Below are 144,179 nucleotides of genomic sequence, written 5' to 3' on the forward strand. Positions count from 1 at the left end.
CAGTACCAAGAATAACTCCAGCTTCAAGCTCTTTGCCAAATTTTCACAATCTACTTTGATTAACAAGCATAGCCTCATTTTGCTTGGCTAAATTCAGCTCATAGCCTATTTGCATACCAATGATTTTTAAACCACACAGAAAACAATTTGCCCCTGGTGTGATTCATAAGCACCGGAATGCAAATAAATCATACAAGACAACTTTTAAAAGCACATATTGCAAAACATTCATCTTGTAGATACCCTGTTTTACTAGGATGCCCTAAATTTTACTACCTTTTCCAGAATAAGTGATTAATCCAATCTGTAATTTTGTTTGTGAGATAAATGCTATCATGAAAACATAGCCATTGAACAAGAAAGCATCTTTTCTCTGTGGCTCAGATTGTCTCAAAGCATTTCACTGTTGGCAGAAAGTATGCTTTTGTCTGTCGCTAGTGAAATAATATAAACTCACATAAGCTGTGCTTAAGGGATTGTGTTAGCTGACATGAAGCACTGACTGAATCTGGATTTAGATACAGCTGTCACATGGACTGCTGGAAAATATGGTGAGGTTTGGGACTTGGGAAATGACAGATTACCTAGATAAACTTTATGGAGCTCTAACTCCCTTCTCCCCATCATCATGCACACGTTCATGAAACAGGATACTAGTGACATTTAACTGGTTTGTGTTTTAGTAGTCATAAAACAGAAAACAAAGGACGCAAAACTTAAATGCAAGTAAAAGGAAGTTAAACCTTGGAAAAATTCGGCTAGGGTAATTAAAAAGTGACTAAGTGGCTGCTATTCAGTAGAATTACACCCCAAATCCCAGGAAATTATATATAAAACAATGTTCATTTGCTGAGGCTTATGGAATCGGTGAATTTAACTCAGATGACCATTATATTTACTACTGCGGGCAGGAATCCCTTAGAAGAAATGGAGTAGCCATCATGGTCAACAAAAGAGTCCGAAATGCAGTACTTGGAGGCAATCTTAAAAACAACAGAATGATCTCTGTTCGTTTCCAAGGCAAACCATTCAATATTACAGTAATCCAAGTCTATGCCCCAACCAGTAATGCTGAAGAAGCTGAAGGTGAACAGTTCTATGAAGACCTACAAGACCTTTTAGAACTAAAACCCAAAGAAGATGTCCTTTTCATTATAGGAGACTGGAATGCAAAAATAGGAAGTCAAGAAACACCTGGAGTAACAGGCAAATTTGGCCTTGGAGCATAGAATGAAGCAGGGCAAAGGCTAATAGAGTTTTGCCAAGAGAACGCACTGGTCATAGCAAACACCCTCTTCCAACAACACAAGAGAAGATTCTACACATGGACACTACCAGATGGTCAACACCGAAATCAGACTGATTATATTCTTTGCAGCAAAGATGGAGAAGCTCTATACAGTTAGCAAAAACAAGACTGGGAGCTGACTGTGGCTCAGATCATGAACTCCTTGTTGCCAAATTCAGACTTAAATTGAAGAAAGTAGGGAAAACCATTAGACCATTCAGATATGACCTAAATCAAATCCCTTATGATTATACAGTGGAAGTAAGAAATAGATTTAAGGGTCTAGATCTGATAGATAGAGTGCCTGATGAACTCTGGACGGAGGTTCGTGACATTATACAGGAGACAGGGACCAAGACCATCCCCATGGAAAAGAAACGCAAAAAAGCAAAATGGCTATCTGAGGAGGCCTTAAAAATAGCTGTGAAAAGAAGAGAAGCAAAAAGCAAAAGAGAAAAGGAAAGATATAAGCATCTGAATGCAGTGTTCCAAAGAATAGCAAGGAGAGATAAGAAAACCTTCCTCAGGGATCAATGCAAAGAAATAGAGAAAAACAACAGAATAGGAAAAACAAGAAATCTTTTCAAGAAAATTAGAGATATCAAGGGAACATTTCATGTAAAGATGGGCTCGATAAAGGACAGAAATGCTATGGACCTAACAGAAGCAGAAGATATTAAGAAGAGGTGGCAAGAATACATAGAAGAACTGTACAAAAAAGATCTTCACAACGAAGATAATCACGTTGGCGTGATCACTCACCTGGAACCAGACATCTTGGAATGTGAAGTCAAGTGGGCCTTAGAGAGCATAATAACGAACAAAGCTAGTGGAGGTGATGGAATTCCAATTGACCTATTTCAGATCCTGAAAGATGATGCAGTGGAAGTGCTGCACTCAATATGCCAGCAAATTTGGAAAACTCAGCAGTGGCCACAGGACTGGAAAAGGTCAGTCTTCATTCCAATCCCAAAAAAAGGGAATGCCAAAGAATGCTCTAACTACTGCACAATTGCACTCATCTCACACGCTAGTAAAGTCATGCTCAAAATTCTCCAAGCCAGGCTTCAGCAATATGTGAACCATGAACTTCCAGATGTTCAAGCAGGTTTTAGAAAAGGCAGAGGAACCAGAGATCAAATTGCCAACATCCACTGGATCATGGAGAAAGCAAGAGAGTTCCAGAAAAACATCTATTTCTGATTCATTGACTATGCCAAAGACTTTGACTGTGTGGATCACAATAAACTGTGGAACATTCTGAAAGAGATGGGAATACCAGACCACCTGACCTGCCTCTTGAGAAACCTGTATGCAGGTCAGGAAAGAACAGTCAGAACTGGACATGGAACAACAGACTGATTCCAAATAGGAAAAGGAGTATGTCAAGGTGGTATATTGTCACCCTGCTTTTTTAACTTCTATGCAGAATACATCATGAGGAACACTGGGCTGGAAGAAGCACAAGCTGGAATCAAGATTGCTGGGAGAAATATCAATAACCTCAGATATGCAGATGACACTACCCTTATGGCAGAAAGTGAAGAGGAACTCAAAGGCCTCTTGATGAAAGTTGAAAGAGGAGAGTGAAAAGGTTGGCTTGAAGCTCAACATTCAGAAAACAAAGATCATGGCATCTGGTCCCATCACTTCATGGGAAATAGATGGGCAAACAGTGGAAACAGTGTCAGACTTTATTTTTCTGGGCTCCAAAATCACTGCAGATGCTGATTGCAGCCATGAAATTAAAAGACGCTTGCTCCTTGGAAGGAAAGTTATGACCAACCTAGATAGCATATTAAAAAGCAGAGACATTACTTTGCCAACCAAGGTCTGTCTAGTCAAGGCTGTGGTTTTTCCCGTGGTCATGTATGGATGTGAGAGTTGGACTATGAAGAAAGCTGATCACCGAAGAATTATGCTTTTGAACTGTGGTGCTGGAGAAGACTCTTGAGAGTCCCTTGGACTGCAAGGAGATCCAACCAGTCCATTCTAAAGGAGATCAATCCTGGGTGTTCATTGGAAGGACTTATGCTAAAGCTGAAACTCCAATACTTTGGCCACCTCATGCGACGAGCTGACTCACTGGAAAAGACTCTGATGCTAGGAGGGATTGGGGGTAGGAGGAGACGGGGACGACAGAGAATGAGATGGCTGGATGGCATCACTGACTCAATGGACATGAGTTTGAGTGTACTCCGGGAGTTGGTGATGGACAGGGAGGCTTGGCGTGCTGTGGTTCATGGGGTCTCAAAGAGTCAGACACTACTAAGTGACTGAACTGAACTGAACTGATGGGCTCTCATGGTTACTTTTTGATACAGATAGTAAATCATTCATTCATTATGCTACCGTTCTTGATTTCTTTTGTCCTCTTGGAGCCATTACACTGTTTATGCAATAGTTATTATTTTGCTTCTCAATGTTTCTGGGGTTCAGTTTGCTTACTTTTCAGAAAATAACAGAGAACTTTTTCACTTCAAGCTCCTGTGGTTTGGTGGCAGGCCCATCAACCCAAATTTGAGGAACAGGGAAATTACAAAGGATAGTTTTGTAAAGTCAGGGATCTTTCTTTCCTTTTGTTCTCTCTGTGATAAGTGGCTTGGCTTAGAAGAAGGAACATAAACTTTGCAGTTAGACAAAGATTTGAACCCTGCTCCACCACTTACCATCCCTGTGGCCTGGGTCAAATTATTTAATCTCTTTAAGCCTTTGTTTCCTTAATCTTCAAAATGGAGATATCTGATACCACTTTAGAAGGTTTACATGAAAAAAAGGAAAAAAAAATCTCATGCCACAATATTCAGTACACTTTCTTCACTCATTCAACAACTATTTGTTGAACTTTCAACATGTTCTAGGAACTGTTTCAGATTCTGGACATTCAGGGTTAAGTATTTGACTTCACAGAGGTTATATTCTGGTAGATGCTTTTTTAGTGAATTAATATTTTATAAGCTGTTGCTGTAAAACATAACCCAAGAGGGAGAAAAAGACACTTGGTATCTATTTCTAGCTCTGATATTAACATAGTAATGACATGTTCATGGTCTTAAATATGATATGAGAGCAAACATGCATGTGTGTCACTACAAATTTTTTTTTTTCTTCTAATTTTACAGTTCAGTATTTCTGAACTAGCAAATACTGAGAGTGGAGTACATCTCAGGTTTGCATTAAAATATTATTAGAGGCTCCTGATTCTAGGAAATTGGATTAGATGTAGTTGTGTAGCACTATGTAGATCTGGGGCTCCCCTGGTGGCTCAGACAGTAAACCGTCTGCCTGAAATGAGGGAGTCCTGGGTTCTATCCCTGGGTCAGAAAGATCCCCTGGAGAAGGAAATGGCAGCCCACTCCAGTACTCTTGCCCAGAAAATCCCATGGATGGAGGAGCCTGGTAGGCTACAGTCCAGGGGGTTGCAAAGAGTTGGACACGACTGAGTGACTTCACATCCTGTGTAGATCTGAAAGGCCTTCAGATGGCTCAGTTGTAAAGAATCCACCTGTCAGTGCAAGAGACGTAGCTTCAATCCTTGGGTCAGGAAGGTTCCCTGGAGAAGGGTATGACAACCCACTCCAGTATTCTTGCCTGGAAAATTCCATGGATGGAGGAGCCTGATGGGCTACAGCCAATGCAGTCACAAAGAGCTGGACATGACTGAGCAACCGAGCACACATGCATGTAGCTGTAAAAAGCTGGATTAAAAGAAGACAGAAAATTGGAGAGAAGATGGCAGCCCAGCTAGTTGAGACACAATTGGTTTTCTGCATGTTCTTTATACCTCATATTTCCCACAGTTTAAAATGGAGGAGCCAGCGACTTAGAAATCCCAAAAGTGGGGGGAAAAAAGTAACAAAAGCTTGATCCCTTTAGCCAAAGGGCCAGTGAAGGAAGAGCATAGCAAGAAAGAAACCTTTAGGTAATAACTGTTCTACCCCCAACAAACACCACAGGGGGGGGAAAAATGTCCTCATTCTCACTCATGCCAGCAAAGGCCAAGCAGGCAACCTAGATACCATCCCAGTCTGTAGTGAAGCACCCCAAGCCTTTCATAGGCTTATGCCAGTAAAGGCTACATCCTGAGTAAGAAACAGTACCAATCCATCACGGGATAACAAGACTCTTCCCTATCTTCCACCAGTATCAGTAGAGACCATGGTGGAGGGAGGGTGCCTATATTTCTACCCCTCCCCAGTAGTAACACTCCATATTCCCATTGACGTATTTTCAAAGGAGACCTTGTAGAGATTCAGGGATTTCACACTGCACTCTGTGGCATCAGTATAGGCCACACAATGAGCAGTAACAATGCATTCCTACGCTTTCCCAGCCAGTGAAATATCAGTGACAACTTGTTTGAGATTGAAAACTCTCATCTCCCTCCCTCAGTAAGGAGAAGCACCTCCCCTATCTATCTGGGATTAATGGCAGCCAAGTGGGAAAATTGGACATCTACCACGATCTGACACTAATGAAGCCACAGTTTCTCATTCCTTGCTGGAGCAGTGTCAAAAAAAATCAGCTAAAACAGAAGGTTTAAATGAGATGCAGAGTCCCATAACATAATAGGTAAGATGCTCATGTTTTAATAAAAAATCACTCAGCATGCAAGAACCAGGATGATCTCATACTAAATCAAAAAGACAATCAAAAGATGTCAACAGCAAAATGACTGAGATGTAAGAATTCTAGCAAATATTTTAAAGCACCCATCATAAAATGCTTCAATAAGTAATTATAAACACACAAAATAAATGCCAAAAGTCTCAGCAAAGAAATAGAAGATATAAAGAAAATCAAACAGTACTTTTAGAACAAAAAACGAAGTAAATGAAATAAAAAGCTCAATGGATGGATGTAGTGGGAACAGGAAGGAATCTGTGAATTGGAAAACAGAATGGGATTCAATCTGAACAACAGAAATAAAATGGGCTAAAAAAAAACACCAAAATGAATAGCACTTCAGCAACCTGTGTGAATACAACAGAAATCTAAATTCGGTGTCATCAGAGTCCTAGAAGGGGTGGTAAAAGAGAATAAGAGTGAAAAGCTACTTGAAAGGTACTGATGAAATCTGGCAAGAGATTCAAGATGTTGAGCAAACACCTTACAGAAAAAAATCAAGGAAATCAACTGAAACACAGCAGAATAAAATTCCCAAAGCTAAAGACAAAGAAGATATCTTAATAGCAGAGAAAGAGAAAAAATTTACCCACAGCAGAAATACAATTTAAATGGTAGTGGGTTGCACACCCAAAACCATGGAGTCCAGAAGGAAGTGACACCATTTTCCAAGTACTGCAAGAAAATAAATGTAAACCAAGAATTCTATATCTAGTGAAAATATCCTCCAGGAATGAGGGGGAAATCAGGACAGTCTCAGTTGAAAGAAAACTAAGAGAATTTGTTAGAAGCAGAACTACCTTAAAATTGGCTACAGGAAGTTCTTAAAACAGAAAGGAGTAATAAAAGAAGGAAACTTGAATATCAGAAGGAAGAAAGAAGACAGTAAGGGAAAATATAGGTAAATACAACAGATTTTCGTTTCCATGCTGAGTTGTCTGATTGATATGTGATAGTGGAAACGAAAATTTTAACACCATATGATTTGGTTCTAAATTTCAGCAAAGCAAATAGCACAGGCAACTATACTATTAATGTAAAAGGGTGAAGGTAAATAAGAGAAGTAAATTTTCTAAACTTCATTGAAATTGGCAAAATGATGACACTGGTAGACATGACTATTCAAGTCTCTTCTTTAAATAATTGTAGAAAAACTGCACAGACGATCAGAGAGCATAGAAAAACTGACTCCATCAACCAATAGGATATAAACGACATTTATAGAACACTCCACCCAAGAACAGCAGAATGCACATCCTTTTCTACTGCCTGTGAAACTTATACTAAGAAAAACCATATCTTGGAACATAAAACAAACCTCCAGAGATTTAAAAGGTTTGAAACCATACAGAGTGTATTTTGAAATCATATGAAGTATACTCTCTGCCACAGTTGTATCATCTAGAAATTGATTTAAAAAAATAAGAAAATATCCAAACACTTGGAAACTAAGTAAAACATTTCCACATTACACATAGATCAAAGATGAAGTCTCAAGGGACATTTTTAAAAATGCATTGAACTGAGTGAAAATGAAAATACAGTATTTCAAACTTTGTAAGACACAGCTAAACTAGTGCTGAGAGGGCAAATTATACCATTAAATGCAAACATCTGAAAGAGTAAGTCTCAAATCAATATAAGCTCCATGACAAGAAACTATAAAAAGAAGAATAAAATAAACCAAATTAGGCAGAATAAAGGAAATAACGAAGAATAGAAATCAATGACAATGAAAACAGACAATAAACAATATCAATGAAGCTGGTTCTTTGAAAAGATCAATGAAATAGACAAAAGTCCAGTGAAACATAAAAAAAGGAAAGATGATACAAATTAATAATATTAGAAGTTAAATCATAGATATCATTACAGAACTTAGGTTTTATAACCTTAAAATTGTGTAAGGACATGCACTGATTTTCTTTTTTTCAAAAATAGGACCATTCCACACCTGCAGTTCTACCACTTGCTTTTTTCCATGTAACAATATGTCAGTCCATTCATTAACCAATATTTACTGAGATCTTAGTGAGTATCAGTTTCACTAAATGAATATATCATTAATTAGATTATATTTAAAGTTTCTAATATTTCACTCTTACAAAGAGAGAAATTAAGTTACAGGGAACATTCTTATTTAAAAAAAAACACTACGTACAACTCCTAACCCAAAGACTTGATAACTTAAAAGAAATGGACCAATTCCTTAAAAAAAAGAAAAAACCCAGTTAATACAACTCACTCAATTTGAAACAGATAATTTGAATAATCATATAGTTATAAGGTATCTGTAATTTGCAAACTCACAAAAAAAGTTATTTCCAGGTCCACATGATTTGATTGGATAATTAACACCAATTCTAAGTAATATTTTCCAGAAAACAGAGAAGGAAAAATTATTTCTCAATTTTAGTTTAAGGCAGAACTAAAATGAATAACACTACAGGTCACATCCGTCATCAATATTGATGCAAAAATTACTGGCAAATATAATTCAGCAGTATATAGAAAGTTCCATAGGCTATTATCAGTTGTGTTTAGTCTAAGGATGAAAGGTCATTTCATACTTGAAGCTTAATCAGTATACTCCAACAAAACACACTAAAAAATCACATTATCAAATGATGTATGAAAAGAATTCTACACAGTTCAATTCCTATTCATGATAAACACTATCAAGAAAAAGTTGGACTAGAGTGGAACTTGCTCAACTTGATTAAAAAAAAAAGAAGGTCTATAAAAAAATCCACATTATATTCGATGTGAAAGAATAAATGATTTAACCCTAGAATAAGAAGGGAAGGTTGTCTACTATTACCACTCTTAGTTGACATAATGCTGGGAGCTCTAACTAGTGCAATAAATCAATGCTGAGGTTAATGATACACAGATAGGAAGGAAAATAATAAAACTGTCCATATTCACAAATGGTATGACTGCCTAGAATATCCCACAAATCTACAAAAAATATGGAAATAGTTCAACTAGGTCACAAAATAGTCACAAAAACCAACTATATTTTTATATATAAAAATGAAAATGAGGACATTGAAATTCATAATACAATCTATAGTTATTCAAAAAAGTAAATAACTTAGTGTATATATAACAACTATAGTACTTTTATCTAAAAAAGACTAAATACTGGTTAAGTCAGTTGAAGAGGATAATGGATTGCAAGATTCAACATAGTAAAGATATAGGTTCTTCTCTAACTGACCTGGAAAAAAGTGAAAGTGTTAGTCACTCAGTCATATCTGACTCTTTGCAACCCCATGGACTATAGCCCACCAGGCTCCTCTGTTCATGGAATTCTCCAGGCAAGAATACTTTAGTGGGTAGTCATTCTCTTCTTCGGGGGATCTTCCCAATCCAGGGATTGAAGCCAGTTCTCATGCATTCCTGGCAAATTCTTTACCCACTCATCTGAGCCACAGGAAAAATTTTTTACCTAGAGGCACAATACAGTTTCTATCAAAATCCTAGTAAGAACTTTTACAGATATAGACAAGATTGTCCTAATATTTATTTGGAAAGGCAGAAGAACTGGAAAACTGAAACAATAAACACAGTAAACAATTACAGTAATCAATTACACACAGTAAACAATTACACACAGTAATCAAGATCGTCCAGTATCAGCGTCAAGAATCCAGAAACAAACCTGTTCAATATTAGCAACTGATACTTGACAAAGGCATAAAAACATGAAAGACTTTTCAACAAATGGTGTTGGAGTTCAGTTCAATCGCTCAGTCCTGTCCGACTCTTTGCGACCCCATGAACAGCAGCAAGCCAGACCTCCTTGTCCATCACCAACTCTCTGAGTTCACCCAAAACCATGTCCACTGAATCGGTGATGCCATCTAACCATCTCATCCTCTGTCATTCCCTCAGTCTTTCCCAGCCCTCAATCTTTCCCAGTATGAGGGTCTTTTCAAATGAGTCAGCTCTTTGCATCAGGTGGCCAAATTATTTGAGTTTCAGCTTCAACATCAGTCCTTCCAACAAACACCCAGGACTGACCTCCTTCAGGATGGACTGATTGGATCTCCTGGCAGTCCAAGGGACCCTCAAGAGTCTTCAACACCACAGTTGAAAAGCATCAATTCTTCATCAATCAGATTTCTTTATAGTCTAACTCTCACATCCATACATGACTACTGGAAAAACCACAGCCTTGACTAGACAGACCCTTGTTGACAAAGTAATGTCTCTGCTTTTTAATATGCTATCTAGGTTGGTCTTAACTTTCCTTCCAAGGAGTAAGCGTCTTTTAATTTCATGGCTGCAGTCACCCATATGCAGTGATTTTGGAGCCCAGAAAAATAAAGGGGCGGCTGTTACAGTGCAGGAGTGGCGGTGGCAACCGGCCGAGAGTGGCTACCCCACGTCCAGGGTAAGGAGCAGCGGCTGTGCTTTGCTGGAGCAGCCCTGAAGAGATACCCCACGTCCAAGGTAAGAGAAACCCAAGTAAGACAGTAGACACTGAGAGAGGGCATCAGAGGGCAGACACACTGAAACCATAATCACAGAAAACTAGACAATCTGATCACACGGACCACAGCCTTGTCTAACTCAATGAAACTAAGCCATGCCATGTGGGGCCACCCAAAATGGACAGGTTATGATGGAGAGGTCTGGCAGAATGTGGTTCATTGGAAAAGGGAAAAGCAAACCACTTCAGTGTTCTTGCCTTGAGAACCCCATGAAAAGTGTGAAAGATGTTGGAGTAATTGAACATTAATGGTTATAAAATGAATCTTAACCTAAGACGGAAACCTTTTATAAAAACTAGCCCAAGACGAATTATAAAATTAAAGTAAAATGTAAAAATACTTACAAGACTTTTTTTTTGTCACATATGATTTATTTATTTATTTTTAATTTTTTAATTTATTTTTTTATTGGAGGCTGATTATTTACAATATTATATTGGTTGGTTTTGCCATACATTGACATGAATCTGCCCTGGGTGTACGTGAGTTCCCCTTCCTGAACCCCCCTCCCACCTCCCTCCTCCCTTTATCCTCCCTCTGGGTCATCCCCGCACACCAGCCCCGAGCATCCTGTAACATGCATCGACCCTGAACTGGCAATTCGTTTCACATATGACAACATACATGTTTCAATGCCATTCTCCCAAATCATCCCACCCTCACCCTCTCCCACAGAGTCCCAAAGACTGTTAATAGCAAATGAAGCAACTGATAAAGGATTAATCTCCAAAATATACAATCAGCTCCTGCAGCTCAATGCCAGAAAAATAAATGACCCAATCAAAAAATGGGCCAAAGAACTAAACAGACATTTCTCCAAAGAAGACATAAGATGGCTAACAAACACATGAAAAAATGTTCAACATCCCTCATAATCAGAGAAATGCAAATCAAAACCACAATGAGATACTATTTCACACCAGTCGGAATGAGCTGCTATCCAAAAGTCTACATGCAATAAATGCTGGAGAGAGTGTGGAGAGAAGGGAACCCTCTTACACTGTTGGTGGGAATGCAAACTAGTACAGCCACTATGGAGAACAGTGTGGAGATTCCTCAAAAAACTGGAAATAGAACTGCCATATGATCCAACAATCGCACTCCTGGGCATACACACCGAGGAAACCAGAATTGAAAGAGACACATGTACTCCATGTTCATCACAGCACTGTTTATAATAGCCAGGACATGGAAGCAACCTAGATGTCCATCTTATAAGACTTTTAAAAAATTAGAAGAAAATTCCTGGGCTTTAAGGATAGGAAAGAATTGTCAAATTGGCACACAAAGCATAATCCATAGTAGGGAAAAGATAATTTAAAATCACCAAAATTAAAAAATTTTTGAGGATAAAAACTAACAACTACAAAAGTCAGAAAAAATATTTCAAACTACATACTTGACATAAAAACTAGTGTCTCGACTACATAAAGAACTCTCAAAACTCAACAGCAAAACACCCAAACATTCCAACTAGAAAATGAGCAAAAGAAAACAGTTTTTTTTCCACATTTCACTGCATAGGACACAGAGTAGCTAAGAAACACATGAAAAGATGTTCAACATTATTAACTATTCAGGAAATGCAAGTTCAAACCACAATGAGATATCACTTTGCACCTCTCAATGACAAAACTAAATGCTGTTGAGGATGCAGAGAATCTTGGTTACCAACATTTTGCTACTAGGCATATAAAACAAAACAGCTACTTTAGAAAGCAGGTTTGCAGTTTCTTAAAAGAGTATGCAGCTACTCATATCATTTACCAATTGCATTCTTGGGCATTTATCCCCAAGCTAGGAAAGGTTGGGGGAGGGAGGAGAAGGGGAAGACAGAGAATGAGATGGCTGGATGGAATCACCGACTCGATGGACATGAGTTTGAGTGAACTCCAGGAGTTGGTGATGGACAGGGAGGCCTGGCGTGCTGTGATTCATGGGGTCGCGGAGAGTCGGACACGACTGAGCGACTGAACTGAACTGAACTGAAGGAAAACATATCCACACACACACAAACAGTACAGAAATATTTATAGCAATTTTACTGAAAACAGCCAAAAACTAGAAACAATGTAGATGTCCTTCAGAGTGTGACTGGTTAAATAAATTGCAATACTGATGAACTGAACTGATACTTGGAACACTATTCAGCAATAAAAAGGAATGCAAAATTGGTACATAGAATAAACTACATGAATCTTCAGAGAATTATGTTGAGTGAAAAAGTAAATTTCCAAAATTATGGACTATATTATTTCATTTATAAGATATTTTTGAAATGCTAAAATTATAGAAATAAAGAACAGATAAACAGAAGTAGGAGTTAAGAGGAGGGCAGAATTGAGAGTGGGAGACAATGGGTGTAGCTACAAGAGAGCAACAGGAGGGATCCACGTGGTGATGCAAATATGCTGTACTTTGACTTTCAGTTCAGTTCAGTGTAGTCGCTCAGTTGTGTCCGACTCTCCATGACCCCATGAATCACAGCACGCCAGGCCTCCCTGTCTATCATCAACTCCTGGAGTTCACTCAAACTCATGTCCATCAAGTCGGTGATGCCATCCAGCCATCTCATTCTCCGTCATCCCCTTCTCCTCCCGCCCCCAACCTTTCCCAGCATCAGAGTCTTTTCCAGTGAGTCAACTCATCGCATGAGGTGGCCAAAGTATTGCAGTTTCAGCTTTAGCATCAGTCCCTCCAGTGAACACCCAGGATTGATCTCCTTTAGAATGGACTGGTTGGATCTCCTTGCAGTATAAGGGACTCTCAAGAGTCTTCTCCAACACCACAGTTCAAAAGCATCAATTCTTCGGCGATCAGCTTTCTTCACAGTCCAACTCTCACATCCATACATGACCACGGGAAAAACCATAGCCTTAACTAGACGGACCTTTGTTGGCAAAGTAATGTCTCTGCTTTTTAATAAACTATCTAGGCTGGTCATAACTTTCCTTCCAAGGAGTAAGCATCTTTGAATTTCATGGCTGCAATCAGCATCTGCAGTGATTTTGGAGCCCAAAAAAATAAAGTCTGACACTGTTTCCACTGTTTTTCCATCTATTTCCCATGAAGTGATGGGACCAGATGCCATGATCTTTGCTTTCTGAATGTTGAGCTTCAAGCCAAACTTTTCACTCTCCTCTTTCATTTTCATCAAGAGGCTTTTGAGTTCCTCTTCACTTTCTGCCATAAGGGTGGTGTCATCTGCATATCTGAGGTTATTGGTTTTTCTCCCGGCAATCTTGATTCCAGCTTGTGCTTCTTCCAGCCCAGCGTTCCTCATGATGTACTCTGCATATAAGTTAAATAAGCAAGGTGGCAATATACAGCCTTGACGTACTCCTTTTCCTATTTGGAACCAGTCTGTTGTTCCATGTCCAGTTCTGACTGTTGCTTCCTGACCTGCATACAGGTTTCTCAAGAGGCAAGTCAGGTGGTCTGGTATTCCCATCTCTTTCAGAATTTTCCACAGTTTATTGTGATCCACACAGTCAAAGGTTTTGGCATAGTCAATGAAGCAGAAATAGTTGTTTTTCTCGAACTCTCTTGCTTTCTCCATGATCCAGAAGATGTTGGCAATTTGATCTCTGGTGCCTCTGCCTTTTCTAAAACCTGCTTGAACATCTGGGAGTTCACGGTTCACATATTGCTGAAGCGTAGCTTGGAGAATTTTGAGCATGACTTTACTAGCGTGTGAGATGAGTACAATTGTGTGGTAGTTTGAGCATTCTTTGGCATTGTCTTTCTTTGGGACTGGAATGAAAACTGACCTTTTCCAGTCCTGTGGCCACTGCTGAGTTTTCCAAATCTGCTGGCATATTGAGTGCAGCACGTTCACAGCATCATCTTTCAAGATTTGAAATAGCTCAACTGGAATTCCATCACCTCCATTAGCTTTGACTTTACAGATGTCTAAATTCTGTGATGATATACTACAGATTCAAAGCCTTCATTGGGAAACTGGGTAAAAGATGTACAGTATTCTTCTGTAGCATTTATTGCAAATGTATGTGCTTCTATATTTATTTCAAAGTTAAAAGATAAAAAAGATTTTTTAAAATTCTAAGTGTCAAATTGAACAACAGAAAAAACAAAACAAAAAAAACGAGAGCAATTTTGCATCATTTAGTTCTCCATCACATAATCATTACGTGATTCTAGTGATCTGTGCCATTTTTGAAGAAATAAACTATTTGTATGTCTTTTCTAATAGAAAGAGTAGGACTTTCCAGATGGCACTAGTGGTAAAGAACCTGCTTTCTAATGCAGGAGACATCAGAGACACAGGTTAGATCCATGGGTGGGGAAGATCCCCTGGAGGAAGGCATGTCAACCCACTCCAGTATTCTTGCCTGGAGAACTCATGGACAGAGCAGCCTGGTGGGCTGCAGTCCATGGTGTTGCAAAAGAGCTGGACAAAACTGAAGTAACTTAGCACGCATGCATAGAAAAAGTAATATAGCAAAATTACAACTAGAAATTTCTTTCTGTATTTTATATGAATTATAGTTAATAATATGGACAGAAATTAATATTTCAAAAAGTGTATAAAAACTTCCTTTAACATATAACTCTCAATTGAGAAAACCTGTTTAAAAATTACTACTGTTAATATGAAAAAACAATAAGGACATACATTTATCAAAACTAATGCTGAAGGTTTTTTTCTTTGAAAATTTATATACATACATATAAATAATATATAAACATATTAATGTATATATGTGATATATATATATGCAAAGAGAAAGAAACTGTGAAAGAATATTTAGAAACTAAGAATGTAAAATATGTGTCAAGTAAACGCAAAGTTATGGGCCAGATTTATTGACAATATTCCTAATCTACAATGTTAAATTTTACCTTTATAGTTTTTGATTACTAATTTTACTGTAAGCATTAAAAAGCAAGTATTAAAGTTCATAAATCAGGGGAAAAAGCATTTTTATATGGAAAGAAAATCTTACTTTTTCATATTTTAGAGGTAAAATTTTTAAGCTTGAAGCAAATGGACATGATAACATATATATAAGATATTTTAGAGTACAATTTTATTGGCTTTATTTTTCTTTCACCATCTTTTATACTTAATCATTCAGTAGAAAAATTTAGTCATATTTTCTAAATTTCAGATACTGTACAATGAACTAAATATGCAAAATTAAAGAAAACAGGCTTTTAAGAATTTGTTAATTAAAATAATTAATAGCTGTTAAATAATTTTAATAATTAAATTTAATTCTGAAGTTGAAATAATAATTTTTGCAATTCTTAGACAGCTGGACAGCTCACAGGAACAGTAAAGCAGTGGAGTTTGAATGGAGTGAGAATAAATAGATGCATTGTTTATTAAATATTTATCAGCATATTGGAGTTTGAAGGTAACTAGCTCCAAAATTTGGAGAAGGAAATGGCAACCCACTCCAGTGTTCTTGCCAGGAGAATCCCAGGGACAGGGGAGCCTGGTGGGCTTCTGTCTATGGGGTCACACAGAGTCGCACACAACTGAAGTGACTTAGCAGCAGCAGCAGCAGCTCCAAAATTAATTGATGAAATTCCCTCCTTGTATCTTTGAGAAAACTAGCACTTATCTCACAATTAATGTGTCACAGAAGCAGAACTCTTGTGTTTAAGTTCTAAGCCAACTAAGAAATTTTTCACCTAGCAAAATATTTGAGACAATACTCCTTTGTTGAACACCGTACAATTCCTTAAGTTTCACAGAACAACAGGTAACAAAATTAAGTGCTACCTTAATGCTAAGAATTAGCACTTAGCATTAGCACTAAAGAATTGATGCTTTTGAACTGTGGTGTTGGAGAAGACTCTTGAGAGTCCCTTGGACTGCAAAGAGATCCAACCAGTCCATCCTGAAGGACATCAGTCCTGAATATTCATTGGAAGGACTGATGCTGAAGCTGAAACTCCAATACTTTGACCACCTGATGCGAAGAATTGACTCATTTGAAAAGATCCTGAGGCTGGGAAAGATTGAAGGTGAGAGGAGAAGGGGATGACAGAGGATGAGACGGCTGGATGGCATCACCGACTCGATGGACATGAGTTTGGGTAAACTCCGGGAGTTGGTGATGGACAAGGAGGCCTGGCGTGCTGCAGTCCACGGGGTCACAAAGAGTCGGACATGACTGAGAGACTGAACTCAGCTGAACTGAACTAATGCTATTGTTTTCTTCTATACCTTGAAAGCCCGTGAAACTTAGAGAACATGATCTTATGAGATCTACTACAGTGCTTAAACAGATAGCTGTTATTTGCTGAATTTCCTCTTCTATACGATCCTTTTGCCTCATTAATACTTTTTTCCTCTCTATCTTTGGTTTTCAGCAGTTTGACAGTAATATTGCTAGACGTGTTCTTCACATTTATCTTGCTTGGGATTTGCTGAACTTCTTGGATCTATATTTCTGTCTTTGCTGTTTGGGAAATTTTGTAATCACTTTCTTCTTTTCCTGATATTCTTAATTGCTCATGTTAGACCATTTGATATTGTTCAGTAAACCTCCAAGGCTGTGTTCATTTTTTTTAATTCGTTCTTTAAATTGGATACACTCTATTGATCTATCTTCAGGTTTACTCTTTCTTCAGTTGTGTCCATTTTCCTGTTAAACCTGTCTGGTTTATTTATTTATTTTATAATTGACAATATTTATTCTTTTTTATTTCTTATTCTTTAAAAAAAAACATATTTGTTTGGTTGCTCTGGGTCTTAGCTGTGACATGTGGAATCTTTTTTTTTTTCCCTTTTACTTGGAGGCTAATTACTTTACAATATCATGGTGGTTTTCACCATACATTCACATGAATCAGCCATGGGTGTACATGTGTTCCCCATCCTGAACCCCCTCCTCCCTCCCCACCCCAGCCCTCAGGTCATCCCAATGCACCAGCCTTGAGCACCTGTCTCATGCATCGGACCTGGGCTTGCGACCTATTTCACATATGATAAAATACATGTTTCAATGCTATTCTCTCAAATTGTCCCACCCTTGCCTTCTCCCAGAGTCTAAAATTCTGTTCTTTACATCTGTGTCTTTTTGCTGTCTTGCATATAGGGTCATCGTTACCATCTTTCTAAATTCCATATATATGCGTTAATATACTGTATTGGTGTTTTTCTTTCTGACTTACTTCGCTCTGTATAATAGGCTCCAGTTTCATCCACCTCATTAGAACTGATTCAAATGCATTCTTTTTAATAGCTGAGTAATATTCCATTGTGTATATGTACCACAGCATTCTTATCCATCTGTCTGCCGATGGACATCTAAGTTGCTTCCATGCCCTGGCTATTGTAAACAGTACTGCGATGAACATTGGGGTACACATGTCTCTTTCAATTCTGATTTCCTCAGTGTGTATGCCCAGGAGTGGAATTTCTGGATCATATGGTAGTTCTATTTCCAGCTATTAAAAAGTCAACAAACAATAAATGCTGGAGAGGGTGCAGAGAAAATGAACCCTCTTAACTGTTGGTGGGAATGAAAAATAGTACAGCCACTATGGAGAACAGTGTGGAGATTTCTTAAAAAACTGAAAATAGAACTGGCTCATTAATACTTTATTGCATTCATCACAACTTACTGTTCCCCTAGTGGATATTGAATTCCTTGAAGTCAAAGACTTCGTCTTATATAGATTTGCATCCTTAGCATTTCACAGCATTTGACTTTTAGCAAGTCCTCACAATAGGAGTATTAACAGAACTTACTGTGCTTAAGAAGAGGCACGGAGACAGTATGAGTTACTAGTTATTGAATTGTTTCTTATCAAGTTAAGATTCTTTTTCTTCGGTATACATGCCAATACCTTAAAATACCTATAATTCAGCAGGAAATTGCCAAGCCACCGTTCTGGCACCACATCTTAACTGAAATATCTCGTAAAGATTGCAAGAAATTAGATGATCAATAGTTCTCTAATGCTTACGAAGAAGGTAAAAGATAGGACTAAAAGATCATGAGTTGCAAGTGACCAGAATTAGAGTGTTGAACAGTAATAGGTCTTTTTAATAAAGCATTTATTATTTTATTGTGTTATTTTCATTTTCATCAGAATTGTAATTACCTCATCATCCATTTCGGAGAAGGTAATGGCAAGCCACTCCAGTACTCTTGCCTAGAAAATCCCATGGATGGAGGAGCCTGGTAGGCTGCAGTCCGTGGGGTTGCTAAGGGTCGGACACGACTGAGCGACTTCACTTTCACTTTTCACTTTCCACTTTCACACATTGGAGAAGGTAATGGCAACCCACTCCAGTGTTCTTGCCTGGAGAATCCCAGGGACAGGGGAGCCTGGTGGGCTTCCGTCTATGGGGTCACACAGAGTCGGACATGACTGAAGTGACTTAGCAGCAGCAGCAGCAGCAGCAGCATCATCCATTTCTTCTGTAACTGCTGACAAGAACAAGAAAGAACACGCTTTAATCTAGTTTCTTAATTAACCCAGATAAAGACACGTTTCTAAGCCAGAGGATATGACTGCTGAAGGTTGCTTCTGTTCCAAGGTGATGTGAAGGAGCAAAGGAGTAGAGAGGAGGAAAGGAATGCAAACCAGGAATGAATGTATGTCCAATTTTTCCTCTTTTACTATGCATGCATCTGTGGGGGAAGATGTCAACATGAATGCCTGCAAATAAAATCATAAATGCTGGCAATAAAAGAATGTGAGTGCAATCTTGAATGAAGATAGTTTTATTGTTCAAAACATGGAACATTCTTTAGCTGCACTGGGACAGAGAGTGAACAGGTCCACACAGACTCATAATAGTTCATATACAGTGAAACAGAGGAATAGCATCATCTTTATTTGAGCTGAGGTGATGGGATCTGGTTTTCTGCTAGCTGCAAGAAATTTACAATAAAAAACAAAAAAAATGTGATCTTTTCAAGGATATGAAATCTTTGAAAAGGAAGATGATCACTAAGACAAATAGAAAATAAATGAATAGGTATTTCCTGAAATTTATTTATCTGTATGGAATACCAAAATTTTCCTAAAACTAAGCATTATTGTAAATGTGGATCATCTCCTGAGAAATAATCACCTACAACTGAATTTGCATTGCTATAAATTAACCCAGTTACTGATTATATTTCTTTATGAATCAAAGCAAGAATACAATTCCAGTTGTTTTTTTAATATACTTGTATACAAAACAGTATAACTGATACACAAAGTTTCGCTGTTCTGGGAGGCTACAACTAAAGTTTAAAAACTGACTTATACTTTCTTGCATTAAACTAGTCACTTAAGTCTTGTTTCCAAGATAACTAAAATTAAAATAAACCATTCTGTACTTCTCAATATGGGTTGTATCTCCAGGAAGCAATCAGAGAGATCCCACAGAGAAAAAATTTAAAGCTATCGAAAAGGTATCAATGGATCTACAAGGTGGTAGATAAGACAAAACATTTTTCACACTTGTTGATAAAAAAAAAAAAAACCATAAACCAGTAGTGAAAGACTTTTATAGTGAACATCTTGATTTTACATACATTCTAACAACTTCTGCCTTTTTATGTGGGTGTAGCTCTATTAATATTTAAAGTAGTTTTTGATGTTTGGATTTAAGATTACCATTCTACTAATTACCTATTACCCTTGCTGTCCTTTTCCTCATTTTCTCCTTTCCTGCCTTCTTTTGAATTCACCAGTTTTTAAAATGGAATTTTAGCTTACCCATTGACTTTTTAACTAAACCCTTCTGCATTAATTTCAGTGGTCATTTTAAGTTTACAATGTATAATCTTAATATTTCACAGGTCAACTTCCACATAACATTGTAACATTTGCAATTATATAGGTCTGTTCATTCCAGCCCTTTTATGGCAGAGTTTTTATAAGTAATATATCGCCTATTTTCTGAACACAAAAGACAATCTTACAGTGTTTGGTTCCTACTTTTTCATTTATTCCTTAAAATCGAAGGGTCCATACTACATCATCCCCTACAATCTGAAGAAAGTCCCTCAGCATTCTCTGTAGTATTGGTCTGCTGAGATTAAAGATTGAATTCTAGCGAATTTAGTTTGCCATTTTTCTGAAATGATATTTGTCCCAAATGTCATATCTAGGTTAACAAATTTTATTTTTTAGCACTTTAAAGATATTGTTTCATTCTCTTCTGACTCCTATTATTCTTGATGAGGTCAGTGATCATTGGAATTTTTGTATCAGTTCAGTTCAGTCACTCAGTTGTGTCCAACTCTTTGGGACCCCATGAACTGCAGCACGCCAGGCCTCCCTGTCCATCACCAACTCCCGGAGTTTACCCAAACTCATGACCACTGAGTCGGTGATAACATCCAACCATCTTATCCTCTGTTGTCCCCTTCTCCTCCTTCCTTTAATCTTTCCCAACATTAGGGTCTTTTCAAATGAGTCAGCTCTTTGCATCAGGTGGTCAAAATATTGGAGTTTCAACTTCAATATCAGTCCTTCCAATGAACACCCAGGACTGATCTCCTTTAGGATGGACTGGTTGGATCTCCTTGCAGTCCAAGGGACTCTCAAGAGCCTTCTCCAACACCATAGTTCAAAAGCATCAATTCTTTGGCTCTCAGCTTTCTTTAGAGTCCAACTCTCACATCCACACATGACCACTGGAAAAAACATAGCTTTGACTAGATGGACCTTTGTTGACAAAGTATAGCTGTATATAAAATGGAGCTTCCCTGGTGGCCCAGTGGTAAAGAATCTGCCTGCCAGTGTGGAAGACTGTGGGTTCAATCCCTGGTTCAGGAAGATCCCCTGGAGAAGGGAATCGTAACCCACTCCAGTATTCTTTCCTGGGAAATCCCATGGAGAGAGGAACCTGGTGGGCTACAGTCCATGGGGTTGCAAACAGTCAAATACTACTGAGCAACTAAACAACAATAATATATAAAATGTCTTTTCTTCTAGTTGCTTTATAATTATTCTTACTTCATTCTATCAAATTTATTATTATTTCATCAAGTTGCTTTATAATTATTATTTCATTTTGTCAAATTATTATAGATACATAATAATAATCCAATAATAAACTTGGATACATAATGATATCCAAGTAAAATAATACATAATATTACCCTACTTGGGTTTTATTGAACTTTTTGCATTTGTAAATATACGTACTTTACCGTATTTAAGACATTTTCAATCATTATTTCTTTAAACATTTAAAATGTATTACCGATTGTCTCTTTTCTCTTTTTAATGTGATAGGTATTTTGTCTCACAGGTCTTAAAACTCTGCCGTTTCTTTTTATCTTCTTTTTTGTTTCCTTCTATTTTCTAGATTGATTAAATTCTATTGTCTTGTATTTGGTTCCTAATTCTCTACTTTGCTATTTCTATTCTGTGAAATTCACCCAATAAATTATTTTTCATATATTGTATTTTTAGTTCAAAATGTTTATATAGCTTTTTAAATATATTCTATTTCTTTGCTAAGGTTGTCCATGCCTTCATTTATTACAAGCTTATTTTCTTTCATGTTCTTTATTGGCTAATAAAATAAATAATAGAGTCAAAGCTATGTTTTTTCCAGTAGTCATGTATTCATGTGAGAGTTATACTATAAAGAAAGCTGAGAGCTGAAGAATTGATCCTTTTGAACTGTAGTGTTGGAGAAGACTCTTGAGAGTCCCTTGGACTGCAGGGAGATCAAACGAGTCAGTCCTAAAGGAAATCAGTCCTGAATATTCATTGGAAGGACTGATGCTGAAGCTGAAACTCCAATAATTTGGCCACCTGATAAGAAGACCTGACTCATTGGAAAAGACCCTGATGCTGGGAAAGATTGAAGGTGAGAGGAGAAGGGGAAGACAGAGGATGAGATATTTGGATGGCATCACTGACTCAATGGACATGAGTTTGAGTAAGCTCTGGGAGTTGGTGATGGACAGGGAAACCTGGCGTGCTGCAAACCACGGGGTTGCAAAGAGCTGGACATGACTGGGTGACTGAACTGAACTGATTGGCTAATTCTAATTTTTGTTCATATCAAGATGCACTTATATTTATTATGGTTTTATTTGAGAACAGGTCATATTTTCCTATTTTTTCATGTGTCAAATAATTTGGGATCCCATAATGCACATTGTAGTGCATACTGTTGTACTTTTCCCAAGTGGATTATTTGTTTTATGAGACATTTAACTTATTTGGAATCAAACCACAATTCCATATCTTAGGCACATATCAAAATCTAAGTTCAGTCATTTTAGTTTTGCCTGGCTATTCAGAGTTTTTTTCTGTGAGTGTGTAGTTTCAGGAACAGGCCAGAAATGTTGGCAGTGTTTATAGAAGAATTGAGACTCTCTGTCCCTGCTTTCTTGTTTCCAGGACTCCTCCCTCAGTTTCCAGTGATGTTTGCTTCAAACTAAAGCATTTGAGTTTTGAACTCAGAATGTCCAAAGTTTCTTCTTGGAGTTTTGGGGGACCTACATGACATCTCATGAGCCTCTCCTTAGCAAAAGTTGTAAAATAAACATATAGGCATAGACATAGACATACACGCATGCATAAACAATGTGTTCATCGCTCAGTCTTTGAAACCCTATGAACTGTAACCTGCCAGGATTCAGTTCATGGGATTTTCCAGGCAAGAATATTGGAGTGAGTTGCCACACCCTCCTCCAGGTGATTTTTCCCAACCCAGGGATCGAACCCAGGTCTTCCACATTACGGGCAGATTCTTTACTATCTGAGCCACCAGGGAAGCATAAATAATAAAGCCATCTACTATAATACATTCCCTATTCTAAGTTATCTAGAAAATTTATTATTCTGTTCCCCTTACTCTCAGCTTATGTTTGCTTTCCACTGTTTTTAACATTTTATAAATGGTTTATACTTGTCATCTGGAAGGTCAGTTAGATATGAGCTTTCTTGACCATTGCCTAAAGCAAAACCTAGAGATAAGTTATTTTAATACTAAAATAAACTAGAATATGGGCAAGAGAAAGTATGTGTAGAGTTTATGGTAAAACTGGACAGCAGAGTCGGTCAGTTATTGATCCAGATAACTAGATCTTGATGTTTATTAAAACAAGCCTGTCTCTTCCAGTCTCATAACACACTTGGATTTTTTTTTAAGTATTAGTTGGTTTTGCCTATTTATTTATTTGGTCACACTGCACAACTTGTGGAATCTTAATACCATGACCAGGGGTTGAACTGAGCCTTTGGCAGTGAAAGTGCGGAGTCCTAACCACTGGACTGCCAGGGAATTCCCTGCACTTGGATTTTTATGTGAACCTCAAAACCTGATAGAGACTTGTTTGCAAATCTTCAGGAATATGAATGTACTATTTCTTTAGAAGGAAAAATGTAAGCCCATGGAAAAGAATAAACATTTTTGAAAAACAAACTTCTCATCCTGATGGTAAGACAGGATTTTCTATTCCATATTTCTTAATAATACCTCTCTGAGTTTTTCTGCATTGAGTAGCATGTTTGCAAATTGTTTCTGAAAATAATAGTTTTAGGAGCGAGATAACATTTCTGTTTTGTTTTTTAACAAATACTCTGATGTAACATGAAAAGCTGATGGCTTCAATTTTTGTTTTAAATAAGAGACAATTCATATTTAAAGTGCTTTGGAAAGCATACATTTTGTTGATTTTCTGAAGGTTTTCTTTATCAGCACTTTTATAACACTTCTTTTTGAAATTTTGCATGGGATTTTAAATCAAGATCCCACCAGCTGGCTTAGGTAGACTTTTCAAGGGAGCTTCTTTCCTAGAAAGGAAGGTCTTTTAAGTGATGAGGTAAAAGACAGAGGGAAGCTTTCATTTCTTTGTGTTACTTATTTGAAAAGGAGAAAGTACAGACAGCTTTCAATCAATTATGTAACTTTGTGTGTTCTCACTCAGAATAAGTTACAGTATCTGTATCCCTTTGAGAAGACACTGTTGGACTTTGGAATGAAAGGACAACAGAATTATATATGGCATGTTTATTTCAATTCCTGCTGAGGCTTTCACCTATGAAGACTCTGACCTGCAGGTTGCACCTGCTACACCAATCACTTACTCTTTGTTCTATAAATTCTACTTGAAGGAATTTCTTTCTTTTTGAATTTACTTGGATGTCTTCTTTCTTAACGACTATTATCAACTAAGATAAAAACACTAAATAATTGAGAAAAATTGAAATTAAAATCAAGAGAGTATTTTGGAGTTCACTTATTGGGCATCATCTTGTTGTTTTTTTTTTAATTAAATTTTTTTTTTTTTTTTTTTTACTGAAGGGTAATTGCTTAACAGAATTTTGTTGTTTTCTGTCAAACCTCAACGTGAATCAGCCATGGGTATACATATATTCCTTCCCTTTTGAACCTCTCTTTCATCTCCCTCCATCCCACCCCTCTAGGTTGATACAGAGCCTCTGTTTGAGTTTCCTAGCCCATACAGCAAATTCCCTATTTTTAAAAATAGCTATCTATCTAGTTTACATATGGTAATGTAAGTTTCCATGTTACTCTCTCCATACATCTCACCCTCTCCTCCCCTCTCCCTGTGTCCATAAGTCTGGTCTCTATGTCTGTTTCTCCACTGCTGCCCTGTAAATAAATTCTTCAGTTCCATTTTTCTAGATTCCATATATGTACATTAGAATACGATATTTATCTTTATCTTTCTGACTCACTTCATTCTGTATAATAGGTTCTAGGTTCATCCACCGCATCAGAACTGACTCAAATTCATTGCTTTTTATGGCTGAGTCATATTCCATTGTGTATATGTACCACAACTTCTTTATCCATTCGTCTGTCAGTGGACATCCAGGTTGCTTCCATGTTCTAGCTATTGTAAATAGTGCTGCAATGAATAATGGGATACATGTGTCTTTTTCAATTTTGGTTTCCTCAAGGTATATGCCGAGGAGTGGGATTGCTGGGACATATGGTGGTTTTATTCCTAGTTTTTTAAGGAATCTCCATACCATCTTCTGTAGTGGCTATATCAATTTACAATCCCACCAGCAGTGCAAGAGCATCCCCTTTTCTCCACGCTCTCTCCAGCATTTATTATCTGCAGACATTTTTACTGTTGGCCATTCTGAGGTATGAGGTGATATCTCATTGCAGTTTTGATGTGCATTTCTCTAGTAATGAGCAATGCTGAGCATTTTTTAATGTGCTTGTTAGCCATCTGTATGTCTTCTTTGGAGAAATGTCTGTTTAGGTCTTTTCCCCACTTTTTGATTGGGTTGTTTGTTTTTCTGCTATTGAGTTGCATGAACTGCTTGTATATTTTGGAAATTAGTCCTTCGTCAGTTGTTTCATTTGCTATTATTTTCTCCCATTTTGAGGGTTGTCTTTTCACCTTGTTTATCATTTTCTTTGCTGTGCAAAAACATTTAAGTTTAATCAGGTCCCATTTGTTTACTTTTGTTTTTATTTCTGTTACTCTAGAAGGTGGGTCATAGAGGATCTTACTTTGATTTATGTCATCAAGTGTTCTGCCTTTGTTTTCCTCTAAGAGTTTTGTAGTTTCTGGTCTTACATTTAGGTCTTTAATCCATTTTGAGTTTATCTTTGTGTGTGGTGTTAAGAAGTGTTCTAATTTGACTCTTTTACATGTAGCTGTCCAATTTTCCCAGCACCATTTACTGAAGAGGCTGTCTTTTCCCCATTGTATATTCTTATCTCTGTTGTCAAAAATAAGGTACCCATAGGTGCATGGGTTTATATCTGGGCTTTCTATCTTGTTCCATTGGCCTGTATTTCTGGTTTTGCACCAGTACCATACTCTCTTGATTACCATAGCTTTATAGTATAATCTGAAGTCAGGAAGGTTGATTCCTCTAGCTCCATTCTTCTTTATCAAGAATTCTTTGTCTATTTGGTGTTTTTTGTGTTTCCATATGAATTGTGAAATTTCTTGTTCTAGTTCTGTGAAAAATGGCATTGATAATTTGATAGAGATCACAATGAATCTATAGATTGCATTTGGTAGTATAGCCTTTTTCACAGTATTGATTCTTCCTACCCAGGAACATGGACTACCTCTCCAACTATTTATGTCATCTTTAATTTCTTTCATTAACGTCTTATAATTTTCTGTGTACAGTTCTTTTGTCCCCTTAGGTAGGTTTCTTCCTAGATATTTAATTCTTATTGTTGCCATGGTGAATGTGATTGATTCCTTAATTTCTCTTTCTGATTTTTTATTGTTTTTTCATTGCTAGTATACAGAAATGCAAGTGATTTCTGTGTATTGATTTTGTATCCTGCAACTTTGCTAAATTCACTGATTAGCTCTAGTAACTTTCTGACGAGCTGACTCACTGGAAAAGACTCTGATGCTGGGAGGGATTGGGGGCAGGAGGAGAAGAGGATGACAGAGAATGAGATGGCTGGATGGCATCACCGACTCAATGGACATGAGCTTGAGTGAACTCCGGGAGTTGGTAATGGACAGGGAGGCCTGGCGTGCTGTGATTCATGGGGTTGCAGAGAGTCGGACACGACTGAGTGACTGAACTGAACTGAACTGAACTTTCTGATAATATCTTCAGGGTTTTCTGTGTACAGTATCACGTCATCTGTAGTGAGAGCTTTACTTCTTTTTTTCCTGTCTGGATTCCTTTTATTTCTTTTTTCTTTTCTGATTGCTGTAGCTAGGACTTCCAGAACTATGCTGAATAATAGTGGTGAAAGTAGACACCCTTGTTTTATCCCAGATCTTAGGGGGAATGCTTTCAGATTTTCACCATTGAGAATATTTTTTATTGTAGGCTTATCATATATGGCCTTTACTATGTTGAGGTAGGTTGAGGGCCCTAGAAAGGGCCCATTTTTTGAAGAGTTTTAATCATAAAAAGAGATTTAATCATAAATCATTAGAAAGAGTTTTAATTCAAAAGCCTTTTAATTTTGTCAAAGGCTTTTTCTGCATCTATTGAGATTACCATATGGTTTTTATCTTTCAATTTGTTAATATGGTGTATCACATTGATTGATTTGCATATATTGAAGAATCCTTGAATTCCTGGAATAAACTCAACTGCATCATGGTCTATGAGCTTTTTGGTGTGTAGCTGAATTCTGCTTGCTAAAATTTTATTGAGGATTTTTGCATCTATGTTAATCAGTGATATTGACCTATAGCTTTCTTTTTTTGTGTTGTCTTTGTCTGGTTTTGGTATCAGGGTGATGGCAGCTTCGTAGAATGAATTTGGGAGTGTTCCTTCCTCTGCAATTTTTTGAAAGAGTTTTAGAAGGATAGACATTAGCTCTTCTCTAAATGTTTGATAGAGTTCTGTGAAGCCATCTCGTCCTGGGTTTTTGTTTTTCAGGAGGTTTCTAACCACAGTTTCAATTTCAGTGCTTTTAATTGGGTTGTTCATAATTTCTATTTCTTCCACGTTCAGTCTTGGAAGATTGAACTTTTCTAAGAATCTGTTCATTTCTTCCAGGTTATCCATTTTATTGCCATATAGTTGTTCATAATAATCTCTTATAATCCTTTGTATTTCTGTATTGTCTGTTGTAACCTCTCCCTTTTCATTTCTAATTTTATTGATTTGATTCTCCTCTCTTTTATTCTTGATGAGTCTGACTAAAGGTTTCTCAATTTTATCTTTTAAAAGAATCAGCTTTTAGTTTTATTAATCTTTACTACTGCTTCTTTAATTTCTTTTTCACTTATTTCTGCTCTGATCTTTATGATTTCTTTCCTCCTACTAATTTTTGGGGGTTTTTTTGTTCTTTTTCCAGTTGCTTTAGGTGTAAAGTTAAGTTGTCTATTCGCTGTTATTCTTGTTTCTTGAGGCAGGATTGTATTGCTATAAACTTCCCTCTGAGAACTGCTTTTGCTGCATCCCACAGGCTTTGAGTTGTCGTTTGTTCATGGTAATACGTTTCCAGAATTTTTTTTTAATTTCTTCACTAACCTGTTGGTTATTTAGAAATGTATTGTTTAGTCTCCATGTGCTTGTGTTTCTTACAGTTTTTTTTTTCCATTTGTAATTGATATCTAGTCTCATAGCATTGTGGTCTGAAAAGATGCTTGATACAATTTCAATTTTCTAAATTTACTGAGGTTTGATTTATGACCCAAGATGTGGCCTATTCTGCAGAATATTCCATGTGCCCTTGAGACGAAGGTATATTCTGTGTTTGGATGGAATGTCCTGAAGATATCAATGAGATCCATCTCATCTAATATATCATTTCAGACTTGTGTTTCCTTATTAATTTTCTGTTTTGATGATCTGTCTATTGGCATAAGTGGAGTGTTAAAGCCTCCTACTATTATTGCGTTGCTGTCAATTTCTCCTTTTATGTCTGTTAGTGTTTATCTTTGGAGAAGGCAATGGCAAGCCACTCCAGTACTGTTGCCTGGAAAATCCCATGGACAGAGGAGCCTGGTAGGCTGCAGTCCATGGGGTCGCTAAGAGTCGGATGACTGAGCGACTTCACTTTCACTTTTTACTCTCATGCATTGGAGAAGGAAATGGCAACCCACTCCAGTGTTCTTGCTTGGAGAATCTCAGGGATGGGGGGGCCTGGTGGGCTTCCGTCTCTGGGGTCACACAGAGTCGGACACGACTGAAGTGACTTAGCAGCAGCAGTGTTTATCTTACATATTGAGGTGCTTCTATATTGGGTGCATAGATATTTAGAATTGTTATGTCTTCCTCTTGTATTGATCCTTTGATCATTATGCAGTGTCCTTCTTTATCTCTTGTACTGTTCTTTATTTTAAGGTATATTCTGTCCAATATAAAGATTGCTATTCCACATTTCTTTTGCTTCCCATTTGCACAGGATATATTTTTCCATCCTTTCACTTTCAGTCTATTTGTGTCTTTAGGTCAGAAGTGGGTTTCTCATAGACAGCATGTATATGGGTCTTGCTTTTGTAAACACTCAGCCAGTCTGTATCTTTTGGTTGGAGCATTTAATCCATTTACACTTAAAGTAATTATTGATATATATGTTACTGTTGCCATTTCCTTAATCATTTGGAGTTGATTTTGTAGATTTTTTTTTCTTCTCTTGAATTTCTTGACTATATAAGTCCCTTTAATATTTGTTGTAAAGCTGATTTGGTGGTACTGAATTCTCTTAATGTTTGCTTTTATGAAAAGCTTTTTTTTCTCCATTAATTTTGACATCTCCATTAATTTTGAAAGAGATCCTTGCCAGGTACAGTAATCTTGGTTATAAATTTTTCCCTTTCAGTACTTTAACTATATCCTACCATTCCCTTCTGTCCTTCAGAGTTTCTGCTGAAAGATCAGCTGTTAAACATACGGGATTTACCTTGTATGTTACTTGTTGCTTATTCCTTGCTGCTTTTAATATTCTTTCTTTATGTTTAGTCTTTGTTAGTTTGGTTAGTATGTGTCTTTGTATGTTTTTCTTTGGGTTTATCCTGTATGGGACTCTTTGTGCCTCTTGGACTTGATTGACGATTTCCTTTTGCATATTGGGGAAATTTTCAACTATAATCTCTTCAAAAATTTTCTCATGCCCTTTCTTTTTCTCTTCTTCTTCTGGACCCCTATAATTTGAATGTTGGTGCATTTGATATTGTCCTAGTGCCTCTGAGATTATCCTTAGTTCTTTTCATTCTTTTCACTTTATTCTGCTCTTCAGAAGTTATTTCCACCATTTTATCTTCCAGCTCACTGATTAATCCTTCTGCTTCAGATATTCTGCTATTGATTCCTTCTAGAGTATTTTAAATTTCAATAATTGTGTTGTTTGTCTCTGTATGTTTATTCTTTAATTCGTCTAGGTCTTTGCTAATTGATTCTTGCATTTTCTCCATTTTGTTTTCAAGGTTTTCGACCACGTCTACTATCATTATTCTGATCTTTTCCAGGTAGTTTGCCTATTTCATCTTCATTTATATGAACTTCTGTATTTCTAGTTTGTTTCTTCATTTGTGTAGTACTTCTCTGCTTTTTCTTTCTTTTTTTTTTTTAACTTATTGTGCTTACAACAGAATAGGAAAAACGAGATCTCTTCAAGATAATTAGAGATACCACGGGAAAATTTCATGCAAAGATGGGCTCAATAAAGGACAGAAATGGTATGGACCTAACAGAAGCAGAAGATATCAAGAAGAGGTGGCAAGAATACACAGAAGAACTGTAAAAAAAAGATTTTCATGACCAAGATAGTCACGATAACGTGATCACTGACCTAGAGCCAGACATCTTGGAATGTGAAGTCAAGTGGGCTTTAGAAAGCATCACTAGGAACATACCTAGTGGAGGTGAAGGAATTCCAGTTGAGCTATTTCAAATCCTGAAAGATGATGCTGTGAAAGTGTTGCACTCAATATGCCAGCAAATTTGGAAAACTCAGCAGTGGCCACAGGACTGGAAAAAGTCAGTCTTCATTCCAGTCCCAAAGAAAGGCAATGCCAAAGAATGCTCAAACTACCACACAATTGCACTCATCTTACACGCTAGTAAAGTCATGCTCAAAATTCTCCAAGCCAGGCTTCAGCAATATGTGAACCGTGAACGTCCAGATGTTCAAGCAGGTTTAGAAAAGGCAGAGGCACCAGAGATCAAATTGCCAACATCCGCTGGATCATGGAGAAAGCAAGAGAGTTCCAGAAAAACATCTATTTCTGCTTCATTGACTATGCCAAAGCCTTTGACTGTGTGGATCACAATAAACTGTGGAAAATTCTGAAAGAGATGGGAATCCCAGACCACCTGACCTGCCTCTTGAGACACCTGTATGCAGGTCAGGAAGCAACAGTTAGAACTGGACATGGAACAACAGACTGATTCCAAATAGGAAAAGGAGTACGTCAAGGTTGTATATTGTCACCTTGCTTATTTAACTTATATGCAGAGTACATCATGAGGAACGCTGGGCTGGAAGAAGCACAAGCTGGAATCAAGATTGCCAGGAGTAATATCAATAACCTCAGATATGCTAATGACACCACCCTTATGGCAGAAAGTGAAAAGGAACTTAAAAGCCTCTTGATGAAAGTGAAAGAGGAGAGTGAAAAGGTTGGCTTGAAGCTCAACATTCAGAAAACAAAGATCATGACATCTGGTCCCATCACTTCATGGGAAATAAATGGGGAAACAGTGGAAACAGTGTCAGACTTTATTTTTGGGGGCTCCAAAATCACTGCGTATGCTGATTGCAGCCATGAAATTAAAAGACGCTTACTCCTTGGAAGGAAAGTGCTGACCAACCTAGATAGTATATTAAAAAGCAGAGACATTTACTTTGTCAGCAAAGGTCCGTCTAGTCAAGGCAATGGTTTTTCCCATGGTCATGTATGGATGTGAGAATTGGACTGTGAAGAAAGCTGATTGCCGAAGCATTGATGCTTTTGAACTGTGGTGCTGGAGAAGACTCTTGAGAGTCCCTTGGACTGCAAGGAGATCCAACCAGTCTATTCTAAAGGAGATCAATCCTGGGTGTTCATTGGAAGGCTGATGCTAAAGCTGAAACTGCAATACTTTGGCCACCTCATGCGATGAGTTGACTCACTGGAAAAGACTCTGATGCTGCGAGGGATTAGGGGCGGGAGGAGACGGGGACGACAGAGAATGAGATGACTGGATGGCATCACCGACTCGAAGGACATGAGTTTGAGTGAACTCTGGGAGTTGGTGATGGACAGGGAGGCCTGGAGTGTTGTGATTCATGGGGTCACAAAGAGTCGGATATGACTGAGCGACTGAACTGAACTGAACGTATTGTGTTTAAGGTCGCTTTTGCCCAGGTTTCAAAGCTGAATTCTTTCTTCCTTTTGGTTTCTGCCCTCCTAAGATTGGTCTAGTGGTTTGTGTAAGCTTTGTATATTGTGAGATTTGTGCTGAGTTTTTGTTTTTTTCTTTGTTTGTTTTTTCTCTGATGACCAAGACTGAATGAGGTGGTGATCATATCTGCTGTTTGTATTTTTGTTTTGTTTGTTGTTTAGATGAGTCATCCTGCACAGGCTGCTACTCGTGGGTGGGTTATGCCAGGTCTTGTATTCAAGTGGTTTCTTTGTGTGAGTTCTCAGTAGTTGATACTCCATAGGGCTAATTCTCTGGTAGTCTAGGGTCTTGGAGTCAGAGATCCCACTCCAAAGGCTCAGGGCTTGATCTCTGGTCAGGAAAGAAGATTCCACAAGTGGTTTGTTATGGCATTAAGTGAGATTAAAACAAATACCCCAAAATGAGAAACCAAAGATGAACCCCAGACAAATGGCAGTCAAAAAATCAGGCAAATAATAATTAAAATAATGAAATATACACATATACGTATACACTCATAAGCAAAGTCAAAACAGTCCATCAAAAATAAAGTACAGTAGATCAATCCAGCAAACAAAGGAAATCAAAAGTTATATTTACCAGTTAAGAACAAAACTAATGTGCAAACTGGAAAACAAAACTAAAGCAAGGTGCAAGTGGGGAATAAAGCAATGAAAACAAAACTAACAAATATGTTGAAAGGAAAGGAAAGAAAGAACAGATATGCAAAATTAAACAGAGGTAGATGAAGAAGATTTATATACATTAAAGATTAACTGCAAGGGGAAAAGAACAGTAGGAAGAGCAAACAAAGGACTAAATATAGAAAAAATAATAATAGGTTTAAAAAATTAAAATTGAAAAAAGAGAAAAGTAAAAGGGAAAATTCCGCAGAACTGCAAAAACCCATCATAGAGGCAGAAGTTTATAACAAGAATAAAAATGTGACTGAAGGAAAAAAAGCTCAAAAGCTTATTTAGTTAGATTTCATAGAGCCAATAAAATTGACAACTAAAACAAAAGGGGGAAGAATCCAAAAGAATCTACAGAACAAGTCAAAACATAAGAATAGTAAGTATTTTTCTTGAGTCACTGCTGTCAGAGTCCTTCCCCTCACTGGGAGTCACAACAGTCCACCTCACTTCCCTAGGATGCCCTCCAACACTGTGCTGATTTCTGGACCTACTGTGGGGCAAGCTCAGATTCTAATCTTCTCCTGCTCCTGTGTCTTCTTGCCTCCAATGTACAAAGCCATCAGAACTAGTGCACTTTCTTTTATGGGAGCTTTCAATGTCCTTTTCTGTATTCTATAGACACAGAGTCTGCCTAGTTGATCATGTGGATTTAATCTGCAGCTTGTACAGCTGGTGGGAAGGTTTTGGGTCTTCTTCCTTAGCCACACTGCCCCCGGGTTTCAATTGTGGTTTTATTTACACTTCTGCATGTGGGTCGTCCACAGGGGTTTTCTCCTGAGGCTGCCCTGGAGGACTTGGGTTTGCCCTGTGAGGGCCAGGTGTGGAGGTGGTGTGGCTTCTTGGGTCACAGGGTTTCTAGCAGCACCATTTACTCAGGGAGTTAGTGGCTAGGGCAGCAGGAAATATAGTGCTCTAGAAGGGTATGGCAACCAGTATTGACCAATAGTCTCTGATATTCTTGCCTGGAGAACCCCACCCTGGACAGATAAGCCTGGCAGGCCACAATCTATAGGGTCACAAAGAGTTGGACACGACTTAAGTGACCCTGCATGCATAGATGCAAGACATTTTTTGCTTATGGAGTTATGGCCCTATCAGAGTCTTTTTTTGAGCCTCTTGTAGCTGATGATCAGAAGGCATTTTTGGTCAGTCTTTCTCCATAGCTCCACCCGTTCAGGCACTTAGAGGGCTCCCTTGCCTGGGGTCCTTCTCTGTTGTTCCATACATCAGGCACATAGAGGGGCCCCCTGGTTGGGGTCCTACTCTGTCTATTGGGGCATCAGACACTTAAAGGAGCACCCTGGCTGGGGTCCTATTCTGTAGTTCGGGGCATCAGGCATTTGATGGGCCAGCCTCTCTATTGTTCAACTGCTAATGCTGGCGTGTGGTGAGAGAGAGGATATGGTGATGGCGTCACCCTCTACACATGACTCAGCAGTATCACCTTGCTTCCATGGCTGCCTGGCTTTCCTCCACAGGTATTTCCCACCACAATCTCCTCCCTCATATCCCCTTGATCTGTCTCTCTGCAGTCAACAGCAGCCCTGGCCCTGGGGTTGCTCCACAATCCCTAAAATCCAGCTCCCAGCTGCTTCACCTTTTAGGGGACCTGTGCCCCTGTCCAGGCTATGTATGGCTGCAGCAAGAACTGTTTGATTCTCATTCCATTTAGGCTGCCACAGATCAGCTGTTTCACTCTCATCCTTAAATGTTTCTCCTCTGACTGAGAAAATTGCCCCGATATAGGGGTCGGACCCCTGCTTCTGTTTCCCCACCCACCAAGGGGGAGTCCAATCCTACTAACACTCCTGCTTTTCCCCCTAATTCCTTCATCCTACAGAGTTTTGTGTGGTTCTGTGTATTCTTTTCCACTGGTCAGGTACTCCTGTCCACTCTCAGCTGGTGTTCTGCATGCACTTCTGAGTCTGAAGGTGTATTCCTGATGTATCCGTGGAGAGAGATATACTCCATGTCCACCTACTCTTCTGCTATCTTGTTCCTTGCCATCATCTTGAGTGGATTCATCATGGACCAGGCATCAATACCCTGTGACTACTTTAATCAGCAAGAACTGTCCTTATCTTGATGAACATGTATAAACTGTGTGGCCGTATATATTCTATCTACTATTCTATTAACTTTTTCATCAACTTTGTACTCAACAATCTAATTTAAGCAATCAATTTAGTACTCAACAAGTTCTTTTGGAATATACTTTTCCACTGGACTTCCTCGCAGATGACTTTTAAACACTCTGATGATATTAATCACTGAAAAAGAACAAAACTTTAATCTTTATCAATGTCAATAAATTTTCTTAATGTCAGTACAAATACAAAATAAAATGTATCTTAGCTCTCTTTTCCTTAATTTGAACAGTGTTTATCTCTAAAGTAGGAAAAAAGTGAGTTTAGAATGAACATCATTTAAATGTATTTAAACATCATTGAAAATGTATTTGAAAATCAAAGCAAACACTTTACTTTCCTAAAATTGTATGGTTATATCAGAAAAATGCCTCATTTATCTGACACTTTTTTGCTGGGAAAGAGTCTTGGAGCTATCTTAATATTTCTTCACAAAGCCAAGCAATGTATTTGTAATTATTACTGACAAATACAGATTAACAGATTTTAAACACTTTATTGCTAATTCAGGTTCACTCCTAACTATTCATGACAGTGCTGTTCTGACTGTCTTCTCACTTTCCTTAGTTATGCTGTCTTATGTCAGTAATCACTTCAGTGACTGTGCAGGTCTCTAGCAGACTTTTCAGCTTCTATTCTTTAAAGGATCAGAAAATTAGATAATCAATTGTACACTGAGTGAAGAGTGATTGTGGAAGAAAAAAATAATAAACCCAAGATTCCTAGATTTCAAGCAACAAAGGAAATAGCATGATCTAAGTGGGGAAGAGAAAGAATAATCTTTAGTACAGACACTGATGAGATATAAGGTCCTTTTTTCATAGTATGTTTGTTTTTATTCTAAAAAAAGTAGATTCTCATTTTATAACATTTATATAATACACTACAAGATGTGTATATAACACACATTTTCATAGTCAGAAAAATATTTTTAAATATTTTATTCCTAGACTGAGTTAATGTTTTGGACTATCTGCTTCTAGTATAGCATAAACAAATCCATATAATATTACTTTTAATAAACATGAACATAAAATAGTAAGGTTATTTTCCTTTTACAGCTTTAAGTATGTAACATATAGTAAAACTGCAAATATTTAAAGTGTATATTTTGATGAGTTTTGATACATAATACAACTACAAAAGCATCAATACAGTGAAGATATGACATACCCTCATCACCAAAGTCTTACTCACACTTGGTCCTCTTGTGTCCCACCTCAAGTTAGGCCCCACGTTCATCCTTAAATTATTGATAAGCTTGCTATGCCTATAAGTTATTTTATAAGCCCCACTTGTACAATATGAATCTTTTGCTGCATGGCTTTAAAATTTTTGGCATTTTTATAGGTATCTAATGGTATTTTCCTTGAGAGTCCCTTGGACTGCAAGGAGATCCAACCAGTCCATTCTAAAGGAGATCAGTCCTGGGTGTTCATTGGAAGGACTGATGCTAAAGCTTTGGCCACCTCATGCGACGAGTTGACTCACTGGAAAAGACTCTGATGCTGGGAGGGATTGGGGGCGGGAGGAGAAGGGGACGACAGAGATGGCTGGATGGCATCACCGACTCAATGGACATGAGTTTGAGTGAACTCCGGGAGTTGGTGATGGACAGGGAGGCCTGGTGTGTTGAGATTCATGGGGTCACAAAGAGTCAGACACGACTGAGTGACTGAACTGAACTGAATGGTATTTCATAAAAGCTACTATTTCCTTAAAACCTAATGATATTGAATATCTTTTCATGTTCATTTGCTGTCCTTTGGAAGTGTTTGTTCAAATGCTGTGTGCATTTTTATTACATTGTTGGTTTTCTTATTATTGGATCTGGGGAGTTTACAATTGATATATATTTTGAATACACATTCATTATCAGATGTATAATTTGAAAATACCACTGCCATATTATGGGTTGTCTTTTATTATTTTAACTATGTCTTTTGAAGAGCAAGAATTCTTAATTTTGATGAAGTCTAATTCTTCAATTTTTTGTCAGTACTGTGCTTTCAGTGTGGTACCTAAGTGACCTTTATCTAACCCCAAATCAAAAGACTTTTCCTCTATATTTTCTGTTAAAATGTATTAATTTAGGTCTTTCACTTAGATCTATGTGTGCTGTGAGATATAGATTGAAGTTCATTAATTTTTTTGCATACGAGCATCCAATTATTCCAGCACCATTTGTTGAAAAAACTACCCTTTATCCATTGAACAATCACCTGTACTTTTGTTGAAATTAGCTGACCTTATCTGTGAGCCTGCTTCTAAACTCTTCATTCTCTTTCATCAACCTATGAATCTATCTAGACACCAACACCACAATGCCTTCATTACCATGCCTTTGTGTTAAAGTCCAGAAGTTGAATAGTGTAAATCTTCCAAATTTGCTTTTCATTTTTAGTATTGTTTGATGCTCCTAGTCTTTGATTTTTTTTTTTTCGAATCACCTTGTCAATATCAAATTAAGTTTGTTAGGATTTCCATTGAGAGGGCCTTGAATCTACATATACATAAGAGGAAAACTGACATCTAACAATAGTTACCTAAAGCTTTGTTATCTAAGCTCTGTATCTCCATTTATTTAAGTCATATAATGTAACTCAGCAATATTTTGCCATTATTCAAAGTACAGATCTTGTAAATCTTCTGTCAAATTTATTGCTAAATATTTAATATTTTCTTATTAGTGTAAGTGGCAATATATTTCTAATTTTAGATTCTGTTTGTCACAACTACACCAAAATTATAACTGATTTTTCAAAATTGATCATGTGTTCTGCAAAATATGCTAAATTCACTTACTAGTTCTATTAGCTATTTCACATATACTGTAACATTTTTTGCACAACCATGAATGAAGAATTTTCGTTTCTTTTTTCTTTTCTTGATATCTTTTCTTTCCTTTTCTTTTTTTTAAAATTATTTAATTGGAGGCTAATTACTTTATGGTATTGTGCTGGTTTTTGCCATACATTGACATGAATCAGCCATGAGTGTACATGTGTCCCCCCGATCCTGAACCCCCATCCCATCCCTCAGGGTCATCCCAGTGCACCAGCCCTGAGCACCCTGTCTCATGCATTGAACCTGGACTAGTGATTCCTTTCATATATGATAATATATATGTTTCAATGCTATTCCCTCAAATCATCCTTCACTTGCCTTCTCCCACAGAGTCCAAAAGTCTGTTCTTTACATCTGTGTCACTTTTGCTGTCTTGCGTACAGAGTCATCATTATCATGTTTCTAAATTCCATATACATGCATTAGTATACTGTATTGGTGTTTTTCCTTCTGACTTACTTCACTCCATATAATAGGCTCCAGTTTCATCCACCTCATTAGAACTGATTCAAATGCATTCTTTTTAATGTCTCAGTAATATTCCATTGTGTATATGTACCACAACTTTCTTATCCATTTGTCTGTCAATGGACATCTAGGTTGCTTCCATGTACTCAGTGAGTGATATAAACACATAGTAAATTTCAGTTTTCTAATAAAAAATTATTAGGAAAAAGAAAGAATCCTTGCATCCCTTGGATAAAGCCCACTTGGTCATGATGTATGATCTTTTTAACACATAGAATGAGTTTGGAGGTTTACCTTCTACAATTTTCTGGAAGACTTCGAGTAGAATAGGCGTTAGCTCTTCTCTAAGTTTTTGGTAGAATTCAGCTGTGAAGATGTCTGGTCCTGGGCTTCTGTTTGCTGGAAGATTTCTGATTGCAGTTTTGATTTCCGTGCTTGTTATGGGTCTGCTAATATTTTCTATTTCTTCCTGGTTCAATTTTGGAAAATTATACTTTTCAAAGAAATTGTCCATTTATTCCAAGTTGTCCATTTTATTAGCATATAGTTGCTGATAGTAGTCTCTTGTGATCCTTTGTGTTTCTGTGTTGTCTGTTGTGATTTCTCCATTTCCATTTTTAATTTTGCTGATTTGATTCTTCTCCCTTTTTCTCTTGATGAGTCTGGCTAATGGTTTATCTATTTTATTTATCTTCTCAAAGAACCATCTTTTAGCTTTGTTGATTTTTGCTATGGTCTCCTTCGTTTCTTTTTCATTTATTTATGCCCTAATTTTTATGATTTCTTTTTTTTAAATTTTTTTATTGGAGGCTAATTGAGATGGCTGGATGGCATCCCGACTCGATAGACATGAGTTTGAGTGAACTCCGGGAGTTAGTGATGGACAGGGAGACCTGGCGTGCTGTGATTTATGGGGTCGCAGGGGGTCGGACACGACTGAGTGACAGAACTAACTAACTAATTACTTTACAATATTATATTGGTTTCTTTCCTTCTGTTAATCCTGTGGTTCCTCAATTCTTCCTTTTCTAGTTGCTTTAGTGTAGAGTTAGGTTATTTATTTGATTTTTCTCTTGCTCCTTGAGGTAAGCTTGTATTGCTATGAAACTTAACCTTAGCACTGCTTTTACTGAGTCCCTTAGGTTTGGGATTGTTGTGTTTTCATTTTCATTCGTTTATATGAATATTTTGATTTCTTTTTTTATTTCTTCTGTGATTTGTTAGTTATTCAGAAGTGTGTTTAGCCTCCACATGTTTGTATTTTTAATAGTTTTTTTTTTTTTTTTTTCCTGTAGTTGACCTTAAGAGACACCCTTGTTGCTCAGATGGTAAAGCGTCTGCCTACAATGCCAGAGACCTGGGTTCAGTCCCTGAGTTGGGAAGATCTCCTGGAGAAGGAAATGGCAACCCACTTCAGTATTCTTGCCTGGAAAATCCCATGAACAGAGGAACCTGGTAGGCTATAATCCATGGGGTCGCAAAGAGTCGGACACAACTGAGCGACTTCACTTTCACTTTGACATCTAATCTTACCACATTGTGATCAGAAAAGATGCTTGGAATGGTTTCAATTTTTTGAATTTACAAAGGTTAGACTTATGGCCCAGGTGTGCTCTATCCTGAAGAAGGTTCCGTGTGCACTTGAGAAAAAGGTGAAATTCATTGTTTTGAGGTGAAATGACCTATAGATATCAATTAGGTTTAACTGGTCCGTTATACCATTTAAAGTTTGTGTTTCCTTGCTAATTTTCGGTTTAGTTGATCTATCTATAGGTGTGAGTGGGGTATTAAAGTCTCCCAATAGTATTATGTTACTGTTAATTTCCCCTTTCATACTTGTTAGCATTTGCCTTACATATTGTGGTGCTCCTATGTTGGGTGCATATATATTTATAACTGTAATATCTTCTTCTTGGATTGATCCTTTGATCATTATGTAGTGTCCTTCTTTGTCTCTTTCCACAGTTTTTATTTCAAAGTCTCTTTTATCTAATATGAGTATTGCTATTCCTGATTTCTTTTGGTCTCCATTTGCATGAAAATTCTTTTTCCAGTCCTTCATTTCAGTCTGTATGTGTCCCTTGTTTTGAGGTGTGTCTCTTGTAGACAGCATATACAAGGATCTTGTTTTTGGATCCATTAAGTCAATCTTTGTCTTTTGGTTGAGGCATTCAAACCATTTACATTTCAGTTCTGTTCAGTTCAATTCAGTTGCTCAATCGTGTCTGAATCTTTGCTACCCCGTGAATCCCAGCATGCCAGGCCTCCCTGTCTATCACCAACTCCCGGAGTTCACTCAAAACTCTCGTCCATCAAGTCAGTGATGCCATCCAGCGACCTCATCCTCTGTCATCCCCTTCTCCTCCTGCCCCCAATCCCTCCAAGCATCAGGGTCTTTTCCAATAAGTCAACTCTTCGAAAGAGGTGGCCAAAGTATTGGAGTTTCAGTTTTAGCATCAGTCCTTCCAATGAACACCCAGGACTGATCTCCTTTAGAATGGACTGCTTGGATCTCCTTGCAGTACAAGGGACTCTCAAGAGTCTTCTCCAACACCACAGTTCAAAAGCATCAATTCTTTGGCGATCAGCTTTCTTCACAGTCCAACTCTCACATCCATACATGACCACTGGAAAAACCATAGCCTTGACTAGACGGACATTGGTTGGCAAAGTAATGTCTCTGCTTTTTAATATGCTATCTAGGTTGGTTATAACTTTCCTTCCAAGGAGCAAGTGTCTTTTAATTTCATGGCTGCAATCAGCATCTGCAGTGATTTTGGAGCCCAAAAAAAATAAAGTCTGACACTGTTTCCACTGGTTCCCCATCTATTTCCCATGAAGTGATGGGACCAGATGCCATGATCTTTGTTTTCTGAATGTTGAGCTTCAAGCCAACCTTTTCACTCTCCTCTTTCATTTTCATCAAGAGGCTTTTTAGTTCCTCTTCACTTTCTGCCATAGGGCTGTGTCATCTTCATATCTGAGATTATTGATAATTCTCCCGGCAATCTCAATTCCAGCTTGTGCTTCTTCCAGCCCAGCATTTCTCATGATGTATTCTGCATATAATTTAAATAAGCAAGGTGACAATATATAGCCTTGACGTACTCCTTTTCCTATTTGGAACCAGTCTGTTGTTCCATGTCCAGTTCTGACTGTTGCTTCCTGACCTGCATACAGGTTTCTCAAGAGGGAGGTCAGGTGGTCTGGGATTCCCATCTCTTTCAGTATTTTCCACAGTTTAGTGTGACCCACACAGTCAAAGGCTTTGGCATTGTCAATGAAGCAGAAATAGATGTTTTTCTGGAACTCTCTTACTTTTTCCATGATCCAGCAGATGTTGGCAAAACCAGGTTGAACATCTGGAAGTTCACAGTTCATGTACTACTGAAGCCTGGCTTGGAGAATTTTGAACATTGCTTTACTAGCGTGTGAGATGAATGCAATTGTGCGGTAGTTTGAGCATTCTTTGGCATTGCCTTTCTTTGGGATTGGAATGAAAACTGACCTTTTCCAGTCCTGTGGCCACTGCTGAGTTTTCCGAATTTGCTGGCATATTGAGTGCGGCACTTTCACAGCATCATCTTTCAGGATCTGAAATAGCTCAACTGGAATTCCATCACCTCCACTAGCTTTGTTCATAGTGATGCTTTCTAAGGCCCACTTGACTCCACATTCCAGGATGCCTGGCTTTAGGTGAGTGATCACACCATCGTGATTATCTTGGTTGTGAAGATCTTTTTTGTACAGTTCTCCTGTGTATTCTTGCCACCTCTTCTTAATATCTTCTGCTTCTTTTAGGTCCATACCATTTCTGATTTTTATCGAGCCCATCTATGCATGAAATGTACCCTTGGAATCTCTAATTTTCTTGAAGAGATCCCTAGTCTTTCCCCTTCTGTTGTTTTCCTCTATTTCTTTTCATTGATTGCTGAGGAAGGCTTTCTTATCTCTCCTTGCTATTCTTTGGAACTCTGCATTCAGATGCTTATATCTTTCCTTTTCTCCTTTGCTTTTCGCTTCTCTTCTTTTCACAGCTATTTGTAAGGCCTCCTCAGCAGCCATTTTTCTTTTCTGCATTTCTTTTCCATGGGGATGGTCTTGATCTCTGTCTCCTGTACAATGTCATTACCTCCCTCCATAGTTCATCAGGCCCTCTGTCTATCAGATCTAGTCCCTTAAATCTATATCTCACTTCTGCTGTATAATCATAAGGGATTTGTTACAGGTCATATCTGAATGGTCTAGTGGTTTCCCCTACTTTCTTCAATATAAGTCTAAATTTTGCAATAAGGAGTTCATGATCTGTGTCACGGTCAGGTCCCAGTCTTGTTTTGGCTGACTGTATAGAGCTTCTCCATCTTTGGCTGCAAAGAATATAATCAATCTGATTTCGGTGTTGACCATCTGGTGATGTCCATGTGTAGAGTCTTCTCTTGTGTTGTTGGAAGAGGGTGTTTGCTATGACCAGTGTGTTCTCTTGGCAAAACGCTATTAAACTTTGCCCTGCTTCATTGTGTACTCCAGGACCAAATTTGTCTGTTACTCCAGGTGTTTCTTGACTTCTTATTTTTGCGTCCCAGTCCCCTATAATGAAAAGGATATCTTCTTTAGGTGTTAGTTCTAAAAGGTCTTGTAAGTCTTCATAGAACCGTTCACCGTCAGCTTCTTCAGCATTACTGGTTGGGACATAGACTTGGTTTTCCGTGATATTGAATTGTTTACCTTAGAAAGGAGCAGAGATCATTCTGTTGTTTTTGAGATTGCATCCAAGTACTATATTTCAGACTCTTTTGTTGACCATGATGGCTCCTCCATTTCTTCAAAGGGTTTCCTTCCCACAGTAGTAGATATAATGGTCATCTGAGTTAAAGACACCCATTCCAGCCATTTTAGTTTGCTGATTCCTAGAATGTTTACATTCACTCTTGCCATCTCCTATTGGACCAGTTCCAATTTGCCTTGATTCATGGACCTGACATCCCAGGTTCCTATGCAATATTGCTCTTTACAGCATTGGACCTTACTTCTATCACCAGTTACATCCACAACTGGGTATTGTTTTTGCTTTGGCGCCATCCCTTCATTCTTTCTGGAGTTATTTCTCCACTGATCTCCAGTAGCATATTCGTGATCACATTTACATTTAAGGTAATTATTGATAAGTATGACCCCGTTGCCATTTACTTTATTGTTTTGGGTTCGAGTTTATAGACCTTTTCTGTGTTTCCTGTCTAGAGATGATCCTTTAGCATTTTTTGAAGAGCTTATTTGGTGGTACTGATTTCTCTCAACTTTTTCTTGTCTGTAAAGCTTTTGATTTCTCCTTCATATTTGAATGAGATCCTTGCTGGGTACAGTAATCTGGGTTGCAGGTTTTTCTCTTCCATCACTTTAAGTATGTCCTACCAGTCCCTTCTGGCCTGAAGAATTTCTATTGAAAGATCGGCTGTTATCCTTATGGGAATTCCCTTGTGTGTTATTTGTTGTTTTTCCCTTGCTGCTTTTAATATTTGTTCTTTGTGTTTGATCTTCATTAATTTGATTAGTATGTGTCTTGAGGATTACAACAAAAGAGTGCGAAATGCAGTACTTGGATGCAATCTTATAAATGACAGGATGATTTCTGTTCGTTTCCAAGGCAAACCATTCAATATTACAGTAATCCAGGCCTATGCCCCAACCAGTAATGCTGAAGAAGCCGAAGTTAATCGGTTCTATGAAGACCTACAAGACCTTTTAGAACTAACACCCAAAAAAGATGTCCTTTTCATTCTAGGGTACTGGAATGCAAAAGTAGGAAGTCAAGAAACACCTGGAGTAACTGGCAAATTTGGCCTTGGAGCACGGAATGAAGCAGGGCAAAGGCTAATAGAGTTTTGTCAAGAGAATGCACAGGTCATAGCAAACACCCTCTTCCAACAACACAAGAGAAGACTCTACACATGGACATCACCAGATGGTCAACACCGAAATCAGATTGATTATATTCTTTGCAACCAAAGATGGAGAAGCTGTATACAGTTAGCGAAAACAAGACCAGGAGCTGACTGTGGCTCAGATCATGAACTCCTTATTGCGAAGTTCAGACTTAAATTGAAGAAAGTAGGGAAAACCACTAGACCATTCAGATATGACCTCAATCAAATCCCTTATGATTATGTAGTGGAAGTGAGAAATAGATTTAAGGGACTAGATCTGATTGATAGAGTGCCTGATGAACTCTGGACGGAGGTTCGTGACATTGTACAGGAGACAGGGACCAAGACCATCCCCATGGAAAAGAAATGCAAAAGAGCGAAATGGCTGTCTGAGGAGGCCTTACAAATAGCTGGGAAAAGAAGAGAGGCGAAAAGCAAAGGAGAAAAGGAAAGATATAAGCATCTGAATGCAGAGTTCCAAAGAATAGCAAGGAGAGATAAGAAAGCCTTCCTCGGTGATCAATGCAAAGAAATAGAGGAAAACAACAGAATAGGAAAAACAAGAGACCTCTTCAAGAAAATTAGAGATTCCAAGGGAACTTTTCATGCAAAGATGGGCTCGATAAAGGACAGAAATGGTATGGACCTAACAGAAGCAGAAGATATTAAGAAGAGGTGGCAGGAATACACAGAAGAACTGTACAAAAAAGATCTTCCCGACCAAGATAGTCACGATAACGTGATCACTGACCTAGAGCCAGACATCTTGGAATGTGAAGTCAAGTGGGCCTTAGAAAGCATCACTACTAACAAAGCTAGTGGAGGTGATGGAATTCCAGTTGAGCTATTTCAAGTCTTGAAAGATGATGCTGTGAAAGTGCTGCACTCAATATGCCAGCAGATTTGGAAAACTCAGCAGTGGCCACAGGACTGGAAGAGGTCAGTCTTCATTCCAATCCCAAAGAAAGGCAATGCCAAAGAATGCTCAAACTACCGCACAATTGCACTCATCTCCCACGCTAGTAAAGTCATGCTCAAAATTCTCCAAGCCAGGCTTCAGCAGTATGTAAACCGTGAACTCCCAGATGTTCAAGCAGGTTTTAGAAAAGGCAGAGGCACCAGAGATCAAATTGCCAACATCCGCTGGATCATGGAGAAAGCAAGAGAGTTCCAGAAAAACATCTATTTCTGCTTCATTGACTATGCCAAAGCGTTTGACTGTGTGGATCACAATAAACTGTGGAACATTCTGAAAGAGATGGGAATCCCAGACCACCTGACCTGCCTCTTGAGAAACCTGTATGCAGGTCAGGAAGCAACAGTTAGAACCAGTCATGGAACAACAGACTGGTTCCAAATAGGAAAAGGTGTACGTCAAGGTTGTATATTGTCACCTTGCTTATTTAACTTATATGCAGAGTACATCATGAGGAACGCTGGGCTGGAAGAAGCACAAGCTGAAATCAAGATTGCTGGGAGAAATATCAATAACCTCAGATATGCAGATGACACTACCCTTATGGCAGAAAGTGAAGAGGAACTCAAAAGCCTCTTGATGAAAGTGAAAGAGGAGAGTGAAAAGGTTGGCTTGAAGCTCAACATTCAGAAAACAAAGATCATGGCATCTGGTCCCATCACTTCATGGGAAATAGATGGAAAAACAGTGGAAACAGTGTCAGACTTTATTTTTTTGGGCTCCAAAATCACTGCAGATGCTGATTGCAGCCATGAAATTAAAAGACGCTTGCTCCTTGGAAGGAAAGTTATGACCAACCTTGATAGTATATTAAAAAGCAGAGACATTACTTTGCCAACCAAGGTCCGTCTAGTCAAGGCAATGGTTTTTCCCGTGGTCATGTATGGATGTGAGAGTTGGACTGTGAAGAAAGCTGATCGCCGAAGAATCGATGCTTTTGAACTGTGGTGTTGGAGAAGACTCTTGAGAGTCCCTTATACTGCAAGGAGATCCAACCAGTCCATTCTAAAGGAGATCAATCCTGGATGTTCATTGGAGGGACTGATGCTAAAGCTGAAACTCCAATACTTTGGCCACCTCATGCGACGAGTTGACTCACTGGAAAAGACTCTGATGCTGGGAAAGGTTGGGGGCGGGAGGAGAAGGGGACGACGGAGAATGAGATGGCTGGATGGCATCACCGATTCTGTGGACATGAGTTTGAGTGTACTCCGGGAGTTGGTGATGGACAGGGAGGCCTGGCGTGCTGTGATTCATGGGGTCGCGGAGAGTCGGACACGACTGAGCGACTGAACTGAACTGAACTGAACTGAACTGATGTGTCTTGAGGTGTTTCACTTTGGGTTTATCCTGTTTGGGGCTCTCTGGGTTTCTTGGATTTAGGTGACAATTTCCTTCCCCATTTTAAGGAAGTTTTCAACTACTATCTCCTCAAGTATTTTATCATGGCCTTTCTTTTTGTCTTCTTCTTCTGGGACTCCTATGATTCGAATGTTGAGGCATTTGACTTTGCCCCAGAGATCTCTAAGGTTGTCCTCATTTCTTTTAATTCTTTTTTCCTCTGCTCCATTTATTTCCACCATTCTATCTTCCACCTCACTTATCCTATCTTCTGCCTCAGATATTATACTGTTGGTTCCCTCCAGAGTGTTTATGATCTCAGTTATTTTATTATTCATTATTGATGGACTCTTTTTTATTTCTTCTAGGTCCTTGCTAAACATTGCTTGCATTTTCTCAATCCTTGTCTCCAGACTATTTATCTGTAACTCCATTTTGTTTCAAGATTTTGGATCATTTTTACTATCATTATTCTGAATTCTTTTTCTACCTACCTACCTCCTCCTCTTTTGTTTGGTTTGGTGGGTATTTGTCATGTTCCTTTACCCGCTGAATATTTCTCTACCTTTCATCTTGTTTAGATTGCTGTGTTTGAGGTGGCCTTTCTGTATGCTGGAAGTTTGTGGTTACTCTTTACTGTCGAGGTTCCTTCCTGTGGGTGGCTTGTCAAGGTCTCCTGGTTAGGGAAGCTTGTGTTGGTGTTCTGGTGGTTGGAGCTGGATCTGTTATCTCTGGAGTGCAACGAAGTGTCAAGTAGTGAGTTTTGAGGTGTCTATGAGTTTGTTGTGACTTTGGGCAGCCTGTATATTAATGCTCAGTGCTATGTTCCTTTATTGCTGGAGAATTAGCATGGTATGTCTTGCTCTGGAACTTGTTGGCTCTTGGGTGGAGCTTGGTTTCAGCATAGGTATGGAGGCTGTTGGATGAGCTCTTGTCAATTAATGTTCCCTGGAGTCAGGAGTTTTCTGGTGTTCTCAAGTTTTGGATTTAAGCCTCCTGCCTCTGATATTCAGTCTTATTCTTACAGTAGCCTCAGGACTGCTCCATCCATACTGCACCAATGATAAAACATCTAGGTTAATGGAGAAAAGATTCTCCACATTGAGGGACATCCGGAGAGGTTCGCAGAGTTACATGGAGAAGAGAAGAGGGAAGAGGGAGATAGAGGTGATCAGGAGGAGAAGAGGGGGAATCAAAAGGGGAGAGAGCAATCTAGCCAGTAATCAATTCTCACTGGAAAAGACTCTAATGCTGGGAAAGGTTGGGGGCGGGAGGAGAAGGGGACGACAGAGAATGAGATGGCTGGATGGCATCACCGACTCTATGGACATGAGTTTGAGTGAACTCCGGGAGTTGGTGATGGACAGGGAGGCCTGGCATGCTATGATTCATGGGGTCGTGGAGTCGGACACGACTGAGCGACTGAACTGAACTGAAATGAAATGAACTGAAGTGTTCGCAACAGCCTGGAATACCCAAAGAGATTCCAGAGTTGGGTAGAGAAGAGAAGGGGGAGGGAGGAGACAGAGATGACTTGGGAGAGAAAAAGGAGAGTCAAAAGGGGGAAAGGGCAATCAAGCCAGTAATCACACTCCTAAGTAAATATGGGTACTGAAGACTGGATTCTTAAAGGTACAAAACTGATAACAAATACCAAAAAGCAAAGATTAAAAATCTAGAGTAGAGGTTAGACTCTCAAGAACAACAATATTAAAAAAAGTCTCAAAAATTATAAAAAACATGTGAAATTTGCTTTAAAAATAGGGTCTTTTTTTCTGCAAGGTAATAGTAGGTTAAAAAATGAAAATTAAATGATTAATAAAGGACTTAACAATTTTAAAAATGATAATAGTAAAATATATCTAGGAATTTCTCTGGAGCTGTTGTTGGCAGTGTGGGGTCAGTTCAGTTTCAGATAGTTCCTTGTTCCAGTTTATACTTCTTCTTGAGGTCTGTAGGCCCCTTCCAATGTAGTTGGTGCTGACTACAGGGTTTTAATCTGTTGTACCTGTCACTTCCAAAGTGGTTCCCTCTGTTAATTTTGGCTTCTTCTGTTTGCAAGTCTCTTCAGTGTCTAATTTCCACCCTGACACAAGGGGGCCAAGGTGGTCACTTATTTTAGGCTCACTTGTTCAGTTGTGCTGTGGGAGGGAGGAACACTACAAACAAATATCACTGGCGTGTGTGTGAAGTGCTCGCAGTGTCTGAGCCACACTGGGTTTGCCCCCACTCACAGCGTGGGTGCTTTTCCAGTCTACACTGCTCAGGCTCCAGGTTGCTCTGCAACTGTCTAAAGCAGGCCCTGGGTTGTGTGCACTTCCCAGGTCTAAGCTGTTCAGGTTCAGGTTCTCAGGTACTCCACAAAGGTGCAAACTCAGTTGGGCATGCGTTTTGTGCCTTCCCAGGTCTGAGCAGCTCAGGTGACCAGGTGCTTGGCGAGCGCACAGTCCCAAGGTGGGCGGTGCATCTTATCACCTCCCCTACCCCATCCCAGCTGCTCAGTTTCCTGGGTGTGCAACAGGAGTGCCATCTCAGGTGTGCCATGTGTCTCCTCTGGGGAGCTGATCTCTGGCTGCGACCCTCCTGGCAGATGTCAACCGTCCATGATCCCAGGAAGACTTGGTTAGCAACTGGGAGCCTGCTCACAGCTTGGTAAAGGATGCTGTCTCTGGAGCCAATATTGCGCCTCTCATTCTGGCTCTAGCTGCCGCCTGCCTGCCTCTCTGCCTCCAGCGGGGGGTGGGCTTTTCTGCAGGAGCTAGCTATCCTCTGGTATTCGCTCAGTCCTTTTTTCTGTGAGGGGGCCAGCAGTGCCTTTTTTTTTTGCGGAAAAGTTCTCTCTCTCTTTTTTTCTCTCTCTCTCTGGCTATCCCACATTTTGGGTTGCTGTTTCATGTTAGCCCCCTCAGATTGTCCTCAGGGCATTCAGGCCTGGTCCTTACCCTATGCAATGCAGCCCATGCCTCCCTGTTCATCCTCCGCTTGCTGGTGGCAGACACAAGCATCTGGGCTACTTCACTGGGAGTTGCAGTTAGGCACATAATCTATGGGTTTTATTTATTTATTTTTTCCTCCTGGTTATGTGCCCTCTGAGATTCCAAAACTCCCCACAGACCCACCAGTGAAAGGGTTTCCTGGTCTTTGGAAACTTCTCCTTTTTCACGACTCCCTCCCCAGGATGGGTCTCCATCCCTAACTCTTTTGTCTCTCTTTTTATCTTTTATATTTTGCCCTACCTACTTTCAAATACAATGGGCTGCCTTTCTGGGTGCCTGGTGTCCCCCACCACCGTTCAGAAGTTGTTTTGTGGAATCTGTTCGGCGTTCAAATGATCTTTTGATGAATTTGTGGGGGAGAAATTGGTCTCCCCATCCTCTTCCTCTGCCATCTTCTTTCTTTTTCATTCCTCTCAACTGCTAAAAAAAAATCCAGAAGAGTTTAAAATAGAAGCAATAAGAACAGACAGATTTTTTTTGATGTTCAGGGAAAAGCATTCAGTGTTGAGACATAAGGTTAACTACAGGTTTTCCATTGGTTTCCTTATCAAGTTGAGGAAGTTCCCTACTCCTGGTCTGCTGAAAGTTTTAATCAGCAGTGGATTTTGGATTTCTCTAATTCTTTTTTGGTAACTGTGGAGACAGTCATATGATTTTTATTAGGTAGTCTTCAATATGATGGATGACATTGATTTTCAAATAAACCAGCATTCCTAGGATGAACTCTAAATAGTAATGAATCATGATCATTATATAGTGTTCAATTTGAATTGTTAATTTTAAAAAAATTGAATTGTTAATTTTAAAAAAATTGCTTCTATGTTTCTGAGAAATATTTTTCTATAGCTATCTTTCTTTGTAATGTGTTTGGCTGTTTTTTAGGTCTTCGGTGATGATAATCTCATAGAATGAACTAGGAAGAATCCCTTCCTTTTATACTGTCTACAAAAGTTAATGTACAAAATACTCATCAGCATCTCATAGAATATGTCAGTAGAACCATCCAAGCCTGCAGTTTTCTTAAGAGTACAGAGTAAGATTTTTAGCTACAAATTCATTTTTAAAGAGATACAATGAGTTTTTCATTATCTATTTCTTCTTGCGTCATCTTTTATAGTTGGTTGTGTACTTCAAGAAATTTTCTTGCTCTATATATCAAACAATGGCATAAATATGTTCATAACATTCTCATATTATTTTAATATCTGCAGATAATTTACTTATGTCACCTCACTTATTCCAGATATTGGTAATTTACATTTCTTTTTGCTTCATAAGTTTGGCCAGATTTTTTTTCAATTCTAATGACCTTCACAAAAGAAATGGGTTAGGTAGTAGTGATTTCAATATTGATTTTTTTCTGTATTCTATTTAAATGATTTTTGCTTTTATCATTTTTTCCTTCTTTCATTGTACTTAACTAGATCTTTTTCTAGTTCTTGAAGTGGACGTTGAAGTCATTGATATGAAACTTCTTTTGTTCTACTATATCTATATTAATTGCTATAATCTTTCCTCTAAGCACTTTTAAAATTGCACCTGACAAATTCTGATATGCTGTGTCTTTTTTTTTTTTCATGCCATTTAAAATACTAATTTCCCTTTTGACTTCTTTTATGACAAACAGATTTAAAAATCTGCTGCTCAGTGTTCAAATTTTAGGGTCATTTCCAAGTATTTTCTGGTTTTGACTTCTAAATTAGTTCCATTGTTATCTGACAATATACTTACATAATTTTAATTATTTCAAAAATACTGAGATTGTTTTGTTTTTTATACCATGGCCTACATTGGTGAATGATTTTTGTATACTTGAATAGAATATACTATTCTGCTATTGTTGGGAGAAGTGTTCTAAAACTGTCAATTAAGTCAATTTAGTTGGTAGTGTTTTTCTAGTCTTCTAAACCTTTACTGATTGTGTTTACTTATTCTTTAAACTATTGTGAAAGGAGTATTGAAAGGTGTATTATGCTGTGAAAAGGTGTTGAAAATTTGAACTGTAATTGTGGATTTGTCTATTGCTTTTCTTTACAGTTCTATTGGTTTCTGTTTTATGTATTTTGAAGTTGTGTTTTTATTTAAATAATTATTTTAGATTCTCAGATAACTTTATGAAATACTGTTTCTTTACCACCAGCAATATTCTTTGATCAGAAATCTGTCTTGTCTGATACAGTAAATCCCGTACATATGAATGAGTTCTATTCCAAGAACGTGTTCTTCATAAGTTCAGATAGTTTCCAAGTTCAACAAAGTTAGCCTAGGTATCCAACTAACACACTCAGCTATACTATAGCACTGTACTATAATAGGCCTGTGCAGTAGTTTGAGAATTCTTTGGCATTGCCTTTCTTTGGGATTGTGATGAAAACTGACCTTTTCCAGTCCTGTGGCCACTGCTGAGTTTTCCAAATTTGCTGGCATATTGAGTGCAGCACTTCACAGCATCATCTCTTAGGATTTGAAATAGCTCAATTGGAATTCCATCACCTCACTAGTTTTGTTCGTAGTGATGCTTTCTAAGGACCACTTCACTTCACATTCCAGGATGTCTGGCTCTAGGTAAGTGATCACATCATCGAGATTATCTGGGTCATGAAGATCTTTTTTGTACAGTTCTTCTGTGTATTCTTGCCACCTCTTCTTAATATCTTCTATTTCTGTTAGGCCAATATCATTTCTGTCCTTAACTGTGCCCATCTTTGCGTGAAATATTCCCTTGGTATCTCTAATTCTCTAGAAGAGATCTTTAGTCTTTACCATTCAATAGTTTTCCTCTATTGCTTTGCATTGATCACTGAGGCAGGCTTTCTTATCTCTCCTTGCTATTCTTTGGAACTCTGCATTCAGATGCTTATATCTTTCCTTTTCTCCTTTGCTTTTCACTTCTCTTCTTTTCACAGCTGTTTGTAAGGCCTCCTCAGACAGCCATTTTGCTTTTTTGCATTTTTTTTCCATGGGGATAGTCTTGATCCCTGTCTCCTGTACAATGTCATTAACCTCCCTCCATAGTTCATCAAGCACTCTGTCTATCAGATCTAGTCCCTTAAATCTATATCTCATTTCTGCTGTATAATCGTAAGGGATTTGATTTAGGTCATACCCGAATGGTCTAGTGGTTTTCCCTACTTTCTTCAATTTCAGTCTGAATTTGGCAATAAGAAGTTCATGATCTGAGCCACAGATGGCTCCCAGTCTTGGTTTTGCTGACTGTATAGAGCTTCTCCATCTTTGGCTACAAAGAATATAATCAATCTGATTCAGTGTTGGCCATCTGGTGATGTCCATGTGTAGAGTCTTCTCTTGTGTTCTTGGAAGAGGGTGTTTGTTATGACCAGTGCATTCTCTTGGCAAAACTCTATTAGCCTTTGTCCTGCTTTATTCTTTACTCCAAGGCCAAGTTTGCCTGTTATTCCAGGTGTTTCTTGACTTCCTACTTTTTGCATTCCAGTCCCCTATAATGAAAAGGACATCTTTTTGGGGTGTTATTCTAGAAGGTCTTGTCGGTCTTCAAAGAACTGTTCAACTTCAGCTTCTTCAGCGTTACTGGTCAGGGCATAGACTTGGATTACCCTGATATTAAATGGTTTGCCTTGGAAATGAACAGAGATCATTCTGTCATTTTTGAGATTGTATCCTAATACTGCATTTTAGACTCTTTTGTTGACCATGATGTTTACTCCATTCCTTCTAAGTGATTCTTGCCTACAGTAGTGGATATAATGGTCATCTAAGTTAAATTGACCCATTCCAGTCCATTTTATTTTGCTGATTCCTAAAATGCCAATGTTCACTCTTGCCACCTCCTGTTTGACCACTTCCAATTTGCCTTGATTCATGGACCTAACATTCCAGGTTCCTACGCAATATTGCTCTTTATAGCATCAGACCTTGCTTCCATCACCTGTCACATCCACCACTGGGTGTTGTTTTTGCTTTGGCTCTGTCTCTTCACTCTTTCTGGAGTTATTTCTCCACTTATCTCCAGTAGCATATTGGGCACCTATTAACCTGGGGAGTTAATCTTTCAGTGTCCTATCTTTTTGCCTTTTCATACTGTTCATGGGGTTCTCAAGGCAATAACACTGAAGTAGTTTGCCATTCCCTCTTCAGTGGACCGCATTTTGTTAGAACTCTTCACCTTGACCCATCCATCTTGGGTGGCCTTTCACAGTATGGTTTAGTTTCATTGAGTTAGATGAGGCTGTGTTTCATGTGATTTGATTGGGGTTGGTTTTCTGTGATTGTGATTTCAGTCTGTCTGCCCTCTGATGCCCTCTCTCAGTGCCTACAATCTTACTGGTAGGCTTAAACTACCACACAATTGCACTCATCTCACATGCTGGTAAAGTAATGCTCAAAATTCACCAAGCCAGTCTTCAGTAGTACATGAACCATGAACTTCCAGATGTTCAAGCTGGTTTTAGAAAAGGCAGAGGAACCAGAGATCAATTGCCAACATCCACTGGATCATCGAAAAAACAAGAGAGTTCTAGAAAAACATCTATTTCATCTTTATTGACTATGCCAAAGTCTTTGACTACGTGGATCACCACAGACTGTGCAGCATTCTGAAAGAGATGGGAATACCAGACCATTTGACCTGCCTCTTGAGAAATCTGTATGCAGGTCAGGAAGCAACAGTTAGAACTGGACAAGGAAAAACAAACTGGTTCCAAATAGGAAAAGGAGTAAATCAAGGCCTGCTTATTTAACTTATATTCAGAGTACATTATGAGAAATGCTGGGCTGGATGAAGCACAAGCTGGAATCAAGACTTCAGGGAATATCAATAACAGATATGCAGATGGCACCACCCTTATGGCAGAAAGTGAAGAACTAAAAAGCCTCTTGATGAAAGTGAAAGAGGAGAGTGAAAAAGTTGGCTCAAAACTCAAAATTCAGAGAACTAAGATCATGGCATACAGTCCCATCACTTCATGGCAAATAGATGGGAAAACAGTGAAAACAGAGAGAGACTTTATTTTGGAAGGCTCCAAAATCATTGCAGGTGGTGACTGCAGCCATGCAATTAAAAGACACTTGCTCCTTGGAAGAAAAGTTATGACCAAACTAGACAGCATATTAAAAAGCAGAGACATTACTTTGCCAATAAATGTTCATCTAGTCAAGGCTATGGTTTTTCCAGTAGTCATGTATGGATATGAGAGTTGGATTATCAAGAAAGCTGAGCACCAAAGAATTGATGCTTTTGAACTGTGGTGTTGGAGAAGACTCTTGAGAGTCCAAGGGACTGCAAGGAGATCCAACCAGTCCATCCTAAAGGAGATTAGTCCTGAATATTCATTGGAGGGACTGATGCTGAAGCTGAAACTCCAATACTTTGGTCACCTGATGCAAAGAGCTGACTCATTTGAAAAGACCCCGATGCTGGGGAAGACTGAAGATCAGAGGAGAAGGGGATGACAGAGCATGAGGTGGTTGAATGGCATCACCAACTCAATGGACATGAATTTGAGCGAACTCAGGGAGCTGGTGATAGACAGGGAGGCCCGGTGTGCTGCAGTCCATGCGCTTGCAAAGAGTCGGACACGACTGAGTGACTGAACTGAACTGAACTGGGTTCACTGAAGGATAAACTAAGAGGTGCTTCAGCTCCATATCACCAGAAACATTGCCACCAAACAAAAGAGTTAGCCTATCCTTTGTTTTCTTATAGCCTGGCATCAGATTTTTACTCCTTACTGATGTAACTTCAGTCTGACATCCTCTTCCATACAGTCCTGTCTCATCTACATTAAAAACCTGGTCAGTAAATACTTATCTTCATTAAAAATTTCTTGAAGCATCTCAGGAAATTCCTGGGCAGCTACAGTATCTGCACTCACCTGACTACTTACTTTTTATGTTGTGAAGACTGGCTCTAGCCTTGAACCCATGAAACCAGCTATGGCTGGCATTAAAAGTTTTGCCCTCTTATTCTTCACCATGTTTCTTTAACAAGCCTTCATAAAGGCTTTTAGCTTTCTCTTGAATCAGCATTAAGCTGAGCAGTACTCAATACTGATGCTGATCCTACTTCCATACATTGAGAAGTTTCTCTGTCTCCTCCATCACTTTTCTATGCTTCTTCAATATCATTGTTGACATCATCGGCACAGCAGACTTCACATGTTCCACAATCTTGGTCTTTGTTCTTTAGAATCATCCTATGGTTGAATGATTCATGTTATAAGAATGAGCAACATCCACTATCTTTTCACCTCACTTTAGTCTCTCAATTATTTTCACTATTCTTTCTACTGTTATCCTTTGGTGCTTCTTAGCAGTACCAGCCGGTCTTCCCTGGTGGCTTAGATAATCTGCCTGCAATATGGGAGACTTGGGTTTGATCCCTGGGTTGGGAAGATCCCCTGGAGGAGGGTTTGACAACCCACTCCAATATTCTTGCCTGGAGAATCCCCAAAGACAGAGGGGCCTGACGGGCTCTAGTCCATGAGGTCACAAAGAGTCAGACAGGATTGATCAACTATGCACAGCACACAGCACAGCAGTACCAGCTATATCACTGCTGTTTTTATACGTGCCTCCAGACACCCTGCACCTGAAATATAGATACTGTGCTAATGAAGTCTATACAGTAAGGTATACAAAATCACAACCACTTGAAGAGGATGCATGCCTGTGACTATAAATACCAGACACATGAACTAATGTGATTGGCCATACAAATCCACATTCGCATCTTTGAAAGTTTGCAACTTGACCTTTCATATGTAGGGGACTTTCTGTATTAGTATTGTCACTCCTACCTTCTTTAGACTATAGATACACACACATATATATACACACAGGCTTCCCAGATGGCGCAATGGTAAAGAACCCGCCTGACAATGCAGGAGATGCAGGAGACATGGATTTGATCTCTGGGTCAGGAAGATCCCATCAAGGAGGAAATGGCAACTTTTTCCAATATTCTTGCCTGGAAAATTATATGGACAGAGGAGCCTGGTGGGCTACAGTCCATGGAGTCGTAAAGAGTCAGACATGACTGAGCACATGTGCATGTGCTCATACACACACACACACACACACACACACAATCTTCCATCCTTTTGATGTTGCTTTTTAAATCCTATCTATTTTAATTGGGGTATATAAACCATTTTTTTTAATGTGATTACTGAAAAGAATGGACTTATATCTATGGTTTTGTTTTTAATTTGCTCCACCTGTTCTTTGTTACTTTTCTCTTTTTCTGCTCTTTTTTAGGATGGAGTACTTTTATAATTCATTTTATCCCCTTGGTTTTCTTATTAGCTGTAACCTTTTATTGACTTGATGGAAATAAAGATTTTTTTTGCATGTCTTAGTGTGCAGATTGAGATTCATAATGGCTATAAACATTTAAAAAATTCTCATGCATAGATTAATGAGTGTATTGAATGCCAATTCTATCCCAAACATTAACAACACACGTGAGTAAAACAAAGACATATAGTCTTCAAAGTGTACATCCTGGTTGGATTGAGCACTCAAATAGCTAGAATGAACTTAGATATCCCTACAAGAGATAATCATCTGAATCTGACAAAAATTTAAAGAGCTTCCACTTATAATACTGGTGCTTCCCTGGTGGCTCAGAGGTTAAAGCGTCTGCCTGCAATGCGGGAGACCTGGGTTTGATACCTGGGTCAGGAAGATCCCCTGGAGAAGGAAATGGCAACCCACTCCAGTATTCTTGCCTGGAGAATCCATGGATGGAGGAACCTGGTGGTCTACAGTCCATGGGGTCGCAGAGAGTCAGTCACGACTGAGCCACTTCACTTTCACTTTCGCTTTCACAAGAGATAATCATCTGAATCTGACAAAAATTTAAAGAGCTTCCACTTATAATACTTGGCAAATAAGTTGCCTGGTCAATAAGCAGTAGAAGTTCAGTGGCTGTCACATTAAAGTGGGAAGAAAAAAATAGTAAGTTAATGCTTTTTATTCCAATAAGGGTGAGTTTGCAGGTTTGGTTGTTTTGAGAGGAACAGTTTGTTTCTGCAGCTCACCATGCTTTGCCAGCCTGTGATCTCAAGGGTGACTCTTCCAGAGATGGGGGTCAGGCTGACTAGAGTAGCTTGCAGAAATGAAGCAAGCTGATAATGTTCTTAAACATGTTTTCTGTTTGTTCTTCCCCCTGTCTTCCCAAATACACAGTACTTGTCCAGGTCAATGTTAGAGGAGATTATATTCCTTTTAAACTATAAGACTCAGCAGGATTAGGAGAACTCAGAGTGGCTTTGCCTATTAAAGACATAGACCTCTTCTTCCATGCCAGGGTTCAGTACAGGTTGTTTGAAAGCCTTGCTTAAAAGATCTCAAGTTATGACAAATTTGGAGCTCTGGGCTCTGATGATGATCTGATGAAGTCCCTTAGAGATGCAAGCTAAGAAGTAGGGTGGATGGGGAAGAAAGGGATTTAAGAGTCCTTACAGTACTGACTTTTCCCAGGGTGTTCTTGCATGAGACAAACTCCCTTTTGAAGCTTGGTTTCACTGCCTATGCTTAACAGATGTTTAATATCTGAACTGAAAAATCCAAATTGATGGTGAACCCACCAGTAAAGATAAAGTAAGGTTCATCTTCCACTGATTTCTGGATTGGGAGTGGTCAGATCTGGGTCCTAGTCCAGGCTTTGGCTCTAAATTACTGGTTTCCTTTGGGTGTCTTAGACTTTTGAACGTTTGTACTGGAATGAAATTGAAAGTAATCTACTCAAACTTTCTTTTAACAAAGACAATCCATCTGCAATATCCCTGACTGATAAGTATGATGAAGAGAGTTGATCTTCAGTTTGAATCAGAAACCAGGGTAAGAGAGGAAGGGTTAAGAAAGTAGAGGCTAGGCCTCTGAAGTTTAAATTTAATGATAACATAATCTAGCAAAGGCCAAGCTCTAGATATAGGGTCTAATTAAGAACCCTGCTGCTGCTGCTAAGTCACTTCAGTCATGTCCGACTCTGTGCGACCCCATAGACGGAAGCCCACCAGGCTCCCCCATCCCTGGGATTCTCCAGGCAAGAACACTGGAGTGGGTTGCATTTCCTTCTCCAATGTGTGAAAGTGAAAAGTGAAAGTGAAGTCGCTCAGTCATGTCTGAACCTTAGCGACCCCACGGACTGCAGCCTACCAGGCTCCTCCATCCATGGGATTTTCTAGGCAAGAGTACTGGAGTGGCTTGCCATTGCCTTCTCCGTAAGAACCCTAGGTCTATATATTCTTTCCCTCTTCTGGTCAATAGTGAAGAAAATTTATAAGTTTTAAGTTAATACTATGTATAATAAAACATAGATTATTTTAATTATTGGTGGTTGCTTTAGGCTTTATAGTTCTGTTTATTCATTACTATTCATTACTGATAAGACATTTTTCTACTGCCTCCTGTCTTGCAACTTTTTCTTGCATTTTTTGCTCCTATTTTCTTTTTCCTCTTACATAGTAGTTCCCCAACACTCCAGATAACTGTAAGATGTATGATTATGGTATGCCTAGGTGTAGTTTCATCATGTGTTTTGTTGAGTTCATTGAACTTCTTAGCTATGCTCTCTTCTTCCTCTTCAGAGACTCCAATTATACTAATGTTGGAGAAGGAAATGGCAACCCACTCCAGTGTTCTTGCCTGGAGAATCCCAGGGACGGGGGAGCCTGGTGGGCTGCCATCTATGGGGTCGCACAGAGTCGGACACGACTGAAGCGACTTAGCAGCAGCAGCAGCAGCAGCAAGCTGTCTAAAGTCATCTCATTGCTAACTGATGCTATTTTTACTTTTTATTTCCACTCTGTTTTGTGACTATATTTCATTTTGGATAGGTTCTATTTTTCTGTCTTCGAGTTCACTAATATTTTTCTTTCTGAAATATCTAATAAACTGTTAATTACATTAATATATTTTTTTTTATTTCAGACATCATAATTTTCTTCCTGAGAATTTTGATTTGGTCTGTTTTTATTGTTTACCATCCTCTGGCCTCCATTTACTTTCTCGAAATGGTGGTTATAGTTGCATTAACTGTTTTAATGTCCATGCCCATTTATGCTATTATTTGTTTCATTCCTAATTATATTTTGTATTTTTCTGCTTATTTTCATGCCTATTAAAATTTTACTGTGAATTTTACCTAGTTAATATACTCAAAAACAAGTATTTCCTATAAACATCATTTAGCTTTGTTCTAAGATAAGCAACTTCACTTTCCCTTTTCCCTTTCATACATTGGAGAAGGAAATGGCAACCCACTCCAGTGTTCTTGCCTGGAGAATCCCAGGGACGGGGGAACCTGGTGGGCTGCTGTCTATGGGATCACACAGAGTCGGGCACGACTGAAGCGACTTAGCAGCAGCAGGGGCAAGATGAAGTTACTTGGAGACAATTTGATCCTTCTGAGGCCCTTTTTTGGTGGGTGAGGGGGTGATGCAGATAGGATGAAAGCAGTCATTAGTCTAAGGCTAATTTTGTCTTGCTATTTAGGCAATATCTTTCTGAGTACTCTTCCTGATGTCTTATGAATTATGAATGTTTTCCACTCTGACGGAAAAGTGAAAGTGTTAATTGTTCAGTTGTGTCTGACTCTTGGTGACCTCATGGACAGTAGAGTGCCACGCTCCTCTGTTCATGGGATTCTCCAGGCAAGTATACAAGAGTAGGTAGCCATTCCCTTCTCCAAGAAATCTCAATCCAGGGATTGAACCCGGGTCTCCGGCACTGTAGGCAGATTCTTTATTGTTTGAGCCACAAGGGAAGTCGAAATGGAAGACAAACATTTTTCAATCCTGTGTAAATTTCAACAATCATTCTTTTCAGTTCTTTCATGTTATTCTTTCTTCACACTCATATAGTTTCTTTACACACATATGGTCATCAGTATTCAGTTGAAGTTTCTGAAGATATCTGGGGCTCTGTCTTATTACAGCTCTCCCCTCTTACATGTGCTACCTAGAGAACTATAGCCATCTTGGTCTCCTTGGACTCTCAACTCTGTCTTTTCAATTCAGGAAGATTGGCAGGCTCTGCCTGGATCTCCCTTCCTTGCCTTGTAATCTGGAATTCTTTCTAGATAGTTCAGTTCAGTTCAGTTCAGTCGCTCAGTAGTGTCTGACTCTTTGTGACCCCATGAATCACAGCATGCCAGGCCTCCCTGTCCATCACCAACTCCCGGAGTTCACTCAAACTCTAGATAGTAGGCTGAAATAATTGTTGGGCTCACCTATTTTGTTTTCTTTCAGGAAGTATTTATTGCTCTTTGCTGCCTGATATCTAAAACCTGTTTGTTTGCTTTTTTCCCCACATATTGTGACTGACTTTAAGTCATTTTCTGTAAGAGGATAAATCCAGTCCTTGTTACTCCAACTTGGCCAGAAGTGCAAGGTCTTCATTAAGTCATTTAAAAGATTACTTTTAATGGTTTAATGCACTTAATATAAATAAACCTTTTAGACGTGACTTGAATCATTCCTCATTTTTGTACTTTCAATCTTTTAATGATTCTTTTTGGCTACATAACATTATAACCAAATTTTTGTATATAAATCTTATTATTTCTCTTATTCTGCCAGTTAATTATTAAAAGCAACTATTCCTGGTCAAAATATATAAACATTTTAAGTTGTTGGTTGGCTTAATACTGATTTTTCTGGATAGCAAGGGAAAGGTATTTTGTAATTGGCATCAAAATGGATTATTAACACCATAAAGCTTCTAAGACATAAATAATTGCTATTTCATATTTTTAAACACCTGGAAAAAAAATTTAAAGTCTTCCAAATGGTAAAGAAGAAATTGCCTTTTATTTTTACTTCAGGAATTATTTCAGGTATAACAATAGAAAACAAAAAAGAAAATTTAGAACATATGCTATTTGTAATAACGAGCATTGTTTTGAAAATATCAACAAAATTGATTTATGAAGCCTGTATATTCAAGAACACTATTCAGAGAGAGTTCTTGTTTCATGAAAAAATAAGCCTCTGTCTTTTGAAAATACTGAAGCTTCAGTGTTGTTTTTTTATTTCTTGCAGTAAATATTTCCAGTTAAGCCAGAAATAGATGTCTGACAAGTGAATATTGGTAAGACAACAGTGTCTATTATAATTATATTCCAAACTGCTTTCAATAATGTAAAATTAAAATCTGTTGTAATTACTATCAGCATTAGGAAAAACTACCTGAAGCAAAGAAAGAACTAATTTGTATTTCAATATTTTTGAGTGAAAAATTTCAGTTTGTATAATGTCACTAATTAAGGTGATGGTTTAGTTGCTAAGTCACGTATGACTCTTGCAATCCTGTGGACTGTAGCCCACCAGGCTCCTCTGTCCATGGGGGTTCTCTAGGCAAGAATACTGGAGTGGGTTGCCATTCCCCTCTCCAGGGGATCTTCCCAACCCAGGGATTGAATTTGGGTCTCCTTCACTGAGGTAGATTCTTTACCGACTCAGCTACCAGGGAATTAGAGAATGAAAATAAATATTGGAAATGATGCTGTAATTAGTGGCAACAGTGGAAGAATAAAATTAATTTCTTCCTTCTTGGAAGAAGTCAGATATCATAGAGTTTTTTTAGTGGGTAGGTAACCAGATGATTTTTGAGAGCAGTAGGAAATTGTGTATAGCTTTGAACTTTAAAGCTACAAAAAGAGAATTTATTGCCTGAAGGAAAGAAAACTCATTTTATTCCTTCAGCTCAGAGAAATACTTTGTTTGTTAACAAGATATTAACTAATAATCAATCATTTATTTCATCATTCACCCCTTCATTTATTCAGTTAACAAATCCTGTTTTCAGTCTTCCCTCTGTTTTGCAGCGGCCATGTCTACAGGTTGCTGCAGAGAAGACACAATCTCTAGACTCCCCTCTCCAGGCCCTGGGCCACCAAATGATTGCTCTCCCAAAAAAAGAGAGACCCTAACTGAGACTCAGACTGCAGATCTCCTAAGGAAGAACATCTCTGAGAAAGTTTCAATCACCTCTGTTGATAAAAAAAATAAGCGCTGCAGGAATTGAAAATATGGGGCACCCCTGGGTTTTCCAGCTTGAACTGTTTACCCACCTTCTCTCAAGAAACTCTCAGGGTTAATCCTGTCATTCCCCACTTTCTCCTTCTCAGTAGTCCCTCCGAGAGGCCCAAGACACCTCTGCTATCCGTCATCGAGTAAACTCGCATTCCCACGCTCCGCTGTATGCCCATTAATCTCCTCTATTCTCTTAACTCCAAAATCCTTCAAGTGTGCCCTTTGCAAGGCAACCCCTGTCAGCAGCAAAGCACTGAGTTGCTCTAACTCAGCTCTGAATGTTCTCTTCAGCCTCTCCCTCTAACTGAAACCTGACTATTCTATGAAAAACATAGCTTCACAGATCTTACACAGCTTCACAGATATTTCATAGCTGCAGATCTTTCAAGACTCTTTCCTCTTCTCAACGGCTTCACTACTAGTAATTTTCCCTCCATTTCCTGCATCTAACTTCTCAATTACTATGAATCATTTCCACTTGACTTTCTATTAATAAAAAAATTTTTAATGACCACCCCGTCCCACACCCACCCCATCCCACCCTAGGCACAGTCCCATTTCTCTGCTCCCTCCATGGAAAAATTGAAACACTCTTTGTTTATAACACTGCCATTTTCTTACCTACAGTTTATCTTCACACCACTCAGATGAAACTTCAAGACTTACCAGTCTACCAAATCTATTCTTTGCAAGGTTGCCAATGACCTACATGATGTTAAAGCCTATATTTCTCTCCTTGAAACACTTTCTTCCTTTGAATCTCTGGTTTCCTTCTCATCTCACCTCAGTCTCCTTTGATAGCCCCTCCTTCACTATTCGGGCTTCCCTGGTGGCTCAGAGGTTAAAGCGTCTGCCTCCAATGCGGGAGACCTGGGTTATTTAGTCACAAATGTTGACATGTTCCAGGGTTTGGTCGTGAAGCCCTTGTTTCCTCTATCTAGACATTAGTCACTATCCTTTGTGATCTCACCTAATCCTGTGACTTTATATAACTATGTGAACCATCCCTCCAAAAGACCAAATTAGCTTTTCATTACTGCATGTTTCCATTTGGATTTCAAATAGACATCTTGTACAATTTTGCTAAAACTTTGCTTTTCATCCCCAAACATGCTCCTATTGACTTTGTTTTCAATTTTAGTAAACATTTTCCAAGTTCCTAAAGTCAGAAATTAAGGTATTTGATTCATATTCCTTCCTCAATCTTATAATCAATCAAACAGCAATCCTTCCATTCTATTTTCAAAATATATTCTGAATCCATTTACTTCACAACACTGCAACTATTACCTCCATGTCCACAGAGTATGGTTACGTGGATTGTTCAGTGGACAAGGGCATCTAGCCATGGGATGAGTCTGTCTGAAAATTTAGCCCATGCTTTATTTGCTATCTTGGTATTGGATTATGTGTTTTTGGCAGAAGGAGTTTTTTTTCCCCTTGGTACAAGATTCTTGGCAAGACTTGCACTGAAAGGATCACCCTTTCCAAATTGCACAAAGACAGGCTATCTAACCCCTAGAATCACTCTAGTAAAGTTACCATCATTTCTTTCCCAAACAACTGTAACAGCCCTCTACTTGTCTTCTTTCTCTTTATTCGTTTCTCTATACAATTGCCCCAATATCACAATATATTTAGCAGCCAAAATGAAATTGTAAATCACAACATGTTGTTCCCTGGCTTACAATCCTTGCCTGATTTACCAAGTCCTACATAATCCATGCCTTATTTGTTTATCCAAGTTTATCTGGTATCAATTTAGAAATAATTGGTGAATCACTCTACACCGGAAACCTTGAGCTTTTAGAGGTTTTTTTTTCTGGGGGGAGGGACATGTTTTCATCTGATTCTCCTGTGTTTGGATCCTTCTCACCATTTACAGCTTATCATGCCTTTAAGAATTTCTCTAAGTATCAAAACTAAGTAGCTCTTGTTTTAATATTTTGAAATTCTTTATTATTAAATCATTCTTCACTTATCATTACACTCATTTATTGTTTACTCTATGTTGTACTTCTCTAAAATAAGAGTTCCTTATTTATCATGTTCATTGCCATTTTCCAGCCTTTTGTAATATGCATGGTTCATAGTAGGTCTTTGGTAAATACTTACTTGTTCAATGACTTTCTGATTATGTCAAGTGCCTGCTCAGCAAGTCACACAGTGAGTGATTGTGGGATATCATTCTGTGTTTATTGGAAGAAGGGAAAAAGCAAAAACAAATACTTATCCTCTACATGTGAGCACGTGCTTAGTCATGTCCAACTCTTTGGGACCCTATGGACTATAGCTGTAGCCTACCAGGCTTCTCTGTCCATGGAATTTTCCAGGCAAGGATACTGGAGTGGGTTGCCATTTCCTCCTCCAGGGGATCATCCCCACCCAGGGTTTGAACCCAGGTCTCCTACGTCTCCTGGATTGACATTCTTTACCACTGTGCCTCCTGAGAAGCCCTACTTATCTTCTAAGGCATAGATAAAATTGTTTCAATAAATCATCTCTCACACAAAACCCCTTTCAGTATACACACACGAATTAGAAACTTGTTAGAGGAGCATTGATTTTTAAGGAAATTAGGTGATTAGTTAGTACTTGTTTCTGTTTAAGATTAAGGCCATGCTGGGAGATATGGATGTGAGACTTACATAACTCAATAATCTTTGAAGCAGAGACAATATAGAAAAAAGTTCTAAAGAAAGGAAAGGAAAAACTAACACAGAAAACAAATTGGTGACATTAAAGAAGCCTGAGAGTAAGAATAGTATGGAATCTCATAGTGGAGGAAATAATTAATTTTGCAATTTCTACATGAATGGCCACGGAATTAATATATTAAAAAAAAAACATTAACTGCTGAGATGACACAGGGAGGTATTGGTTTATTTACATCTGTACTCCATTTTTTTTTCAAAGCCTTGAAAAAAATTTTAATAAGTGAAACACTGGTAAAATGATGTACCTTGAATATAACACATCAAGGAAAATTTACCTGTTTAGCAACTGATTTCTTGTCTGTCACAAGATTTGATATAATCCCAGGTCACATTTTGTAGTTCTTTTTTGAACATAAAGTAAAATTTTAATAGCATTCTCCTAGGTTTTAGATTGTAATTTTGCTAGTGTATATCTTCAGTTTAGTTCAGTCGCTCAGTCGTGTCCGACTCTCCCAAACCCCATGAATCACAACAAGCCAGGCCTCCCTGTCCATCACCAACACCCGGAGTTCACTCAAATTCATGTCCACAGAGTCGGTGATGCCATCCAGCCATCTCATTCTCTGTCGGCCCCTTCTCCTCCCGCCCCCAACCTTTCCCAGCATCAGAGTCTTTTCCAGTGAGTCAACTCGTCGCATGAGGTGGCCAAAGTATTGGAGTTTCAGCTTTAGCATCAGTCCTTCCAATAAATACCCAGGATTGATCTCCTCTAGAATGGACTGGTTGGATCTCTTTGCAGTACAAGAGACTATCAAGAGTCTTCACCAACACCACAGTTCAAAAGCATCAATTCTTCGGCGATCAGCTTTCTTCACTGTCCAACTCTCACATCCATACATGACCACAGGAAAAACCATAGCCTTGACTAGACGAAACTTGGTTGGCAAAGTAATGTCTCTGCTTTTTAATATGCTATCTAGGCTGGTCATAACTTCCCTTCCAAGGAGTAAGCGTCTTTTAATTTCATGGCTGCAATCAGCATCTGCAGTGATTTTGGAGCCCAAAAAAATAAAGTCTGACACTGTTTCCACTGTTTCCCCATCTATTTCCCATGAAGTGATGGGACCAGATGCCATGATCTTCGTTTTCTGAATGTTGAGCTTCAAGCCAACCTTTTCACTCTCCTCTTTCACTTTCATCAAGAGGCTTTTGAGTTCCTCTTTACTTTCTGCCATAAGGGTAGTGTCATCTGCATATCTGAGGTTATTGATATTTCTCCTGGCAATATTGATTCCAGCTTGTGCTTCTTCCAGCGCAGCGTTCCTCATGATGTACTCTGCATAGAAGTTAAATAAGCAAGGTGACAATATACAGCCTTGACGTACTCCTATTCCTATTTGGAACCAGTCTGTTGTTCCATGTCCAGTTCTGACTATTGCTTCCTGACCTGCATACAGGTTTCTCAAGAGGCAGGTCAGGTGGTCTGGTATTCCCATCTCTTTCAGAATTTTGCACAGTTTCTTGTGATCCACACAGTCAAAGACTTTGGCATAGTCAATGAAGCAGAAATAGATGTTTTTCTGGAACTCTCTTGCTTTCTCCATGATCCAGTGGATGTTGACGATTTGATCTCTGGTGCTTCTGCCTTTTCTAAAACCTGCTTGAACATCTGGAAGTTCACAGTTCACATATTGCTGAAGCCTGGCTTGGAGAATTTTGAGCATGACTTTACTAGCGTGTGAGATGAGTGCAATTGTGCAGTAGTTTGAGCATTCTTTGGCATTGCCTTTCTTTGGGATTGGAATGAAAACTGACCTTTTCCGGTCCTGTGTCCACTGCTGAGTTTTCCAAATTTTCTGGCATATTGAGTGCAGCACTTTCACAGCATCATCTTTCAAGATTTGAAATAGCTCAACTGGAATTCCATCACCTCCACTAGCTTTGTTCGTAGTGATGCTCTCTAAGGCCCACTTGACTTCACATTCCAAGATGTCTGGCTCTAGGTCAGTGATCACGTTATCATGATTATCTTGGTCATGAAGATCTTTTTTGTACAGTTCTTCTATGTAATCTTGCCACCTCTTAATATCTTCTGCTTCTGTTAGGTCCCTACCATTTCTGTCCTTTATTGAGCTGATTTTTGCATGAAATGTTCCCTTGGAATCTCTAATTTTCTTGAAGAGATCTCTATTGTTTTTCCTATTCTGTTGTTTTCCTCTATTTCTTTGCATTGATCACTGAGGAAGGCTTTCTTATCTCTCCTTGCTATTCTTTGGAACTCTGCATTCAGATACTTATATCTTTCCTTTTCTCCTTTGCTTTTCGCTTCTCTTATTTTCACAGCTATTTGTAAGAGTAAACATAGACATTCTAGGAATCAGTGAACTAAAATGGACTGGAATGGGTGAATTTAACTCAGATGGGAATCAGTGAACTAAAATGGACTGGAATGGGTGAATTTAACTCAGATGACCATTATATCTACTACTGTGGGCAGGAATCCTTTAGAAGAAATGGAGTAGCCATCATGGTCAACAAAAGAGTCCGAAATGCAGTACTTGGATGCAATCTTAAAAACGACAGAATGATTTCTGTTCGTTTCCAGGGCAAACCATTCAATATTACAGTAATCCAGGCCTATGCCCCAACCAGTAACACTGAAGAAGCCAAAGTTAATCGGTTTATGAAGACCTACAAGACCTTTTAGAACTAACACCCAAAAAAGATGTCCTTTTCATTATAGGGGACTGGAATGCAAAAGTAGGAAGTCAAGAAATACCTGGAGTAACAGGCAAATTTGGCCTTGGAGCACGGAATGAAGCAGGGCAAATGCTAATAGAGTTTTGTCAAGAGAACGCACTGGTCATAGCAAACACCCTCTTCCAACAACACAAGAGAAGACTCTACACATGGACATCACCAGATGGTCAACACCGAAATCAGATTGATTATATTCTTTGCAGCCAAAGATGGAAAGCTCTATACAGTTAGCAAAAACAAGACCGGGAGCTGACTGGGGCTCAGATCATGAACTCCTTATTGCCAAATTCAGACTTAAATTGAAGAAAGTAGGGAAAACCATTAGACCATTCAGATATGACCTAAATCAAATCCCTTATGATTATACAGTGGAAGTGAGAAATAGATTTAAGGGACTAGATCTGATAGATAGATTGCCTGATGAACTCTGGACGGAGGTTCATGACATTGTACAGGATCAGGGACCAAGACCATCCCCATGGAAAAGAAATGCAAAAAAGCAAAATGTCTGTCCGAGGAGGCCCTACACATAGCTGTGAAAATGTATATCTTAAAGTATATAAATAAATAAGAGGTGTTAAGAGAAATTGGGTTTAAAATCCTGATTCTATTGTATATTAACTGAGTGATGTTGGAAAGGTTTTTTTTTAAAAAAAGCCTTCTTAAGTCTAAATTTTCTCACTTATAAATAGATCTATGATATTTTCCATTTTTATAAAAATAAGTGATGTAATATGTCTAAAGCTGTTGAAACATAGCCTAGCCTCACATAGCAATGCTTAGTATATGAAAACTTTATTTATTTGAAAAGCAAATTATTTCCAGGTGAAAAGACGTTATTTTACCCACTTAAAACATATGTGCAACACTGTTCTCAAAACGTTTGTCTGTGATACAGGCTTTCTATTTCACATACTATGTTAGGATTTTCTTCTAGGATTATAAAGAATAATTGTACAGAAAATATGACCTTTCCAGGTGGCTCAGTGATAAAGAATCTGCCTGCCAATACAGGAGATGCAAGCTTTGATCCCTGGGTCTAAAAGATCCCCTGGAGTAGGAAATGACAACCCACTTCAGCGTGAAAGTGAAAATGTTAGTTACTCAGTGATGTCCTACTCTTTACAACCCTATGGACTGTCGCCTGCCAGGCTCCTCTCTCCATGGGATTCTCCAGGCAAAAATACTATAGTGGGTTGCCATTTCCTTCTCCAGGGGATCTTTCCAACCCAGAATCCCAGTGATAGAGGAGCTGGTGGCTACAGTTCATGGGGTTGCAATGAGTTGGACACAGCTGATCATGCATATGGACAGAAAATATGTATTTATTCCTTTAAAATCATGAGAATCATCAACATAAGTAAATACACAAAGTGAGAAAGTTTAATAATAGACTCAGATTTGCACATGGTGGTAGAATCTACTATCTTGTCCTATATTTTGAACGAGCATCACTCTCCTTCCACCAGCCCCATCACTGCTTCAACCTTGTGGCTTAAGTAAAAGATAACAAGTCCCACCCTGGCCATTGTTAATCAGAAAGAGTTGTGTTTGTACTTAAAGATGTTCCATTCAGACATTTTCTCCAAGAATTTTAAAGTTAGAATTTAAGAAAGAGTGAGAATCCTTCTTGGTCAGTGAGGGAAGGACTATGACCACAGAAGCAGCTGGCAGACATGACACCCACAGCACGGATTAAGTGCATCTGCACAAAGAAGGACAAACTTGACCATGTGAGAGGTAGAGCCCAAAAATATCCCTTCACTTGTTTACAGTTGTCCATAAAGCCAGCTGCTCGTGTGACTTTTGGCGGTATGTTTTTGTGAACGTATTTCCCTTTTGGGTTAAGTTTGTTCAAGCTGGGTTTCATTCAGTTCAAAACAAAAGTGTCCTGAGAAGTGTTTATTGTCAAACATTGCTGTGTATAATTAGCTCATTTGTAGTGCAAAGGACAACATGCAAAACAAAACTGTCTTTATGTCATATTATTCATATTTGAGAAAATTAGGATGGAAAGTCAAACTTTGGGAAATTGTAAATATTTTTAGGCAGCAAGACATTGATCTTCAGAGATAGCTATATCTACCTTTCTTGTATTATTAATTTCCCCTTTGAGGAGGAAGTATTGATGAGGTTTTTTTCCCCCAAAAAAGTATAGAGCAGTTTGGCTTGATTGGAGTTTATCCTCTTAGCCCCAAAGTGCTCTGTTCTAGCAGCTGCATAAACAAAGGATTTACTGCTCTATATTGAGGATGCAACTCTTCTTGGTGTTTTCATTATTCATTGGGTTGATCCTATTGGTTGTTCAATTTTCTAGGAAATGTAAGAAGCCTGCAATATAATAGGACTCTGGCTTTAACAATTGTCAGATATCTTAACCTCTTAAGTTTTTTTACAACCTTCCATCTCCACTTGTTAAATATTTAGTAGTTACATATAATCATCTGTAGAGATTTTCAGAATACAATTTCCCAATAATTTTATAACACAGTGTTATTATTGAGATATTCTTTGAACTTGCTACTATTAAATATAAAATATTGTCACCAAATGAAATCAAAAGTGAAAAAAAATACTACCACTTTAGACTGCAGCACTAATGTACATTTGCCAGCTATTCTGTTACTAAGGAGATGAGAGAGTAGTGGTTTCTAAAAGAAATGTCAGGAAAATTACTTAATTATCTTACAGATTCTAATGTGACACTAGCAGATTTACTCAGAAAAGACAATGAAGCCATTCCTCTTTTGGAAGCTGTGTAGAAAATTAAAAAAAAAAAAGTTTTATTTCCCCCTTTTTCTTTTAAAGCACAAAGCTAGAAAAGCAAGGCTTCTCTTGGAAAAGACTGAGAAGCTTCCATCAACAACTATAAAAACTGGACTGCATATACACATTGAACAAGAGAACACAAGCTATTTGATGGCCCTGAAGTCATCTTTTCCGCTGTTCCTGTTTACAGTCTTTATGCTTCAGCATCTTCCACCCTTTCCACCTCTTCTGAACAAAGTCTGTTTCTTTACTCAAGCCTTTAGTTTTGTGCAGCCTCATGATACTTCCTTTACCACATGCAGTTTCTGAAGGACTTATCTCTGTCTTTAGGCACCCAAGACTGGCCTGAGACAGTAAAATCTTGGAAGGAACAGAACAAATACTGAAGATATTATAATAATTAAAACACCTATAAAATATCTCCAAGATACAATTAAGAGGTGACGTTTCTCTAGTTTTATCAAGTCAGGTATAAGAATACCACTATCCGGAGTTACTCAGCCCAGATATCTAACCATGACAACATCACCAGTTACCCTTGACTGTGTATTTATAAAAAGAAACAAACAAAATGTAAGTTTACTTCAGTTCAGTTCAGTTCAGTCACTCAATCGTGTCCGACTCTCCGCGACCCCATGAATCACAGCACACCAGGCCTCCCTGTCCATCACCAACTCCCAGAGTTCACTCAAACTCATGTCCACAGAGTCGGTGATGCCATCCAGCCATCTCATTCTCTGTCGTCCCCTTCTCCTCCCGCCCCCAACCTTTCCCAGCATCAGAGTCTTTTCCACTGAGTCAATTTGTCGCATGAGGTGGCCAAAGTATGGCAGTTTCAGCTTTAGCATCAGTCCTTCCAATGAACACCCAGGATTGATCTCCTCCAGAATGGACTGGTTGGATCTCCTTGCAGTATAAGGGACTCTCAAGAGTCTTCTCCAACACCACAGTTCAAAAGCATCAATTCTTTGGCGATCAGCTTTCTTCACAGTCCAACTCTCACATCCATACATGACCACTGGAAAACCCATAGCCTTGACTAGACAGACCTTTGTTGGCAAAGTAATGTCTCTGCTTTTTAATATACTATCAAGGTTGGTCATAACTTTCCTTCCAAGGAGTAAGCGTCTTTTAATTTCCTGGCTGCAATCACCATCCGCAGTGATTTTGGAGCCCCAAAAAATAAAGTCTGACACTGTTTCCACTGTTTTTCCATCTATTTCCCATGAAGTGATGGGACCAGATGTCATGATCTTTGTTTTCTGAATGTTGAGCTTCAAGCCAACCTTTTCACTCTCCTTAAAATGACTAAATTCACACTCTGAAATGAGGATAACATACAGTTTACTATAAATGTCATATAGGCCATCCAATAGATAAACAATAAGTAAGAATAGATTGATATAATTTTATAGATCCTGTAGAAAGAGCTTTGTAGTATACTACATTATATAATTGTTCTGTATATATGAATCTATACAGAATGCTCTATATGAAGAATTTAGTTGAAAAAGGAATCATTCAAGTCTAAGAGAACTATCTTTTTATTTGTCCATATTGCTTTTTCTAAATTCTGTTGCCAGTGCTGTTGTTGTTGCTCTGGATTTATGACCACAGGCAATGACTTTCATCTGATTAACCTCATATTGCTCTTTGCAGGATATAACTTGATTTATTAAAAAGGTATTGCACCATATCAAGTTTATTGCTCAGTCACATCCAACTCTTTGTGACCCCATGGACTGTAGCCGACCAGGCTCCTCTGCCCATGGACATCTCCAGGCAAGAATACTGGAGTGGGTAGCCATTTCCTTCTCCAGGGGATCTTCCTGACCCAGGGATAGAACCTGGGTCTCCCATTTTGCAGGCAGATTCTTTACCATCTGGATACTTAGTCTAATATTTGTGTTTTCTTTGCATTAGTCAAGAATAGCTTCTCTCCCCTGTCTCATTACCTTGAGGTTCTCTGTCTCATTTGTACAAAGCACCTATTGATAGAAGCCAATCTATACAATCTCATGGAATAAATGTATGAAGAGTTGCTATGACAGAAAAATCAACTTTTACAAGAAGAGCCAATCTGAAAAAAAAAGCAAAAAATGAATCTGTGCCTCAAGTGGAAGGGAATAGAGATATTGTAAAACTTCCACTGTGCCCTTCATAAGAAAGCTCCCTGGAAGCATAGTTCAGTGGTCTAGACACTATGTAATATTATGATGGTTACATCAAAAATAAAAGCATCTGCACTTTGAAATGCTTTTAAAAATGTACTTCACATGGTGGTTAAAATTAAATTAGAGTATATAAAATACTATATAAACAGTAAATGACCAACAAATAGTAAAAGCATCATTAGTCATCATTAGATGGAATCTATTCCTTTATTATTTGGACTTGAGAGATGATTCCTAGATCTGGCTGCTGAAATCAAGTTTCGTAGTCCACTTTTTTCCCTTTTCACCTTCAGTGTATCTGAAACAAATTAACTAGTGAATGAGGGTATACCTATGAAATCTTCAGAATACTTCAGACTGTTTAGTGATATCTTGCTATTCTTGCACTTTTATGGTGGTGGAATTTGCATCTAATTACATGAGGTAGCCCTGGTGGCTCAGAGGTTAAAGCATCTGCCCCCAATGCGGGAGACCTGGGTTCGATCCCTGGGTCGGGAAGATCCCCTGGCGAAGGAAACAGTAACCCACTCCAGTATTCTTGCCTGGAGAATCCCATGGACGGAGAAGCCTGGTAGGCTACAGTCCACGGGGTCGCATAGAGTCGGACACGACTGAGCGATGGAACGGAAGGACAGACGGACATGAGGTACAGTAGAGCACTTCTTAATGTAATATTACATGAGAATTATTTGGATGGTGACATATACAGTCCCACCTGCAATCATTTATTTTCAACCTACACATTTTTCAACATAGAAATATCCTCCAAATAAGAAATATCCTCCAAATATAATCATACAATTTTGTGATTGATTTTTTGATAACCACTCTCCAAACTCCTGAAAGATAACATGAGGTATGGGGATTGACTTCTTTTCAGTTTCCTATTCAAAATTTTGTATATTGTTAGGAGGGAGAAAAAAACAGTAGTATTTTTTGGAACCATTTTGCTGTACTCTGTGTTGGATGTGGTTTATAAGGACACAAACTGAATTCCAAGGCATGCATTGAAATAATGATGTGGAGCCAAATATTCTTCTTATAAAATTTCTAAGTTTGGTTCTTTCTCATTTCTTTGACTAGCTAATTTAGAAATTATTGGGAACTACATCTGGTGGGCAGTGTGGGAGAAAGGAGTTACAATCAACAGAATAAATATCGTACTTGTTTTTTTAATGACCTGATACTGAGTTTGGAAACCTTAGTGTATGGTGACATTGTACAGTCATAGGAGTGAAACATCTGGTCCAGTTCTAAGTGGATTACTTGGGTAACAGCCTCACCTGAGTAGGAAGCATTCAAATGAAGAGAATCCTTGTGAGAAGTCAGTTGGGAAGAAAGAGCAGAGCAAGGCTACTTAAAAAGAACAGACCAAATGATACCAAAAGGCAAATATTTTAAACTTTGGAATGCACATTTGAGGTTTCATAGGCAAAAGGGTAGGTCACAAGGAGAGAAAAAAATGATGAGAAACATAGAAGTTAACCTTTCTGAATAGTAATGCCATATGCAGGAGTTTCCCAGCCATCAGCCCTGTCCCTGAAGACCATTTATACTTCACAGCATTAATATTCATTAGGTGTAACACCATATGTTGCACAGCAGGATGCATTGCCAGCAGACTGTTTGTCAAAAAGCCAGATTTAATAAAGCATTGTAAAACAAACATTATGATGATAAATACAAAATGACAGGCTAATTAAGAGAATCTTAATTGCCATTTTTCCATAATAACATTCATTTTGTTGTATCTATTGTTGTGCTAGCATCCTTCTTGTTCAGCTTGCATTCCAGGCACCTTCATCATCACACCCCACCAAGAGAAAATTATGTCACATATGATTTAAAGTACTTAATGCCTCCTTTTCCCCTCCCACAAATCGATTATAAGGTAATGAATAGTTGCATGCCATTGATGTTCACAAACATTAACCTTTAATCCTAAAAGCATGGAAAGCATCTCTAATGGAGGTTGTGTATTCACATGCCAGGTGAAGTAATAAGTTGCAGAAATCAATACAAACTCTAAATCCAAGTATCACCTAAAATCTTTTATGAAATATTAGAAGTTAACTTTTTTCAGCCTGAAGAAATCCAATTTGGATTTCAGAAGTCACCATTACCATTTTAAAAGTACTCCTGAAACCCATGAAATTTCATTGAGCAGTTCTAGCCAAGGAAAGAGAGGTGATTTACATACCTCACATCATATTACTGAATAGAAGGTCTCTAATCTTCACTCAAACCTTCTGTATCATATTTCACAACCTCTCCAACTGGCATAGACCATAAAATGTCTATTTTCTCTCCTTCTGTTATAAAATACTATTTAAAATATATACATTTTTGCTGCAGTTTAGAAAATAGGGGTTACTAAGAAGTCAGACTATAGTCTAGGAAAAGAATGAATAACCAGATCAGAAGAGTCTCTATCGTCTTTCCTTGGTACTTTCACTGAAATGCAAGTTCTAGTTATCAGCTTCACTGTATCATGGAATGACTAGACTAAAGTAGATTCAAAATAGAGGTCTACTGGTAAATATTAATAGCTGGCTCTAAGATTGGGAGAGGGAAAAAGAGCTCTGATTTGTAAGATTTGTGGATCTCAAGCTAACAGTGAGAAGTCACTTAAGTTGGAAAGAGATGCATATGATTGATGTATTGTGTTAATGTAACATATAAATGTACAATGAACTAATTATCAGTAAAGAGTCCCATATCTGGGTTTTCCATCTTGGAAGAGAAAGAGAAAATTTTCTGAAATTTTTTGTGTCTTAGTTCAGAGAAAAATCTTTCAGCTCAGAGTCTGGAATGATCAAATAGATATCTACATAACCTAAATAATAATAATAACTCTACTGACAAATTTTTGGCCAACAAATTATAATTCCCAAGCAGTTAAATAGGGTAGGAAAAAACACAATGGCATCTGAAACACAAAGTTAGAATTCCCCAAATGTGTCTAAAAAATAGTCAATACATATATTTGAAGTGATCTTGCCAAAAAAATTTTTTGAGAAAAATTGATGACATTTTCAGGATTATTTTTATATCTTGTAAAATTTATCTTAATTAAAGTAAGGTTTGTTCAATTATTAAGTTCAAATTTTGAGCAGACAGAGGACAGGGGATCTTCCTGACCCAGAGATTGAACCCACATACCTTATGTCTCATGAATTGGCAGGCAGGTATCTTTGCCACCTGGGTAGCCCATATGGGAAGACAAATGAGAACCATTAGTTTTAATGAAATAATATGAATACTCTTCAACACGCTTCAAAACTATCCACTAAATCTGAAGTGTGTTATATATTAGACTTAAAATAAGTTTAAACATGGATAGTTCTGCCTCAATTTATGTTATTAGATGTTTCTTTGGTCAATTATTTTGTGAAATACAATAATTACATATAACTTTATAAAGTTTAAAATGCATATAATTATTCACTTTATTATTTTCACAATCATCATAATTAAACTTGGCTTTGAATCTTGGATCCACTACTTGTTAATTTATTTGACTTTTGAAGAAACTTAACTTTTCCATCATAGCTTCATTATTGGTAAAATAATGACACTAGGTATATATTCAGTATGCAATGTGTTCAACAGTGTAACTGGTTTCAAAAATATATTATCATTATTATTTACACTAAATTGCTGCAAGTACTTTGGCCACTGAAAAGTAGGACTACAGCATTTCTCTTTTTTTCTAGGCTTTATTTGATAGAATCATCTTCCCATTTGCACTAACCTATTTTTGGCTTCCCTGGTGGCTCACATGGTAGAGAATCTGTAAGCAATGCAGGAGACCCAGGTTTGATCGCTGGGACAGGAAGATCCCCTGGAGAAGGGAATGGGTACCTACTCCAGTATTCTTGCCTGAGAAATGACATGGACAGAGGAGCCTGGTGGTCTACATTCCATGGAGTCGCAAAGAGTCAGACACAACTGAGCAATTCACACACACTATTTCAGGTTGAATCATATCTGTTACAATGTGGCATTTATATCTTGACATTCTATTTATTGCCATAGGACCAGTTAAGACATGATATGGATATTAGATCTTGGATAGAGTGCATTTTTGATAAAATTGTGCATCAGGATATAAGCTAATGCCAATTTCTTTGTTGTAACTCATTGTTGTATACCAAATCCCTTACATGGGCCAATAAACATAAAAATGATGACTGGAAGATTAAAGAAATATTTGAATTTGTGAAAATTTACTATTTCTGTTAGATAAACTAATCAATGAATGTACCCTTCTCACAAATTAATCCACATTTAAATATGAATATTATTTTTTAGATTCAATAACTGATCAAAGTATAGACATTTTCAAGACTACAAGAGATACCAACAAATACATCTTAATTATTTGTTCTATATAGTTGTTTTCCTAACGCCTCAGTCCACGTTATAAAGCTCCTTTTTAAATATTCTTTTTATTTTTATAATCAATGGAAATGTTTGAAAAAACATTTTAGTTTTTTCGTAGCTTTCATCATTTTAGTCTTCATTATTAGAATGATTTTAAGCATTCAAAAATATATTTGAACGTGTGTGGCAAAGTGCCAAAAAATAAAAAGACATATTCTCAGTACAGATTCTCAGAATCAGTACTAAATCTTGCTATTGTTTTTTATTACTATAATAGTACTCATAAATGCCAAAAGAGAAAAGAGTATATGAGAGCATTCAGTTCAGTTCAGTTCAGTCGCTCAGTCGTGTCCGACTCTTTGCGACCCCATGAATCACAGCACGCCAGGCCTCCCTGTCCATCACCAACTCCTGGAGTTCACTCAAACTCATGTCCACAGAGTTGGTGATGCCATCCAGCCATCTCATTCTCTGTCGTCCCCTTCTCCTACTGCCCCCAATCCTTCCTAGCATCAGACTCTTTTCCAGTGAGTCAACTCGTCGCATGAGGTAGCCAAAGTATTGGAGTTTCAACTTTAGCATCAGTCCTTCCAATGAACACCCAGGATTGATCTCCTTTAGAATGGACTGGTTGGATCTCCTTGCAGTCCAAGGGACTCTCAAGAGTCTTCTCCAGCACCACGGTTCAAAAGCATCAATTCTTCAGCGATCAGCTTTCTTCACAGTCCAACTCTCACATCCACACATGACCACAGGAAAAACCATAGCCTTGACTAGGCAGACCTTTGTTGGCAAAGTAATGTCTCTGCTTTTTAATATGCTATCTAGGTTGGTCATAACTTTCCTTCCAAGGAGTAAGCGTCTTTTAATTTCCTGGCTACAATACACACACACACACACACACACACACAGAAACAAAATTTGAGAGGAGAATCCCACATGGATTATATACTAATTGCCCTAAATTTTAGGTTCATATATTTTTAAACATACTCATGAAACTAAAAAAGTAAAAAAAAAAAAAAGGAAAAAATAAAAGATTGAAAGATTGAATCTTATTTATTAGGAAAAGAATTACCCCCTACCCTCATCCAAAAAAAAAGTTTTTAATTGCGATTGTTCTAACAATCAAAGTTAGAACTTTCTTTCATTGAATAAGTTCCATAAATGTAATCCAGTGAATTCTATATTTTTGTGATTTTGGTCAGAAATTTGTTTATTTTAAACTCAATATTTAGCACACATTTATAAACATATAGGCTAAAGTGATTTAAATACAGTAATGTCTTCATTCTTGGAAAAATGTATCTTCATTCTTGATAAAATGCGTTGATAATGAGTGGGAACACGGGGTATAATAGAAAATCTCTGTAATTCCCTCTTAACTTTGTTGCAATCCTAAAATTGCCCTAGGGAATTCCTTGATGGTCAAGTGGTTGACTTGACCTTCCAGTGCAGGAGGTGCTGGTTTGATCCCTGGTAAGGGCTTCCATTATGGCTTACTTGGTAAAGAATCCACCTGCAATGCAGGAGACCCTGGTTGGATTCCAAGGTCAGGAAGATCCACTGGAGAAGAGATAGGATACCCACTCAAGTATTCTTGGGCTTCCCTTGTTGCTCAGCTGGTAAAGAATGTCTCCACAATGCAGGAAACTTGGGTTCAATCCCTGGGTTGGGAAGATCCCTTGGAGAAGGGAACAGCTACCCACTCCAGTATTCTAACCTGGAGAATTCCATGGACTGTATAGACCTGACTGAGCAACTTACACTTTCAGGGAGCTAAGATCCCACATACTCCAGCCAAAAAACCAAAACATAAAATAGAAGCAATAATGTAACAAATTCAATAAAGACTTGAAAAAATGGTCCACATCAAAAAAATCTTGAACTACCCTAAAAAAATAAATTATAAATGCAACAATATCTTTGTCATAAAGACAACTACATTAAACATTATGTCAGTAGGCTAAACATCTTGACTTATAGTTAAAATAAAAAAAACAAGTACCTAAACTTCATTATAAGGGAGAAAAGAATCATTAAGCAAGTTGGTCATGTAAATTAAGAAATAAACCTACTGTGCAGAAAATTCCTATTCTGGAATTTTATTGTCCTAAGAAGGAAAGTCATGACCAACCTAGATAGCATATTAAAAAGTAGAGACATTATTTTGCCAACGAAGGTCCGTCTAGTCAAGGCTATGGTTTTTCCAGTGGTCATGTATGGATGTGAGAGTTGGATTGTGAAGAAAGCTGATCACCAAAGAATTGGTGTTTTTGAACTGTGGTGCTGGAGAAGACTCTTGAGAGTCCCTTGGACTGAAAGAGATCCAACCAGTCCGTTCTAGAGGAGATCAATCCTGGATGTTCATTGAAAGGACTGATGCTAAAACTGAAACTCCAATACTTTGGCCACCTCATGCGACAAGTTGACTCACTTGAAAAGACTCTGATGCTGGGAGGGATTGGGGGCGGGAGGAGACGGGGATGACAGAGAATGAGATGGCTGGATGGCATCACCACCTCGATGGGCATGAGTTTGAGTGAACTCCGGGAGTTGGTAATGGACAGGGAGGCCTGGCGTGCTGTGATTCATGGGGTCGCGGAGAGTTGGACACGACTGAGCAACTGAAATGACTGACTGACTGACTGACTAAATCTAATTATCATCTTCATGATAAACACTTTAGTTTACTCACAGGCAAACTAAAGATACACCTATTAATTCAATCACTTTGGCAAAATTTATAATCAGTGAAATTCAGAGGGAAACAGTCATTTTCCTTTCCTGTATGTGATCCAGCATTACCTTACTTTTTTTTTTTTAAGGGTTTGCCAGATGTTTAGTTACAAAGATCAATTGCTTTTGGTGTAAAAACTGTGAATCCATTTTCTAAGCATTAAGTTTAGCCAGAAAATAAACATAAGATTTCTGTCTTTTAAAAGCTTATATCATCAGTCTAATCTCAGAAACATCCACCTGAAATTGATTTCAATAGAATGGACCTACACATTGAGGCAGAGTATAGAAGTTTAGTTTGGTGTAAGACAAGCCAAACTCCTTCTTGGCAGCTTTTACTGTAGCCTTGCTGTGAGCTCATCTTTAACAATGAAGGCAGTGCAGTTTCTAGGCTTGGCATTGACTCCATGTAGAGCATCAGCTTTTCACTCTGCCTCATTCTCTGTCTGGATACTTCTGCTTTAGGAATCAAGTAAACTGGATGACAGTGAACCAAGTACCACATAGACTTAAGTGATTCCTTGGTAACAAGTGAAAGAGTAGTAACTCTGTGGGGTCAGTAAAATTTAGTATCTTGGAGCCATATATTATTATTTCTTGTTTGACCACCACCAAAGAAAAAAATTACAAGTTCTTCATGCTCGCTACAGATGGGCAAGAGACTCTGAATTTTTAAATGCTATACCCGTTTTATCCATTGTTTTTGCTGTTGCTGCTAATAAATATAAAGTGATTGGAGTTATGTTGTAAATCATTTATAATTTGAAGAAACTAAAGAATGTCATTTTATGTTAAATACAATCAGAATAATATACCAAGGACACCTGCAATTAATATTGATAGAACATATGGTAATATTTAAGAATTATGAAAGAGGAGCATATATTAAAACAACTAGAGCAGCAATAATACAAACAGAATGAGCTTTGTGTGAATAAAAATGGTCAATGAAAGAACAGATCACCAAGTGGAATATGTGTGTGTGCTATATAATAAAGAAGTGTCGTAAAGCAATATAAAACAAATATATGTCTAATAAATTATGCTGAGAAAATTGGTCAAGGGAAAAAATAATTTCTTCACTTTCTACAGGTAAAGATAAATTTCAATAGTGCTCTTATTGCTAATGTTTCATAAATTTCACAGAAGTAATATACATCAGTTTACAGTGATGTCTATATTTCACAGTAGAGAATCAGATCAGTTCAGTTCAACGTTCAGTAGTGTCCAGCTCTGAGACCCGATAGACTGCAGCATGCCAGGCCTCCCTGTCCATCACCAACTACCCGAGTTCACTCAAACTCATGTCCATTGAGTCGGTGATGCCATCCAACCACCTCATCCTCTGTCATCCCCTTCTCCTCCAGCCTTCATTCTTTCCCAGCATCAGAGTCTTTTCAAATGAGTCAGTTCTTCTTATCAGGTGGCCAAAGTAGAGGAGTTTCAGCTTCAACATCAGTCCTTCCAATGAATATTCAGGATTGATCTCCTTTAGGATGGACTGGATGGAACTCCTTGCAGTCCAAGGGACTCTCAAGAGTTTTCTCCAACACCAAAGTTCAAATGCATCAATTCTTTGGTGCTCACCCTTCTTTATAGTCCAACTTTCACATCCATACATGACTATATGACTATAGCCTTGACTAGACAGAGTGTTGTTGGCAAAGTAATGTCTCTGAATTTTAATAATCTGTCCAGCTTTATATACCGAGTACATCATGAGAAACTCTGGGCTGGAGGAAGCACAAGCTGGAATCAAGATTGCCAGGCAAAATATCAATAACCTCAGATATGCAGATGACACCACCCTTATGGCAGAAACTGAAGAAGAACTAAAGAGCCTCTTGATGAAATTGAAAGAGGAGAGTGAAAAAGTTGGCTTAAAGCTCAACATTTGAAAACTAAGATCATGGCATCCAGTACCATCACTTCATGGCAAATAGATGGGGAAACAGTGTCAGATTTATTTTTCTGGGTTCCAAAATCACTGCAGATGGTGACTGCAGCCATGAAATTAAAAGACGCTTACTGCTTGGAAGGAAAGTTATGACCAACCTAGACAGCATATTAAACAAGCAGAGACATGACTTTGTCAACAAAAGTCCGTCTAGTCAAGGCTATGGTTTTTCCAGTATTCATGTATGGATGTGAGAGTTGGACTGTGAAGAAAGCTGAGTGCCGAAGAATTGATGCTTTTGAACTGTGGTGCTGGAGAAGACTCTTGAGAGTCCCTTGGACTGCAAGGAGATCCAACCAGTCCATCCTAAGGAAGATCAGTCTTGGGTGTTCATTGGAAGGACTGATGTTGAAGCTGAAACTCCAATTCTTTGGCCACCTGATGCGAAGAGCTGACTCATTGCAAAAGACCCTGATGCTGGGAAAGATTGAGGGCAGGAGGAGAAGGGGACGACAGAGGAAGAGATGGTTGGATGTCATCACCGACTCAGTGGACACAGGTTTGGGTGGACTCTGGCAGTTGGTGGTGGACAGGGAAGCCTGGCATGCTGCAGTTCATGGGGTCGCAAGGAGTCAGACACGTTTGAGTGACTGAACTGAACTAGTTTGGTCATAACTTTTCTTCCAAGGAGTAAGCGACTTTTAATTTCATGGCGGCAGTCACCATCTACAGTGATTTTGGAGCCCAAAAAATAAAGTCTGACACTGTTTCCACTGTTTCCCCATATATTTGCCATGAAGTGATGGGACCAGATGCCATGATCTCGATTTTTGAATGTGAGCTTTAAGCCAACTATTTTACTCTCCTCTTTCACTTTCATCAAGAGGCTCTTTAGTTCTTCTTCAATTTCTGCGTGCTGTGTTCTGCATATCTGAGGATATTGATATTTCTCCCAGCAATCTTGACTCCAGCTTGTGCTTCATTCAACCCAGCGTTTCTCATGATGAACTCTGAATATAAGTTAAAAAAGCAGGGTGAAAATATATAGCCTTGATGTACTCCTTTTCCTATATGGAAACAGTCTGTTGTTCCATGTCTAGTTCTGTTGTTTCCTGACCTGCATACAGATTTCTCAAGAGGCAGGTCAGGTGGTCTGGTATTCCCATCTCTTTCAGAATTTTACATAGTTGAGGTAATCCACACAGTCAAAGGCTTTGGCATAGTCATTAAAGCAGAAATAGATGTTTTTCTGGAACTCTCTTATTTTTTCGATGATCCAGCAGATGTTGGCAATTTGATCTCTGGTTTCTCTGCCTTTTCTAAAACCAGCTTGAATATCTGGAAGTTCACGGTTCGCATATTGTTGACTGGCTTGGAGAATTTTGAGCATTACTTTACTAGTGTGTGAGATGAGTGCAATTGTGGGGTAGTTTGAGCATTCTTTGACACTGCCTTTCCTTGGGATTGTGATGAAAACTGACCTTTTCCAGTCCTGTGGCCTTTGCTAAGTTTTCCATATTTGTTGACATATTGAGTGCAGCACTTTTACAGTAGCATCTTTTAGGATTTGAAATAGCTCAATTGTAATTCCATCATCTCCATTAGCTTTGTTCTTAGTGATGCTTCCTAAGGCCCACTTGACTTCACATTCCAGGATGTCTGGCTCTAGGTGAGTGATCACACCATTGTGGTTATCTGGGTCCTAAAGATCTTTTTTGTATAGTTCTTCAGTGTATTCTTGCCACCTCTTTTTAACATCTTCTGCTTCTGTTAGGGCCACACCATTTCTGTCCTTTATCAAGCCCAGCTTTGCATGAAATGTTCCCTTGGTATCTCTAATTTTCTTGACGAGAGCTGTAGTCTTTCCCATTCTATGGTTTTCCTCTATTTCTTTACACTGATCACTGAGGAAGGCTTTTTTATCTCTCCTTGCTATTCTTTGGAACTCTGCATTCAAGTGGGTGTATCTTCTCTTTTTTCATTTGCTTTTCACTTCCCTTCTTTTCACAGCTATTTATGGGCCTCTACAGACAGCCATATTGCTTCTTTGCATTTCTTTTTGGGGGGATGGTCTTGGTCCCTGTCTCCTGTACAATGTCACGAACCTCCCTCCATAGTTCATTGGGCACTCTATCAGATCTAGTCTCAAATCTATATCTCACTTCCACTGTATAATCATAAGGAATTTGATTGATGATTTATTTTTAATTTGATTTGATAGTCTAGTGATTTTCCCTACTTTCTTCAATTTAAGTCTGAATTTGGCAATAAGGAGTTCATGATCTGAGCCACAGTCAGCTCCTGGTCTTGTTTTTGCTAACTGTATAGAGCTTCTCCATCTTTGGCTGCAAAGAATATAATCAATCTGATTTTGTGTTGACCATCTGGTGATGTCCAGGTGTAGAGTCTTCTCTTGTGTTCTTGGAAGAGGGTGTTTGCTATGACCAGTGCGTTCTCTTGGCAAAACTCTATTAGCCTTTGTCCTGCTTCATTCTGTACGCCAAGGCCAAATTTGCCTGTTATTCTAGGCGTTTCTTGACTTCCTACTTTTGCATTCCAGTCCCCTATAATGAAAAGGACATCTTTTTTGGGTATTAGTTCTAGAAGGACTTGTAGGTCTTCATAGGACTATTCACCTTCAGCTTCTTCAGCATTACAGGTCAGGGCATAGACTTGGATTACCGTGCTATTGAATGGTTTGCCTTGGAAAGGAACAGAGATCATTCTGTCGTTTTTGAGATTGCATCCAAGTACTGCATTTGGACTCTTTTGCTGACTGTGATGGCTACTGCATTTCTTTTAAGGGATTCTTTCCCACAGTGGTAGATATAATGGTCATCTGAGTTAAATTCACCCATTCCAGTCCATTTTAGTTTGCTGATTTTTAAAATGTCAACGTTCACTCTTGCCACCTCCTGTTTGACCACTTCCAATTTGCCTTGATTCATGGACCTAACATTCCAGGTTCCTGTGCAATATTGTTCTTCACAGCATTGGACCTTGCTTATATCACCAATCACATCCACAACTGTGTTTTGTTTTTGCTTTGGCTTCGTCTCTTCACTCTTTCTCGAGTTATTTCTCCACTGATCTCCAGTAGCATATTGGGCACCTACTGACCTGGGGAGTCCATCTTTCAGTGTCCTAATCTTTTCATAATGTTCACAGGGTTTTCAAGGCAAGAATACTGAAGTGGTTTGCCATTCCTTTCTCCAGTGGACCACATTTTTTCAGAACTCTCCACCATGACCCATCCATCTTGGGCGGCCCTACGTGTCATGGCTCATTGTTTCACTGAGTTAGACAAGGCTGTGGTCTACGTGGTTAGATTAGTTAGTTTTCTGTGATTTTGGTTTTCATTTGATGGAGAAGGATAAGAGGCTTATGCAAGCTTCCTTATGGGAGAGACTGACTGAGGGGGAAACTAGGTCTTGTTCTAATGGGTGGGCCATGCTCAGTAAATCTTTAATCCAATTTTCTGTTGATGGGTGGGGCTGTGTTCCCTCCATGCTATTTACCTGAGGCCAAACTATGGTGGAGGTAATGAAGATAATGGTGACCTCCTTCAAAAGATCCCATGTATGTACCGCTACACTCACTTCCCCCAATCCTGCAGCGGGCCACCACCGACCCATGCCTCCATTGGAGACTCCTGGACACTCACAGGCAAGTCTGGGTCAGTCTCTTGAGGGGTCACTGCTCCTTCTTCCTGGGGTAAAAAAAACTCCAAGAGTTTTTCCCCACTCCTGTGTAAGATCTGGCAGCTCTATGGTGCAGTTAATGGCAACCTCCTCAAAGAAGGCTAATGCCATACCCAAGTCTGCTGCACCCAGAGCCCCTGTCCCTGTGGCAGTCCACTGCTGACATGTACCTCCACAGGAGATGTTCAAACACAGTTCTATCTCAGTCTCTGTGGAATCCCTGGGTCCTGGTGCACATGAGGTTTGTTTGAGCCCTCTGAGAGTTTCTGGAAGGAATGGGGTTTGATTCTAAATGTGAATTTGCCCCTCCTCCCATCTTGCTGGGGTGTCTCTCTTGCCATTGGAAGTGGAGTATCTCCTCACAGCTGCTCCAGCGCCTACTGTCTTACTGGGGTTTTTCTGACCTTGGACATGGGGTGTCTCCTCACAGTTGCTCCAGCGAAGTGCAGCCTCCGCTCCTGACAGGGAGCGGCCATGAGGAAATACCCCACAGTAGAGAATCAGTTCAGTTCAGTCACTCAGTTTTGTCTGACTCTTTGCGACCCCATGGACTGCAGCATGCCAGGTCTCCCTGTCCATCACCAACTCCCGGAGATTACTCAAACTCACGTCCATTGAGTCAGTGATGCCATCCAACCATCTCATCCTCTGTTGTCCCCTCCTCCCCATGCCTTCAATCTTTCCCAGCATCAGGGTCTTTTCCAATGAGTCAGCTCTTCTCATCAGGTGGCCAAAGTATTGGAGTTTCAGCTTCAGCATCAGTCCTTCCAATGAATATTCAGGATTGATTTCCTTTAGGAGGGACTGGTTGGATCTCCTTGCAATCCAAGGGACTCGCAAGAATCTTCTCCAACACCACAGTTCAAAAGCATCAATTCTTCAGTGCTCAGCCTTCTTTGTGGTCCAACACTCACATTCATACATAAGTACAGGAAAAACCATATCTTTGACTAAATGGACCTTTGTCAGCAAAGTAATGTCTCTGCTTTTTAATATGCTGTCTAGGTTTGTCATATCTTTTCTTCCAAAGAGCAAGTGTCTTTTAATTTCATGGCTGCAGTCACCATCTGCAGTGATTTTGGAGCCCATACCATGATCTTAGTTTTTTGAACACTGAGTTTTAAACCAGCTTTTTCACTTTTCTCTTTCACCTTCATCAAGAATTTCTTAGCTCCTCTTCACTTTCTGCCATAAGAGTGGTGTCATCTGCATATCTGAGGTTATCGATATTTCTTCTAGAAATCTTGATTCCAGTTTGTCTTGCATTAGTCTGGCATTTTGCATGATGTATTTGCATATAAGTTAAATAAGTAGGATGACAATATACAACCTTGACAGACTCCTTTCCCAATTTGGAACCAGTCTGTTGTTCCATGACCAGTTCTAAGTGTTGCTTCTTGACCTGCATACAGGTTTCTCAGGAGGCAGGTAAGGTGGCCTGGTATTCCCATTTTTTTGACATTTGTGTTTAGTTGGGGTTTTTTTGTTTGGTTGGTTGGTTGTTTTTAATATTTCACATTTTTTGACCTCCAGTGGTGGTGGTGGTTTAGTCACTAAGTCATGTCTGATTCTTTAGAGACCCTATAGACTGTGTAGACTGCCAGGCTCTTCTGTCCACGGGATTCTCCAGGCAAGAATACTGGAGTGGGTTGCCATTTCCTTCTCCAGTACCTATTTATAATATACACAGACAGTTTTTCATAGGAAGTCTTCCTTTTGTTAATTTCTCTAATCTTGTTCTAATCCCCTGTAAGGTATAGTTCAGGCTGAGGCAGAAAAGAAGGAGAGATGACCTCAAGGGAAGTGAGTGAGTGAGTGAGTGAGTGAGTGAATGAGTGAGTGAGTGAGTGAGTGAGTGAATGAGTGAGTGAGTGAGTGAGTGAGTGAGTGAATGAGTGAGTGAGTGAGTGAATGAGTGAGTGAGTGAGTGAGTGAGTGAATGAGTGAGTGAGTGAGTGAATGAGTGAGTGAGTGAGTGAGTGAGTGAATGAGTGAGTGAAGTCTCTCAGTCGTGTCCAATTCTTTGTGACCCCGTGGACTGTAGCCTACCAGGCTCCTCTGTCCGTGGGGTTCTCAAGGGAAGTAGGTTACCTTTATTCAGGCAAGGAGGGGCGACAGTCAACCTAAGGACCAGGCTGAGCACCAGAAGGATCAGGGAGGCTTCATATTTAAAGGGAGGTTTGTGAAAGAGATAACGGAAATGATAGGCAGGCAGGATGTTTTGGGTATTCTTTAGTTGAGATGGCATTTGTAGTTGAACAGGGGGTGGGAGATTTTGGGTAGGGGGTGATAAGCCCCTGGCATATGTAGGGGGTGGAAGGTTTCTGGACAGGGGTTGATAAGTCCTGGGTAGATGCAACTGGCTCAGAGCATCAGGGCAGGACCTAAAGTTAGGTTTTGTTTTCTCTGAAGTTAGATGATTTGGCAAGGGCCTCTGAGACCCTTGTTTTCTTTTCTAGGCCCAAAGACTCCTTCATCCCCTATCAACGTTTTTTGTACTTTTACCATTATCACATTATGTTGACTTTTCTTATCTTAGTGAAGATGTCTTTCAAAGTGTCATGAATTTACATATATATGCTAGAACGAACAACCTAGCCAGAGTAGTTGTATATGTAGGGAGAGAGATACAAAAACTACAGTCTATATAAGCAACAAATGATAAATGTTTACCTCAAGGGGTAATGCACTTAAATTCAGGTGTACAAAAATATAACTTTATTTTTCTCTAACTAATTTGAGCTCCTAATCCTGCTGCACTGCTAGGAAACTTTTACCTTAGTTTCCTCAGTAAAATTTCTAGTGGATGTACTTAAGAGAAAAAGGCAAAGATGAACTGAGAAAAGGAGGTTATGGAATGCTCACGCTTCCTGAGGAGGAAAGCATTTTCTCATCTGACTCTGTCAGCCACACATCTCTTCCTGAAGGTCTTTTTCTCCTGTGTCTCCTGCCTGCCTTATCTGTGCCAACTTCAGGGATCTTGGAATCTAGTCAATATTGTACAACATGGCAGAGAACCCAGAAGTTCATGAGAGTTTTTCTGTCATCATACCTCAGAGTCACAAAACCATTCCTTCTCTGGAGGCTTTCCACCTCCTCAGTGCACATGGCCCCTTCTGGGGAGATCCACATACTTTTATATTTTCACTGCCTTCTATCTGTTTCTCTTCACACTGCATCCCAGACTCTTCTCATCTGGACAAAGTGGGTTTGATAAAACAGGAAAATACTTTTCCTGAAAATATTTTCCAAAGTTATCTCATCCCTAATCTCTGTTTCTCTAAAACCAAAAATAATGTGGCAAATTCACAACCAATCAGGAAAAATCAACCCCAAATGTCTTCACTGTTTGACATGTGAATTATTTTTTTACACAGATTTACTTTAAAAAAATTTTTGTTTTAATAGTTGCCAAAACTTTAAAACCTGGATTTCTAGTTTTCACCAGAAATTTTAAAAATTGAGATTCAGAAGACACTCATTCCTGTATCACAACAAAACAGTGCTGAGTTAGAGTTGCTCACCTAAGAAGAAACTCAGCTTCTCTAGTTCATGTTCTCTGGTTGGCAGCACATCTGAAAATTGAGGTGAATTTTAGTTCCCATTCATCTGTGAGCTTTCACTGCTATTTCTCTTACAGTTGCTTCTTCTAATGTTTCATAGGATGTGTCTTGGCCCCTGAATTCATTTACTTTTTCACATAGGCCAAAGGACTTAAGTTTGTTGAGGATGGGGGGGGGAGGGGAACACAGTAATTCCACAAGGCTTTTATCTACCTTGCCATGTCCCTTCTTGAGAGCAATGAGCACAGACCAATTCCTCATCTTTTAAAGACCAAAAGGAAAAAAAGGCATACTGGAGAAATAAGGGACATAGATTGTTATCTCAAAAATACTATTTTATTATGACCTGTCAAATTATTTTATGCATTATTTTAAATATAACAAATTTCAGAACCTTAAATCCTGCATAAAACCCCCAAATATAGCACCAGTTTATCAAATTCATTCCTATGTATATAAGTGTAAGATTTATGGATGTTTTTAAATAGTCATCCATGAAATTCAACACCTTTAAAGATTTCATTTTAATGAAGACTCAAATATAATTAACTCAAAACCAAATGACTTAACACATGCATGTAAAATTTGAAATGGACAGTTTACCAGAAAGATTTTTTGCAAGAGATGGCTAACATAGAATTTCAGGTATTATGTCATGCTAATTAAAGCTGTATTTAAACAAAACCAGAAGTGTCTGTCTTTCAGAGGACCAGATCTAGTCTGTAAAAAATTGATTTCCTTGCAGGTGGATACCATAAACATGCTGAGGTTGTGTTAATGCCTCTTAGAGTGCTATATGCATAGAAGGGCCTTGATATAGCTGGGGAAAAAACAACTGAATGCTGAATTTAAAAAAAAAAACAGGGCCACATTAAAAGTATTCCATTTTCTAAAATAAATATGTCATATATATTAAATAAAAATATGCCTTACACCGATTAACTATTTGTGGAAACAGAATTCATATCATTCAGATATAAAATAGAAATTATTCTACTTACAAGGACGTTCATATACATTTAACAACAGGAGATGGATTTCTCAATATGTTTCTAGGCTGATACATGCTTTCTGAGCTGTATTTCACATGATGGTCAGCTCAGTGGAGAAATGGTTTATGTCATTTTCTTGTTTCACTTCTTCCTCCTAGATGTTAATGTTCCAATTGTACATATTTGTAGACTAAAAAATTAGTCACAACCTGAAAGTAGAGAGTTATTTTACTTGGTGGGAATGTTAAGGACTCCAAGCTCGGGAGGCAGCACCTCAGTAGCCCTGAGTAAAGTGCTCCCGAGAAGGCAGGAGAGGCTGTTAGGCTATATAGGAGTTTGTAACCAAGGGGGCAGGCAGACAGAACATCAGAGATTAGTGTTAAGTAGGGAAAACCAGGTATCAAGCTAAGGGGAAGATGCAAGCCTCTGGGCTCACTGAGTTCATTCCTTTCATATGCACCTCAGCTATCTGTGGCCAGATTCTGTTTCTTGATTGTTTACATCCTTCATTCCTTATTCACCACAAGGAGTGGACGACACGGTGAATGGCTGCTTCTTGCATTCCCCCAAGCTCCTCAGCAGTCACTGTGTGGGATGGGGCATCTCCTGGATCTGGATCGCAGGCATTGTATTCCCTTTGGGGAGCCCTCATTCACATTTGGAGTCCTGACCACTGATGGCTATGACATTTCTTGCCCACGGGTATGGCAGGAAATATCTCATTTCACAATATGAAGAAATTGAGTCTGAGTGGTTGAGAACATGACCCCAAACTCAAACTGAGTAACAGAGCTAGAAACTGAATTAGCATTTGTCCCTGAAACTGTAGTCTATATTGGATATTCACAGTTTGAGTTTGTAGTACTGTATTTCCATTGTATGCATTTTTTTTTTTTTTGGTGCCTCATCAATTCTTCACATACATGAGGGAAAAAATAGAAACATTTTCTATTTCATCTCCTTATTCCTTTCTTTTCTCAATCATAGAGGAAAAAGCAGTTTATGTTCCGAGAACATCAAGACAGAGAACTTAGTTTAAACCACAAAATTTTGCTGAGAAATAGGTGAGCAGACAGTGACCTCTTCTCTTCAATTTCTTTACCACTGGGCTACCTGGAAAGTGATGGAGATTTTGGCGTTATGCAATTAAAAGTGGCCTGGTAGCTCCCTTAAAGCAACAAGCTAAACCACAGGTCAGCTACCTTGCAAGAGAGAGCTAAACAGATTGCTAAACAGTCCTCAGGAAGTCAGCAGGAGCCTCAGAAACTTTTCCTGCAAAGGGCCTTGTATTTAATTGAATCAGATTGTGGAAGGATTTTTGCTTTAGGTCATTGTAAAAGACAATAGAGCAATCAGCTAACAGTTAGTGAAGCCTAACATCTGGGTGTGACACTGATAGAGGCAGACAGCTGAACAGAGAGAGATAGCTAAAGAAAGCCCTGTTAAAACCACTTTCAAACCAGGGTGATTTTGTACAGCCCAAGGAACCGCCCTCTTAGGAGAGCTATCAGACTTTACAGAGAGAGAAAGACTTGACTAAATTAATTAGTCTAGCCAAGTCACAAAACAAAATAAGTGAATAGCAATGAGTGCTAGCAAGGAGAGAGAATCAGTATCCAGAGTTGATTCAATTTATGATCTAAAACAGTCTTTAAGAACAAAAAATGAGATATACAGAAAACAATAGGGAAACATAGCAGAGAGAAGGCCCAAATGTTGCAGATGTGTTCAAAGAACTAAAGGAAATCATGCTTTAAAAAGTATGGTAAGTTATACTGAAAATAACTCAATAAATAAAAATATTGAACTAGGGTCTCCTGCATTGCAGGCAGATTCTTTACCAACTGAGCTATCAGGGAAGCCCCAAAATATCAATAAATACAGTGCTATAATTCATCACAGCAATAATGTATATCCTTTTGGTTTATCTGTACTAGTAAATAAAGACTGTTTGCATTAAAAACCAGAGACATTACTTTGCCAACAAAGGTCCCCCTAGTCAAAGCTATGGTTTTTCCAGTAGTCATGTATGGATGTGAGAGTTAGACTATAAAGAAAGTTGAGCGCTGAATAACCTATGCTTTTGAACTGCGGTGTTGGAGAAGACTCTTGAGTCCCTTGGACTGCAAGGAGATCCAAAAAGTCCATCCTGAAGGAAATCAGTCCTGAAAGTTCATTGGAAGGATTGATACTGAAGCTGAAACTTCAATTCTTTGGGCACCTGATGCGAAGAACTGACTCATTTGGAAAGACCCTGATGCTGGGAAAGATTGAAGGCAGGAGGAGAAGGGTACAAGAGAGGATGAGGTAGTTGGATGGCATCACTGACTCAGTGCACATGATTCTGAGTAAACTTCGGGAACTGGTGATGGACAGTGAGGCCTGGTGTGCTGCAGTCCATGGGGTTGCAAAGAGTCAGATACAACTGAGCAACTGAACTGAACTGATATGAGAGCTAACATGGAACTTCAGAGAGTCTGAGCAATTAATTATTAGGGAATAACACAAACTCTTTGCCACCCCATGGACTGTAGCTCACCAGGCTCCTCTGTCCATGGGATTTCCTAGGTAAGAATACTGGAGTGGCTTGCAATTTCCTTCTCCAGGCTTGCCATTTCCTTCTCCGAACTCAGGAATTGAACCCAGGTCTCCTGATTGGCAGGTGGATTTTTTTTTACTACTGAATGACCTGGGTATACAATAGCAAATGCTCTCCTTCTTTGCCAAGCAAGATTTAGTTCTTAAATATTTACCAGGACATCTCTAGAGTTAAAAATTTGGGGAATCATGTCAGTTTATTTTAATTTTCTAAAACTTTTAATAGCTTTCTATAAAAATGAAATCTAAAATCCATGAAGACACTACATATTCTGACCTTAGTTCACCTCTCAAAAATTACTTACATTCTGTTATTTGCTGATGTTGTTCAGTTGCTGAGTCATGTCAAACTCTTAGCGACCCATGGATTGCAGCATGCCAGGCTTCCCCGTCCTTCACCATCTCCTGGAGCTTGCTCTAACTCATGTACATTGAGTCAGTGAAACCATCCAACCATCTCATCCTTTGTCATCCCCTTCTCCTCCAGCCTTCAATCGTTCCTATCATCAGGGTCTTTTCTGATGAGTTGGCTCTTTGCATCAGGTGACCAAAATATTGGAGCTTCAGCTTCAGCATCAGTCCTTCCAATGATTAATTCAGGATTGATTTCCTTTAGGATAGTCTGGTTTGATCTCCTGGCAGTCCAAGTAACTCTCAAGAGTCTTCTCCAATACTACAATTCAAAAGCATCGATTCTTTGGTACTTGTCCTTCTTTATGATCCATCTCTCACATCCATACATGACTACTGGTAAAATCATAGCTTTGACTATATGGATCTTTGTTAGCAAAGTAATGTCTCTGCTTTTTAATATGCTGTCTAGGTTGGTCATAGCTTTTCCTGAAAGGAGTAAGTGTCTTTTAATTTCATGGCTCAAGTCACCATCTGCAGTGATTTTGGAGCCAAAGAAAATAAAGTCTGTCACTGTTTCCATTATTTCCCTATCTATTTGCCATGAAGTGATGACAGGATGCTATGATCTTAGTTTTTTGAATGTTGAGTTTTAAGCCAGCTTTTTCACTCACCTTTTCACCTTCATCAGAAGGCTCTTTAGTTCCTCTTCACTTTCTGCCATAAGGGTGGTGTCAGCTGCATATCTGAGGTTACTGATATTTCTCCCAGCAATCTTGATTCTGGCTTGTGCTTCATCCACCCTGGCATTTTGCATGATGTACTCTGCATATAAGTTAAATAAGCAGGGTGACAATATACAGCCTTGACGTACTCCTTTCCTAATTTGGAACCAACCCATTGTGCCATGTCTGGTTCTAACTGTTGCTCCTTGACATGCATATAGGTTTCTCAGGAGGCCTGAGTGTTCCCATCTCTAAGAATTTTCCAGTTTGTTGTGATCCACACTGTCAAAGGCTTCAGCATAGCAGAACTAGAAATCTTTCTGGAATTCTCTTGCTTTTTCTATGATGCAATGGATGTTGGCAATTTGATCTCTGGTTCATTTAGCCTTTTCTATCTGGAAGTTCCTGGTTGACGTACTTTTGAAGCCTAGCTTGGAGAATATTCAACATTACTTTGCTAGTGTGTGAAGTGAGTGCAATTGTGTGGTAGTTTGAACATTCTCTGGCATTGCCTTTCTTTAGGATTGGAATGAAAACTGCCCTTTTCCAGTCCTGGGGCCACTGCACTGAGTTTTGAGTGCAGCACTTTCATATCATCATCTTTTCATGAAATAGCTCAATTGAATTCTATCACCTCCACTAGCTTTGCTTGCAGTGATGCTTCCTAAGGCCTACTTGACTTCGCATTCCAGGATGTCTGGCTCTACATGAGTAATCACAACATGGTGGTTATCTGGATCACTAAGATCTTTTTTGTATAGTTCTTCTGTGTATTCTTGCCACCTCTTCATAATACCTTCTGCTTCTGTTAGGGCCATAACATTTCTGTCCTTTATTGTGCCCATATTTGAGTGAAATGTTGCCTTGGTATCTCTAATTTTCTTGAAGACCTCTCTAGTCTTTCCCATTCTATTGTTTTCCTATATTTCTTTGCATTGATCACTTAGGAAGGCTTTCTTATCTCTCCTTGCTATTCTTTGGAACTCTACATTCAGATGCGTATATTTTTCCTTTTCTTCTTTGCTTTTAGCTTCTCTTCTTCTCTCAGCTATTTATAAGGCCTCCTCAGACAACCGTTTCGCCTTTTTGCATTTCTTTTTCTTGGGAATGGTTTTGATCACCGCCTCCTGTACAATGTCATGAACCTCCACCCATAGTTCTTCAGGCACTCTATCTATCAGATCTAATCCTTTGAATCTATCTATCACTTCCACTGTATAATTGTAAGTGATTTGATTTAGATCATACCTGAATGGTCCAGTCATTTTCCCTACTTTTTCAATTTAAGTCTGAATTTGGCAATAAGTTCATGATCTGAGTCACAGTCAGCTCCCAGTCTTGTTTTTTCTGCCTGTATAGAGCTTCTCAATGTTTGGCTGCAAATAATATAATTAATCTGATTTCAGTATTGACCATCTGGTGATGTCCATTTATAGAGTCATCTCTTGTGGTTTTGGAAAAGGGTATTTGCTATGACCAGTGTGTTCTCTTGGCTAAACTCTATTAGGCTCTTCCCTGCTTCATTTTGTACTCCAAGGTGAAACTTGCCTGTTACTCTAGGGATCTCTTGACTTCTGACTTTTGCATCCCAGTACCCTATGATGAAAAGGACATCTGTTCTGGGTGTTAGTTCAAGACAGTAATAGTAAATCTTCATAGAACTATTCAACTTCAGTTCCTTCAATGTTAATTGTTGGGACATAGACTTGGATTACTGCGATGCTGAATGGTTTGCCTTGGAAATGAACAGAGATCATTCTGTTGTTTTTGAGATGGCACTGAAGTACTGCATTTTTGACTCTTCTGTTGACTATGAGGGCTACTCCATTTCTTCTAAGGGATTATATATACTATATATTATTATATATACTGCCCACAGTAGTATATATAATGGTCATCTGAATGAAATTCCCCCATTCTGGTTCATTTTAGTTCACTAACTCCTAAAATGTCAATGTTCACTCTTGTCATCTCCTGTCTGACCACTTCCAATTTACCTTGATTCACGGACCTAACATTCCAGGTTCCTATGCACTACTGTTCTTTATAGCATTGGACTTTACTTTCACCACCAGACACGTCCACAGCTGGGCATTGTTTCCACTTTGGCTTGGCTTCTTAATTCCTTCTGGAGCTATATATCTGCTCTTCTCCAGTAGCACAGTTGGCACCTAACAACCTGGGGAGTTCATGTTTCAGTGATTACTCTTTTCTTCCTTCAACGTGTCAATCTTGTTCCAACAAAGAGTTTTTCTTTGCTTGTTGAACATTTCCCCCACAGATCTGTGACTTTCATCCTTTTTCATATTTGTTCAAAGCTTTATTTTTCAGAAAAGCTTTTAGTAACCAGTTCCTCCATAACTGTTGGAATATCTATCTGCATCTTTGCTTTATTTTTCTTCCTAGAATTAAATTATATATCTATATCTATGCATCCGTGTTCACTTAGTTCTTATCTGTCTCTAAATAAAATGTATGCCTGTGGACTATGTTGATGTTTTCCAGTGTCTCAAGCTGCTAAAGCACTGCATGTATAGTGACACTCCATAATTTGATGCATATGGGAATATTTGAATGAATGAATGAGTTTAAATGGAATTTATAATACACAGATTTGGTCAATAATGGTATATAGGAAATGAAAGAGCTAAGAGGTTCCCAGGTTCAGACGATCAGGAAGACATTCACTAGATAAAATAATAAACACAAGAGAAAGCAGTAATGTGAAGACAAGCATTACAAATTCCACTTTGACCACGCTGAGTGTGACTGTGGAAACTATGAATCAAGAAGCCCAACAGGCCATTTAGATATACAAGTCTGGACTGGGGGAAAAAAACAGACTCTAGTTAAAGACTTGCTATCTATTGCTTATAGGTAGTAGTTCAAGTCATGGAAGTGAATTTGGTCAATTAGGAAGATAGTGATAAAGGAGAAGACAAAAAGTACTGTATGGAATTCTGGAGAATTACAAAATTTAAGTGTTAACTAGAGATAAAAACATGTAGGAAGAAATAAAAGGAAAAAAAAAAAAAAGGAGCAGAACTTAAAAAAAAAAAAACAGGAGTCAGTCTTCATTTATTGCCCCATAGAAAATGCCAAGCATTGTGCTAAAATGCTTGGTAATCAAACTGGAATAAGATATGATTCCTATTAGATTTCAGGAGAATGAGCACATGGCAGAAAACACCCATATGAACCTGAAAGTTTCAACCACTGAGTGATGGTTTAAAGCACAGGATAAGGCTGTGCATGACTCTTCTCACTCAACTGTCTCTTTCCCACAACCTCTCACAGTGTTTCTCAGGTTCAGCAACCTGTGAGTCCTGCGTGCTGAGAAGGAGAAGCCAAAGTGCTAAAATAAGAGAACTAGGGTCCCTAAAGAGCTGCCATGGAATCTTCACCTGAAAGGCTGGATACTAGAAAACAGTGTCAAAACTATGTAGGCCTTGAGGAAAAAGCAGCGATAGAGAGCAAGGTGACTCCACGGGCAATCATGGCCTACTAGGCTGGTTAGGCACCCTGAGGACCACTGCAGCGGGGTGTGAGGGGCCTCAGGAGACTTCACAGAAGTGTATCAGAGCCATGGCAATGAACAGGTTCTATGAAATATGGTTCACAGGGCAGTACTCGTGCTGGGAACTATGTTGGGGCCCTGCCATTTGGCAAGTGTGTTCTGAGTTCTACTCATCTGTGCAGCTCGGGATAAGCTCAACAAGTGTTGAAATAATTTCCCAGATTCATATATTTCATGGGAGTTAAAGTGGATATTCAGGTTACTATCTGGAAATACTTTTAAAAAATAATTTTTTCTCATATCTGTAGGAAGTATGGAGTCATATCTCTTTGATTGCAGACACCCTAATCAGTCTTATTTGTATTATGTTGTTGGCTATATAATAAGGTCATGACCTACTCTATTTTATTCAGATGTGTTATTCTTACATATTATGCCTTACTCATTTTTATAACTTTTAGTACCTGAAAATAGTAGGTGCTTACTGTACAATCTCTAAATTATTTTAAAACTTTTGCTCCATTCATACTTATGGAAAATAGCCAAAAGTGTCCAGAAAAAAAAAAGTATTCCACTTAGTGATTAACTGAGCACACACTGAGAAACATTCCACTTGGATGCTGGGGAGACAGCTGATATAAATTCAACCTGAAATTGTATTATTCAAATGAAAATCAGCAGAATGAAATGAAAAATAATTCAGAATAACTGAATTGCTGACTTTAATCACTAAGCTAAATTTTTACTTTTTAATGTCTACATGGATGGAATCACTAGGGAATATTCTGGTTATTATTAAAAAGTCTGTCAGCTAGAGATCAAAATATAAATTGTAACACATAGGAGTATTATGGGAATTTGTGTCACTCCCTGGAGAACTTTAGGTTTATAAAAAGCAATGAATGAATTACATGAAGATATAAATATGCTCCTGCATTTTCATCTGTGACAGATATATTCTTACTGCAAGGCACTCTTAAAACTACACCACCTTGGGCTATGAGCTCATCAGAGCTTTCAAGCTCAGCGGGGTCAAATCTGGCTAATGTTTAGGAGGATGACCTCCAAGGAAAATCCAGGTGCGGGAGGATATAATGTTAGTAATTCAATGGATGACATGGTTCCCTTTAAGTCACTAATAAGCTATTTCCCCTCAAGGCCAATACTAGACACCATGCTACCGGATGTTTTTTCTTAAAGATTTAATATATATGTGGGCATTTATGATCTCATGCATTTTTGCTATCTTCTTTATTATCATGATAATCATTCAGTGTTAAACACTTTTTCAATTTTTCATTGAGGTAACATACGCATAACATACAATTTCCTATCATAACCCTTTAAAAGTATTACAGTAATATTAAGTATATTCATATTGCTATGCAACCATATCACCATCCATCTTCAGAAGTCTTTTCATCTTGCAAAACTGAAACTGTATTCCCATTAAGCAATAACTTCCCATTCTCCCTCCTTCTAGCCCTTGGCAACCACATTCTTCTTTCTGTCTCTGTGATTTTGATTACTCTAGGTATCTCAGATAAGTGGACTCATACAGTATTTATCACTTTATGATTAGCTTATTTCACATAGCATAAAGTTCTCAGGTTTCATCCATTTGTAACTTTTGACAGAATTTTGGTCTATTTTCTTGATCTTCTCGAAAAACCTAACTGAGTGGGATTGAGTGAAGAAGGCTGATTACTTATCATGGTAAATTTTATGTGCCAACCTCACTGGACCATTTGGTGTCAAGAATTTTGGTCAAACGTTATCCTGAGTGTATCTCTGAGGGTGTTTCTGGATGAGAAAAACATTTGAATCAGCAGACTGAGTAAACCAGATGACCCTTCCCAATGTGGGTGGGCTCCGTCCAATCCTTTAAAGGCCTAACTAAAATAAAAAGGGCTGAGTAAGGGATAATTCGCTCTCTCTGCTTGACAGTCTCTTAGCTGAGACATTAGTCTTTTCCTGTCTTTGGACTCAGAGTTGGAATGCAGTTTATACCATCAGCTCTCCTGGTTCTCAGGCCTTTGTACTCAGACTACAACTTACCGTTGACTCTGCAAGGTCTTTGGGCCTCCAACCAGATGACTGTAGATCTTGGGACTTCTCAGTCTCCATAGTTGTGTGAGCTAATTCATACATTATATGAATATTGGTTATATTATTGGTTCTGTTTCTCTGGGGAACCCTGACTAATATATATAGTATACAACTTTTGCAAGCCCAATTCTATGAGTTCTTCTATTGTTTTTTTATACTATCTGTCTCATAATTTTGAGATTTCTATTTTATTTACTGTGGGCCATTACTTTCAACACGTTTCCAAAAATCATCTTAGCAGCATGTTAGTACTGTCTCCTATAGTCGTTACCAGGGAGCTAAATACTGTATCTTAGGAGAAAATCAGTTCAGTTCAGTCGCTCAGTTGAGTCCAACTCTTTATGACCCCACGAATCACAGCACGCCAGGCCTCCCTGTCCATCACCAACTTCCAGAGTTCACTCAAACTCATGTCCATCGAGTTGGTGATGCCACCCAGCCATCTCATCCTCTGTTGACCCCTTCTCCTTCCGCCCCCAATCCCTCCCAGCATCAGAGTCTTTTCCAATGAGTCAACTCTTCACATGAGGTAGACAAAGTACTGGAGTTTCAGCTTTAGCATCAGTCTTTCCAATGAACACCCAGGACTGATCTCCTTTAGAATGGACTGGTTGGATCTCCTTGCAGTCCAAGGGACTCTCAAGAGTCTTCTACAACACCAGAGTACAAAAGCATCAATTCTTCAGCACTCAGCTTTCTTCACAGTCCAACTCTCACATCCATACATGACCACTGGAAAAACCATAGCCTTGACTAGACGGACCTTTGTTGGCAAAGTAATGTCTCTGCTTTTTAATATGCTATCTTGGTTGGTCATAACTTTCCTTCCAAGGAGTAAGTGTCTTTTCATTTCCTGGCTGCAATCAGCATCTGCAGTGATTTTGGAGCCCCCCAAAATAAAGTCTGACACTGTTTCCACTGTTTCCCTATCTATTTGCCGTGAAGTTAATGGGACCAGATGCCATGATCTTAGTTTTCTGAATGTTGAGCTTTAAGTCAACTTTTTCACTCTCCTCTTTCACTCTCATCAAGAGGCTTTTTAGTTCCTCTTCACTTTCTGCCATAAGGAGAAAATACCTTAAGATAAATATTCCTTTATTAAACCATATGTTCTGCTCCATCAATCCTGCAACCTTTAAATCCAGTCCCTTGCAAATTTCCTGAATTTTGCCTATGTGCATTGGCTAGGGCCTACAATTTTGGGAGGCATATCCTCTTTTACTCTTCAGTTCAGTTCAGTTCAGTATTTCTTTGATCTGTTTATGCTACGATTTGACCTACTTATTGATTTGTTAGCAGAAGGGTAAGGTGAGTATAGGTCTTGAGGGGAATATATGGTGCATATTTTCTTTAAGCAAGAGGCATACTAATCTCTAACAAGGAGGACTAGGTCATGTTTGCCAAGTTTTGAGGGATATGGAATATAATATATACAGTTTTTGTGTTTTGCCTCCTTTGACTTGGATGTTTCCTGGGTATTCTCAGGATCTCAACTCTTCCCAACTAAAGCCTTAACTCTGGGAAAGCAGACTTAAGAAGTCATGAATTCAAATCTCTCTGAATGTATCTTTATCATTTTTATTATGAATTCCTAAGCGTGGATCTCAATTTTTCTGCCCTTTAAGTTCATGCAAGAAACAAAGGACTTCTTTACCTGCTGCTAAGGAAGCCTTCTCACATTTACACTTCACCTTCATTTGGAGATCAGGCACCTTCAACTTTTTGTTCACTGTATTTTTTCAATATGGCAATAGTATTAAGCCAAACCCATCTGATTCTACTGTTCTTATAATTAACACTTTCCCCTAAACCCTCACTTTCCTGAAATATTGCACTTGCTATTGAATTCTTTTATACTAGTAGTCCATCCCAATGGACTACTAGCAAAACTTTAACTTTGGCACAATCTACAGAGGATATTAGTGTTCTGTCTACTACCAGTGAAGAGGTGTTCACTACTGACTTATCTGTGAGTGGCCCAAATCCAGTTTAATTTTTGAGTCTTCTTTCATGGACCAATCTAAATACTGATTATCTCAGGTCAGTTTCCTGGGAAATTCTGAAACAAACATATGCATGCAAGGTCTTTACGTGATAGTGGGAGAATCATTAGGATCCACAATTCAGGAATGAAGGAAGGAACTAGTATATAGTTAAAAAAAAAAAATGGCCTCAGTCAATCTTACAGATGTCCCTTCAGGGTTGTACCCCTACAGGCAAATAAGGCCTTTAATTCCTTACATCAACTACTTCAGGGGTCAGCAAACTTTTTCTTTAAAGGCCAGGTGGTAAATATTTTTGGCTTTGTGGGTAACATTCATTCTCTATCACATATTTCATTTCTCCTCCACCTCTTCCCTATCATCTTCTTCCTCTTGTTCCTTTATTAATACCATTTAAAAATACAAAGAAAACATTTTTATCCTCTGCACCCTATAAACATGGACTATAGGCCAGATCTGGTCTGCAGACCATATTCTGTTGACCTCTAAAGCATCAACAAGTGTGTGGTTCCTTCATGAAGGGGATGCCAGCTTAGGATAGGTGGTTCTCCAGGACCTGAAGAAATTTTGAGAGAAAGATCCATCTCCGTGTGTCAATGTGCATCACTTGTAGAAACTATGGGTAATGAGTGACTCAGTCCTGAGTGGGGAATCTGGGTAGCCCGCTGCTAAATACAGTATTATTTTAGTATACAATTATGTTAGTTATATTTTAGCAGGAGATTCAGACAGTAAGCTATAAACCTAATTAATAAGTAAATTAGTAAATATATTGTAAAATTATGGGTGTTCTGGAAAAAGAAGATGAGGAGAATCAGTGATAGGACATACATTTCACTTAAATTAGTTGGGTATCTTCTTAAACATGTTTAAGTATGTCATTTTATGGAGATAGAATAAAACCACTTCACATCCTTAGCTTGATGTGTTTTGACAAATACATGCAGTTGAATAAATATCATCACAAGTAAGACATAGAACCCATCCATTACTCACCCCCAAATATACTTATGTCTCTTTGTAATCAGTCTTGTTTTTCTGTCCTAAACTCTTTGCAAACACTGTTCTTGTTCTGTTTGCTATCCCTACAGTTGTGTCTTTTCCTGAAAATCATATAAATGGAATCATATAGTATTTTTGTCTTCTTTTCCTTCACTTAACATATGGTTTTGAGATTCATCCATGCTGTTGCATGTATTAAAGATTCATTCTTTTTTAATAGCTGAATAATATCTTAATAAATTGATATACCACAGTTTGTTTATCTATTCACCAGTTGACAGATATTTGGAGTTGTAGCCAGTTTTTGCTCTCTCCTTTTTATAAAGCTGATATGAATACTGCCATGCAGGTCTTTGCATGAACTCTTGTCTATTTTTTGGGGTCAAATTATCTAGGGGTGGGATGGAAGGAGTATAAGATAAATGTTTACATTTATAAGAAACTGTCAAAATATTTTCCAAAGTAACTATCCAATTTTTTATGCCCAGAAATGACATACAAGATTGCTAGCTGTTTCAAATTCTGAGCATCATTAGGAATTATCAATTTTATTTTAGCCATTTGAGTAATTGCATGGTGAGTTCTCAGTTTTGGATTTAATTTGCATTTTTATGATAACTAAAGAGGTTGAGCATATTCTTACATGTGTGTTAGTCACTCAGTTGTGTCTGACTCCTTGTGGCCCCATGCACTATAGCCCACCAGGCTCCTCTGTCTGTGGGATTTTCCAGGAAAGAATACTGGAATGGGTTGCCATTTTCTTCTCCAGGGGATCTTCCTGACCCAGGGATCAAACTTGGGTCTCCTGCATTATGGGCAGATTCTTTACCATCTGAGCCACCAGTAAAGCCCATATTCTTACATGAGTTTTAATTATTTGCATACTTTTCTTGGCAAAATATTCAAATATTTTGCCCATTTAATAATTGTCTTTCTGTGTTTTATATTGGGTTATAAAAGTTATATATATATATTTCTGGTGCAAATCTGAAAAAAAAGATGTACCTATTACTCACAAACTATCTTTGCCTCAATCAAAATGAAAATATCGCATATTGATGTTTTCTTACATTCATTCCTCAACTGCTTACTAAAATCTAGACATTCGCTTTGTCATGTTTGAAGACGGAACTCTAGAGATTGTCTTTGTCCTCAAGGTTTTCAAGACGGCAAAGAAATATACATATATCTAGCCACAGAATCGGAGAAGGTAATGGCAAGCCACTCCAGTACTCTTGCCTAGAAAATCCCATGGACGGAGGAGCCTGGTAGGCTGCAGTCCATGGGGTCGCTACGAGTCAGACATGACTGAGCGACTTCACTTTCACTTTTCACTTTCACGCATTGGAGAAGGAAATGGCAACCAACTCCAGTGTTCTTGCCTGGAGAATCCCAGGGAAGGGGGAGCCTGGTGGGCTTCCGTCTATGGGGTCACACAGAGTCGGACACGATTGAAGTGACTTAGCAGCAGCAGCCACAGAATGCTATGGTGGGTACTATGAGCATGTAATCTTTGCATTGAATTCAGAAGGCTTTCCAGAGAAAAAAATGTGAGCACTAACTCTTGGAGATGGAGTAGATTTTTCCTGATAAATTATTAGATTGAATTCTATGGGGTGAAGATAATTTATGTGAATTTTTTTTTCTCTTCTGATGCCTTGGAAAGCTTTTTTAAAATTCATGTCACTCCGAAAGTACATATTAAAGATAAAGATAAATCATATGTTTTTCTCAATAATTTCCTAAAAATATAATGTTCTTTTCCCTTGAAATGTATGAACTACTTGCCAAGCATTTATCTTCATTTTAGAAATGAGAAACAGAAGAATAATACCTACTCACCCTGGTGTCTAATAAATATTTAAACCAGGTTCTAGCTGGCTAATTATTTTATTACAGAGTATTTCAGAAGCTCAAAAATGTGAACCCTTTCTCCAGTGTGGGTAACCATCTCTTGAGCAGTAATTTATACTTTGGTAAGTTCTGAATGCCTTTGGATGACAATGATGATGATATAGTGCAAGGGATCTATGATTTATCACAGGTGATACCCACAGCGAACTACTAGAGAAGCACAGAGTAAGATGGAAAGGACCTCTGAATCTCTCACTTATTACACTGAGTCTTAAATAGTGTTTCTGTTTTCCCTCCTAGTCTATCACTGCCACCTGGTAAATTATTTAAAATGGAAGGGATCTGATATAATATTGAAAATCTAGTTCATTATGGTATTAAATTAGACAAAGTAAAAGTTAGTTTTAACCATAAAGATTTTTGGAAAGTAGCCATTACCTTGATTACAGGATTAAAGTCCTACAGTCTCTATAAAAAAAAGAACTTTTTTCTTAAAAAGCTTAGTTAAATATGAGATTTAGAAAAACACACATTTATTGTTATCATTGTGTCTAAAACAACACAGGTTCACTAAAAGTATCTTTAAGATTTAACAAACATTTGAAAAGCTAGCATTTATTGTATGAAAGTTGCAGGTTATATAAATTATCTTATTTCCATATGTTTATTAATTATTTCTATTTAAACAACTGATATTCCAATTAAGAAGTCTGGGTCTGAAATTATAATTACTTAAAATGGTAAAAAGGAATAAGTATCTGTTTAATAAAGGTAAGACATTATTACGAAGACAAATGAGAAAGGAATATATTTGGAATAACAGTTTGGATATCACTGACATAAAACATTGTATCACCTTAGCTTGGCTGAAATATCTATAATATTGGATAGTCTGTAGCTCCTTATGTTTTGAATCACATTTGAAAAATATATGTGCAAGAATATTTGTCTTACTTAAACAAGCACTGAAATATCTAGATCTACTTTCCAAAAGAAAATTGAAATTCCCATGAAAGTTTTAAGGTTAATAAACAATATGGTACAGTTATTTTTCAGCTTTTTAATTTCAAAGTCCAGGCATATTCTCAATAAGACTCTAGAACTGACAAAATAAGAAAACCCTAGAGGACTTTGAAGTTGATATCTGTCCAATAGCTAAATTACATCAAAATTTGTACTAGAGTTTATTTTCTTCTCTCAAAAAGTTTCCATATACAGTCCTTTGCACAATACATGTTGGTATTAAATGGTACAGGCTTCCCAGGTGACTCAATGATAAAGAGTCCACCTGCAGTGCAGGAGTCGCAGGAGATGCGGTTTCTATCCCTGGGTCGGGAAGATCCCCTGGAGGAGGAAATGGCAACCGACAGCAGTATTCTTGCCTGGGAAATCCCATGGACCAAGGAGCTTGGCAGCCTTCCGTCCATGAGGTCTCAAAGAGTCGGACACGACTTAGGGACAGAGAACATACATATTTGAAGCAAATGAAAAGAATGTACCCACACTATTGATTTTATTTTGCAGTATTTACTCCACAAAAATAAATAAACACTTTGATATTTAGATGTAAATGACAAAAGAGCCTGGTGGGCTATAGTCCATGAGGTCACAAAGAGTCAGACACATTGAAGTGACTGAGGATGTATGCATAAAGAGCACACAAACTAAAACAGCTTCAGAATAAAAGAGGATTCATTTATATGGGGTCGCGGAGAGTCGGATATGACTGAGCAACTGAACTGAACTGAACTGAATATACTCCCACAACTGTACATATAAGCCTCAAAATAACTCTAGGGATGGGCATAACTTTATATTATAGGCATAAAAAGTACATGGAAATTAACTTACTTGTTTAGTTTCATACAACTGGTATACAGCAGAGTCAAGATTCATACCTAGCTAACGTGCTTCTCAAGGTATAGAAAGGAAGTATTTAAGAAAATTAACATTATAAATGGTCAAAGAAAAATATTTTAAAGGGAAGTAAGTTCTCTATACTTCACTCTAATTGGTAAAATGTATCAATATACTATGATAAATTATGTATGTAAATATAATACCTAGAATAACCACTAAAATCAATACAAAAAACACACTCAGAAACACTAAGGATCAATCAAAAGGAATGCTAAAATTGTTCAAGGAACAATTGATACACACAACTTCTTGGGTTTTGATTTCAAGGATACAGAAAGAAGAAAACCAATCTCAAAATGTCACATATTATTTGATTTGACTTGAATAGATTTATGTAGCATTTTGAAATGACAAAATTATACAACTGGATAACAAATTAGTATTTTCTCGGAGTTAGTAGTGGTTGGGGAGAATGTGTGGATACTTCTATAAAGTTACCCATGTGAGAGGAATCTTTCTGGTGATACAATAATTCTATATAGACTGTAAAGGCAGTTATGTGATTTCTCACATGATAAAATGACGTTAAACTATAAATATGTATTTTATCAATATCACTTTCCTTACTTTGATACTACACTATAGTTTTTGTATAAAATAAAATGTTTTTGGGAAACTGAGTGAAAGATATATGATAATTGTCTAAAATATCTTTGCAACTTCTTGTGAATTTATACTTTAATAAACACTAAAAAATACATGTGTAGAGTCTTCTCTTGTGTTGTTGGAAGAGGGTGTTTGCTATGACCAGTGCATTCTCTTGGCAAAACTCTATTAGCCTTTGCCCTGCTTCATTTCGTGCTCCAAGGCCAAATTTGCCTGTTACTCCAGGTATTTCTTGACTTCCTAGTTTTGCATTCCAGTCCCCTATGATGAAAAGGACATCTTTTTTGGGTGTTAGTTCTAAAAGGTCTTGTAGGTGTTCATAGAACCATTCAACTTTGGCTTCTTTAGCATTACTGGTTGGGGCATAGGCCTGGATTACTGTAATATTGAATGGTTTGCCTTGGAAATGAACAGAAATCATTCTGTCATTTTTAAGATTGCATCCAAGTATTCATTTCGGACTCTTTTGTTGACCATGATGGCTACTCCATTTCTTCTAAGGGATTCCCGCCCACAGTAGTAGATATAATGGTCATCTGAGTTAAATTCACCCATTCCAGTCCATTTTAGTTCACTGATTCCTAGAATGTCGACGTTCACTCTTGTCATCTCCTGTTTAACCAGTTCCAATTTGCCTTGATTCATGGACCTAACATTCCAGGTTCCTATGCAATATTGCTCTTTACAGCATTGGACCTTGCTTCTATCACCAGTCACATCCACCACTGGGTATTTGTTTTGCTTTGGCTCCATCCCTTCATTCTTTCTGGAGTTACTTCTCCACTGATCTCCAGTAGCATACTGGGCACCTACCGACCTGGGGAATTCCTCATTCAGTAACCTATCATTTTGCCTTTTGAAACTGTTCATGGGGTTCTCAAAACAAGTATACTGAAGTGGTTTGCCATTCCCTTCTCCAGTGGACCACATTCTGTCAAACCTCTCCACCATGACCCCTCCGTCTTGGGTGGCCCTACACGGCCTGGCTTAGTGTCATTGAGTTAGACAGGGCTGTGGTCCATATGATCAGATCAACTAGTTTTTTTGTGATTATGATTTCAGTGTGTCTGCCCTCTAATGCCCCCTCCCAATACCTACCGTCTTATTTGGGTTTCTCTTACCTTGATCTTGGAATATCTCTTCACAGCTGCTCCAGCAAAGCGCAGCCGCTGTACCTTACCTTGGAAGAGGGGTATCTCCTCACGGCCGCTCCTCCTGACCTTGAACGTGGAGTAGCTCCTCTCGGCCCTCCTGTGCCCGCGCAGCCACTGCCTCGTGGACGTGAGACAGCTCCTCTTGGCCACTGCCCTGACCTTGGGCGTGGGGTAGCTCCTCTCGGCCACGCTTCTGTGCGTGGTCGGTTGTGCCGCCAGAGCCGGCGTCTCTCGCAACTGTGCCGCCTGAGCCAGCGCCAGGAAATTACAAGACACTTACTCCTTGGAAGGAAAGTTATGACCAGCATAGATAGCATGTTAAAAAGCAGAGCCATTACTTTGCCAACCAGGGTCCGTCTAGTCAAGGCTATGGTTTTTCCCGTGGTCATGTATGGATTTGAGAATTGGACTGTGAAGAAAGCTGATAGCCGAAGAATTGATGCTTTTGAACTGTGGTGCTGGAGAAGACTCTTGAGAGTCCCTTGGACTGCAAGGAGATCCAACCAGTCCATTCTAAAGGAGATCAATCCTGGGTGTTCATTGGAAGGACTGATGCTAAAGCTGAAACTGCAATACTTTGGCCACCTCATGAGATGAGTTGACTCACTGGAAAAGAGTCTGATGCTAGGAAGGATTGGTGGCGGGAGGAGACGGGGACGACAGAGAATGAGATGGCTGGATGGCATCACTGACTCGATGGACATGAGTTTGCGTGAACTCCGGGAGTTGGTGATGGACAGGGAGGCCTGGTGTGCTGTGATTCATGGGGTCACTGAGAGTCGGACACAACTGAGCAACTGAACTGAACTGGACTGAAAAAATACATAGATAAGGGCAGAACTTGCTTGAGTGTAAGTTTAAAAAATTCCTTGACAATAACAATAAAATTCAGAGTATAGGAGTCAAAATACTGGGAACCAATGTAGTCTGTTTTATTGGAGATTCCTCATCCCTTTGATAAATATATTTCTGATAAATAATATAGATGTTCTGTTCTGTTCAGTCGCTCAGTCGTGTCCGACTCTTTGCAACCCCGTGGACTGTAGCCTACCAGGCTTCTCTATCCATGGGATTCTCCAGGCAAGAATACTGGAGTGGGTTACCATTTCCTTCTCCAGGGGGTCTTCCCGACCCAGGGATCGAACCCGGGTCTCCCGCATTGGAGGCAGACACATTAACCTCTGAGCCACCAGGGAACCATCACAATAGGAACTCTATATTGAGATACTAGACAGTCTAGGGGTAACATCACATTTATTACATGGCAAATATTTTTGATTAAGGTTGTAAAATTTGTTCTCATTCTTGAAAAGTAAACATCAATTTTTATTTTATAATCTTTTCAACAGAAATAACTGGTAAAGTGACACATAAAATTTATGGTTTTCAATACATTTTCCCCTGGTTGACCCATATCAGAAGGAACACACTGGACAATTTCTCAGCTCTTACTGAATTGCTCTTACATCTAATGATTCACATGAATCATTGGAGTGCCTAATTTTGGGCAGTGAACATGTCACACATCTTATTTTTAATAATACAAGGCAAAGAATAGTAAGAAAAGAGAAAGAAATAAAGAAATAGTAAAATAGTATTCTAGAACAAGGCTAATGGCTCTGCGATATACTTTGAATCACTTTTAAAATATCTTTGACTTCTCAAGTAAGATTAACTAGGTGGTTGTAGTGGTTTCAAACATGAAAAGAGGAAATAGAAAAAATGAGTTAATATGACTATTTTATCTATAATAATTTGTAATATCTATAATAGGATTATTTTATCTATAAAGCTACCAAAATAATTAATTTTATATGATAGAATGTTAAAACCTTCCTGGCAAATTCTCCAGGTCAGTTGATTCTTCTACAAGAAAGTCTTTATATTTCATAAATGTTAACATTTTCAAATTTTGTTTGATGAAAACTATATAATGTTTCATATCAAATGAACACAAAATACTATTATCTTTATGTTTTCCTTTAGTTTAGGTTAATTAATCTGTACCCCAAGAGTGATGATTCCTTAGTTCTAAATATAATAAAAGAAGTAAATTTTAGGATGGACATACACACCTAGTAGTAAAATTTTATCAGTGTCTATTTTCAGTTTTATATATATTGAATACCAATAGTCATTGGTATTTAATACTTTCGTAGCTTATTTTCTCTCTTCATAAAATTATTCTTTCATATTATTTTTGTGTGATAGATACATTTATATTATTTATATACTAATTTAGGAGATGTTTAAATGAATAATAGAAAACAATTTAATATTTTGACCTGAATAGTCAGTCATGTTTTCTAAGAAGTCTATTAATAGATAACTTTTAGTTTATTGAGATCATGCAATTCTACAAAACGAAAATAACCAACCAAAGCTATCTTAGTCATTGTATAGCATAAAGCTGAAAAATAGTAGATACTTATTAGTATTCATATTAATGAATACTATGTCTTCATGAGAAAAATAACAGTTTATAGTCATGCAACCATGTTCAAATTTTAAGCAGAATATTAAAATAATCTATATGTGTGTATGTGCATGTGGGTGTCTGAAAGATCTTCCAAGTTATTAGTATTTAATGAGACATTAATAGATATATTGTTAAAATATTAAAAATTACCTTCTGGAAAAAATTAAAAATGGAGTATATCTATAATCTTACCAAAACTCAAAGAAAAATAGTCCTCATGGAAAATATTCAACAAGTCAAAAACAGACTTAATGAACAGAATCTCCTTTTTTGTGTGAAATGATTGAACAGATTTCACTACTTCTTTTTGTTAGTAATTTAAGAGAGAATGACTGTATCAATATGTAGAATAAAACTATTTTTCACTAAATTTTCTATTGTTAAAGCATAATAAACTAGCTTAATCATTGTCTATAAGAGAAAAAAAAGCAACTGTATCATAGCTTATTCTCTGGTGGCTCAGAGGTTAAAGCGTCTGCCTGCAATGCAGGAGACCTGGGTTTGAATCCTGGGTCGGGAAGATCCCCTGGAGAAGGAAATGGCAACCCACTCTAGTATTCTTGCTTGGAGAATCCCATGGACGGAGGAGCCTGGTGGGCTACAGTCCACGTGGTCATAAAGAGTTGGACATGACAGAGTGACTTCACACACACACACACACATATCATAGCTAATGCCTAATTTTAGGAATTCTACACCATTATCTCTGAGTCTATTTCAGAACAATTTCATACTTTTTATATATGTCAAAATCCCCAAAACCTCAAACAAGGCAAATATTATTATGAATTATAAGATTTTCTTCAAAATTTAATCATGGCCTCAAAATTCTTCTTCATAAACTCTTCTTCATAAATCTATTGCCATTAGTAGTGAAAATTTTGGTATTAATAACTGAGATCAATTTGCCATTTCTTTTTAAGGTAAAGTTCTAAAGTTATTCTCTAACAACAAAGACCTACTACTGCATTTAAAATTGAAAATCGTTATAATGAATTCAACACCATTATAATATCCAATAATGCAATTTGTATCTAAATGCAAAATAACTTCTCTAGATTTTTTGCTTAGCAACATTGAAATAGAAGACATGCATCCCAAATGACATAGCATTTCCATCTCTGGTTACTCTACTCTGGAGAACCTCTCAAAGGAGTGTACAAAATACATATATGTATGTATATAACTATTTATAGTAATATTTGTTAAGGCCAGAAATAGAACCTAAGTAATTCAATAGCATTATATTTATAAAATGGAATAAAAGCAGTAAAAATTAAACTAGCACCTCCTAAATTAATTCTTTATTCATTTCAACAAATATTCTTTCAGTATTTTCCTCACTTATTCCACCTTGAGTTAGATGCTTTCCACAGTCTTTTTTCATCAAGCTGGCATATGAGCACTGTTTTTTTCTCACTACTGTGCCCAAAATTCAAATAGTTATTACCAGGTGAAAAGTGATAGTCATTAAGGAAAAAGCGATTTCTCTCATAAAATTAGAAGTGGATAAACATTTTATCTGTCCAGGAAGGACTGATGCTAAAGCTGAAACTGCAATACTTTGGCCACCTCATGCGACGAGTTGACTCACTGGAAAAGACTCTGATGCTGGGAAAGGTTGGGGGCGGGAGGAGAAGGGGAGGACAGAGAATGAGATGGCTGGATGGCATCACCGACTCTGTGGACATGAGTTTGAGTGAACTCTGGGAGTTGGTGATGGACAGGGAGGCCTGGCCTGCTGTGATTCATGGGGTCGCAAAGAGTGGGACACGACTGAGCAACTGAACTTGAACTGAACTGACTGATGCTTTCTCTTTTGTTTATGAGAAAATATAATATACTACAATTAGTTTTTTTTACTATAATCAAGTAAGGAACAACTCTCTTCATGCACTCCTTATCATCTATTTTTCTCAACATGAAAAATACATTTGCGATTTTCTTTCTCCATAATGAAAATCCGAAACCAAATCCATGTAATCTCATGTGTAATGAATCAAACTTTAAAATATCTAAACAAGTATTTTTTAAAAATTCTATAATATCTTATATTTTCTTAATAGAAACACAATATTCCTTTAGAAATATTAGCTATTATTAGGTTATATATTGAGATGATATAAACAAAAGTAAAGGTGAAATAGTTATTATTTCTAGAGGAAGTTTATTTTACTTTATTCACTGAATCCGGAAATGATACCTCTAATGCTACCCTCTCTATTGCTTCTTCCCCCTATTGTTCATAATAACCCATCATAGTCATGTATAAAAGAAAGTCATAATATTGTCATCAGTGTCATTTTGAATGACAGCTTATCCTAATGGTATGTATCTACTGCTTTCTGATTTCTTGTTAGACTTTCAGTTCCAAGTTTGCTTTTAGACCTGCGTTTGCATTCAATGTATCAACTCAAATTGTTTGAAGCATAATTTCCTTCAAATTCATTTCTCTATATGTTTGCACAGTTATTGAATAGTACATCCCTGAGGGTACAGGTTTTGCTTTATTTAATTCTGTAATTTCCCATAGAAATTGGCGTTATAGTTGACAAATAGAAAGTAATTATTATTTTTCAAAGAAATAAACATATAATGTTCACACTTATTGAGCTCATTTGATTGCCTTGCCTAATGAAATTATATTTCTATTGTAATTTTGCAGATTTTTTCATTATTAGGCTAAGGTAGATGTTTGTCCTGATGGCATTCTTTCACTTTTAACTAACCATAACATCCTTATATTGATATTTGTTTTTCTCTGAATTTTTTAAAACAATAGAAATTAAAACATCTTAATAGCTATTTTTATAAGCAACAGAATCATTATATTTTCAGTTCAGTTCAGTTCAGTTGCTTAGTTGTGTCTGACTCTTTGCGACCCCATGGACTGCAGCACGCCAGCCCTCCCTGTCCATCACCAACTCCCTGAGTTTGCTCAAATTCATGTCCATTGAGTCAGTGATGCCATCCAACCATCTCATCCTCTGTCGTCCCCTTCTCCTCCCACCTTCAAACTTTCCCAGCATCAGGGTCTTTTCAAATGAGTCAACTCTTTGCATCAGGTGTACTGGAGTTTCAGCTTCAACATCAGTCCTTTCAATGAACACCCAGGACTGATCTCCTTTAGGATGGACTGGTTGGATCTCCTTGTGGTACAAGGGACTCTCAAGAGTCTTCTCCAACACCACAGTTCAAAAGCATCAATTCTTCGGCGATCAACTTTCTTCACAGTCCAATTCTCACATCCATACATGACCACTGGAAAAACCATAGCATTGACTAGATGGACTTTGATTCACAAAGTAACGTCTCTGCTTTTCAATATGATATCTAGCTTGGTCATAACTTTCCTTCCAAGGTGTAAGCGTCTTTTAATTTCATGGCTGCAATCAGCATCCGCAGTGATTTTGGAGCCCAAGAAAATAAAGTCTGACACTGTTTCCACTGTTTCTCCATCTGTTTGCCATGAAGTGATGAGACCAGATGCCATGATCTTAGTTTTCTGAATGTTGAGCTTTAAGCCAACTTTTTCACTCTCCTCTTTCACTTTCATCAAGAGGCTCTTTAGTTCTTCACTTTCTGTCATCTGCATATCTGAGGTTATTGATATTTCTCCCAGCAATCTTGATTCCAGCTTGTGCTTCATCCAGCCCAGCATTTCTCATGATGTACTCTGCATATAAGTTAAATAACCAGGTTGCCAATATACTGCCTTGACATACTCCTTTCCCAATTTGGAACCAGTCTGTTGCTCCATGTCCAGTTCTAACTGTTCCTTCTTGACCTGCATACAGGTTTCTCAAGAGGCAGGTCAGGTGGTCTGGTATTCCAGTCTCTTTCAGAATTTTCCACAGTTTATTGTGATCCACACAGTCAAAGTCTTTGTCATAGAAATAAAGCAGAAATAGATGTTTTTCTGAAACTCTCTTGCTTTTTTGATGATCCAGGGGATGTTGGCAATTCAATCTCTGTTCCTCTGCCTTTCCTAAATCCAGCTTGAACATCTGGAAGTTCACCATTCAGATAATGGCTTGGAGAATTTTGAGCATTACTTTACCAGCATGTGAGATGGGTGCAATTGTGCAGTAGTTTGAGCATTCTTTGGCATTGTCTTTCTCTGGGATTGCAATGAAAATTGACCTTTTCCAGTCCTGTGGCCACTGTTGAGTTTTCCAGATTTGCTGACATATTGAGTGCGGCACTTTCACAGCATCATCTTTTAGGATTTGAAGTAGCTCAACTGGAATTCCATCACCTCCACTAGCTTTGTTTGTGGTGATGCTTCCTAAGGCCCACTTGACTTTAAATTCACATTCCAATTATATTTTGAGTTACATAAAAACCTTGGAACTATATTCCAATAATCTAAATAATTTTCATGCATTTATAAACTCTTTAGCTTGCTCTTTTGTTTAATACATGTCATTTTCCATTTTTAATATTTTATTCATATGCATGATAATACTTTACTGACGGAAAGTTTCTTACCATTTCTATCCTTTAAATGCATTTCTTATGGACTCCAAGCAGAAACATCTGCATAATGGACCACATAATCAATTCTCTGATAAAAGAGAATCAATTCTCTTTTAAACCTGATACCAGGCTTAAAAAGTTTTAAACCAGGTTTAAAAAGTTTTCAGTTGTTAGACCTAACTTCTAATGTGTTCAAACATTTCTCAAGGTAAAGTATTTTATCTTTTCTTCCAGCTGCATTGAGACATAATTGCCATATAAAATTGTGTAAGTGTATTTTGTACAATTTGATAATTTGATACACTTGTCTATTACTAAATGATTACCACAGGAGGCTTAGTTAACACTTCCATTGCCACATAATCACCATTTCTTTTTCTGTGGTAAGAAAACATAAGATCTACTCTCTTTGCAACTTTAAAGTATGTAATAATAATATGCATATAATTACAGTTATATTTCATTACTGTATAAAATACAGTATTATTAGCCATAGTCATTATGTACTGCATTAGATACCCAAAACTTATTCATCTTATAACTGAAAGTTTGTACCTTTTGACCAACATCTCCACATTTCCCCATTCCCTAGGCCCTGACAACCGCCAATCTACCTGTTTCTATGATTTTAGTGATACCATTTATAAGTGATATTACAATATTTGTCTTTCTCTGTATAACTTCACTCATTTAACATAATGCCCTCACAGCCCATCCATTTTGTCACAAATGGCAAGATTTTCATCCTTCTCATGCTTGAATAACATTTCATTGTCTATATTTACCACATCTTCTTTATCCATTCATATGTAGACAGACATTTCCCTTGTTTCTTGGCTATTGTGAGTAATGTTGCAATGAGTGTGGGAGTGAAGACAACTCTCAGAGAATCTAATTTTATTTTCCTTGAATATATAGTCAGAAGTGGATTGCTGAATCATATGGTAGCTTTGTCTTTTTAATTTTTTAAGAAACTGCATACTCTACATAGCAGCTATGCCAACTTACATTCCCACCAACAGAGCACAGGGGTTTCTTTTCTCCACACCCTTGCTAAATTATCTCTATTTTTTTGATAACCTTCAGTCTGACAGGTGTGAGGTGATATCTCAATATGGTTTTGATTTGCATTTCCCTGGTGGTCAGTGATGCTGAGCATCTTTTCCTGTACCTGTTGGCCATCTGCAAGTCTTCTTTAGAGAAATTTCTATTCGACTCTTCTGCCATTGTTTAACTGGATTTTTTTTTTTTTGCTATTGAATTATATGGGTTCCTTATGTATTTTGGGTGTTAACACCTTATCAGCTTTGTTTGCAATTACTTTCCTTCATTTCATATGATGCTTCTTCACTGTATTAAGTTTGCTCTTTTGGTTGGTTTCTTGTTTTTGTTTGTGTTTTGTTTGTTTGTTTCTGTGTAGAATCTTTTTAATTTGATATAACCCTACTTAATAATTTTCATTTTTGTTGCTGTGCTTTTGGTGTCATACCCAAAAAACCTTTGTCAAGACCAATGTCGAGGAGGCTTTCCCTATCTTTTTTCTAAGAGTTTTGTGGTTTCAGGTCTTATGCCTAAGATTTTAATCCATTTCTAGTTAATAATATCTTTGTGTGTAACAGGGCATCCAATTTCATTCTTATGTATGTGATTATCCATTTTCCCCAATCCAAGTTTTTAAAGAGATGATCATTTTCCCATTGAGTCTTCTTGACTCTCTTGCCAAATGTTAGTTGATGGTATGTGCAAGAGTTTATTTCTGGCTCTTAATTCCTCTCCATGTGTGTATGGTTCTATATGTATGCCAATACCATACTACTTCTATCACTATTGCTTTGAAATTTACTTTGAAATAAGGAAGTGTGATGTCTCCAGCTTTGTTCTTCTTTCTCTGGATTTCTTTGGCTATTTGGTGGTCTTTTGTGGTTCCATACAAATTTTAAGATTGTTTCTTCTGTATCTGTGAAAAATGCCGTTGGAATTTTGATAAGGATTTTGTTAAATCCATAAATATGTTTGGGTTGTATGGTTGTTTTAACAATATTACCTCTTCTGATCTATAAAGAAGGGTACCTTTCCATTTTTTTGACTCCTTTAATATTTTTCATCGAAGTTTTATACTTTTCTGTGTACAGAATCTTCACTCTTTTATTTAAATTTATCCCCAAGTATTTTATTGTTTTTGATATTATTGTTAGTATTTTCTTTTCCAGATAATTCAGTGTTAGTATATTAAACTGATTTCTATATGTTGATTTTGTATGTTGCAAAATTAATGAATTTGTTCATTATTTCTAATAGTTTTTTGATGGTGTCTCTAAGATTTTCTACATATGAGGTCACATAATCAGCCAACAGACAGTTTTACATTTCCTTATTGATTTGGATATCCTTTCTTATTTTTTTTTTTTTTTGCCTAATTTCTCTGGCTAGATCGTCCAATAATATTTTAATATAAGTGGTGAAAGCAAGCACCCTTTTTATGTTCCTGATCTTAGAGGATACAGCTTCAACTATTTAATACTAAGTGTTAGCTGGGGGTTTGTCATTTATACCTTTATTATGTTTTGTTCCTACTATACCCAATTTGTTCAGAGTTTTTAATCATGAAAGGATGTATTTGGTCAAGTGCTTTTTCTCCAGCCAGTGTTATTATCATATATATTTTAACCTTTTATTCTATTAATATGCTATTTCACATTTATTAACTTGTATATGCCGAACCATTCACACATCACAAGAATAAATCCCACTTGATCACAGGAATAAATCTCACTTGATCATGATGATCCTTTTAAAATGCTGTTGAATTTGGCTTCCTATTATTTTATTGAAAAATTTTGCATCTGTATTCATCAGGGATATCAACTTGTAGTTTTCTTTTCTTGTACTGTCCTTATCTGACTTTGATATCAGCAAAATGCTAGCCTCGTAAATGAGTTTGAGAATAACTTCTCCTCTTCAATTGTTTTCAAAGTGTTTGAGAAAGATTGCCATTCATTCTTATCTAAATGTTTCATAGAATTTAGCAGGGAAACCATCTGGTCCAGAGTTTTTCTTTGTTGGGAATTTTAAAACTACTAAGATAATCTCCCTATTCATCATTGATCTGTCCAGATTTTCTATTTCTTCAGTCTTGGTAGGTTGCATGTTTCTAGGAATTTATCCATTTCTTCAAGGTTATCCAATGTGTTTGCATGTAATTCTTCATAGTAGTCTCTTAGAACTGGGACTTCTCTGCTAGATTCCTGATTTCAGTCTCTTACATCCTGATGGTCTACAATAATGTGCTCCAGGGACTCCCAGACTGTGACTGAGAGAGCCTTAAGCTGATTCACAGGTCGCCACAGGGTCCACAGCTGGGAGTAAAGTCTGTTGACCTATTACCACACACACAGTGGATGGGACTCCTCCCAGGTCCCTTGGCAGTTAGTTGTGGATCCCGCAGCTCCTACAAAGGCACTTTTATCTGTGGATGGATGCCAAATTGTTGTTGTTGAGGAGGGGATACATGCAAGGGAGATTTTATTTGGCTGTCTTGTTCACATCATTCCTCCAAAATAATATTTTAGAATAATAGGTTCATTAATTTGAAAAAGTTTGGTATATTTTCACTGAAAAAGATTGGTAACCTCCAAATTTTTCTAAACCTATTTTAAACCAGTAATATGTAAGTGCTTTTCTATATGATATTTGCAGTGATTTTTACAATTATTATGTGAGGTAGATGATAATATCCAATTGTTCAAAAAGAAAAAATGACTTTCAGAAAAGTTAACTACTTGTCTAAATGCACCTCTTTGTAAATGAGGAAGTCAAGAAATAAAAATCAAACAAAAGGACAAAGAAATTAAGACCTATTTTCCTATAAACAAGGGAGAAATAGATATATACACTTTAAAACTATCCCAAATAATGTATTCACTCCACTTGTTATATCTTATGGCCTTAATGATAATTTACTAAAAATTTTAAACCTCTTTTTTTCTTTTTGCTGAAAAAGTAAAACATATCAAAGTGGTGGAACAAATTCTAGAAAGCAGAAGTCAGCTCAATTTATTAAAAAAATAATTAAAAGATTAATAGAACATTCATTTCCCTCTGGTTGGCATGATTTCATCTCAGCTTTTTTTTTTTTTTTTTCTGTTCTCATTGTGATGATCAATCATATTATACACAGCAACCTGTCAAAATGTGCTACATTAGCAAGTCTGGGATGCCTTGCTCATCTTTCCCCTCAAAGTCCATGCATTTTAATAGGACAAGTGGGCTCAAGTTGTTATTTGGGAGGAAGTAAAGCAGAGAGTAAATCAAGATCAACTTGTTTTAATATTCTTTATGATTTTTTTTCTATTGGTTAAAAAAGTGTGTGGTGATCATGCTTTGTTCAATCAGAAATTTGTAGCATTCTGTACGGAAACATATGGTACAGTTTTAGCCAAACTAGGAGAAAACATACATTTTTATTATATAAATCCTATAATGACTCACAGAATTGTGTAATAAACAACTTATGTAAATTCCTTTTAGTTAGGAAGAAAGTTTTGCTCATTGACATTTCTTCTGTCTATAGTTAAACCCTTTCAAGTTAATTCCCTTCATACTAACAATTTATTTTGTTTCTTCAAGGGTTAGTAACTTTTGTCAATGAAAGAGTGGCATATGCAAATTCCCAAAAGGGCAATATAATAAATTATTAATCCAAAGGGAATAACACCGAAATATTTTCTACTCACTTAAAGTATCTACTTAGACTGAGTACCTGATAAGCTATATTTTCTTTTAAAAAATTATTGTGATAAAATTGACATAGAACATTATATTAGTTTCAAGGGCACAATGTAATGATTTGATATTTGTATATACTGCAAAATGCCCATCACAGTAAGTCTAGTTAACATCTGCCATCATATACGTATGCATTACAACAGAAATCTTACTTTTCTTGTCATGAATACTTTAAGATCTACTCTGTTTGAAACTTTCAAATATGCAATATAGTAATACTAACTATAGTCATCATGCTGTACTTTCCATCCTCAAGACAAATATTTTATAACTGAAAATCCGTAACTTTTGACTCCACCCATTTCACTCAAACCCTCCAACCCTTACCTCTGGAAACCACCAGTCTATTCTTTGTATCTTAGAGCTTGCTTTTTAAAAAATTGTTGTTGTTTTTAATTCCACATGTAAGTGAGATCATATAGTATTTGTATTTGTTAAGCTATTTATGGTAATTAGGCTATAATCTGCTACAGGTAACAAAAGACCCAACCAAATAAAATTTATATAATAAGATTTATTACTGCATATGATAAGATCTATTAGTTCATATTACAGAAGTTCTGTAGAAAGAATGACTTTAAATTGGCTAATTTAGAAACTCATTTTGTTTCCCTTCAAAGGCATAGGATGGCTGCAGAAATGCTAGGCATCATCATTTTACTCAGCAACATACAAAGGCACAAAAACTGAGAAAGCTCTTAATTTCTCTTCCAGTTTAAGATTGAGGAAACTTTCCAGGAAATGCCTCAGCAGATGTTTCCTTACTTTGTATTTATTAGGTTTGCATCACACGCTAACACCTGAAGCAATCAATGTCAAGGGGAATGGATCTTTCATGATTAGCTTGGACTTTATTTACTGGTCAAATTCATGGCAATAAGTGAATAAAATCTAGTTTCTGTTATCAAAAAATAAAGATGGATATAGGGACAGCTTTGGATAAACAAACAATAATGATTCCCGTACCTTTTATGATGCCAAAAATCTTTAAAATGTTTTATGTTTTTGTGTAGTATTCATTATCAAAATACAAATATGAATTTATTGGTTCTACTAATTTCACAAAGTTAATTAATTTGTGCTCTCTGAGTGTTATTCTGGTATGTGATATCATGATAGGACCATACATATATATATATGAAACATGTGCATAAAATGTTTTAGCAAGGCTCAGGCTACAGTAGAATATTTTGTAGTGAGGTTTCAGTTCAGTTCAGTTCGGTCCCTCAGTCGTGTCCAACTCTTTGCGACCCCATGAATCACACAGCACACCAGGCCTCCCTGTCCATCACCAACCCCCGGAGTTCACTCAAACTCATGTCCATCGAGTCGGTGATGCCATCCAGCCATCTCATTCTCTGTCAGCCCCTTCTCCTCCTGCCCCCAATCCCTCCCAGCATCAGCGTCTTTTCCAATGAGTCAGCCCTTCACATGAGGTAGCCAAAGTATTGGAGTTTCAGCTTCAGCATCAGTCCTTCCAATGAACACCCAGGACTAATCTTTAGAATGGACTGGTTGGATCTCCTTGCAGTCCAAGGGACTCTTCAGCATCTTCTCCAACACCACAGTTCAAAAGCATCAATTCTTCGGCGATCAGCTTTCTTCACAGTCCAACTCTCACATCCATCCATGACCACGGGAAAAACCATAGCCTTGACTAGACGGACCTTGGTTGGCAAAGTAATGTCTCTGCTTTTTAATATGCTATCTAAGTTGGTCATAACTTTCCTTCCAAAGAGTAAGCATCTTTTAATTTCATGGTTGTAATCACTATCTGCAATGATTTTGGAGCCCCAAAAAATAAAGTCTGACACTGTTTCCACTGTTTCCCTATCTATTTGTCATGAAGGGATGGGACCAGATATCATGATCTTTGTTTTCTGAATGTTGAGCTTTAAGCCAACTTTTCACTCTCCTCTTTCACTTTCATCAAGAGGCTTTTGAGTTCCTCTTCACTTTCTGCCATAAGAGTGGTGTCATCTGCATATCTGAGGTTATTGATATTTCTCCCAGCAATCTTGATTCCAGCTTGTGCTTCTTCCAGCCCAGCGTTCCTCATAATGTGCTCTGCATATAAGTTAAATAAGCAGGGTGACAATATACAGCCTTGACGTACTCCTTTTCATATTTGGAACCAGTCTGTTGTTCCATGTCCAGTTCTGACTGTTGCTTCCTGACCTGCATATAGGTGTCTCAAGAGGCAGGTCAGGTGGTCTGGTATGCCCATATCTTTCAGAATTTTCCACAGTTTATTGTGATCCACACAGTCAAAGGCTTTGGTATAGTCAATAAAGCAGAAATAGATGCTCTTCTGGAACTCTCTTGCTTTCTCCATGATCCAGCGGATGTTGGCAATTTGATCTGATTCCTCTGCTTTTTCTAAAACCAGCTTGAACATAGTGAGGTTTAGATAGATTAAAATAGAGGAACTGTAGAATTGAAGTTTTGGTGGTGGTGGAATCAGAATGAAGAGGGATGAGCTTAGTAGATGGAATCTGGTTTGGTTTGAGGCTTAGTAGAGAGTTGGGGAATATAGATTTTGATTATAGACAATTCTCAGTTGAAAATCAGTTTTTTAAAGCTTACTCTTTCATATTGTTATTTCTGCAAATCAAATTCCTATGAAAATTTCTATGGAAAGGTGACTATGGGCAACATAAAAGACCTTTCAATTTCATTTCAATGACAGATTCATTTTTTACTTTACTCATTTTGATTTTGGGTAAGCTACTTAACTCCTCTATGACATCACCTGTAAAATGGAAATAATTTTGGCCTCTTGCCTTCTGAGATGGCCCACACTCTGTCTATGGAATGGAATGTGTTTCTGTCTATATAAAGCCATTTTTTATCTATCAAAAAAAAAAAAAAAGAAAGAATTCTTACATCTATTGCCCAGAATTGTCATGATGCAATCAGTAAAATGTGTTAAAGAAATGTGCACAAACCATCAGCTATTAATAGGTGATTAATAAATACTAGTGTATATTAGTAATAATACTACTAATTACTTCCTATGACATGCAAGCTTAGATTAATAGACAAAGGTATATAATCCTATTAATAGTTCTAGGTAAACATTTTGAATATTTATTGGCACATGGAGTTAACAGTGTATTTATTAATAATATTGACATTCAAAGAATTTCATAGTCTCAAAGTGAAAATCAACAAGCAGAAATTTTTCCAACAAGAAATCCCTCTTTGTGTTAGTGCATTCTAGGATAACTCTAGAGCTTACATCAAACTCTCTGTATTTGTTATGAAAATACATGGACTAATACTATTTTAGACTTTGTAGTGTTAAGTACAGAAATAATACTTTGTAAAGTCACAGTTGTGTATGAACATTTGGAACTAAGAAGGTATTCATTATTATAGTGAATTTAATCCTGATGGGCAGTATCCGCTGTTAAAACTGCATTTAAAGTATTAAGAATAATTGAAAACAAAGACTAGATGACTCATTTGAAAAGAATCTGCCAAACTATCCGTGTGTGCCATAATACGTAAAAGTCTGAACTTAGTAGCACTGCATAGTCAGTCTTAGAAATAGCTTAATCAAGAGTGAGTCTAAGTAATACCTGTTAATAAACAAGCAGCTCCATCTGTTGTGTAGTGATGTGTTCTTTCCAGACCTCACAGACTCATGTTTCACGTGTCAGTGCTCAAGTGTAAATCAGAAAGGGCCACCCAAATGCTCTGGAAACTGAAGAGCTGTTTACACCAAATAAAAGTGCCTCCAACATGACAGTCTTGGTGGATTACTTTTAAGTTTACTGCACTGTGTAGCATTACCTCACAAAATAAAACTGTGTTGTTCTAATTTCGGGTTGAATATTTAAATTAAGAGATTTTTTTTCCCCAGGGTAAAACCCCAGAGTGCTTTAATTTCATTTACACGTGCGTTAAGTGACTTTAAAACTCTCCTTTATGTGCACCTTATTATTAAAGTCCCTCTTCTCTAAAAGAAACCAATTGACTCTAGAATGTGAATGGTGTCTGACTGAGAACAACTATAATACCACTTTCTTTCTCAACTTCTCATTTTCTTCTACAAGTAAATAAAAATTATTTTCCAGGTAGAAACGTTGAGCATTTATTGTTCATAACAAAAACAAAATTTAACTCTTATCCTCACCAGAAAAACAGAATATCTAGAGTTAACAGGTCTAATGATCCCATTGTCTATTTTCCTGAACAGATATCTGTTAGGCCATAGAGCATACCTTGCTATTTTCACTCAAGTATTTTTGTATCTTTGTTTTTGTATGTTTCAAATATACACAGATTTAAATTTTCTTTGTTTTATTCATTAAGTGTATATTGAAGATTTAAGTATCAGGGCACTGGGCTAAGCACTAGACATATAACAGAGTCCCAAATAATAGTCACTCTTTTTACTTGCAGAGGAAATAATTACCTATTTTGGAAACAAACAAAATTAATTAACCAATAATTAAGTATCTATAGATTTGTGAAATGAAAAAGGTACATTCAGGAAAACTGAAACGTATACACATATATAATTGTTCTTACTTTTCTTTTTTGTGCTCACTATTTATCAGTGAAATTATGAGTATTTTTCAGTAAAATATGAAATAAAATGAGAACTGCTGGGTAAAAATTTTAGAGAACATGTTAGTTCATGAAGGGCAAAAGGAAAAAAAATTTAAGAAAAAATTCAATTACAGGAGATGATTCCTAGGACAGACTCTTGGGTAGTGTGAAATAAAATTCATATTTTATGGTAAGACAAAAACTTAAATATAAAAGAAACTTTCTCTGCTCTTTCCTTCCACCTCCCCATACTAGATACTGTGAATCTACAGTGTGCATCAACTAAACCTCCTCCATCGGCAAGAACAGTTTCTCAACCATAATGAGCAACACTGTCCTAGCACCTACAAGACAACTTGAAAGATAGCATTCCTCAATCTTGTAAGGGGTTTAAATTTGGACTGTGTAATCTGGCGATATTATCTCATTTAATGTGCAGCCCTCTGTCTCAAAATTTACCTAAGTGGGCTTTGACCTCTCGTGAGTCGAAGAGTTCTCAGAGCTTTCTGAGAGCCTGTTCCTGGGTTATAATCCTCAATTCAGTTCAAATAATATTTTCTTCATTATATCAACTAATTAATTTTCTCTTTGACAGTAGAAAAATGCCTACATGTTGGTTCTGCCTCCAAGATATCATTACTCCCGAAATCAAGCAGGACCCCGAGGGACACTTTCAGGTACAAAAGTCTTTCCATATCCCCCCATGTCTTGTTCAAAGGAAGAAAGCTCCAGCCTCTTATTCCTTCCCTGAGTTCCAAAGGGCAGATTCAGTTTCTGCAAGTAGTGAGGGAAGGCACAAACAAAGGAAAGGCACTCAAGGAAAACAGTGCCGTGATGGGGCAGGGTTCTAGTCCTCCCCAGTGTTACACATGGCAATCTGATGCATATCTGAGTTCTGCTATAAGAACTAAGGTCCCCACCCCAGTGAAGGCTGAGCACAAGCATGTGGACCCCAGATTGGTTGGAACCAGGGGACTGATGATTGAGATTCCTGGACCACCATCCTGTTAACTCACCACCAACCAATCAGAGGAAGATCACACAACAGCAGACCTCCCCACCAAATTCTGCCTATAGAAACTCTTCCCTAAAATCATCAGGGAGTTTGGGCCTTTTGAGCATGAACTGCTCTGTTCTCACTTGACCTGGCAATAAACCTTTCTCTGTTCCAAACTCCAACCTTTCAGTTTGTTTGGCCTCACTGTGTGATGGCTACATGAACTTGGATTCAACAACACTCTAATATGTCTGGATTTCTTCCCCTTTAATTTGTTAGTCAGAAATTCCACTGAATACAGTAATTTGCATGAATACACATCTATTTTAAAATTACAAATATTCCTAAGATAATCATTAATTTCATTTGTGTAAAAAGAATTAGAAAGTTACATTGCTTTCTTATTATAACTTGAGAACAGCAACATCAAAAGGTGGAACACACTGATGGTGGGGAAGAAGAGGCAGATAACTCTGGAATAGCTTGAATTTTGCCAAGGATGGGTCTGACCAGAGTCACAATCCTTCAGGGTGGTTTGGACTTATATGAGGTCTCTGGAGAAAGCACTGGAAAAGCAGGCTGGAAAGGAGGAAAGGCTGTGGGATCCAAACAAATGCCAGAAAAGGGAAGAGGTTGTTTTTTCCTCACATCCTTTCTCCAGGGACATAGGAATAATAGGCAGATACTCAGCCAAATAATGGGTTAAAGCAGCTATTTGTGGGCTTGCTTGGGAAACACTAACATTTAACCTAGTTTATACATAAAAGTATGTTCTTAGTCCCAAACAAGTGACTCACAAATGCACTTTTGGAATACAATCCATTCATAAATTGTGGTCTCCTCCTATAATTACATTCAGACAAAAATCCTCTGACTCATAAACAAATTAAACAAATAATTTCCTCCCCAAACATCTGTTAGTATGAATTGCAATCCTGTATACCGGCCACGAGATGCCTTATAATAACATATGTGGTAAAACTTTAGCATATGAACAACATGAAGTCATGAGTTCTTATGGACCTGGTTAGCCATGATTAACCATTTATTCATACCCTTTCCCCAAAGATTTTAGTCAGGACTTTTCAGGGCAGTAGATGGCAACTTCATTCTTTCTTGGACAATCTAGAGGAAACATTATTTTTGAAGATAATAAACTCTGGGACTATTATTAATGACTTTATCTTTTCTATTGTAATATTCTTCTAACTTCCATTTACATCTTTATAGTTGAAACTGATTAAATCCATTTGACATCACTGGAAGTAGTAACTTTTCTGTAGAGAACAAATCCAATAATTACTGTCACAGACTTAGGAGGTAGTTGATTGCCAATAACATAGGTATAAAGTAGATAACGGATGTCATTAGACAGACCACTTAACTTGGTTAATAAGAAGTCAGCTTCCTCTAAAATTATTTGGCAAACCTAATATTTTAAAGTGATAATGAGAAAAACTAGATATTATATCGTATGATAATAATATTCATTAATAGTATTCAGTGCTTATGATATTCTGGATCTTTTGATATGATATGATATCATTTAATGCTATATATGAGGTTAGGCAGCAGGTTTATGACAGTCCTAAAATGAAGAAAATGAAATAGAAAAAGATTAATTATCTTATTCAAGGTTGCATGGCTAAGTGGTAGAGTACATGCATGCCATTCTGGTGAGTAAAAGAAATATTTTGTATAATTGATTTTTAAAAACTTAGATATTACATAAAAGCATACATCAGGCAGTTAGAAGCTTATTGAGGAATTTAGAATTTTATTTTACATCTAGGAAGTCCTAACTCCAAAGACTATATTGTAGAGATTAGTTTCCTACACTTACATTTTTAAGAGATCTTTTATTATTTTAAATAAAGAATTATTTGGTCTCTTGAATAACACGTAGGAGAAGGCAATGGCACCCCACTCCAGTACTCTTGCCTGGGAAATCCCATGGATGGAGGAGCCTGGTAGGCTGCAGTCCATGGGGTCGTTAAGAGTCGGACACGACTGAGCTGACTTCACTTTCACTTTTCACTTTCATGCATTGGAGAAGGAAATGGCAATCCACTCCAGTGTTCTTGCCTGGAGAATCCCGGGGATGGAGGAGCCTGGTGGGCTGCCGTCTATGGGGTTGCACAGAGTTGGACATGACTGATGCGACTTAGCAGCAGCAGCAGCATAAGAGACATGTTTTCTTCAATGTCACACCTATTCAAGAAATTAAACCAACACAGACGTCTGTAATACAGTATAAAATGCAACAATTGTGACAAGAAGAGTCTAAATAAAGTGAAAAGCCAAAGGCAGTAAAAGTGCATGAAGATATCAGTCCAGAAAGAAAGGCCTTATGTGCAGCTAGTTGAGACACGGACATGATAAAGTACATACTCCATTTACTTCAATGAACATTCTTTAGTTTATCTAACATAAACATTAAAACATAGAGAGGAAGTAAAAAGTAAGATTTTCAAAGAGGTGTTTGGGGTCACTGTGTGCATGTATGCTAAGTTATTTCAGTTGTGTCCAACTCTTTGCAACCCCATGGACTGTAACCTCCCAGGCTCCTCTGTTCATGGGATTCTCCAGGCAAGAATACTGAAATGGGTTGCCATGCTCTCCTCCAGGGGATCTCCCCAACCCAGGGATCAAATCGGCTTAAGTCTTCTGCATTGGCAGGCGGGTTCTTTACCATTTGTGCCACCTGGAAAGCCCTTGGGATCTCTACCAGTTATCAATTACCATTAATAAGTTATCTCAAAAAAAAAAACAAAAACCTGACATACAGTTATTTCTTGCATCTTGTAAATGGTGGATTGACAATTTGGGCTTGGCTGGGCAATTCCTCTGCTGCTCAGGGTTGATGACACTCACTCAGTTGAAGTCATCTGGATTTAGTTAGAACACTAGGACTGGATTGACCAAAATAACCTCAAGCAAATGTTTATGGTTGGTGCCAGCTGTTGGGGGAGTGTCCCAGGAGGGTAAAAGCAGAAACTGCAAGGCTTCTTAAAGCCTCGCCTTAGTAGGCATCCGTCCATCCCGTCACTCAGTCGTGTCCGACTCTTTGCGACCCCGTGGACTGTAGCCTACCAGGCTTCTCCGTCCATGGGATTCTCCAGGCAAGAATACTGGAGTGGGTTACCATTTCCTTCTCCAGGGGATCTTCCCAACCCAGGGATTGAACCCAGGTCTCCCGCATTGGAGGCAGACGCTTTAACCTCTGAGCCACCAGGGAAGCCCTTAGTAGGCATACTATGTCACTTTTGCAGCATTCTGTTGGTCAGCATAAGTCACAAGTCAGCCCAGATGCAAGAGTTGAGGAAAAAGATTCTACTTCTTGATGGGAGAAAATCCATATTGCCCAGAGATCTGGAAAGAAAGATGCATAATGCATGAAGGGCCGTTATTAAATCAATCCACCACAGGGCCATTAAGTGTTTTGACTCATTACTGAATTTTTACATCAGCATACAAACATGCTGCTGAATTCTTCTATCTTTTAAAAGAAAAATACTTTATCTTGACCCCACTTCCCTCTTAAAATAGCTCATCATTTCCTTTGTCTTTCTCTGTAACAAACCATTTCAAAGAGTAGTCTGTTCTCTTAATCTGATGTCTTCTCTCCCATCATTCACTGTTAAACTCAATCCAAGCAGGCTTTAGTCCTTACCACTCCACCAAAACTACCCATGTCAAATTAATCAACAAGTTCCACACTGTTAAATCCACTTGTCAGTTCTTATCCTCCCTTCTCCACCTATCACCAGCTTTTCACATAATTCAACACTCCGTCCTTCTTGTTCTTCACTTGCTTTCTAGGATACCACGATACCACGAAAATACACCATTCTCACATCTTGCCACATGAAGCATAACTGTGGGACTGCCTGCCCCAACATTCTCGGATCCACTCCTGTGTGGGTGTTGAACCCATGTTGCAGATTGGCTGCTTCCAGCAAAGTGCTGTGCACAGCATCAGCACTAACACATGATCCTGAGAGATATAAAACTCCTCAAACGGGGGCTTCAGCTTTAGGACTTACCATCACCTGACTGAAATGTTCCTAAAACTGCACTGAAGTCACCTCCTTCCCCTCAACTTCCCTCCTCTTTCTCTGTTTTCATGATGTTCAGATCTCCACCAAGATCAGAAAGTTCTCTTCACTCCCTTTGGCTCCTTTCCCTCTTTCCTTAAAACTCCCCAGCCCCCTAAAAAAATCTCTTGTACATTTAACTTTTAGTTGGTATCTGCTTTTCTTTGGACTTGAATTAACACACACTTCATTGGTTTCCCCTTATCTCATTAGTCCTTCTCAGGACATTTTGATGATTTCTCCTGTTTTGTACTACATTCTGAATGTTGAGTGACCCAAAAGCCATTTTCGGTCCTACACTCATCACAATCTATACTTACTGCCTAAGTGAGCTCATTTCGACCCATGATTTTAAATACCTTCTCTATACCAATGAGTGGTATTACAAGTGGGTTGGATCAACCCACTTGTAAATTCTATTGAGCCTACATTCAAAACATTTCATACTTTCTCTCTATATATATATATCCCCGGTAGAGAACTCAGAAAAACTCTACACTGACATGTAGACATTACTGACATTACCTGCCTACCTGAGAGCTCCACAGGGGACTTTCGCAGTTGTGGGTATGGGGCTGGGTTCATTTTTCAAAAAGTATGAAACTCCACATTTATGATTTCACCACATTACTCTAAGTATACTTCAATAGAAAGTTCATATTAAAAGAAATCAAATGAAATTTGAAGTACAACATTTCTATTTGTGAAGTCTCATCCTCATATATAAGACACAGATGCTAAAATTGTCTTCGCAAAATTATTGTAACCAACTAATATAGTGTTTATGAAACACTTTAAAATGAAAAGCATTATAATAATAAAGTAGATTTATTTACTATATAACAGCAAGCTAACATATAGCTAGGAAATAATGAGTTACTGATTTGGCTTAATATGCTGCATTCTCTAAGAAAGCTTCAAATATTCAAATTATTGTATTCTATATTTTTCTACAGTCACAAACCAAAAGAATAAATTAAAAATTTTCTAACCCTAAATTACATTAAAAATACTGCATAATATGCTTACACAGTCAAAAATGACTAATTCCTTAAAGCTTCTACTTAAAAAGGAATAGAATGTTAACTCACAGCTAAAGAAAACAAACCTGGTATAGTTTCAAAAAATTAAATTAGTAGATAATTACGTATCTACTAACATTTTAATGTTCTGTTTTTATTAAAATATTAATGTGAAATTATTTGAGGATTTTGTTTATTGCATAAAGCATCTTAAAATATCTCAATTTTTATTTGGTAGGGCTTCCCAGGTGGCTCAGTGGTAAAGAACCTGCCTGCCAAAGCAGGAGACTATGGAGATGTGGTTTCGATCCGTGAGTCAGGAAGACCCCTTAGAAGAGGAAATTGCAACCCACTCCAGTATTCCTGCTTGGAAAATCCCATGGACAAGGGGCCTGTCCATAAGGTTGCAAAAAGTTACATACGACTGAGGGATTAAGCACGCACAGCTATCTATGAAGGTTTATGATGGAGACTAGTATATTTATGTGACTTTAAAAAGAGAGTTAATCAATAGATATTTCCTGAGCTCCGACTATACTATGCTGTAAATAAGATTTTAGTGTTATATTAAATTAGAAAATTAGACTAATACCCTACATTCAACATTCCAATTACTAACATACACAATTATTGAAAATTAAATATATAAAACTAGGTTCAGTTCAGTTCAGTTGCTCAGTCGTGTCCGACTCTCTGCGACCCAATGAATCACAACACGCCAGGCCTCCCTGTCCATCACCAACTCCTGGAGTTCACTCAAACTCATGTCCATCATGTCGGTGATGCCATCCAGTCATCTCATTCTCTGTCATCCCCTTCTCCTCCTGCCACAATCCCTCCCAGCATGAGTCTTTTCCAGTGAGTCAACTCTTCGCATGAGGTGGCCAAAGTATTGCAGTTTCAGCTTTAGCATTAGTCCTTCCAATGAATACCCAGGACTGATCTTTAGAATGGACTGGTTGGATCTCCTTGCAGTCAAAGGGACTCTCAAGAGTCTTCTCCAGCAACACAGTTAGAAAGCATCAATTCTTCAGCAATCAGCTTTCTTCGCAGTCCAAAACTCACATCCATACATGACCACGGGAAAAACCATAGCCTTGACTAGACGGACCTTGGTTCACAAAGTAATGTCTCTGCTTTTTAATATGCTATCTAAGTTGGTCATAACTTTCCTGCCAAGGAGTAAGCGTCTTTTAATTTCATGGCTGCAATCAGCATCTGTAGTGATTTTGGAGCCCAAAAAAATAAAGTCTGACACTGTTTCCACTGTTTCTCCATCTATTTCCCATGAAGTGATGGGACCAGATGCCATGATCTTAGTTTTCTGAATGTTGAGCTTCAAGCCAACTTTTTCACTCTCCTCTTTCACTTTCATCAAGAGGCTTTTTAGTTCCTCTTCACTTTCTACCACAAGGGTGGTATCATCTGTATATCTGAGGTTATTGATATTTCTCCCAGCAATCTTGATTCCAGCTGTGCTTCTTCCAGCCCAGTGTTCCTCATGATGTACTCTGCATATAAGTTAAATAAGCAGAGTGACAATATATAACCTTGATGCACTCAAACTTTTCCTATTTGGAAAAGTCTGTTATATGTAATTCCCTTTCCCACATCTAGGAGATGAAGGCTAGATATTTAGAGAAGAACTTGCTGCTGCTAAGTCACTTCAGTCATGTCCGATTCTGTGCGACCCCATAGACGGCAGCCCACCAGGCTCCCCGTCCCTGGGATTCTCCAGGCAAGAACACTGGAGTAGGTTGCCATTTCCTTCTCCAATGCATGAAAGTGAAGTCGCTCTGTCGTGTCCGACTCTTTGCGACCCCATGGACTGTAGCCTACCAGGCTCCTCCGTCCATGGTATTTTCCAGGCAAGAGTACTGGAGTGGGTTGCCATTGCCTTCTCCAAGAGAAGAACTTATAAAGGTGCTATTTGTATTCTGAAGGGTGTTACCTCTTCTTCCATTGAGGTGGAGTCCAGGGTGATTTCTCCTCCTCTCAGCCTCAGGAGAAGAGCTTCAGTGGGGCCTTCCAGAGATTCAGATGAGGTCCCTGCAGCTGAAGGCATGTTGCATGGCTATGTAACTCTTGCTGAAAAGTCTAAAGTGACTTCACTCTCATATTCTACAAGTTAGGGAGAAACGAGTCGAAGACTGTGTATGTGTATGCATATGGAGGGCACGGCAACCCACTTCAGCATTCTTGCCTAGAGAATCCCATGGACAGAGCAGCCTGGTGGGCTACAGTCCACAGGGTTGAAAAGAGTTGGCCATGACTGAAGCAACTTAGCATGCATGCATGTTTTATTTATATGTGTCATTTAAAATAATCCAACTTCTTGGTAGCTCAGATGGTAAAGAATTTGCCTGCAATGCGGGAGACCTGGGTTCCATCCCTGGATTGGGAAGATCCCCTGGAGAAGGAAATGGTAACCCACTCCAGTTATTTTTGCCTAGTGAATCCCCATGGACAAGTAGCCTGGAGAGCTACGGTCCATGGGATTGCAAAGAGTCAGACACGACTGAGCGGCTAAACACAGCACAGCATTTTTAAATGAAATACCTAAAAATTTGTATTTTATTTTCCTTCAGTGTAATTATCTTGTATAAAAGCAAAGAACAAATGGGAAATAGGGTGTAGAGGCAGCATTTTGTGTTTTACTGATAAATAGTACACTTGTTAATAAATAGTGAATTTCAGGGACTTCCCTGGTGGCTCAGACAGTAATGAATCTGCCTGCAATGTGGGAGACACAGGTTCAATCCCTGGATTATTGGGACGATCTCCTGGACAAGGCAATGGCTACCCACTCCAGTATTCTTGCCTGGAGAATCCCATGGACAGAAGAGCCTAGCAGGCTACATCCATGGGGAATTTAAAGAAAGAGTGAATTGGTAAGAGGATAAAGCAAATGAACTCTGCAGTCCTCAGAAACACAACAAATCACACTAAACAACTACTTTAGTCAAAGGAAATATTTTTCCCAGAATGCTTGGATTCTAATGTTGTTATCGAAACCAGCGAAAGGCAGTGGGGTCTATCTTAGGAATCAGTGGGTCAGGACATCACCCACAATGTTCAACCACAAAGAAGACAGAGGTACAAAGAAGAGTGGGATTTTAATTGTATTTAATTCTATGCTCAGAAATGGTTTTTCCAGTAGTTATATATGCATGTGAGAGTTGGACTATAAAGAAAGCTGAGCACCGAAGAATTGATGCTTTTGAACTGTGGTATTGGAGAAGACTCTTGAGAGTCCTGTGGACTACAAGGAAATCCAACCAATCAATCCTAAAGGAGATCAGTCCTGATTATTCATTGGAAGGACTGATGCTAAAGCTTAAACTCCAGTACTTTGGCCACCTGATGCTAAGAACTGACTCATTAGGAAAGACCCTGATGCTGGGAAAGGTTGAAGGCAGGAGGAGAAGGGGATGACGGGATGAGATGGTTGGATGGCATCACCGACTCGATTGACATGAGTTTGAGTGAGCTCTGGGAGTTGGTGATGGACAGGGAAGCCTGGCGTGCTGCAGTCCATGGGGTCGCAAAGAGTCGGACACGACTGAGCAACTGAACTGATGCTCAGAAAAACCCCAAAGGGAAGAAATTAGGTATGCTTGGTTTTCAATGCTAGCTAAATATATATATATATATATATATATATTCACACAACAGAAGGCGCTTGTGACAATTGATGAGTACATTTAAAATATTTAGAGGATTTTGTTTCTCCAAATAAGAATAGAGTCATCATTGTTTCTCTGTGGTAGAAATATCATGTTAACAGTTTTTCTTTTATATAACAGATATATTTCCAATTCAATTCTGGTCTGTTGCAACTAAAACTGAGCACAATTATCTGTCTTAAACACATATATACATACATGCGTATGTACATACATGTGTGCATGCATGCTCAGTTGCTCCATTGTGTTTGACTCTTTGCAACTCCATGGACTATAGCCCACCAGGTACCTCTATCCATGGGATTTTTCGGGCAAGAATACTAGAGTGGGTTCCCATCTCCTTCTCAGGGGATCTTCCTGACCCAGGGATAGAACTTGTGTCTCCTGTATTGGCAGCCACATTCTTAACCACTGAGCCACCTGAGAAGGCCCACGTGCATACATTGTTGGTGTTCAGTGGCTAAGTCATGTTGGACTCTGTGATCGCATGGACTGCAGCATGCCAACTCCTGCGCTATCTCCCAGAGTTTGGTCAATTTCATGTTCATTGAGTCAGTGATGCTGTCTAACCACCTCATCCTCTGCTGCCCCTTCTCCTTTAGCCTTCAACATTTCTCAGCACCTACATTACAGTTACATACAAGTGAACATATATTAAGTGATTTTAAGATTCTCCACAAGATAGGGAATAAACAGAAACAATAACAGGAAAAATACTTAGGCTATTTCTCATACACATTTATTTGAATAAGTGTATTTGCACGTTATGCCAAGCTGAGGGACTTACATCCTCAGAATGTTTAAGCGAGAGGGAACTATAGACACCATGAAATCCAATCTCTATTTGTGTTCACATTACCATTGCTGGAAATGCAGCCTGTTCTGTTGGATGTCTGATGTCACATAGTAATTGGTAAGAAGAACTGTATTATGTTGGTTCTGAGATAGTCCATCTACTTCAAGTGCAGGAACAAAAGAGACAGCAATAGTACTAGGAGTACCTAGGAGGTAATGAAGTTCCATTGGAACAGGCTAAGAGAATCTGCCTGTTCCAGGTCCTCGGCCCATCCTGTGTGAGTAGGCCAGCTCAGCAGATGCAGAGTGCTATGTATCTGCAAGAAGATAGATTTGGGACACTAGTTCACAGGGGGCTTAAAAATACAAGCCACACAGTCACATTTTAATTTCAGATAAACAGTATTTTATTTTCAGTACAAGTGAGCCTCATGCAATACTTCAAACATATTCTACTATAAAATTTGTTTTTTAATCTAAACCAAAAATGTAACTGGGTTTCCTACATTTTCATTTGGTAAATCTGGTGACTGTATATTCAGGGCATTTCTAGGAGAGCAGGAATGTAGGTGGACCTAAACACATAAGCAGGCACCAAGGTCTCTATGGGTTTCCTGAGAAAGGCTATGCCATCAATGATTCAGTGGGCCTAAAGGGATTTTTTTTTAGAGGCTGAAGTGACAGGAATAATTTATGCCTATTTCTAGAAACTTCAAAATAGTCTTAGTTCAATTATGAAGGAAGAATCTCTTTATGCCCTTTTCCAGATAGCTCTCAAAGGTTCTGAGAAAAGAATATATCAATACAGGAATTTTTGGAAAATAAATACCTGCAGAAAAAGAGTTATGAGACAATGTTGTGGGAGTTTACAGAAAAGCCTTTCAATTTAAAAGTAAGTACTTTTGTCAATGTAATAAGGTAACAAGTTTTAAATCAACAATTTGTAGGCTAACCTTCAATTCTTGTACTTTTAAAGCAAGGAAGGTTAGAATGCAAGAAATTATGTTTGTTATTGGGGCTATATTGGGTCCTTCACAGAGAGGGTGAAATCAGTTAATTATTAGATTGAGGCAGTCCTAAAAGGATGACTTCTTGTCATATGGTCTGATTTAATTCATGTAATTGCTTCATTATAACATAAATTTGTCTTAATTATTTGATTATTTACAAAGATGCAAAGTGACGATAAGACAAAAATGGCAAATCAGTAATGTCCCACATGTTATTACTCTCTTCCATTGATATTTTTGGTGCAGTTTAATATTAGGAGGTTTATCTTCTCAAGACAGTTCAGGTACATTTAGAAGATGTAGTGAAGATGAAGGGGCAGTGTTGGTAGTATGCAGCAAGAAAAGGACTTGCTTAGGGCTCCAACTTCAGACTGGATTGGTACAGGTTGGTGGTGGCCTCAACTAACTTGGCCTGCTACAATGAACCAACTCCAGCAATTTATAGTTTTACATTTACCTTCGCATCTGCACAATAACTCTGTAAATAAGAATTACAATGAACAAATAATGGCTCAAAGTAGTTAAATAAGTTTCCACAATTATGCAGAGAGGAATTGGCCTTGTAAGACTTGACTCCTGACCTGCCCATACCAGAAACCAGGCTCTTTTTAACCATTATGTTTTCTAACCATCTTAGGGTATGTGTGTGTGTTTGTGTGCATGTGAGATCTCGACAACAGACCTTCCATATATTCAACATGATACATACTGTCGTGAGTTGAACGATGTCCCCCAAAATGATATGTTGACACCTAACTATGTATACCTCTGTGTGTGTGTGTGTGTGTGTGTGTTAGTCACTTAGTTGTGTCCGACTCTTTGTGACCCCATGGACTCTAGCCCAACAGGCCCCTCTGTCCATGGGTTTCTCCAGGTGTGTATGTATGAATCAAGCATAATTTGGAAATGGGTGTTTGCAGTAGTAATCAAGTTAAGATGAGGTAATGTTTCATTAGAATGGACCCTAACTAACATGACTGGTTTCCATATTAGAAGGGAGAGACAGCACAAGAACAGTGAGAGAAGATCTTGTAGGGTTAGAGACAGAGGCTGGAGTGATACATCTACCAGACAAGGGACATCAGAGATTGATGGGCTACCCCACAAAGTTAGGAAGAAGTAAGGAAGGATTAGTCCCTAGAGCTATCACAGAAACGTGATCATGCCTACCCCTCAATTTTTAAATTCTCACCTCAGAACTGTGTCAATAAATTTCTGTTGTTTTAAGCCACTCAGTTCTTGGTAATTTGTTATGGCTGTCCTAGGAAATAGATATATACCAAGGTCTACAACTTCCTAAAGTAACATACTTCTCAGTATAGAAAGAATATTCATTATAGAGAATAAAAAGGAATAAAATTAGTGGGTTCTTATAGTAAAGCAAATCTTTTAAAATATGGTTGTAAGAAGAGATTAAGCATAATTAATATGTGAATGTTTCATAAGGGAAAAACATAATGTACAAGCTGTATCGTTCATAATACTGTATATTTCAGGACACCCTTTTTAGCTGGGTTTGCATTTTGCTAATATAATGCAAATATTTTTTAAAACCTGAAATCATTTGTTTACTTTATGAGATGCTAGTTTTTCAATCAGGACCTCTAATTGCATATTTTCTCCTCCCACAAAAAGCATCTGTAACAATAAAATCATAGCAATTTGTTATATTATGAGAAGGTGTTTATTAATCAAAGAAAACATCAAGCTAATGCATTGTGTTGTGTTAATGTTTAGCTAATGGACATGTTTTTTTATTGTGTGACCATCTGCTGTGAGGCTTTTGTTAAAGGACTTCTACAAAAAATTGTTGATTAAAATTGAAGCTACAGATTTGCTAGTTTCATGCAAATCTCTTAAAGGAAAAGGTAAACCCACTACAATTTAAATTCTTTCTTTGATTACTTCAATAAAACTAATGACTTTTTGACAAAGATTTGAGTCATACACATTTTGATAGACATGTTTAAGTGCATATAAAAGCTAGTTTTTCAAAAATGGTTACAATAAATGGCTTGATTCATTTCATAAATAATTATTAAAGATAATGCTGGACTTTTGATGGTAAGAAATACATCCTGATCATCCCTTATATTTGTATGAGGTTTAACAGTTTACCAAATGCTTTCATGTAAATTATTTCAATTATTGTTCTGAATATGGGAATGAGTAGATACTCTTTTCTGTGACAGATGAAACTGCAGTAGAGGAGTAATGACTTTTTCAAGATAGCTGAACTAGTGAAAGACAGAGATTTTCACTTCACTGATAATGCTCTTTTAATTTCTGTATGGTTGACTGTCAACCATAACTGTCTTATACTCTAATATGTTGCTATCTGAACAAAATAGCCTCTAACGTTCTCACTGTCTTTCTCCAATTACACTTGCTTTCCAGGGACCTATAAACCACACCTTTGATCACTGTTCTAGTGTTACAGCTATTCCATGGACCAAATCCCCTACTAAATTGTTCACAAGTTCTTTAACCTGGATAAATTGTTATATTCTACTTTATTATTCTAACTAATGCCCGAAGTATAAAATTATGCAACTGAAAAAATCAGATTTATTACAATTATGAATTGGTAAATTCTGTTGTATGTATTATACCACTTGTTATTATTTTTTTTTTTTTAGTTAACCCTCTCTTACACTTTCTTTCAGCTTCTCAAGACTTATTTATCCATACTGAAAGTCACTCAGTCATGTCCGACTCTTTGTAACACTGTGGACCATAGCCCACCACTCTCCTCTGTCCATGGGATTCTCCAGGCAAGAATACTGGAGTGGGTTGCCATTCCCTTCTCCAAGGGCTCTTCCTGATCCAGGGATCGAACCTGGGTATCCTGCATTGCAGGTGGATTCTTTACTGTCCAAGACACCATATGTGTGCTTTCTTTGTTTTCTTATTTGTTTGTTAGTGAGGAGTAGGAATGGGGAACATTCCCCACAAGTTCACATTTTTCCTTTTTTGAGGCATAATTTACATATAGTATAAAAGCACAGGTTGCACAGTGCTGGAGCAACTGTGAGGAGATACACCACGTCCAAGGGCAGAGAAGCCCCAGCAAGACGGTAGGGATGGAACAACAAACTGGTTCCAAATCAGGAAAGGAGTACATCAAGGCTGTATATTGTCACCCTGCAAATTGTTTAACTTATATACATAGTACATCATGAGAAACGCTGGGTTGGATGAAGTACAAGCTGGAATCAAGATTGCCAGGAGAAACAGCAATAACCTCAGATATGCAGATGACACCACCCTTACAGCAGAAAGTGAAGAAGAACTAAAGAGACTCTTGATGAAAGTGAAAGAGGAGAGTGAAAAAGTTGGCTTAAAGCTCAACATTCAGAAAACTAAGATCATGGCATCTGGTTCCATCACTTCATAGCAAATAGATGGGGAAACAATGACTGACTTAATTTTTTTGGTCTCCAAAATCACTGCAGATGGTGACTGCAGCCATGAAATTAAAAGACGCTTACTCCTTGGAAGAAAAAGAGACGCTACTTTGCCAACAAAGGTCCATCTAGTCAAAGCTATGGTTTTTCTAGTAGTCGTGTATGGATATGAGAATTGGACTATAAGGAAAGCTGAGTGTTGAAGAACTGATGCTTTTCAACTGTGGTATTGGAGAAGACTTTTGAGAGTCCCTTGGACAGCAAGGAGATCCAACTAATCAATCCTAAAGCAAATCAGTCCTGAATATACATTGGAAGGACTGATGCTGAAGCTGAAACTCCAATACTTTGGCCACCTGATGCGAAGAGCTGACTCATTTGAAAAGACCCTGATGCTGGGAAAGATTGAAGGCGGGAGGAGAAGGGGATGACAGAGGATGAGATGGTTGGATGGCATCACTGACTCAATGGACTGGAGTTTGAGTAAACTCTGGGGGTTGGTGATGGACAGGGAGGCCTGGCGTGCTGCAGTCCATGGGGTCGCAAAGAACTGGACACGACTGAGCGACTGAACTGAATTGAACTGAAAAAGCATAGATCTTAAACACTCAGTTTAATGAGTTTGGTCAATTGTATATATACAAGTAACACAAAACAAGAGATAGAGCCTTCGCTACCTCTAGAAACGTCCTTTATATTGTTTTCTAGTAAACACTGGCCTTTTAGAATTTTATTGAAATAAATTCAAGAGAGAATGGAAGAATTGTCTTCTGAGATAGTAAGTTTACACAACTATTTCATTATAACTTTCTGCTTTCAATCAGGTAGTCAATGGAGAAGAATGGTCACTAAAGAGGAAAATGTTGATGCCAAATACAGTGGGGGTATTTGAAAAACTGGAATATTTTGGAAGGCAAGAGGGATGGAATGTAGTACACCCACAGACAGATTAGCTTAGATAAGAGTACAAACAATAGTACATACCATACAATACATTATGGCAAGATGTAAAACAGAGTATATGCATATAAATGAAATAAGTTGATATATACATTTTAAAAAGCATGTGGTAATTTTTGGTTTTGTTTTTCCTGATTTTTAATAATGACTTTCAGTAGCTTTACCACCAGCTGAAAATGGGATAGAGAGAGAATTACTTGGCATTTGAGAACAAAAGAAAAGTGATAGATGAGCCCTCTTGTAAAGAGGAGTAAATATGTGCTTAGTTGCTCAATCAGGTCTGGTTCTTTGCGACCCAATGGACTGTAGACCACCAAGCTCCTCTGTCCACCGGGATTCTCCAGGCAAGAATACTGAAGTTCATTGCCATGCCCTCCTCCAGGGAATCTTTCCAATCCAGGGATCAAACCCAGGTCTCCTGCATTGCAAGCGGATTCTTTACTGTCTGAGTGACCAGGGAAGATAGATATTTAACAGGTTATGCTGCTGCTACTGCTGCTGCTGCTGCTAAGTCACTTCAGTCGTGTCCAACTCTGTGTAACCCCATAGACGGCAGCCCACCAGGCTCCCCCGTCCCTGGGATTCTCCAGGCAAGAACACTAGAGTGGGTTGCCATTTCCTTCTCCAATGTGTGAAAGTGAAAAGGGAAAGTGAAGTCGCTCAGTCATGTCTGACTCGTAGCGACCCCATGGACTGCAGCCTACCAGGCTCCTCCGTCCATGGGATTTTCCAGGCAAGAGTACTGGAGTGGCTTGCCATTGCCTTCTACTAAGGACCAATTAAGTTTTTCAAACTTAAGATGTTCAAAACCAAATTTTTTATTTTCTATCTCAGAAATGCTCATGCCACTCTTCCTTTATCTCTGTTAATGAGAAATCTACTCTTCCAGAATCTGCCCCGACATCTTGAAGGTATCCTTAGCGTCTTTCTCACCTACAAGTTTTGCCCATTAGTTCCACCTTCAAAGTAAAATCATCATCTAATTACTTCATTCAAATCCACCATTACCACCTATTTGTGTTCTCTCAAAATTCATATGTTGAAATCCTAACCCCCAAAGATGATGGTAGTAGGTAGGGCTTCTGAGAGGTGATTAGGTCATGAGGCTGGAGAGTAAAGAATCAGGTCAGTGCTCTTATCTTAATAAAAGAGATATCACAGAACTCCCTAGCCCCTTCTGCCATGTGAGGAAGTAAGAAATCTGCAACCTGCAAATGATTACTTGTTTAACCACGCTGGCTAATGATCTCAACCTTCTGGTCCCCAAAACTGTTAGATATAAAATTTTTTTTCTTTGTAAGCTACCCAGTCAGTGCTACTTTTATTACAGAGGCCAGAATGGATTAAGAGTGAAAATGCTCAGACTACCATAATTCCTTACTTGGATTATTGCTATGGTCTTCTTCCAGCTTTTGCCCTTACTCTTGTAGAGTGTATTGTCATGATCATCAATGTGGTTCCTTTTAAAACATAAACCAGATCATATTACCCTCCTGTTAAAATGCTTCTGTTGGATTTCTTTCTCACTCAGATCAGGAACAGTCTTTGGCAAGACGTCCTAGGCTCTATACAGTTTGTCCTTACTATCCCACAATGGCAAGCCACTCCAGTACTCTTGCCTGGAAAATCCCATGGATGGAGGAGCCTGGTAGGCTGCAGTCCGTGGGGTCGCTAAGGTTCGGACACGACTGAGCGACTTCACTTTCACTTTTCACTTTCACACATTGGAGAAGGAAATGGCAACCCACTCCAGTGTTCTTGCCTGGAGAATCCCAGGGACGGGGGAGCCTGGTGGGCTTCCGTCTATGGGGTCACACAGAGTCGGACACGACTGAGGTGACTTAGCAGTAGCAGCATTCCCCAATCTCATCATTTCATCTCCTACTACTCTCTTTCTCATTCACTCAGGACCAAACATAATAGCCTTCTTGTTCTCCAGACACCTCAAATATAATTATACCTCAAGACATCTGCACTTGCTGTTCTCTTTGCCTGGTATGCTTTTCCCCATGCTATTCACATGGCTAACTCTTGACCAGGGGTTTCCCTGGTGGCGCAGTGGTAAAGAACATGCCTTCCAATGTAGGAGACGTGAGTTCAAGCCCTGTGGCAGGAAGATCCCCTGGAGAAAGGAAATGGCAACCCGTTCCAGTATTCTTGCCTGGGGAAACCCATGAACAGAGGAGCCTGGTGAGGTTGCCAAAGAGTTGGACATAATTTAGCAACTAAACTACAACAACTTCTGATTTGCCCCGGTTTCTCTGCTTAAATGTCACTTTTCTGGAAAAAAAAAAACCATTGTCAGTGAAAAACCAGTAAGAACTCTTACTCTGATACTCTTATCCTCCTGAAATATTTAAAATATCATACAAGAATTTCTCCCCTAGTTTAATTCTAAGAAAAAATTACTAGCCCTCTGGTGCATTGGACTAACCTAAACTGGGTCTTGAATTAGACACAGATTGTTATGCAAGGTAGGCTTCCAACATAGGAACTTGAGTCTGACAATAGTCAGTGGTCAAAGCCCTGCAGCAGGCAGGTAACCAGTGGCTATTCTGAGTGATCCCAGTAGTGTGGCGATTCCAATCAGTGGCTGAGGTCCAAGGACACTGGTGACACATTACCTGGACTTCCCAAAACACAATATGGCCATAGCCTAGCCAAGAAGTCTAGCCAAGTAGCTTATCATTTAATTTAGTACTCTCAAGTCATGGAGGAAATAAAATGCTCATCAGGATGCAACCAAGACACACAGATTGTGACAACATTGTCACAATTGATAAGCCTTAGGTTAAGGCTGTGGATCTGAATAAGCCCATGAGTTCAGGATTCAACCCTGGCATACAGGATGTTTGACTGACAATATTATGACTAATTTCAAGCCTCATAGGTCAAAGTATTTGAATCTACATATAAACTGCCAATATTGTGAGGGTTATCTGAGCCTCTCAAAGCAGTTTCTTTAAAACAGATAGTCTAGGATAGTCCTCAGTTCAGTTCAGTTCAGTCGCTCAGTCGTGTCCGACTCTCCGTGACCCCATGAATCACAGCACGCCAGGCCTCCCTGTGCATCACCAACTCCCGGAGTACTCTCAAACTCATGTCCACAGAGTCGGTGATGCCATCCAGCCATCTCATTCTCTGTCGTCCCCTTCTCCTCCCGCCCCCAACCTTTCCCAGCATCAGAGTCTTTTCCAGTGAGTCAACTCATCGCATGAGGTGGCCAAAGAATTGCAGCTTCAGCTTTAGCATCAGTCCCTCCAATGAACATCCAGGATTGATCTCCTTTAGAATGGACTGGTTGGATCTCCTTGCAGTATAAGGGACTCTCAAGAGTCTTCTCCAACACCACAGTTCAAAAGCATCTATTCTTCGGCGATCAGCTTTCTTCACAGTCCAACTCTCACATCCATACATGACCACGGGAAAAACCATAGCCTTGACTAGACGGACCTTGGTTGGCAAAGTAATGTCTCTGCTTTTTAATATACTATCAAGGTTGGTCATAACTTTCCTTCCAAGGAGCAAGCGTCTTTTAATTTCATGGCTGCAATCAGCATCTGCAGTGATTTTGGAGCCCAAAAAAATAAAGTCTGACACTGTTTCCACTGTTTTTCCATCTAATTCCCATGAAGTGATGGGACCAGATGCCATGATCTTAGTTTTCTGAATGTTGAGTTTCAAGCCAACCTTTTCACTCTCCTCTTTCACTTTCATCAAGAGGCTTTTGAGTTCCTCTTCACTTTCTGCCATAAGGGTAGTGTCATCTGCATATCTGAGGTTATTGACATTTCTCCCGGCAATCTTGATTCCAGCTTGTGCTTCTTCCAACCCAGCGTTCCTCATGATGTACTC

The sequence above is a fragment of the Moschus berezovskii genome, chromosome 1 (genome assembly GCF_049115385.1).
Source record: "Moschus berezovskii isolate FMDL1 chromosome 1, NW_MosBer_1.0, whole genome shotgun sequence".
NCBI classification, from domain to species: Eukaryota; Metazoa; Chordata; class Mammalia; order Artiodactyla; family Moschidae; genus Moschus; species Moschus berezovskii.